The following is a 144,179-nucleotide window of genomic DNA, read 5'->3' as shown; positions in this document are numbered from 1 at the left end:
TATTGAAGGCTTTAGGAGAAATAAATACTTCTTTCACATAGAAAGTGGTGGGAAGTGAAGTGAAAAGACTTTAAATGGCTTAAATTGCTTAAACATGTTTAAAATAATAGAGGGGAAAAAAGAAGGGATTACCCTCTCACCCACCTCCAAAGACTGTTTTTAATGAAGTTGGTGGGAGTTTTGGGAAGGCGTAAAAATAGAGCATTTGAGAAAGCTTTTCGTTAGGTGTTTTTTCTCTCTTTCTTTCTTTCAAATGAAACATTCTGCCAGTGTTTTTAACTTGGCTTAAATTTGCTCCATCCTCTACAGGGGAAAATACTTATTTTAAAGTTTCTTCTAAACTTAAATTGGCTTCCCAGCCAATTTAAAGACATGTCTGTCTATGTAATACCTTCCAACTCCAGGAAAGCTGAAAACTGTAAGGCTTAGTGGAGGAGGAGACCTTGTTGATTGCACACGAGAGCAGCATTTCCAGCAGCAGAAAAATTGCTGTTCTGAAAATGTAGCTTGAATTAATCCCTTCCCCCTTTGTTTCCTTTTGCTGTTGTTAATGATTCCCTTTGCTCAGCTAGTGGTAAGTGCTGTTGTGCCTGCCTTACTCCACTGATTCTTCCTCTGCTCTCTATGACTAAAAATTACAGTATGTATCAATTTAAAGACAGAAGTAGAGCAGTGGCAGATAGAGCTTCTTCACTAAGCTGCAAGTTTGAGAGTTATGATCTTTAACTTTGGCACTTAGTTATTTCTCTCCAGAGTGATCATTGCAGCTCTTAGTGTGGGTTGTCCTACACACTGATGAGCTTGGGTGCCTGGTATCTCACAGGTTGTGTGGCTCAAGTATCTGCCCTATGTTTAGTGTATCAGCCATGTGCACAGCTCCCCAGAGACCACAGCTCCCCAGAGACCACTTACACAAAATCATCGCTATCACTGGAAAGATTCAAGGCTTTGAAAGAAGTTTGCTTAAGCAAAAGTTGCAACAATGAACAAACTTACAAAAAGAAAACAATGTATTTCCTGAGGTAATATGTGTCAGTAAGGATCTGGCTTAGGCTCTATCGTTAGGGTTGCCTGTTAGAGCTACTTGTGTTCTGGATCTTTGCCTTGTTTGTGTGCTGCAGTGAGGCTGTGCTCTCATCTGTAATCAGCATTTAGGTGTTAACTGCTGAAAAGTACCAGTACTGCTTTTTCTTCTCCCACCTTACTCCACAAAACTACTTAGCTGACATATTCCTGTTCAGATCACGCTGTTTGCTTTAGGCTTAAACTACTTTAGTCAGAGTATTCTGTCATTTGTGGTTTGAAGTACATGCTGTGACAAATATTACTTCAAAGGAGTTTGTACAAAACTTGACCCTTGCAAAGCTCAGAGAGTAAAGACTCTCCAGAACTCTGTAAACACCCTGACCGTGGGATTGCACCAAGCCTTTTCTGGATGCTCTCCCTTGTGCCTGTCCTCTTCCTTCCTGTTGTATTGCAGAGTGCCAATAGTTGACAGGCAAAGGATTTGTTTTTCCTGAAATACACTTGTTTGTCTTGTCTCATAATATTTGTTGCATGCCTGACTTGACAACTTGCATGCAAATACCTATTTTTATACTGTTTTTGTGGGTTGGCAACCAAGTAATTGTGGCTTCCTATTGCAAGAAAAAGCCTGGTGTATGGAACAGAGTTGTTTATATGGATTCCTGGTATGGAATGGAAGTTTAATTCTTTTAGCTTGCAATTAAATTGCATTGAATAAAATTAGCTTTGAATTTAAGTGGCACTGAAACCAGCTAAACAATTTTCTAGGGCTTACATTAATAAAAGCAAACTATAGCATAGCTATCTACTGCTAGGGATGCATTTCAGGCTCTTAAAACTTGTGGTTTAAGAGGGGAATGCTCAGCTTATGCTTCTGTAATAAACTTCATATCTGAAATGCACTGTGTGGTGTACCCTGCTGGGATAGTACAGCCACAGATAACTTGAAGGGATTTGTGTAGGCAGGGAGAAGGCAGGTGAAGCATTCCAGGTGAGATATAAATTTCCATGGCCTGTTTGGGAACCTAACCTGCCTTACAGTAAGAGATAGCTCCGAAAAAGAAGTTACCAGTGATTTCGTTTCATCTGACCTACTGTTAGAGGACCTAGTAACCTTTTAAAAGAAATCTTTAAAGCAGTATTTGTTTGAACATGCTTTTTCTAGACTCCCAGGAGGTGCTTGCCAGCAAGGAGCTGCTGACATCAAAAGCAAAACCCCAAAAGGCCCATATATGTGTGTGAAGTAAGGAAGCTGGGAATGAGAGTGGTTTTGTGCTGCACTTCAGCTGAAAGATCTTTCCAAATGCAATGAAGAAAGGGAGCACCTTCATTACTGCCTTCAAAAATTATATCTTGTGAGATTCTTAGAGTAACATACAAATGAAGACAGTGTCCTTCCAATAACACAAATGTTACTTCATTAAATGTTTCTTATGCAAAGACCAATATGAGAACTTAGAATCATGCCAGTCACCTCTGAAACAAAGCAAATAATCTTCGTGTTACAGAGGTTTGTTTCTTAAGGAAGCCCTGAAAATCTTTTTCCATGAGCACGTTGGTATGAATTGGCATTCTTCCTTGCACAGGAAACCACAAATTCCTATTGCGGAAAACTTCTAACTCTTGTAAAACAGTCATTAGTTTTGTGTATTAAATGTGCAGAATGTTCTAGTTTTTTTTTGTGTGGCCTCTGGAGAGCTGCTCTAAGAAATGCTTTTCTTTTGATAAACAGAAGATCACTTGCTCAAATGTTTCCAGTCACTTGTAGTCACTGTGCATGCTGCTGGGGCTTGGATACTTCTCAAATGCCTACAAGCCTGAGACCATCTTTATTGCTCAATTATTTTTACCCCCTCAAGTCTGACAGTTGCAGCAACTGAACATGATCCCTGTGTTAAATACAGCAATGTGTTTGATGAGTTGCTTTGTTAGGGTTTCTGCAACCTTTGGTGCAGAAATTGCCTTTGGTGGTGGGGCAGCTCTGGGAGCAGCGTCACTCAGTGCACACACAAACACACAGACAAACACACAGACATGCTGTGCTTGTGTGTGCTCCTTGGAACACCTGTGTGCAATGTCAGTGTGACCTGTACACCTCTAGCATGTCATGTGTACTACAGGCTGGGAGCTTCAGGTTCAGGTGACTGGAAAAATTGCTTCTATGACTTCACTGAGCATCCCTCCTTTTCTTTATGCTAGTCTTTTTCAGTCTTTACCTTATGATTTGGTCTTATCAACCTCTTTGATCTGGTCTTATCAACCCCTTTTTTGTTTTTCTTTTCTTTTTTTAAATCCCTATTCTGGATTTGATATGGAAGATATGATCAAACTGCACATGAAGTAAAACCCTTTCTTAACTAAGAACTGCATCCTTAGTGTTTGTTCCTTTTAAATACACTATCAAGAGTAGAACTCAAATTACACAGCACATTCTTTTTATTTTATTAATGACAGAAGAAAGGACAATGGGTGGGGATGTAGCAAATCACATAAGCTAGCAGTGATAAAAGTGTTTGTTTTTGTTTTGGGTTTTTTTTTTGCAGTGCAGGCTACTTGTTTGAAACAGATTTGTCATATGTTCATCAATGTTTTATAGTTTCTACTATTTTGGAGTGTTAGCTAGGTTCTCAAGTACTGGAACGTTACTGCTGCTATTTAAGGCAGGACATCTGTCATGGTGTGTCTAGAGTCTGATTTCCCCAAGCCTGAACAATTCTTGCCTTTATGCTCTACCTATGTAGCCATTGCTCTTTCTACAAGCTAAAAATAACAGAGAGGTTAAACAACCTGTTGAAAGTCTGTAATTTCTGAGAGCAGCAACTTGCCAGTAGCTATGTCTTGTGTCATCTGGACAATGCTTTGGCAGAGTTTTAAGAATTTGCTAAACTAGGCCAAATTAACTTTCCTTTCTGGTCAGGCATAACTTTCTGTGCTGGAAGGATGTGCACAAAATAAATGCATGCTTCTCATGAACAGTGTTAACACTGGCTCATGCTGCATACACCAAGGCTTCTGGGACCCAGCCCTAGCAGCATCCTCCTGGTGTCCCACCCTCGACTTCCTCCCTTGCTTCTGGAAGTCATGGTTTGCATATCTGCTTCCTTGGGATTTGGGACTTTTCCCTTGCAGTAGCCTCAGTATTAGCTGCCCTCTCAACTGTGGTTTATGTTCCAACGGCTGTTCAGTTTGCAGACTTTTACTGTAAATACTATTTACAATATTATTACAGTATTATCAAGTATTCCGTGCACAGGATATTGAAGCTGCTCTGTGGAGCCTCAGAACCCTTCTGCAGAAGGGGCAGACTCTTTTAACCTAAAGAAATTATTCCTCTTCTCCCACTGAAACCCTACTCTGAAAACTTTGTTCTAGAGACAGTTTTAATAGGCTTTGAAACCTGTATCACAGTTTGCAGAACAACCCTTAATGTCTGTGGCCTTGCAATAATGCCATTTTTGGGGATGAAATTTTATGACTCTAACAGCTCTTTACTCCTCCCATTTCCCTCTTTCCTTCCTGCTCCCAGCTGTATGCATGTACTGATTATTCTGGGGTGGCTCTAGTCCACTCCTTCAACTTTGTAAGCTGCTTTATCTCAGGTTCTGGTTACTGGGTCAGCACATCAGTGCCTGCTGTTAGTGAACCAAGGAGGGTATCAGACCTCCAATGCATGTGGGAGCTGGCACAGAGGGGACAGTGTCAGACTGGACAAAAAATATGTTCTCTGCACAGTTCACTTTGCCTAAGATGGATCTGTGGATGAACATGAGTTTTCTGATGGCACCTCTCAGTTCTGATTTGACAAATTAAAAGCTTTCAAATGGAACACTGAAATAGTGTTTATTTGAAGCTTAAAATGCTGGAATTGGATTTTTTTTCCTTTGTGTTAATAGCTCATGCCACACTATGGTTTTACATGTTGTTTGTGTAAAGGAAGCTTTAGACTTCCCAGGGAAGGCTGCAGCTGGGAAAGGCCTGAAATGATTGCAGTTGCTTGGCTCTGTTGGATTGTAACTGTGTATGACTCTTACTAATCTAAAATTGCAGATGCTTTACTGTTCATTAGATTGTAAAAATGCTGTGAGACCATCCAGCATCTTTTAAAGATTGCCTGAGTTACAGAATTCTGGGGTTAGAATAGTCATGGTGACAGCATGTCTCTTTGTACTGGTGGAGAAAATTAAAGAGAATTGGGAAGAAATGCTAAGGAGTAAGGAGATTTGAAATAACTATACATGGGTCAATGCAAACAACATAGGAAGTTCTGTGAAGCTTTGTTAAACCTGGGCTGGGTACTTAAAGGTTTACTAGAGAGTAATACATGCTATTGAACTTGATGGCTTTGGCTTGTGATCACCAGTGAAAGCCTGCTTTTTCACCTAGTTTTGCAACTGGGAATTTACTTTGGCACAAGGAAGATAAGTTTCTTATTTGAGTTAGCAGGATACAAGTGTCTGGTTGGAAACATTCCCAGCAATGATCTGATTCCTAGCCTTTTCTGTAACTGCTCAGTAGTGCCACCAGTGCATATTTGGCCACAAAATAGTTATGACAACTTGCATAAACTCCAGGATTTTTTAATGTCTCAAAACCACTTTAATATAGGGTACAAGCTGGTCATTTATAAACACTGGCTTGAAACAAAGTAATTGGATTTAACAGAACAGCTTGGTGGATGGTCAGTTCCAAGTGCCCTGGCTTCCTAGGAAGTGCCAGCTGAATTTGTCAAAACTAATGCTTCTGCCTGCTGACTTTGTGGCATCCCAGGTGCAGCTTGGTAAACTGGCTGCTGGCCACTGGCCCTGCACACCTTCCTCACAGTACAGGAGTCTTGTGTCTGAAGACATCATCTCCCAGACCAAGATCTCGAGATTATTGCTGGGCTTCGTTTAGAAAGGACACCTGAGCTGGCTCCATTGCTTGCTGCAGGTGTTGAATTGCTCCAATGTTTTAGAGGAGGCTGTGCTGTAGTATCAGTATATTCTCCAGGCTAATTCATATATCTCATCCTCTTTTACATCTTAACAAAACTTTTTCTCATTATAAATTATTGAACTATTTGAGTTAAAGAAAAAAAGAAAAACCAAACAACAAACCACCAAAACAAAATTATTTGATTTCTCACTTCATTCTGGCAGTAGATGCACATCCAGTGTGTGAAGGAGAGACTCATGACTGTGTTAAGCTCCAGATGTGAGAGGGTGTGCTGCATTAGAGGTAGATGAAATAAATTTCAGAGCCATCTGGCAATGAGCAGAGTGCAACTGCTTGATTGCCTTGAACTTTACTTGTGTAAATGAACCTCTTCACAGGTTTTGAAGAGGACACTCTTTTGAGGAGTGTCCTTGAAAATATTCTCATTAGATTTTTTTTTTTTTTAACATTATTGTCTGGTGATCTTATTATCCAAAATACTGCATAGTTCAGATCTGAGATTTAGATTCAAAGTTAATATATCTCCATAGCAAAGTCCATGTTGTTCAGAGATTTTGCCATGTTAATTGTTAACAGAGGTGCTCTCACTGCTCAGCTGAGCTGCAGGGTTTGTTAGCTGACCACTGCTTGCAGCATTCTGTTGTTTAAGTGCTATTTTTTATGTCTCACAGCACCGGCATGTTTAACTTAATAGATATGACATGGAGGAGCCTTATCCTGAAATGTGCTTCTGAAACTTAGCTGGGACTGTTCAAATTATGCTCAAAAATATTACTTTGTATTTTCTCCAGGGTTATTTGCACCATCGATTACATTCATTCTATTTAAATTATATACTTTGATCTTTGAGCGCAAGATCTGATTTTATTTGGTTGTTCATGGCAACCTGAGTATTTTGTTTAATATTTGGTTTTTGTTTTGTTTTGGTTTTTTAAATCTTCTTAATAGCTTCTGTATTCAGTGCTGTTGTTTAGAAAAAGGATGTATTTGTGTGTGCACCTGATTCACAAGATTCACTGTTATGTTTCAGAGTGTCTTCAGAGTCTTGCTTCATCTTGTCCACTGCCATTGCTTCATTTCTTTCTTGTGCAGTACTATCCATTTCCAAGACCTTGGAACTACAGCTCTCACTCTCATGTATAGGCAAGTCTTCAGTCTTATTCCATAATTGCTCACTGAAGCAATCTCAGTTGTTATCGAGGAAGCTTGAGATGCTTTGAGGTGTTGCAGATCAGAGGACCATTATAGTTCTGTAAGAGCTCCTCTGTTCTCCAGTGTGGTCACTAACAGAGCACTTTTGAAAATTCACATAGGTGAATGAAGTGCAATGGGCTACATGAATCCAAAATGTCCCTCATTATATTATTTTGCTTGAAAAATATATATTTTTTTACCTTTTGGAATTCTTATATTTATTGAATTTATTTTTAATGAAATTAATTCCATTAATAAGGGGTTGTTTTCACTCATGCTGTCACAAGATGCTGAATTTCAGGAGAGAAATCTAAACATGAGGGATGTCTTGAATCCATTGTAAAGAGATGATCTGAATGGGCCAGGGCATGACCTACTGGTTAAGGATCATGCATCATTAGTCATGTCTTTCTGCCTTGTCTGAGGAAACCAAATGTTTAATGTTACTTCTATTTCTGAATCTGGCCTTTCTAGAGACTGTAGTTAGCAGTGACTGTTGTCTTTGGTAGGAAATTCAACTGTTTCTATTTTGGAATTTATGGTCTTTTTTCTATCATTAGTTGATTCTTGGGTGTTTGGGAAGTTTCTTCGGTGTGTGTTCCTCCTTAATTTGCTCCAAAGACTTCATTGCTAGACACTGGCCACATCCAGTTGATCCAAATAGTCCCAGCAGCTGAGATAACTTGTTTTCTATTGGAGTTGGATGATGTGCTTGTGCATTTTAGGGTGATGCATAATAACCTGACCAGGAGGATGCCTGTGGAAAAAAGATGAGGAAAACCTCTTACTATCTTTAGGGAAAGGGCTGATGGAAAGCAGGTATATTTTAAGGGACTACTTTTTTATTACAAGTCTGCACAGCTTAAATTCTCATTTAGCACTTCAACCTTTGCCTGACCTTCACCAAATCTTCTCCTTTAGCCATATATGCATTATCTGTCTTTTCTGGCCAAAAAAGAGGCATGCATGTTTTAATATGCCATTTTTTGGTTTGTGCAACACTCAATCATTTTGCCAGCGTGGGGAAGTAGTGTGTTTGGAAGGAGAGCATGAGTTATGTGAATGATATTGTCTCAATAGAGAGATTTTGTCTCTGTAGGTAAAGGCCCAATGAGGGTAAAAAAAAAAAAAAACCAACAAAACTCTTGCAGACTAATTTGAAATACTTGATTTTCAAAACTGTACAACTATTACATGTAGAACTGTCTTTTGAAAGATTTTTTTTTTTCCCCTCAATTCTTGAACTGCAGAAATGGACACCTGTCTCTGTTTGGACAAGTGCTGGCAAGTTCAAAACTGTAAGTGGTTTTTGTGATGAACTAGAATTTCAGAGGTGACACTGCTGTCGACTCTGTCTCTGTCCTTGAATGCAGCAAGTCTGTTCCTCCATGGTCCCATAGTAAACAGTTGTGATCCCTCCACTGCCTAGCATGTTAGAAGTTCAGCATCTGTAAAGCAGTGAATACTTTATGCTGCTAATGGCTTGGGAGTAACTTAATTTAAATGGAAACTGAGCAGTTCCTTACTTAAAATGTGTCCCAGATCATGTTTGTAAATGTTCTAGAGATTAATTGATGCATCTGATTTTCAGTATTTCTTGTATATTTAAGGGAGACAGTAAAGTATCAAAATTGATGAAACCAAGTGAAAGCTGATTTGTTTTGGAGAAAGAGAACAGGCTGGCTTGAAGGAATGGCTCTCTAGACCTTAGTGCTTGGTATGAACACTGAAACTTATGTACTGGGAATGCCACAGACTTAAATCACAATACAGAGATAACATGGCAGAAAAGTGAGTCAGAGAAGTGAGGTAATCTAAGAAAATAAAATAAAATTCACCTTGTAATAATGAATTCTTGAATGTATGGAGTTTTTTGAAGAGGTTGTTAAGAACTGTAATCTACATAATTGAATGTGTGTACTAAAGGAAAAAACTGCTATTATGAAGTCAGAACATGCTAATGTCTCTGAGTCTGAAGAAATGTTTCAAAAATTCATTTTGAGAACTTGGAAGACAGTCTAATAAGCCTGTGTGGAAATCTGCTCCATAGTACTGTTAGGTTGGCAGGAGACATGGGTTTACATGCTAATAAAGTATCTCTTTCATGAGTGTTGCTACTCAACAAGACTAAGAACATTATAATTTGGTTTTGCAGCTCTTTCAGAAGGTATCCTACATAATTGATGCCCCTGCTGAAGGAGCTAAGAGAGACATTGTAATGGAACCATCTCTGATGTCACACTTTAGTTGTTAAGGAGCTATTAAATAATGAAACCTTTAAATCTAAGATCATATTTCATTTTGGCTAAAATTGGCATTTAATTAATTACAGTTGTGCTCCATTTCTCCGGGGTTTATGGGAAAATTTTGGAAGTTGTAATTGTTCTTGTTCAGATAAACAGCTTTGTAGGCAATTGACTGCAAGTCTCATTAGACATCAGTATTTGCCTGTGTTAGGGTATGATTTCATGATGGATGACTGTGACTTGAATTAATGGCAGCTGGTTTACAGATATAAAAGGAATCTTCTCTTAGCCAGGTGTATCTCGGTCAACTTTGCTGAAGTTATTTGAATGTACAGTCAAGTGTATACAGGGATCTGGGTAAAACTTGGACTCCCTGTCACTGGGATACCCACACTCATACTGTCTAGAACATGTGGCAATTGCACACTTTTTAAAAATTGGATTTGTGGGATGAACTAGTTCCTGCAGCTAGTGCTTTGCTTTTATTCTGGTTTAGCTAATTGATATGTGGAAGGAATTCAAGCTGCAGGTTAAGGAGTGAGTGCGCCTGTGAGAGCTCAAGCAATGTGATTTGCCCTCTGAACTCATGGCTGAAGCTCTAACTATAGTCTGTGTTTCTGGCCACTGTTTCTGTCCGGGGGCTCTGTCAGAAGAGGTTCCCACTGCAGTTACTTGCACACTGGCCCGTGTCAGAGGTGACTCTCAGCAGGAGTGCACACTGCAAATAGAACAGCCCCAATTTCTAACCAAAGCCTGGCTCAGCAAGTGCAGGTTAGAAGTCACTGAGATAACACAAACCCAGCACACTTGGGTCTGCCAGTTGGCTGATACATGAAGTGGGTGTTTTACAGCACATACTCTCTATACAGAAAGGAAGATACTGAAGACAAGAGTTGATTCCCAGATATGCTGTAAACCCTGAAGTTTTAATCTGTTCGTTTGTATTGTGCTGTGAGCATTGTTTTGGGATTTTTTTTCCTGCTCTTTTTTCACCTGTAAGTAGGGAAATTCATTTGAACTTAGATGAATGTCATCAATGATTCAAATAGTTACTTTTTGCATTAGCACAGCAGCTTACCTGGCTGAGAGGGAATTGCCTTTCTACACTGTGTTTAGCTTTTCATTGTCTTAACACCAGCCTTAAAAAAACACCTCACTCTGTCATTTAAAGTGAAACATGGTTGTGTAAAACTCAATTAAAAAAAAAGAAAACGTACCCATTGTGTATGTTTCAGAGAAAGCACTTGCCAGCTGCTGGCTAACTGGCAAACTGACCATCTGCCCTAGACAGATAGGTTAGGAATTTCCATGGAGCTGGGAAAAAGTGAGAGGACACCCCCTGTGCAGGGCAGGATGTGCTGGTGTCTCTGCTCTGCAGTTTCTCAAGTCTGTGGAGCAGGGAAGGCTGTGCTTGTTGGGATGCCTTCCCAGCTGTGCAGTGGAGGAGAGGAGTGCTGGCTGAGCTTGCCAGCAGTGATAAGGCCTCCAGGTGGGGATCACAGTAAACATGCTGTGAGAATCACAGCCCTGCTTTCCCAGGAGTTACATGAGGCAAAGTTGTTCTTCTGTCACTTGTTTTGCTGGAAGCTTCTTGCTGTTAACAACTAGATGTGCAAAGCAATCAAACTGTGGCTCTTCCAGCCTTCCTGGTGTTCTGACTTACAGTACTTGCTTCTGTTTTCAAAACTGAATTTGTCAGCACAGACAGACTACTTCACTCTGAAAATGTAAAGTCTTACCATAAGTGCTTCTTGTGTTGTAACAAACAGGCATAACTTTCCTTTACAAGATCTGCGTATCATGCTTGCTTTTTCTCCCCACTCTTTATTCACTACCCTGCCTACAGCATAGGTATCTTCTGAATAGGTTGATGCAAAACTGGCAAATTGAATGGTAATGTCATTGCTTCCAGTAAATTCAGACTATTGTATTCTACATACAGTATTCACAGCTGTATTACTGACTAACAAGACTGCTGTTGGCTACAATGAATTCACCACAAAATTGCTCTGATCTAAGGCTTAGGTTATAATTTGAGATGGTTGCCTTAAACCAAAAGAACCTAAGTCCGTAAGTAAACTATTAATCCACGTAAACTTTTTAATGGCAGAGACAGTTAGAAGGAACTATGCAAACCCCACAGCCAAGAGGATCTCTACCACAACTATGTAGTCTACTAAGTGAGTAAAATTCCAGAGCTTTGCTTGTGAATAAGACTGGATTATTTGTGATGTGATTTCATAAAACAAACAAGGAGACTAAGGGCTCCAGCGGCTACCTAAGGTTTTGCAGAGGGGTAAATGTTAATATTTAATTGTTTAAAGTATGTGTGAGGCAATACATGGCAAAGCTGTACAAAGTATGCCTTAAGAAGTAAATTTATTGTTAGATATGTGCTGAATTTCTTTACCAAGATAGCTGTGTTTCCAACAGGTCACTCTAGTAATCTATTCGAAGTAGCCTTTAAATGTTCAGTCAGGTTTTTGCTACTTACTCTGCTAGATAATATATACTGCTAAATACTTTCTCTCTTCTGTATTCTAATTGTGGTAATAAAGAGAGCATTGCTGTGACCTTTTTGGTTCTGCTTTGGTACTATTAACACATCTCTGTTCTGATCCCATATATCCCATCTAATTCTCCTACCTAAGACACCTGTGCCAACAGAAGCACTAGGAAGAATACAACAGTTGCACTAGAAAAAAATGCTCCCCAGAACATGGGTATTGGAGGAAAGAGATGGTGGAGGTGTTCAGCCACAGAGTTGATGGACTTCATCCTAATGGCTTGTCCTGCCTGGTCTTTGAGACAGCCAGTGCCAAACAGCAGTAGAGATACAGCCAGCACTCTGGAGATCATAGGAAGCTGTAGCTTCCTTTTGGGGTGCCTTAAGAATGGACTGTATCTCCTCCATTTTTTGAAAGAGGAGAAACGAGTTTCATCTTTTGGGGACACCTTATCTAGGGAACATGGGAACGTCCTCAAGACTGTCTTGCCTTTTTTTTTTCCTTCTTTTTCTTTTTTTGTGCTAAGAATTTGTCTAATTGCAATAAAGCACTATGCATACTTCTGATACAGGAATTTGTACTTGTCCAGATAAAGCTGTATAATGCTCCATACCCAGATACACAAGGAATCACAGAAAGAAACAGCAGCAAATGGTGATCTTGCATAGGAAGGCCCCTTCTGTGCCTGTTCCCTTTTACCTCCCTTGTACTGGAGCTTCTTGCAAAATAGACCTGTCCTGAAGTCTCTGCATCAGCACAGATCCCTCTGTAAGCTTTATTTTACTTCACTAAGTCTCTGACTCAAAGTCCCTATAGAACTTAGAAATTTGAGTGATGGAAGCCAAAGACAGACCAAAATGGGTGTTTGTAGAAAAAATTCCCTTTCTTAGACAAATAATCTAAAAAATTGCTCTAGTGAGTTAATATGAATCTTAGTGCTTTTTTAACCTTTTATTATTTATGCTCACCAGACTCCTGTGAAATTGAAGAGTTCCTTTTATCTTAAGTGATGGACTGGGAGCTGGGTTATGGGGGCTGGCTACCATGTTCTCACTCACATGTACCAGCATCCCCCTTTGCCCCACTCTGCTCTCCTGACCCCGCACTTAGTCATCTGTGTTTAATATGTTCGAGAGCAATTGAATTTTTTTTTATGGTTGCTAGTCTGAAATGAGTCAGTGCAGGGTCAAAAATGTTGTGGAGCAGGAAAGGGAGATGAGTGGGAATCTGGCAGCCAGCAGCTGGGGGAGATTGCCATGGAGCCACAGACCAACCCTGGTGACTTCACCAAGGTCACACAAGCATCTGTCAGCAAGAAACTGAAACCTCTCTTGTGTTACACAGGGTGCTGACCACAGGTCTGTCAAATGCAGCCCCTGGTAGGAAGTGGCTTTACATTTACTCTACTTGAATTTATTGTTTGTTTGCAAATACTGACATATGAATTAATGGTTGCTTTCTAGTGTGCACTTTCTATTAATAGATGCTTTCTAGTGGGTACCAAAATCCAAACATACTGAACTGGTCATAGCTGTAGATCTTCAGGTGTAAGCTGGGTGCATTCCATGAGGAATTCATAATTAACTTGGGCTAACTTTCCCTTAGAAATGTGATTTTTGTATAGATAGTGATCTGTCAACTACAGCACATTTCTGTTCAAGGACTGCTGCCCTTTAATAAAGATAGCTCAGGAATTAGTGCCTGAAACAAATCATTACATGGTATTATACTGCCAATTCGGTAAAAAAATCACTTGGTCACAATCTGCAGCTGATGCTCCATCAATGGCCTAATACAGAATTTAGAGTGGAGCATTTCACCAGTCCTGGGCACACAAATTGCTGGATGCACACAAATTTCTGGATGCACAGCATTTTGAGCTATGTACATTATGAAAGCAGTGCTGAAAGGAAGGGTATGAGGGCTTATGTCATGTATTCTGGCATCAATTTCTATCCTCTGTTTTTCTGTTTGAATTCATTTGGGAAGAAAGAAACTAGGAAACTTATTTTGAGTGAAGATTTTGGAGCTCTGTGCTGGTTATGAAGCTGTCTTTTAAAAGTTTCTTTAGAAAACTTCTTTTTAAAGTTTCTTTAGAAAAAGCCAAAAAATATTCTGGATGTGATTGTAAGTAATATATGTGCATTTTCTTTAAACAATACCCTTTAGTTAATTCAATTTGAAGGGCTTTCTCCTAGCTCTGACAAGTTTTGTCTTAATTTCTGTGTCTTGTTGGTTTCTTTGGTTGGTTTTTTTACTTTTATTTCTTGAAATCAAAGAAAGATTGTTGCAGGTGGGTTTTTTGGTTTTGGTTTGGTTCTTTTTTTTTTTAAAGAAGGATAGTATTGGATAAACCTGTCTCCAGCAATCTAATATATTGTCTGATGTTCTTCTAGGAACAAATATATCATGTGGATTTTTATGTAGGAGGCTTTTTAGACTTTTAAAGTTTGAGTGTTAGCCACAAGGTTCATGTGACAGGACAAATGTGGAACATCTGTGTACTGGTGCACATCTCTGTTCTCAAAGTCATTCCCCTCGCCACATGCATTTAATTAAATACAAGAATTTAGAGAAAAAATAGTTGGAAGGACGCATTCTGTCAAATACAATGGGAAGGATCTTTTGTGCAAGCTGTTGGAGCTCGCTCACACACTTCTCCAGTCATTTACTCAGAGGTTTGGTGTGCTCTGTGCCTCAACTGTTCCTCCCTTGGAGCTAGGAGAGTGGTATTGTGCTTTCCTAGTTGGTGGCAAACTGTTTTCTGGATAGAAATTAGAGTTTAGCATAAGGGCAAGCTCTGAAGGGATTTCTAATAAACGAAGAGGATTTCTCAGTGTAGTTTCTTGTTTGACTGGTGTTCTGGCTGCATGTGAGGTAAGTAGGTGTCTGAGTTGGCTTCCTTGTATTGGAAACAAAGTGTGGCCAAGTGTCTTAAAGCAGGATTTCTCATATTAAAACATGAATCTTATTCATAACTCTGCCTGAAATGATCTTACTTGGGGACTGATATCCTTGTAAATCCTGAGTGCTACTGTTTGTCTCCATGCTATAGGTGCAGTAAGAGTTCTTGGCTGTAAAATAAGTGTGATAGAGAAAAGGAAACAAATGCAATTCTTATGGGTAAGATTTGACCTGAAGCATTCTGGGCCAGAACCTAGAAGTCCTTGTTCTTCTAGAGTGATTACCAAATTGCATGAAAGGTGCTGTACTTCATTACAACCTGTATTGGTGCTATCACCTTGGTCTGACAGAAAGGCTTCCAGTTTTAGAGTGCAGGCTACAGAATATTCAAAAATCAGAGTCAGGACAAAGGTCACAACTTATGTTGAGGGGGAGCTCAAGTGTTGGTCTGGTAAAAAGCTCACTGCTGTGCAGAAGGCAAGGGGCAGATATTAATAGTTGTCTTCCTAGTGACTTGCATGTATTCAGAAGTGGTCTGAAACTCTGTAGGTTTAAGCACATCATTAAGTAGTGGGTTTTTAAAGTAATTTAAAGCTAGCTTCCACATATTGTCATTACAGATAAGGGTTTATTGAGTTCTGGTACACACAGCTAGAAACCAGTATTAACAATTTGGTCCTCACTTTCTAGTTTGTCTTCAAAGACTCAGATCTGGAACTGCAAATGTAAAGGACCTCCTTTAGGTGGTCTGAACTTAGTTTCCAACATCTACCTCTGAGATGACTTTCGTACACGTCCTTCATACATTATGATGGCTGTTTTCATGGTGTGCTAAACTCTTTTTGAATTTATTATTTCTGAGGCTTTTAAAATCTTCTTCAAAAGGTAGTTTATAAGAGCTCCTACTCTAGAGTGCATGTAAAAGCTCTTGTTCCAACATAACCACATATGGCAGACTCGGGAAAGCTTGCTCACACTGAAAATATCATTTCACTTGGAAACAGCTTCTGAATGATTCCTTGCTTTTAAAGAAGGTGTGAGAAATGGTCTGGTAAAGAGAGCATCTCTGGGGTTTCTTGTCCAGAGGCAGATGCATAAGTGGCATACATGCCTAAATAATTTGGGCATCCATTCTTGTCATAAAATTCTAGTTAGCTCATAACAAAATGCAGATTATTTAATCTTAAAAGTTGTGGGGAAACCATTTTTGTTTGAAACAGTTTTTGAAAGTAACTTAATTTTTTTGTTTGTGTTTTTTTGCGTAGTGTTGGTTGGCTGTGTTTTTACCTTCTTCAAAAGCTGCTGATTCAAACCAATCTCTCACCCCAGTCTGCCTGGACTCAGAGGCCACACCCATGTACCTCTGTGAGCGCTGTATCTTCAGGGAGTGATTTCTATATTGCATTTCCAGCAAACTTCGTGCTTCAGTGCTGGCTACAGGAAGTACATCTGAGTCAGCCGCCCTGTCCACAGGCACTTCGAAAGTCTTATGCAGAATCTGGGGTGATCTAATTGTGATCTGCCTGATACAGGACTTGCCCAAGCTGAGTGTTTCTACTTTAAATGTTTTTTAATTTAGCTTTGTAAAACTGTAGTTAGGAAACAAATCTGTACACTGAGAATGAGTAGGTGTTAAATCCAGCTGGTTTCAAAGAAGTTAAATGCAGCTTTGATGTAAATTACTTTATGTAAACACAGCAGTAACTTCACATCCGTAGAACAATTTAAGTTCTGTAGCTTCCTTAACCCATGCTCCAGTTTTGTTAAACAATTGAGAGTAATCTTAGGAGGCCCTCCTGACTTAGTCTGTTTTATTGCATGAAAACATTCTTCAGAGTTCTGGGGAAAAAAAAGATAACTTTCCTAAGTCTTCGAAGAGACTTCTGATGTTTTGAGTCTTTCTTACACTAGAGGTCAGTGTATGATGGGAACTTCTGTGCTGTGGTATAGAGTTTCTTGCAGAATCCTATTTCATCAACTTTGAAACCAGATTCTAAGAGAAACTGTAGCCTGTTAATATGGAAAAAACTTAACATTAAAGTGTCTTGTAACTTTCTTGGCTAAAGGACTTTTTTGAGCTTCCTACTTTTAATTCTCCTTGCCTAACAAATATTAGACAAGTGTCAGTAGGAGTACTTTGATGTGGTAGGAGTGAATGTGCACAGTCAGTTGCTCCAGCATGCACCTCAAACATTCATCTTTCATTGCAATACCATGACTTTTTGGTTCAGATATATTTCTACATGGCAGTGTATTTACAGGAGTCATTCTTAGCTTGTGCACTGTGCCTATTAAGGGCATGGTGGGAGAATTGCACACACATCTATTATTTTTAGAGTAGGTGTCAGCTTCCTGAGCACTGAGCTGATAACTTCCAGGTGGGCGGCTTCACTTTTGGGTGTTGAGGGAAGCACAGTCAATTATGATTCTGTCATGATACTTGTAGAGACTCTTTCCTCAGTGGGTCTTCTTCAGTTCTCCAGATAAGTCATGTCTTTAAACATCTGGAATGTGCAAAAGCAGTTTTTTTCTGCAGATATCGTTGGGCAGGGGCACTAGAGCAGATGGTCACACTACAGCAGTGTTATGGGAGGTGAATTGGGAGGGAAATGCACTGAAGGAGGGAGAGTCCTGCTGACTGGGGCAGATCACATTGCAAATGACAATTTAAGTAAGATGGTGAAAATATCCCAGTAGGGTGAATCTGAGCTCTTGAATATTTTCTGTGAGAACTGACTGCAAACAAAAGGGCCTGTATCCTGTTACTCAGGATAACACACTTTAACCTGTAGAGTTTTCTGAAATGCCTCAGAAAAATGGAAGAACATGGCATGTTAAGAGTTTACAGGCTTGCACCAATGTAGAGGGTAAGTGCAGGCATAGAGTGGAGTTTTGCTGTTCTTAAGTGACATTCTGAGTGTTCAAGAGACCTGGACTGATGAACATCTTTGTGGCCTTTCTTTTTGGTGAGGTGGAAGTGGGAGGGGACATAGTAAAAGGAAAACCAGCAGTCTGAAAATCTCCCTTGCACTTGGCTGCTGCCCAGTATGTTGTGTAACATGCCTCTGGAGCATTAAGAAGGGTAACACCTCAGCTGAGATAGTGTGAAGGAGCTGCTAGACTCTGGTTTAATTGAACTCTCTGTGAGGATTCCTGGCTTCACAGGAAAGATAATGCACTCTTCTACCTCTTACCCAGGTTCTTCCAGGCTGCATTTTTTTTTTTTTCTGTAAGAAATGAAAATGTACCAAGGCTTTGCAGAATGGGGTTTTATCAAAATATCTCTGTGGTGTTAGGCTTCATTTGGTTGGGCAAGAACCTGAGAAGGTGATGGCTTTGCAAAACTGATGTGATGTAAGTCATTAGGCAACAAATAAATACCCTAAAATTTCTTTTCTTTTCCTGTCCTTTTCTGATTGGAGGGACACAACCTTAAGTTGAAACCTTCAGTTTCAGTGAAACTCTTCAAAATCTGTTCTGTATGTAGGAGATCAGGAACTAGAAGGCTTATCTTGAAGAAAAGAAGGCGGTGTAGGTGTCCTGTAGCCAGCCTAGTGAACAACCTGATGGATCACTGCAGATTCTTGCAGAGCAGAAGTGCACATAGCGACAGTCTTTCTTGGTTCAGCTGTCAAGTGTTAAATCAGCCCAAATGTTGATTTCCCCTGCACCTAGAAGAATATTTGTCTAGAAGAAGTGTAAGTTTGATTATTCTCCTGAATCAAAAATGATGGATCTTTGTGGCTAAACAGAGATGATTACCCACCAGCCCCTCTTTCTAGTTCCATAATACCAAGTATCCAAAGGATATTTTCAGGTCTGTCTTTTCTTCATGATGTACTGACTAATTCAGGAATCTGTCTGTTGTGTAAGAAAACAGAGTCCATCAGAAAGGAAAAAATTAGTATTTGGAGTGTCTTTTCCTGCTTTTGTTCTAAACTCTCAAAATGCAGGGGTTATCAGACATACAGTTCAAGTGGCTTGCCAGGCATTTCTCAGATGAATTGCAGAGAGAGCGCAAAAAGTTGCAACCAAGGTCAGTCTTGAGAAGATTAGTATTCAATTGCCAGCCCTCACATTTTGATTTCAATCTCAAATGTTTCCTGGTAGGTGCTCTGTATTTGTTAGGTCTTATGTTTGTCTTGTCATGTGTTCTTGCCAAAACTTCTCGTAAGACTCCTGACACTATGAAAGATCTGTAGAATATAGTGACACGGGCATATATATATTTATTTATTTATTTGTTTGTTTGTTTATTTATATATTAAAAAAAACCTCCAAACCACTGTCAAGATATTTCAACTCACACCAGTTATTCAAGGTTCCTTTAAAAGGGTAGGCTTGACAGGCTTCAAATCTGCAGGCCTTCAAAACTGCAGCACCCCTCTCTTCCCTCTCTTGTTCCAATATATAAGTGTAGCATTTGCCAAAAACAGGAGGAGCTTACCAAAAAAAGGATGAAGTAAGAAAATGTACTAGTGGGACAGTGGCAGTGTGCACCAGGTTTAATGTGATCTGTGCATTATAAATGTCCCCTCTTCCCACCTCACAGTTGCTTCCAGGAAATCTGTGAAGTAGTTGACCAAAATGATAGCTGGATTTCAAATCCTTTCTTTTCTGTTTTTTTTTTTTTTTTTAAATACTGATACATAAAGAGGAAGAAAGTAGGAACAGCAGAAGTAATCAGGCAGCCCTGCAGTTAAGTAGCAATAAGGAATTTGGAACCAAGAATTATGTCATGGTGGAAAAACTAGTTTATCTTTCTTCCAGCTATCCATTGTTGACCATCATTTTTCTTCACCTTTCCTACCAGACTGAAGTGCCCACTCATTTACCCTTCTAAAGTGCAGGAGTGCTCATTTGAGGGGAATGGAAGTTGGAAATACAAAAACAATAGCACATGATTTACCATATTCTTGGAACTTCAGGCCAGTTTTCTCTCTGAAATACAAAGATAAATGTGGGTAGATGTTAAAAACTGTCTTAGATCCACTGTTGTGAACAGCTACATAACGTTAGGGACAAGACTGATTTGCTGCCTTACCTGTCCCCATGCATTCTAAGGTATTCTGTGTTTGGGGGTCTGCTTGTCTTCTAAAATCAGAATTTTTCCCAACTCAGGCAAAAGTTCTGTCTTATCTGTCTTTTCAATGAATCATTTTTGTTTTGACCTCTTCTCTAGATGCTGTTATTAGAGCCTGACATGTTCAGCAGCTGCAGGAAGCAGAGCAGTGACCTGACTGCTCTTTAAAGTTATTGCTCTAGTCACATTTGATATAATGACTTCATTTTGTACCTCCTAATAGATTAAAAAAAATGAGTTGAATAAAGCAGTTGTGAAAGTGAAAGCAGTATATTTGACACCTAAACATATGCAGGTGAGCTTAGCCTGAGCTGAACAAGAGTGAAAATGTTATTTCACTTGCCAGCTGTAAGAGGAGGGAGACAGTAATCTGTGCAATAGCACAGACTGCTTCAAGTCTGCATTGGAGAACTCTTCCCTGCTCTCTGGAAAGAAACAGCTGCATATGGTACAGAATAGAGTAAGAAGCCCAGAGCACTTCGTTATTTGAAGTTTTTGTGAGTTCAGGGTATTGGCAGCTTTAAGGACAATATGGTGCTGGGATAATTCAGCTAGTTTGAAACAATCTGACTTGGATACTTAATCAACATGAGTTTCCATGAGGGCTGAATCACCCTGCAAATAATGTTACAGGCACAGCCAGAGATGTTTTGTATTTGCCAAAGAAGAAAGTAAAACCAGTTGTGGTTCAAGGTGTGGGGATCAGAAATCAGGCCATGTGACAGTGTTATTTGCAGAACAGCTTGATAGGTCAAGTGCTTTACACTAGGAGAAGTCTTGGGTCTGTCTACTGATTGCTGTGGTTCTAGACAGAGAATTCGGTTTTTTGGTTGTGGTTTAAAATTAAAGATTTTGAGGGTAATAGTATTTTGGTAGATGCTGCTAGTTTTGTTATTATCTCCAGTGCTGCTTGACCTTATTGAAAGACTGAATGTAATGCAGACTTCCTGTGGGATGGCTAGGGGAAAAGCTCAGAGTTTATAGAGAAACTAGTAGCTCAAGAATGTCTACTTTTAAAGGGTCAGACTCTAGTAAGTGTTGAGGGTCAAGTTCCTCAGGATTCCTAGGAAACCTGCAAGACCTCTCTTTCTCTGTGAATGTGCCTGCAGTGCATCCATAGCTGGGCTCTGAAGAGTGCTGTTGCTTGTGGTGATGATCTTGTCTGTATGAATGGGCAAGGAAGCAATGTGCTCCAAGCTGCTTCAGGCCTTGCAGTCAGTCAGTTCATCCTCTTTGTGCATCTGCCTTGCTCACTGTGAAATGGTTGTCGTAGCCTGGGATGCATTGTGGTTCTTACCCATATTTTGTTGTGTCTGTTTCTTCGAGGAGGAGGACTGCCTTTGGATTGTGAGCCACCTGGACAAGGTGATGCAGCTGTACCTAGAGGGTCAGGCCTGGATGACTGGGATTTAAGGTAAGCCTTTGCTGAAAAAATAGATGCAGATCTGAACCGAGAACTACAGGTTGTTGTTTTTCTTCCTTTTTTTTTTTTCTGGAGGTGTTTGTATCAAACACTTAAAAGAGAATATGTGTGTGCCTCCTAGTGCATATTTAATTTAATAAAATGCAGTGATATAATAGTTAAGATTCCAGAGTAGCTGTTAGGACCTTCAGAAAAGCTGTTTGGTATTTAAATAACTAGGAGATGCTAGTGCTGCCTTGGGAAGAAATGTTATTCAATAAGAAATTGACAATAAGAGTTCCTGAAACTTCAACTCAGTATTCACTGAGAGGCAGCAGGCAGCTAACATGGACCTCCTGCTCCAGCCCTTCTATTTTTCCTTATTCCAAATATTGATATAACAGAGTAGCTTCAAGTGTTTTAGACTATGTACTATTCCTTCAAATGTAATATTTTAATTAACTCTAGAGCTGTACTTTCTTTCATGTTGCCTACTCTTCATGTTGCAGACTTTTGATTAACTATTTGCAGTTTAGATTTGATTCAGGGTTTTTCTCAGTTCTCAGCTGTGGAAAAGCATTCCACTATGTGAACACAAACCAATAAGAAAAGGGACCTTTTTGTACATGTAAGTGCATAGCAGGTTCTGTTGGTCCCACAAAGGCAGAGCTTGAAAAATTTCTGTAATGCATGGGATTAATCTTGCTCTTGGGGAATTGCATAACTTTTGTTACTGAAGAGATGTGATTTCTTGGATGTGATCAGAAATGTCTCAGTGGTTTTGAATCAGCAAAATTAGTATATAAAGGATCTATCTTTTAACCTTCCTAAAAGAGAATTGATGTCTAATTCTGGTCATACTGCCAGGCAAGAGCTGTCATCCTATTAGTCCTCTTGCCACATGCCACTCTATTCTCTCAGAGGTATGGAAGGCACCATTTCAGTTGTTGCTCCAGAATTATGTGAGAGCTGTTTTCCTTGCAACTTGTCATAGCTTCTGAAGTCTGGGAGAACATTGTGTAAAGAGTGGAAGTCTGAATGAAATCATCTTCTGCTGGTTTTAACATCTTACTTAAAAAGAAGGAAAGGAAGGACTGGGACCAGTGCTTACTCTTACATGTGCTAAAAAGCTTGAAAAGTTGGAAGGACTTGCAGTAGAAAAGCAAAACCTAACCTTGATTCCTGAAGACTTGAGCTTGGAGCATGATCATGGAAAACATAAACTGAATCCTGACAATTCAGGATTAAAGCACTTGAATAAAGTCTCCTCCAAAAATGTTAGCACAAGCACGTCACATCACAGTTATTAGCTGCATACTTTCTATGCAGTGAATAATTTAATGAAGGTGAGCAGAAGTAGCATGTTCTTGCAAGACTAATGCAAGTACTGAAAATTACGTGAAAAGTCATGGGAATTTAGTTTTTAAGGGTAATGTGGACTTAACTTCTTTCAACAAAGATTCAAGCCTTCAGAGAATTTCTTGCTGAACTTGTTTCTTAGTATATACCATCATAAAATGGTTGTAACCTTCAGAAGATGATACCATTAGACCATGTGAATGAGTATTCTGCTCTATTTAAAAAAAAAAACAAAACAAAAAAACCCCCCAGGTTTATTTTAGTAGAGAATTTACAGAACTAGAGTTTAACAGTATGCAATTTACACACTTGATGTGACATAGCTGGACGTTGTCAGATAAATACACCATGGGTTATTTGGATATAGTCCTCAGATGAAAATGTTCAAGTTTTTCCACAGCATCTTGCAATACTGTGCATTATTTACTGTACCTGTTGCTGCCTTATAATATATATTCATTGAACAATTACATGGATTTCAGATTATCAGACTGAAAAATGATGGGAAAAAATTGAGGATCTCTGGAGGTCATAACCCAGCCTTCTACTTCATTGCTGGAGTTGCATCTGAGTAAGACTGGCCAGTTGACTTTAGAGGCTGGGAAATGTGCACAATCAGATGAGTCATTTATACCCTCTTTTCATATCATTACAATAGAAGCAGTTTATGGACAGGTTTTTTGTTTTTTTAATTTATAGTGTGTTAACTTTGCTAGCAGCATACCATTTATCATGTGCTATCTGTATTGCATAGCTTCCACAAAGTCAACAAAGCCAAGGTTTCATGTCCAAATTCATGTGCTGTCTTGCTGGACACTTTAGCACCCTTGCTTATATGTGAAGAAACATACCGTGTTCCTTCTAATACTGGTGTATTTCTAATTACATAAATTTCAGCCAACTCTTGCTGGCTGATGTAGCTTGAAAAACAGTGAACTCTGTTTGATTTCTGCCACTTAGAATAGAATCGGAACACTGGCGATGCCCAGCTTTTGTAAATCCCATGTCTGTGCAGCAGTCTTCTTCAGGTTAATGCTCTTGATAGCCTAACTGAAAACTTCATCCTCTCCCTTTTGAGGATAAAGGCAAAGAGTTCTATTTCCTGTTTATTTTCTCAGCTATCAGTAAGATTGTTCCTCTCTACTATCGTTTCAGTTCATCTGCTTTTCCAAATACTTCGTAAGCTGAATTATTAATGCTTGCACCATTTGCTGACCAAGCAGTTGGGTTTTTATTTTTTTTGCTGTTTTGAGAAGAGTTTGCTTGAACTTCTGCATTTTACTGTTCCAGGACAGTGGTACTGGACTTCTTGCAAAAGCCAAGCTTACAGGAAATGTCATCGTGTCAAAAGTGGCTTGCTCTTACACAGCATATGATAATGCTTTTCTTAAAATGTGTTTGGCATAGGACCTGTTGTGCCTGGTATTCTCGGGCAGTGCTACCCACACTCAGTTTACCTGAGGATGGGAGTGCTAATGTTGGATTAGCCTGGTGTCTTGTGCAGAGTCAAGGTCTTCAGTTGTACTTAAAGGTCTTCCAGCTCTTGTCCTTCTACCTTGTTGGTAAGGACTAGTGTTACGCTATTTTCTCCATACAGTTCATCCCAGTCTTTGGGAGTGCATTACTTGAAGGCATCCTCAAAACTGATTTTTGTTGTCATGAATTTTATTTAGACCATGGAAATTTTTAATGAAGATGTCAGGTGAAAAAGGGTGGAATAGGAAGAGTGCAAAAGCATCTTCCTTACTGCTGCATTTTTCTTCAGATTAATAATTATTGTTAAGAAAGAAGCTATGCCTGATATCAATCCCAAAAGTTAACATGTATTATCTGCGCATGGCCTGGGCTGTTGCCAAATCTCCTTAGCTATTCATTATGGTCAAAACAGTGTCCTGACTATTTGAGAATTGTAAACTTTGGATGAAGCCAGTAATTCATTCAGTTCTGACACTGTACTTCTTTCTGTAGTATGGCTTTTGAGGAGCAGCCTGTCCACCTGGGTAATTTCTCCCTAATTTCCATGCACTGAAAGATTTCAGTTTTGTTTCTAGGATCTGAATTACTCATGCCTCTTCCCAAAGCTTTCATTGCAGTGCCCTACTGAAAACATCAGAAATTTTCAACCTTAAAAATGTGTTTCCCCCCAAACTGTAGTGACTCAAGTGTGTTGCTGTAAAGCCACACTGCAAAGCAAGAGGGGGTCAAGAAATCTGAGAAGAATGATTCAGTTGCACTGCTTTTGCTAATTTCTTTGAATTGTGGATTCTGACTTCATTAGTGGCTTCTTGGTGTTTGTGACTTGCAAGTGATACCTTTTCTAAAAACAGAAGGAGGGAGGAGAGGGAGTACTCTGTTTATTTCAACAACCACAAGCAACACTTCTAAAATACACTTGTGGTTGTATTGCAGAGTTATGAATCTTAGGTTATCTGGTGGTGAGTAATGTGGTGAGACAGTAGCCTAATATGTCCACGCTTTATTTAGAAAAGGTAGTTCTTATCAGAGGCAAGGAACACCGGTGTTTCACTCTCTGTGCTTGCCGAATCCCTAAGTACACATATCAACTCTGTTGACAGTTCATGGTGTCAAGATACAGCAGCTCCCTTTCGGGGTCTGACTGCAAGTTCTAAAGGATTTTGCAATATAGAAAGAAATAAATTCCTTTCCCCCTCCAGCTGCTCACCCAAATGCACTTTTTAGGTTGTCTGGTTGTTTGATCCAAGTTAACAATGGGCTGTGATATCTCTTGACCAGATCAATTTTTTTTAAATTTTTTTTTAACACTATTATCTCACTGGAGAGGAGGCTCACAAATAGATTGTAACAGCTTTCCAAATTCTTCAGGCAGAGCCTAGACTATACCAATTATTACACCTAGGGAGTCCTGGAGGTTAAGAAAATATTACATATTTTTCCTCGCTGCAGAGTTAAACCTGTAGAATCTGGGTATGTGTCTTCAGTAAGACAATAATCTTTCACTGTTCTGCCTACTTAAAAATAAAATGGAAGATCAAATCCTCCCTGGCAGACCAGAAGATGCTCAGTTTTGGATTATATACAGTTTGCATTGAAGATAAACTGGGTTGGGGGGCATGGCCTTTTACACAAAACATGTGGCTTTATTCCCATGGGCAGACAATGAAGCTGAACTGGGGATTACTGAATACTGTGGGACTGTCCTCCCTGACTTGCCACCTTCTCAAGTCAGAGCGCAGGGAATTGTTCATTCCTGTTGCAATAACTGTAATTTGTGTCTGACAGTGAAAGAAGGAAGAATTTCTTCTCCCAGAAAGTCAGAAAATGTTTGTGTTGGGTTTGGGATTTTTTTTAATGTTCTTTGTGTTTGGGGGGTTTTTTAAGATAAATAAAAAATCCTCTGTGAGTCATTTTAGGCTCTCATAGAAACTTGAATGTGCTAAATGAGTAGGTTCCCCTAGCTGAGCCAATAGGGATGGCCAGACACAGGCAACACTTTTATCCCACAAAAGGGAGGAGGGGTGAATGAGCCAGAAGATATAAGCTGAAACAAAGCCATGCTGTCCTTCTGAGTCATTCGCAATCACTGGATGGGTAAGGCTTCCTGCTTCCTGGGACACAGAAGTGGGGTCATGATTCTAACAATGGATGCTGGTAAGTCATTTTTTATTAAATTTGTCTGGGGTTTTTTTTCTGGGAAGTCTCTCCTTCCCCTCCGCTCCCTAGCTGAAAGGAAGATATCTGTAAACTGGGAAGCTGAATTGTTAAATAAGAGAATGCTTAATCCAGACTGCACACTGTGTGCACTTCACTGTGTGTTACCCTGGTGTTATTTCTTGACTGTTATTCATTGAAGCACATATCCTCTCCTGCAAAGCAAGACCTTGGTATCAAAAGAGTGTCTGTTAATTTGTGCTTCTGTCTTCATTGGAACAGAACCTGTGGCTTGAGAAGTACATGATGTCTCACTCTCTTTGATGATAGAGCTGATAGTGTCTGGAAGATACCTTCTTGATCTTAGGCTTGTTGTAAAGGGATAGTGGTTAACTAATGTGTTGTCTGTGGCTTCCTCTACTCTGTGCTTACAGAAATTTTGTATTGGGGAGGAAGAGGAAGAAAGTGCTGCATTTCTGTGGTATGCAGCTCTGCTTTATGTGCTTATAGTCACAGAACCCTGTGTTTCATGAAAAAGCACATGCAGGATTTTTTTTTTTTTTTTAAATTAGATACAAACATGAAATCTTCAACATTTCAACAGTTTCTCGTGTGATATGGAAAATGAATGTAGAGTGGTTTCTATAAAAGAAACAAGCAATCCCTGTCTTGATTCTAGAGAGGGGGTGTGTTTCCATGTCATAACTTGCATCCTTCAAATTCCACAGTAATAAAAGACCTTGGATTTTAATGGTTATGGATAGGCCATAAAGCACCAGTGGTTGTGCTGTGGCAGAATGCTCTCGGCTGCTCTTTTTGTATACCAGCTGCAAGCATGCCTGCTGCATTTTTAAGAGCTCTGTTGAACTTCTGTCAGCAGTTGGTCCAGCTACTTTTTTTTTACCACAATGCAAAAGCATAATGTGACATGTTCTACAAGCTCTATTCAAAGTGATAAACTTTCTCAGGCAGATCTTGCTGGTCTGTTTTATCTGCTTGTCACATGCTGAGTTTACTCCATGCTAATGAAAAGCTCACTGTCCCCCATGTATCTGAATTGATTCAGTTGGGCATTTGTTAGGTCCTAAAGAGAAAGCTGTCTGTACCTTCTTATAGCTCTTTGAGTTTACTGAGACTTCCAGAAGGTGATCCACCTGGGTTCTTCCTGCACAATTTAGTGGAGATAGCAAACAAGTTCTTTTCACCCACCCACACTAAATTGAGGTTGTTCTGTCTTTGTAGGCAGCTAATGACTTTTTTTGTGTTCAAGGTATGTTACATGCTTTGCAAATCAGTTAAAACCTAGGCTCTTTAACTGAGATGATAAAATTTAACACAAGTGCGAAGATGAGTAAGATGGTGTGTGGCTAACAAAGTAGAAAATGATTATTTTTATATTTTGGCCCTTCCATTAGAGTAGCTTCTAGAGGCCCTTAAAGCAGTTTGCATACCAGGAATTGGCAATCCTCTTCTACCCTTGCTTGAATACGAAGGATTGACGCCTACATGTAGATGTCCTGCCCAGTACTTTAGGAGGATGCCCTGGCAATGTTCAGAATTTACGTGCTTGTAGGGGACAAAGATACAGACTTTGCCCACAAGACATTTCTTCCCCTTTGAAGTACCAGAGTTCATGTGTTGCACTGGAGTAATTGATGTTTTGGGATGTGATGTTTTGGAAGACTGGTGGGATGTTAATAACATATGGTTGAAAAAATACCTTTTATTTGCATATACTTACATACTTGCCTTGTGCACTGTTTCTTTGCACTGTGAGGTGAACCATGAAGACAATGCTACTCACCTATGTTTCATTGGATCCAAACCTGATTTTGGTTTTTTCAGAACAATGTCACTGCACTGGTTTCTCAGTAATTACTATGCTCTTGTAGTCCTAGTGGTAATTTTCAGTTATACCAACTTATATGGTTAGTAAACATGTATTTTGAAAGCTTTTAATTCTGCAAGAATTCTTAAATTATAGTTCTCAACTTCTTTGTGGGAAAATGGTTCTAACTACCTGAAAGGAAACATTGTAATTCAAGGATTTATAACAGGGTATTCTAGTACTTCTCAAGTGTATTTAGGTTACAGAAAAAATATGCAAGCAATTCAGTGCTTTATGCCTTAATCTGGGACATGGATAGTGCTCCATGGAGTTTATCTGCTTTGTTTCACCCACCTTTTAAAGCTGTGCTGGCTGCTCTTGGAACTGTTTGCTTATTTCAAATTATGTGTTTGTATTGTAAGTCATGACTGATAACTTCCTTTTTTATGGGCATCAATTGCTTAAGCTGTTTTTTAAGAGAATAAAACTTGTCTTCCTTAAGGTAATTGTAAGAATACTTGTGCATTTGTTTCAAAATTTATTTAATGGGTTTAATTCTGCTGTGTTTGCCTTAGCAGCTTCTAATTTCTGGCAGGAGGAGGACTAAAAATGTTTTGGATGGGGGGGGAATAAAAGGGAGAGCTGCAAGACAGAGTTGACTGTATAATTGGATTTGAAGCAGCTACAGGCTGGGACTGTTGCAACAGCTGATTTGATCCTTCTGAGTTTCAAGAGCTATTTATGGTAGATTAGCTGTATCAAAGCTCTACTGTTCCAACCATAAAAGGCTGGTCCTATGTGAAGTTGCCACACTGCATTTGGCTTAGTCCTCTGAGGTTGGAGAGCCTATAGCTTTTTATGTGGATAAAACCAGTGATGGATGGAAATACTAAAGGCAGATCAAGGAATAACACTGTTGAGGACTTCAGATGGCAGCGAACTCTTAAAAGGAGATTTTCACTAATAAATTTTTTGCTCTGATGTTTGGAATCAGCACTTGGATATAGCTCCTGCATATTTACTGCATTTGGTGAACGCATGCTTTTAGGAAAGCGCTGTTCTAAATTTATCTGACTTATCTGAATCATCTTGACTGCACATGTACTTGCCAGCCATGCATGTTGATATTTGGTAACTTTTGTGAAGTCACTTTTCTGTTTTCTGAGCGGGTGAGTGTTAGGTCCTTGGGAAAAGAATCTTAGCTGACGCGAGAAACTTCTTTAAAACAAGAATTATGAAGTACTTGGCCAAAGAGAGCTTCAGGCATTATCAGTAACTATTTTGAGAAGACTTTGACCCCTTTTGCTGCATCTGTACCTTCTTTCTGTCCTCTTTGTGTAAAGGCAGACAAGTGGATTTTTTACAGGATTCTGAAGTAAGTAGCACCTCACTCGGGGAGCTTGCACGCAGTTGCTCGAGCCAGTTGTTTGAGAATATTCACAGCATTGTCAGGTTGAAATGCAAGTGGGTTTATTCCAGCCTGTGCATGCCAGTCCTTCAGCCTTCCTTAAGGCATTTTGTGTTTTTATTCTTGTGGTTTTGCTTAGAAGATGAGTTCACTCTGCTATGAATGGAAAGTCCTGTTGCTGGTTGGTTTGTGCGATGTGTTTCTCTTTTCTTTTTCAGTTTTATTATGTTAACCTTAGCCACAGTACTACAAACGGCTATAAGAACATTTCTATAATAACAAAACTTTTCAGTGGTAATTTTCTCTCATGTTTAAAAAGCTCTATAAATACATGTGAGTACCGTGCTCTATTTTGAGACTTGGAGCATTCTGAAGAAAACTTCCTCCAACTTTCCATTCTCTTAGTTTTAAACGCTACCAGGACACTGCAGATAGAAGTTACTGGCACTGTTATACCTTCCTGTCCTGCAGCTCTTTGAACCATTTGAGAAAATTTGCAGCATTGTCAGGTTGAAATGCGAGTGGATTTATTCCAGCCTGTTAAAGGGGGGGTGGAACATAAGGGACCGGGGCATTGGAAGGGGAGTTTCCTTGCTCTGAGGGTATTTCAGGTGCTGTATTTTAATCACCAGAAACACAAGAATAGTGTCCTTGACAAAAAAATTTCTGCTTCTCAATTTCCCTTTCAGGAACCAGCAATTTAAGGCCACCTTCCATTTTATTTGGATTATAAAACTGTATTTCTCTGTCAAATGGATCTAAAATTTTTATTCTGAATTATATAAACCTTTGTTTTAGCCCTGGGAATACCAGAAGACAGAACATGTCTGGAGCGTTACTATTTTAAAACCACTTTATGAGTTTTGGGATAGGAATATTGTATTGGAATAAAATCCCCTATATAGTGAATCTTTCTCACACAGACTTCATTAGATATATATTTAAATAATCACCTCTATCTACATATTTTATAGGAGATTGAATCCTTCTACCTGCAGAAGCAGTGAGGGTTAGGAAGAAACTGCCTGACCAATATACTCCTTCAGACAGCTTCTTAATTTTTGTATTGTTTAAAAGATGTGTGCTTCAGTCTGATACTGACTTCTAAATGTTTTTACATTGCTTACAATAAAATCAGTATTTTTAATAAGTGTCCTTTTTTATATGATCCTATATTTTAAAAACCAAGTTGCTATAAATTGCTCCACCATTTTAACATGCCGGTTGTGTTCCTGTAAAGCTGTTAGAAGGTGTCAATGCCTTAAAGCCTTGAAACAGACCACAGAGACATCAGATATGGAACTCAGAAACCCCAGAGTGTGCAGAAGCTCTTAACTTAAATTTCAGACTCAAGTGCACTAATGGTGCAATGCAGGAAACTTTGATTAATGAAAAGTAACAATATCAGCTCCTCTTTGTGCAGCAGAGGTTTACACTTGTTAGAACAGGTAGATTTTCTCCCCATCTCTATTTAAAAGTTAATTCTGTCTCTCCCATGTTGTTTTGTCTTGATTGTGTTGCTAAATGACAATTTTAGCAAAAATTTCCAGTAGGAAGGAGGATTTCAGATTTCTCTGAGCTTTATTCAGCAGGACTATAGCTTTGCACTTGACACTTCTTTGCTAAACTTTTTGTATTTGCTAGCTTATATGGGATAAAGGTAGTAGGGATATGAAGCAGTTTTAATCTGTCTTTAAACTATGTCATGTTTACTTTTTATACAGAGAAGAAAGATCACACTATAAATGTACACAGAACTCCCCAAAACTATCTAGTACAGGAAAAGTAAAATGGTAGTGCACATTTTTCCTTCACAGTGAGCCCAGGTAGACACGGAGATGGTGGAGTTGAACCATTTGTGACCAAGACATTTAGATAGGTCAGAGGAGTCTTTTACCAGTTTTCTGTTTGGAAAGTATCTGTCTTACACAGCATAACACAGCATGAGCTGAAGTTTCTCTTGTCTCTATGTTGATGAAGCGGTTTGAAAGCTGTATATAGTTTAGTACACTTGTTTATGCAAAAGGTGATTAAGAATGTGTGGAATTTGTGGTTTGTGGTTTGGGGGTTTTTTAAATGTACCATTGTCATTTTACTTTCTTAGAACATGTTCACAAGATCAGCTCTTGTCCAAGAAACCATTAATATAATGAACAGAGGAGAAAATTGCACAGGCTTATTTAGTTTAAATTGCCATTGTCTGAGTTCATGTTTGTTCCCCAATGTGTTGGCTGTTGTGGATGGAAATTCCACTGTAATTTTCAGAAAGCACAAGCTGTGGAATAGTTTGCAGTAACAGGCTGGCTGAGATTATTCACTTTGCAGAGGCCTTGCAGTCTGCAGTGTTTTTCTTGATGAATGCAAAAGCTTCTGTCTTCTGTTTCTCCATGGAGAAGTCTCCATGTGACTCCTGGAGGGGAACAGTGAGCCTGCCAAGGAATTAGCGTGCACAATGGTCTCACCTTATTAATTCCCTGCTTTTTTCTATATTCCCAACTAGACACTTTAGAGTTAATAGACACATTGGAAGGTTGTGATTTTTAATGAGCAAAACATGTCCTACTTGGAGTCTGCCTTAAGCAGATAAGAATGCATTGGGTAACTGGTGATAAAAATGCTTCTGATGTCACTGATTCACATGGTGGTGTGTTGAAGGGAGTCTTTCAGCAGAGAGAGTGCAGCAATTATGCATTAACTCTTTGCTGATTTATTTGGATTTAGTTGATGGAACGGTCTCTCTTTGCTCTAATGATGCCAGTTTTCGGAGTTTAAAAAAAAAAAATCTGTAAAGTCAATTTTCAAAGACCCAGATTAAAATAATTTGGCTTTCCAGGCATGTCTCTCTTCATGTATACAAAGAAAATCATCACAAGGAACCTGGATATCAAGCATCCTGTGTAATAATATTTAAGGCCAGATATATTTCTAAAGCAACTTGAGCCTCCATCAGACTGCTATGAAGGAAGTGTGCAATTTCCTGAAAGAACTGAGCTGTCTGACACCAAAAAATGCCATGCTGTTACCAGTATCTGTTACAAAGGGTCTGCATGGAGGTGTTAGTCCAGAGACTGTGTGCCAAAGTAGTGTGAGAAGTAAATAATGTTTCTGTGGAGTTAATGACTGCCAAATGTGCTCCTTGTGGCTTATACCTGTAAAAGTCTTGGCAGTCAACAAAGATATGCAGGATTTCATTCTTGCTCTGTTATCTCAGCCTTAGATTTAGACAAAATTACTGTCTATTCCCCGAAATATAACAAAGGTAGCACTGTCTCCTATCAGCTCTCTGTGGAAGGAGGAAGGAGTGTGGCTTAATGTTTCAAAACAGTTGCACCGAATGATCTAGAGAATATGCAAGTCATATGTGCTTCACATGTGACTATTTCAATCTTGCCCTTTCTGACAAGAAGCCCAGTTAAGCCTCAGAGACAGCTAGAATAACTCTGTAACTCTTAGAAAATAATTGCCCCAACTGTTTATATTAGAGTGAAAAATGGACAGTATTTCAATGTCATTTTCCATTAAGTGGCAACTGGCCCTGAAAGCAAGGTGAAATCCTACTGAAAGCAGCAGCATTTCAGGCAGCTGTTGGCATTCCAGCAGTGTCTAGGGTTTGGTAAGGCTGCCCCTGTAGCCACAAGTTAGGTCTGGGAGTTGAGACGTGGGTTCACTTGGCTTTGGTGTCAGTCATTGTAACACCTGCCTGTCTTCAGTTCCAATAAAAAAAAATTGCCAGATGCTTTAAGACAGGCAGCTGGAGCTGAGCAACCAACACAGGTGTTGCTCCAGCAGCACTGGATTTCACTTTTTTATCTCATCTTTGTGAACAGAAGTAGCTGGTTTTTGCAGTGAGTAAAGCTAACCTTGAATTATATATTTCTTATTGTAGTCAAACATCCAGAGCATATAATTCATTTGAAAAGCAGACTCAAGGCTTTAGTGTTGGTATTTCTAAGCAACTTGAGGCTGAGGCAAATAAAGCTTACTGCATGCCCTAGAGTTCGTTTTTACTAACCTGTTTCAAACAAAAAACATATGCTAACTCCCTGAGTTGCACTCAGCAAAAGCTGTATGAACTGTACACAGTTGTACACTTTGAAAACACAGCTCAACCTCCATCCTTTCATTCTGACTGGATAGTAAGGGTTGGTTTGGCAAGTAAGGAAACTTTGCATTTATAGATGGAGGTTGAGTTTTAGAATGGGGAACTTCATTTCATACCTCTAAAATAACTCTGGTCTTTAAAGGCTGCATTACAGATTTAAATACCAAATTACCAGGTTGAAGTTTCCCATCTTTTTTTACTTCCATTCTTTAAACTATACTTTTAAAAATAGCACAGAATATGTTTTGGTTATAGAGCTCTGTATATTAAAATACTCTGTTTATCAGTACACAGATATGTAAAGGTATGCTACAAATGTAATTGTGACAGATGCACTTTCAGCATTGTCAAAATGCATTGTCAGTTTATATGTGGAATTATTGGAAACTGTAGCTCTGCAAAAAATCAACATTGCACTTTCAGTCAACCAACTGTACTGAGAATGAACAAAACCATTAGAAGCTTTCTTGTGGTCAATTCTGTTTACATAGCAATCATCTAGAATACTGTGTTTCAACTGACTAGAGTGGTTTTGTACCCAAAACATTAGTCAATCAGAACACTTGTGGAAGAAACATCTGTTTGCAAAAATTGTATTTGATGTGTGGACAACTTTGATTTTTTTTCCCCCTTGTTGACATTTCTACAAAGGATAAGGTTCTTTTGGCTTATTCAGAGCAGTAAGGACTAACTGAACTAACCGTGTGTGCTGACAAAGGTAAATTTTATGAAATACCATGTAAATCTACCCTTGATATCTCCCAGGGATTTTGGAGGAGTGGGGGACCAGGCAGACAGATATGTGTGTGTACACGTGTGTGTAAAGGGCAAACACACTTACACAAACATGTTGCTGCCTTGAGCAGCTGCAAGTCGTGCAGTGAAGGGCCAGGCAGGCTCAGGGCTGGTGCCAGCAGGACTGGGGTGCAGGAATCTGTACCAAGCCTTCATGAGGGCTCCTGATTGCTGTGTGTATCTGAGGAGTGACCTGTCCAGATGGAGATCTTGCAGAGGTAGGAATGGCATGGTTAAGTTGTAGAAAACCTGGATAGGTTAAGTTCTTTGAAAAAGTAGCAAAGAATTGGTTGTCTTGAGCTCATCAGAGCTCAAGAGGACAGATTTCATGATTGATGATTGCATGGTCATTTACAGCATAGTGTGCCAGATAAGAGATAGGTATTCGGATCAGAGGAACTCTGAAAGGAACTGAAAGGGTTGTGAATTTAAAAAAAAGCTCCTTTATATGCAAAAGTTTGGCATTTCTCTTCCTATCAGAGGCTGAAAACCTTTGCTGTTCAGTTATTAGATGAAGTCACAACCCTTTATGTGTAAGAGCTATGTTTAGGTGGGCAAAGAAAAATGATCCATCCTGGCACTTACTCAGAGTGAGTCATAGAGGCTTATATTTTCTGGTGTTAATCATGTTTCTGGCTATCTGGACTGTGTATTTGCTGGCCATAAGAATTTGTAGGGGTTAAGTCAAAGGCAAGAACATTGTATTGACACTTCTGTCCAACATTCTGTTCTCTGAGCAAGTAATGTATTCCAGACATATTAGTTAGGATTTCTAGCAATTATTAATTGCAGAAAAACCCCATAAAATCATTGATGAACCTTTGTGTTCTTCATAGCTGCCCTTCTTTAAACAAGAGAGGCCAAGAGCAGCCTTGTTATTCATTTGCTTGTAGACTGGTGCTTAGGGCTGTCTTGGAGTGGATTCAGGCTTCAGGCGGGTAAGTTTCAAAATAAGATCTCATTTTTTTGTTAATGCATCGAGAACTGGATACTGTCTGGTGAGGCCAGTCCCATCCTTTCTGACTATTGTCAGGAATGATGATTGCTGTCCTCCTATGTTAGACACTCCAACACACCTACTGGATCGTGTTCCTGCAGATGTTTAAGTCCAGGGTTACCAGTCTTGTTCTTCTGACTACTTTAGGCAGCTGATGGTTTGGATTGGCAGATAGGAATAGTGGAAATGGCAGCCTTGCTTGTAAAATACCAGTTTAGGAATCCTTTCCACTTGCCTTTCCATTCCCAGTTTGCTCCAGAACCACTCTCTCCAGTAGTATCAGTTGGCTAAATGGCCACACAGATCAGGGAATTTCTCTGTCAGAAGTTTTTTCCACTTCCTCTCAAGCCCTGTGGGTTGCCCAGACCTGCTCACTATGGCTATGTCAGCATGGGTGCTGAACTGGCAGCAGAGGAACAGTGGAGGTTTGAAAAGAGATGTTCAGTATGGGAGTGAGAGTGTAGGACAAGTGAGTAGGGAACACTGTGTTTGCTCAGGTTAGATGGCTAGAGAAGACACAAAAACTGGCAGGCCTGTGAGCTCTGTGAGGTTCCTCAGTGCTTTTCTTTCACCTCATCAGCTGGGATGTCAACATTTAAATGTTTGTGACTCAAGGTGTACCATACTCATGATAGCCTCAGTTTGCTTGATTTAGAGACTTAAGCAAACGATGGTAAGATAGGTAGGAAAATGTGCTGTGCTAGTGTTGGGCTAATATTCTTATGCAAAAGAGAATTTCTTTTTTTTTTTAAAAGACACTCTATTGATTCTTGGACCACGTCTACTGCTGTGTCTTCTAGTCCAGTGTTAAAACTGCCCATGATCTACTTGCCTCTGTGTCACGGGGTCTCAAGTCTGAACAGTCTTCTTCTTTAAATTAGTTAGTTCTGCACCTTTCTTTTGACATATAAGTAAACTCTTGTCTTGAATGACCAAAGCTCATATACTGCCTGTACTGGGTTGTTTAGACTTGGGTAAAAACAGGTATAAGTGAAATTTGGGTATCATTTTGAAGTGCTATGAAAGAATTATATTTGATATCACAGGAACTTTACAGCTTGAAGCCAGCACAGAAGTAGCACATTTCTAGTGAAATATTAAATGGACTAATATTTCTGATTTAAACCTAGAGGCCAGTAATTGAGTAGAATTTTATAAGTGACTTCCAGTGCCTGTGAGAGACTGAATGCAGACCATGAAATGTCATGACAGCACAACTCCATGGAAGTTAATTGTCAGGGAAAAAGTGACTCCACACATAATCCTCTCAGCAAATGCTTCAGATAAATCAAGAACTTCTAGGCTAGCTTTCTTGTACTTCCTGGTGTCACGAGCAGCCTTCCACAGCAGCCACTTGCTCCTTGTGCAAGACTTTGGAGAGACAGAGAGGAGAGAAGCATGAGTTGAGAGAGATCAAGGATTAGGGACCAGGCTTTGAGATGGAAGGGTAGAGGTATCTTCAAGGGAAGCACTTTAAGAATCATAGAATGAGTTGGAAGGGACCCGCTAGGATCGAAGGGACCCGCTAGGATCATAGAGCCCAACTTCTGGCCCTGCACAGCACCATCCCCAGGAGTCAGAAGAGGAGCTCTCTCATGTTTTTGTTTCTACTGTCTTGATTGGATAAATGAGCTAATTTCAACAGGATCTTCAGACACCTCTGCTAGAGCAGACAGGGTTGATATGCTGGGATAATAGTCTAAGATTTAATCTAAGTATTGCATCATGGGATTACGCCCTAGGAGGAATAAACTACTCATTCTCAACATGACTTCACTTACATGACCTGTACCCTGACAATGCCTCCTGTGCTACCTGGGGGTATTTTACTCCTTATTCATATCTTTGACTCAGTCTGTGAAACAACAACCTGCTGCTCAGCTTCAGAGTCTAATGAACGGTTTGAGTTGAAATGAGCTTCAGGCTGATTAACACTTCTGAATTGCTTCTCTCTTGTGACATGTAACAATTAGTTGAATTACCATGAAGTCTTCAGGTGTCTGTGTTGCTTCCACAAGCACAGATTTTTGTGTTAAGCACTTTCACTGTTAGCAGGGGAGCAAAGCACAAGTGTGGCCCTTGCACATTCCTAAACGGGTGGGCGAAACCTAACCATGAAAGCCGATGGAGCTGAGATGTGCCCTTCTGCCTGCAAAAGGATGCCTTACTGCATCTCCTGCTGGGAAGGTGTGTGGATCTTCCTCCACAGAGGAGTAATTTTGTCAGTTCACTGGAGGTTAAGTGTATTCAGTAGAGTTCAGTAAAAAACAATGTAGTTGGTGGTATTGTTCCCATGGCCATCAAGCTGTACTCCCTGTGGGTGGTCCAGCAAGGCAGACAGGCTCAAAATGTTTGGAAATATTTACATAATTCAGGACCCTGAAGCTGGCCAACATGGCTATATATCCTACAAGAGTATTGGGTGCCAAAAAAAATTGGGCATTCAGCTTTATCCAGCCTATCATGTTTTTCTTTGTAGCTAAGTCTTTCTTAAAACCACCTGCCAAGTGTTGTAGCTGTTTAGCTTTAAGGGTTGACATCTACCCAAACCTGGTTTTGTGGCAGGCTAGAGATTTAACTGGCAAGCCACTAAAAATAAGTAAGTAAAGGGGGTTGATGGTGGTGGTAGAGTTTTGCAGGCCAGACTCAGTTTGAATTTTTTTCACCTACTTTTGGAGCTCTTAGCAAAGCAACAATCAAGCTTTTGGCTCAGAAGTTCTTGAAGTAAATTATTTTAAACTTCTGTAGCTTTCTGAAATAATCATAATAATAATTAAAAAAAAACAAACAAACAAAAAACATTCTGCTTCCAAAGGAGATCCCATACAAGTGAAATGTTCCCCTTCCCCCTCTACCACAAAGGATCTCACCCGGTTAGGGCAAACAGGGAGCTTGTGACTTTGACAATAGGTCTTTGTGCTCTGAAGATACAGCATATATTATTCTCTCCCCAAAGAAGGCTAGGAAGCTAACAAACAAGTCCAAATAAGCTGTTTTCTCTACAGAAGCAAAGCAGAAATAGTGTAATTTAGCCACAGTGATGTGTGTTTGCTGTACCCTGGCCAGTGTCCAGGACTGTCTGTAATGCAGAGCTTTCCCCCAGGCTCTGGTAAGAATTTACAATAGTCTTCCCAAACACCAGTGACTGTGACCTGGGAGCCAGAGGAAGCATCAGGTGAAAAACTGCAAGTGATGATGTTCTATAAAGCCATTTTATTTATGGCACTTCAGACTCTCTGGATTGGCCCATAGGCCATCGTATCAGTCACAGTTTTAGCCTTTCCCTTTTTAAAGTAGGATCATGATTACATCCTTCAGGACTTCTGACCTATTTTCTCCACTGTTTCAGTTGCTGATCTCTAATTTCTCCTCCCTTTCCCTTCAAGGATTATGTCTTTTTTATTACTTGTTATTTTTCATTTACATTTGTCTTCTCTTTTTTCCTGCTGAGTAGTCTACAAGTTCACTATGGAGATGCCTTTAAATATTGCATTTGCCAAATGGTACTGTTGGAAATTACTCTTCCAAATCGAGAGCTTTTCATTGTTCCGTAACTATCTGGAGCAGAAACAGAAACCAGAAGCCTGGAATGCTCATTTATGACCGATCAAACCTCTTACCTTGTTTGTTCTGAAGCAGTGGTGCTGAGGGGAAAATCACATAATTGCATAAATTGTTGTAAGGCTTGACAATAACTCCAGAAAGTCCTAATTAAATTTGTTTTGCCAGGAAGTGACAAAAGTAGTTCTGAGCTTTGCTGAGCTGCCTCTGCTGACAAAGGAGAAACATAGCTAAGGAATACATAGAAGAAATGACACTATTTGGCTTTCTAGTTTTGTTTTACAGTTTGCATGATTATTAGGAGGAAGCTTCTGGCTTAATACACACCTGGTTTAATACATTAAATGTAGCCTTGAACTTCACATTCCTTATACGCTGTGCTCCAAATATTTGTTGCCATAGTCAGATTCGTAAGAGCTTTTGATCTACCTGCATTATGAACTTTTATTGAGCTCTCCTTTTAAAACTGGAGATGCTTCACATCTGGGGATGGTTGGGTCATGTGTCTGTGACATACAGTAATGTCCAAGCCAGTGGCCTAAAACTTCAGCACTGTCACAATTTGGAAAACACAGAAAGTTGTCAAACAAATTATCCATTTGGATACAGGAGAACTGTTTATGCCTCTTGGTAATGGACCGAAGTGTCACAAACTCTCTTTAGCTGTTGCAGTGTACCAGCTCCATCTGACTTGTAGCGCTTGCTGAAACAAGCTGACTGTGGGGAATAATTGCCTGTACACATCTGATAAACTCTGTGGTTTGGGTGACTGTTCTCTTGCATAGGAGCAGCCTTTGAAGGGCTGGTTGTCGTGTGCTTGGCTTGTAATTGCAGTGGCATGTAGGAGGAGAGAAACAGGAGGAGATAAGGGAGAAACAGTTTTTATAGCCTAGAACCAATGAGGCCTGCAGAGAAACACCACGTCCACCGGAGGGATTAATAGGCACCCTTAGCAGCAGCACTCGGTGTCTGCTGTGCCACTTCATCTCTATGAAACGACCCAGATGGCTGGACCAACTGCAGGCTTGGTGCACTTTCTGACTTGTAATAAATATGCTAAGGAAGAAGCAGACATAATAGAACCTCTTTGAGCACTGACATGCCATTGGGTTTTCATAAATCCCTGGAAGTGTAATGCTGGCAAATGAATATTCATAAACCAGGCTATTAAAATTTTAAGAGAACCTTGAAGGGATGATGATGTCAGATTCCAGAGTTAATTATAGAGGTGGTAAAATTCTTGGCTGACTAGGTTGAACATACTCTCACAATAGTTTTAACACAATACAACAATTGGAAGGAGCCACAGTGTAGGATGTAGGTTCTCAATCTCTTAATGTATTCCCAGAACTCAAAGTCTAGCAGTGCAGGGAAGAGGAAGTATTTACATCCAGCTACTGTGGAAATAAATCAGCTTCTAGTAGTTGAGTTGCTGTTCATGTCTTTTGAGCTTATTTTTGTCACTGAATTGATTACAGTTTCTGGCTCAGAAACTTGTTCACTTGTCATAAAGTGGCTGGGCTGCCCTACTGTGGTGGCTCTCTTGAAAATTGCCAATTGTTATATAGAATCTGTATTGTTCACTAGCCTTATTACAGGGAATACTGATGCTTCACTAACTTTACTTACTCAAGGTAGCAATCAGTTGCTATTGCATTTTTTGACAGTATTGATTAAACTTAGGAGAAATGCCAATGCCAATCCCCCATATTTATTAGCTCACTTGGTTAGAGCATGGTGCTAATAACCATGGTTGTGGGTTCATACCCTGTATGGACCATTCACTTTAGAGTTGGACTTAATGGTCCTTGTGGGTCCCTTCCAACTCAGAATATCCTGTGATTCCTCCTATGGCACTGTAGTAGTGCAATGGACAAAACTACTGAACATGATTATAGCTACCCTGGAATCAGGTGGCTAAAGTTCTAAAGTGTAGGGTCTTACTGAAATTAATGTTACTGTTCCACTTCTAATACTATTTCCTTTCTTAAATAGAAAGGGTGAAAAGGAAGAACACATTACTGTGTTTCTCGACTCAAAATTTGTACCACAGGACCCTTTTAGTAGCGCAATCTGTAGAAGGAAGAAAAAGAAAATAATTCCTGGAAAAATTTTTTAGGTGTTGTATAAAATTAAAATCTAAACCAAACTAGTTAATTTGGTTTGGTCAAGAAACAGCTAAAAAACCACTGTAAACATAGATGAAACAGTTCTTAAATCCCAGCAAAAGGCCTGAAAACAACTGTGAATCTCAAAACATGTTAAATAGATTCTTAAGGTTTAGGATGATTTAGAAAATCATTCCAACTTGCTTTGAAATTGAAATATTTCTTCTTAAGAGGAAACTCTTCAGCAGTCAGTAAGTCTAATAGAGATGCTTTGTGACCATGAATATGCAAAAAGTCTTAAATTTTGAAATACACTTTATCAGAAATAATACTTACAAGAGCTCTCATCAGTTCTGAGAGTGCAAAAGGAAATTGGTAATGTTTAGTGAGATGTGATGCAATTTTGAGAGAAGGAAAATCCTTTATTAACCTCAGCTTTCAGCAGCCCTTGTTATAGGGTGACTAAAGAGGCAGCGTCTGCTTTTGGGTGTAAAACACAGGCTGCCTTTTTGACAGAGGCCTTCAGAGCTGTCTGAGAGGAAAGCATATTTATCACTTGCCTAATCCTGCAGTTTGTATGATTAAGTAAGCGTGAGTTCTTCCATATTGCTCAGTCTTGAGCCCTTTTCCTACAAGAGGGACTTGTGCTAAAGAAACTTTCTCCTGCCCACCTTCTTCCTGCTTACTAAAGATGCTTTAACAATGTGGTCTCTATACATGAGATCAGGTGGAAAAATAAAAATATACATCTGCAAGATGTATGTCATGATGGAAAACAAAGTTCAAGACTGTTGTGGACAAGAGGCTTTTGAATGTCACATGCAGGTAGCCAAAGTTGTGCTGATTGCATCCATGCAGGAGACAGCAAAAGTTACTTGCCACAGAGGAAGAACTGAACAGATCCCAAACCTTCATCACAAATCTGTCCATTGGAAAGAGAAACCTTGTTAGTAGGAAATCTAGGCTTTTCCTTAGCAAAATAATATATTAATAAGTATTTCCCCTTCTTTCTCATATCGACTGTCCATCAGAGGATGGATACCAGTGGTTCCTATCATAGAAGCCAGGTGTTTCTATGAACACTGTGGTGTTCTTCCAGTCCTTCTAGAAGGGTTGGAAGTGAGAGATGGGCCAAGTGGTGGTGGTCCACCCAGCACCAGTGCTAGGATCAGCAGTGAAGTGGTTATTTTTTCCTCCGTTCAACAGCACTGAGCCAACACTTCAGGAGTGTAGAGAATACAGCAAGGTAAAGATTGTGCAGAATGTGAACTTTAACTTCTGGAACAAAAAGGTTTTTTTCTGAAGAGGATGAAAGTACCTTTAAATAGATACCTCCTCTTTCTGTTTTGCTTTCATGCCTTTTTCTGTGGTTCCTATATCTGACCTTGGCAATACTAGAGAGGAAGAAGGTAGGGAAGAAAACCTGAATGGAGCTTAATGGAGTCTCTTTCACCAAAAAAAAAAAAAAAGAAAAATTTATGAAGACGTGTCAGCTTTTCTAGCTGAGAGTGTTTCTTGGTGTGAGAGAAGCAGGGTGGAGAAAGAAAATGCAAGCAGATCCTGATCTTTTGCTTGAGGTCAGGTTATTGCTTCAAATTCTTAGGGTCTGCTCTTCTCACTTGGTCTCCTCTGCTGCTAATGTTCCCGAGGCCCCTGGGAGATACGAGTATCAGGAAGATGACTGGCCTCAAGCTTTACTTCCATTTATTTTTGTCAAAGTGGTCAGCGGCTGTGTAAAAATAGTCTCTTCTCCCTGTCTATGGGAAGAAGGGGGATGTGATCTCAAGGAGCCATCTTGCAGGTATTGCCAGGAACAGCTGAGCACAAACGCCAGCATGGGAGCTGCCCCGAATTCCTATGTTTTGGTACATTGTTGGTGTGCCGCTTGAATCTTACATGGAGCCATTTCTCAGCACTTCAGCGAGCTCCTGTCCCCCTCCCATTCATGGCCAGTGCTGGCTGTGCCTTGCACAAGACTCTCCCCTCTGATCTGGAGCTGGTTCTTGTGCTGCAGAGCAGGTACACGGCAGTCCTGAAGACAGCATTGTGCTACAGGCAATATGTGTCCCAAGGAGTGTAGCTGAGTGAGCCTCAAGCTTGGCAGGATTTATATGGAGCTCTGGTCCTCGCCTCTTTCCGTTAATGATTAATAAGCAATTACAGAGGGGGTTTTTGTTTGTTTGCTTTGTCAAACCGTAAACTCCATGCTTGTTTTTTTTTGGTCAAGGAGCATATGGCTGTATTGATTGTGCAGAGCTGCCACTCATTTTGCCAAGTTGTTGTTAGCTTGCATGTGGCCAGGCAGCATCTATGAAAAAGCCCTGGCCTGCCTGCTCTCGCATTGTTTCCAAATAAAGGCATGTCTGAAACGGGAGTTAAGCCTCCAACTGCCGGGCCTTAAAGAAAGGACCTTTTACCCATGGATTGAAATGAGGTGATTTATCTGCAACAAACTGCTCCTTCCCCATCCCCTTCTCTTTCTCAAATTAGGTGAAAAAGTTGCTTTAAAATTTAAATGACACAAACTGCATGTTTTACACTCATGGTCTCTGGCAGGCAGTTTGGGAGCCTAACCATCAGGCCTTGAGTCACCCCAAACTTATTAAAATGTCCAGTCTATATATTTTATTATACATTTAGAGCAGGTTAAACAGAAAATATTCATGTTCCTGGCAACCATTTAAGAGTGAGCCTTTCCTTGCATATAAGCCCTCACCTGTGTGATGAGTGGGGAAGGTGAATTATTACTACCTGTAAGGCAAGGTTGTAGTTTGGGTGACTTTGGTTTTTTATTCTTTCTTAAGCCAGCAGTACTCTTTATCATGGTTTAATACAAGTTTGAAGTGGCATAATAGTGTTTAGCTATGTATGATCTAAGCTAACATGAGGTTGTTAGGAAGAGGTAATTTATTAGACCAGCTGGTATGGGGGGAAAAAATGAGCCAAGCTTGCAGTCACACCAGCACTTCATCAGGTCTGAAATAGAAGCAGCAGATTTCAAGGTTAAACAGAAGTTATGAAAAACTTCTCTGTTTAATCAGACATGCATTGAACTGCCAAAGATGAGCTTGCTGGTATGATATTCCTTGAGTGCAGCAGGGAGAGTGAGAAGATGATTGTTACACTGTAGAAAGAGATAAGGACTTTGCAACCTGTTAAACAGGGGGAGGCTATAAAACCTGTACCTGATGAGCTCATGACCATTCTCAGTGTCTTGGGGATAGGAAATTTTAGTTCTTTGTCCTCTCTTTGTAAGGTTTTGGTTTTGTAGGATATTTGAGAATCATGACTGCCACATCAGTCATTTGTAGACAAATGGTTTTATCTAAAGGAACTTACCAGACAAATTCAGTTTCAGGCATTCTTTGTCAACTGGTTGCCATCCTTAGCCTACACTGCTACCTTAAAAAGTTACTTAACACCCAATTCATATTTGTAAAGATGATGGCAGAAAGAAAAAAACCAAACCACTAAACCTCTATTGTTTATTGGGATTTTTTAAGCACAAAGTATTTACTTCTAAAATCTGATCAAATCTGTTCTAACATGAAGCCCTGAATGCTAGTGGGCTTTTCAAAAATCTATTCTTTTCCTCATGCAGAAGCCAAATTCAGAGTTGAAATGTTTTAAAAAAAAAAAGGTTTCAAGGCTTTGTACAATAACAGATGCTTTACTTGTGCTGCTATCAGAGTTGGCAATGTGCTGTTTCTAAGATTTGAGTTAGGTTGTGTTATCAATGTGGTTTCAGTACAGAACTGATGATGCACTCACTGTCAATATGTATTGGACTGTACACTGTGGAGAGCAGAGGAGAACTATCTGGTAGTCTTTAGAAAAAGCTTTTCGGTGTTTTTCTGTAGTGCTGTATCCTAAATTGGTAAATACTGTAGTTAAATCAATGTCAGATTAAATATGTTAGAGTAGAAATCACAATCTTTTCCCTTGTTCATCTGACTTCTTAGTTATGTTTGATGGGCTCTCTGTACAAATGCCCTCTAAATTAACCTCTGTGTGTATTTTAAAGTTACAGTATCTGCCTTTATCATGCAAGACTGACTTTCAGTATCAGTTATAATGGTTAAAACAATTGATGCTGTTGGAGTGGTGTCAGGAGTCCCAGGAAGCAGCCGGTTCATTTTTCTGAGTCCCACTGCTGTATGTTAGGAGGGCAGAGCTGTTTACTCAGCTGTGTCCTGTTAGTGTGGCAGGGGCTGGATAGGTAACCCTGGAATCTAACCTAAGCCCTGGGTAGGTGGGGGAGGTCAGAAAAACTTCATTTAATTCAGATAAATTACTTGCCAGGAAGGGGTGTAGCTGTGCTAGCATTTGTCTTTCTCTGACAGAAGACAGCTTCCTCCAACCTGCTGAACCAACAATTTGAAAAATGTTGTCAGATATTGGGAGCAGTCATACAGCAAGTGGGATATACTGAGGGAGAGATTGCAGCATCTTCTGTGACCCTTGATGTTGTAGGGTATGGCATAAAGTATGTTAAAATATCCCTTTCATGGGGTGATTGTGTCACATAAGTCTTTGGTCACACGGAACTAAGGTTTTTGTGGTTTGCTCTCAAATTTGTCAAGAATTTACCTGTACTTAGTTGTGAATGCCCTCCACCACTACCACTGTAGCAGTATTACCACTTTAGTAACCTGTCTAATGAGTCTCAGGAAATATCCTGAAAACCTAAGATGGACACCAGATCACCCTAAGACTGGTCTTGAGGGATTGGTGGTATTGAGTATGGCCTCTCTGTAGCAAGTTCACAGGGAAGGTAATATCAGAAGCTAAAACTAATATATTGTTTTAATACTTGACCAAAAAGGAGTAGCAGTATTAGACTGATATGTGGTGTGGAACAAGTTACCCAAAAACTTTAATCTACTGGAGCTTAATGGAGTGTGATGGCTCAGTTGTAACAGATATGGGCTTTGTAGATTGGTTGCACGTTGTGTAAGTAGCTTTTATTTATGGCAGAGGTAGCCAGCATGCTCCATAAAGTTGAAATGAGTATTTCTAGGACTCCATTCTGATTAATTAATAGTACCAGTGCTTGGAAAGAGAGAGAAATAGCTGGCATAACACTTGATGGGATTAAAAATGGGAAGGGGAAAAAGTTAATTGAAGAAATTTCAGTAGATGGAAATGGGTTAACTATATATTCTTCTAATACAATTGGACCCCAAATCTGTTTGAGATCTTCTTTTCCAACCCCTATCTCTTCGTAAGGGTAACTGAAAGGAAACAAAAGGCCTGTTACAGTCTCCAAATTTAAAAACTGAAAAATTCTTTATGAAGCCCACACTTGTTTATTTTTGTCACAATAGAGAATATTAAAGAGGAAAAAAGAGCCAGTGAAGCATTTAAGCCCTGTAGATAAGGAAACAGAAATAAAATGTTAGTTTTGTTTTTGTGCAGTGAGGGATAAATTTGTTACAGTATTTAACAATCTTTGCTATTGGGTGTTCCTGTTAAGGTATTTTCCACAAAGTAGTGATCATGGAACACCCTCAGAGGTTTGCTTCATCCATTTGAAAAAGAAACACAACTAACAGTATGACTTCCACAGAGAAATACTTTTGAAACAAAACAGGAGAGCGGTCCACACTAAATGTAGGTTTCTGGCATTCCTGGAGCTGATTCACCTTGGCATCCCTCAGTTTACTCCTTTTACTCCTCCCTGCCTTTCTGTTTTTGGAAGTAATTTTTCAAGCTTACCAGCTTGCCTGACTTCTGCTTTTCTTTGCATCCTGATTGCAAGACAAAATGTTGGATAGGTGAGTTGTGTGTTTATTCTGACATAAAATTTTCTTATAGTCAATAGATGAAAAAAAATCTAAAAATACCCATCCCAACCAACCAACTTTTTTTTTCCTGTAAAATCCAGTTTCTATGCAGGTGTGTTTTACATGCCCACAGACCCCTGAAATACTAGAAACTGGATGCTCTCACACTGTTCCTCATAATTACTTGCAAGAAATAATGATAATATTTAGCCAAAAAAAGCTCTCAAAAAAGGAAGAATTTACATATGCCAAATTGTTTAATGGGATACTTTCACACATATGGACACATACCCTTGAGGGAAGAAAGTGAGAATTTGACTATAAAAATGAAATTACGCTTTCCAAGTGAAATCCCTATATCATGTCATCACTAGAGCTAGTTTTGTTCAGCCTTCATTAAATAGCATTCTAGTGCTCCAGATCTCCTTGGATAGGATTTTGTTCTTTTCCTGCATACTGTGAACTAATGCAACTCCTGGACTCACTCCAGTCTATGCTGACTTTACATCTAGACTTTGGGTATAAGCTGCTGATTATGGTTTCAAACTTCTCAGGAAAAAAAAAATAAAAGAGCTCAAGAAAATATTGCAGCTTTTCACAGTGATCTCATGCCCGGCCACATGCTGTCAGGAATTTAAAGTTTCTTGTGCTGGGTTTTAATGCAGGCATACTTTCCATGGCAGTCTGAAATACTGCTGCAGTTTGACTTACAGCCACTGGCAAACAGTATATTTACAAGATAGTCTGAATGTCCTAAAATGTAGCCTTCACTGAGCCTTTTTTTGTTGTTGTTTTTTTACTCGACTATTTATGAACTTGATTTTTTTAAGTCAAAGCAATCTATGTGTATGCTCAACTGCAATACAAGCCATTAAATCATTTAGAGAAGCTGCTGGATTATTTAACTCTTCCACTGCTGTATTTTATTCATCTTTTCCATTAGCACTTAAAAATCAGGCCAGGTATAGAAAGCCAGTGAGAAAAACAAGCATCTTGCTTCGATTTCAAAATCCTTTGTGTGGAATGCAGATGTAGAACTTAGTAGTAAATATGCCAGTAGTGCTGGTGGGCTGAAATGGAGTTCCCAAATGGCTCCCAGAGGCTCCCTGCTGGAGGAAGAAGAACTGTCTTCATGCCATAAGAATACCCTTCTGTAGACTCCGTGGGCAGGACCCTGTGCTGACAGTAAACTTGGTGCAAGGATTTCATGTGTCTTCCCAGTACATGCTCTGTCAAGGTGCTGAAGCTCACGAACAGCTGCCTTTCATTGCTTGAATCACAAACTCTGGGTCCAGCCTTTATGGTGCCTGTGAGGATGATGGGGCATTTAACAGTGAAGCTTCTTAGGGTCCCCATACCCCAAAATTCCCCAAAGCTTGCAACATCCCATTTCTCCTGAGAACTGCAAGGTCCTGGGTTTGGAGACAGTGCGGTGTGGGTGGCAGAGAGCAGTCTTACTGCAGAACTTACCCCATTTCCCTGCTGGGTTTTGCAGCCCCTCCTGAGCTCTGTGCTGCTGTGGTCGCTGAACATCAGCTGAGCATCAGGCTGTCTTCACACATGTCAGGGCCCTAGGGACTGATAATTCTGTAGCATCACCTGGCACAGGGCTGTGTCCCACGCTGCTGGGAAGCATTGTACTGTGTGTGTGTCTGTGATTTTGATGATTATTCACTCTTCCTCAGCAGTGGTTTTGCCTCACTTTTAGACAAATACCTTGCAAGGCAAGGTATTTTTTCTTTGCCTTGCAAGAATCTAGTCCAACCCCCTTTCTGTAACTGGCTGCTGGTGTATTACTGTAATAACCAATGGCCATCAAGACTTTGACGGAGTCCATTCTTTCCAGCTCTTAATTTGTTCAAGCTGCCTGTCTTTTCTCTCTTTTAAGGGATGTCTCTTTCCATTACACATGCTTAGTGCCTCTCTTCAAACAGCGCAGCATTCCTTTGATGCTATTCATGGGACAAACAAGTGGACTGGTGACGGAATTTACCTGCAAGAGTATCAGCATGTTTACACTATGACCTTCTGGTTGTTGGCCTGCTCTGTAGTGTGCTGCTGAAGTTAAGCTTTGTGCACTGCAGTTGGTTCAGCTCTCACTAATACACCCCTTTAGTTTCATATGATCTGTCTCTCCTAACAAAGCGCGTTAGGTTGGACGGACCTTTACTGAAATCTCCTGGAGAAGGAAAACAAAACCCTTCTCAAAAAAAGTGGCCAGGTTTATGCAGGGGATGAAATGAAGTGGGTTAAGAGAGCCAGTGAGGAGACTGGGTCTCTAATGGGAGAATCTGCAGTGGGAGCTGGAGAAAAGCCAGGGGAGAAGTGGAAGTACATTTGGAAACACTGAAAAATAGAAATACAGTGGGATTACCCATAGGATGGGGTACAGAAGGAAGGGGGAATCACAGAATCACAGAATAACGAGGTTGGAAGAGACCTCTAAGATCTTCAAGTCTAACCTATGTCCTACACCTCAACCTAGACTATGGCACCAAGTGCCATGTCCAGTCTTTTTTTAAACACATCCAGAGATGGAAGTATGCAAAAAGCAGCAGAAATAAAATCAGAAGTGAGGGATTGGCAAGGATGAGAGCTGGGAGACTAAAAGGAGTCTGGGAACAGTGGTTGTAGTCTTGGGAAGATGAACTTTGGGGCAAATGCAGCTGAACTCCTCCCATGTGTCAGTAAAAGCTGTGGTGTGGCTGAGCCCTTCTTTCCAGCCATCACATGGGCATCAATATTGCACCAGCCTTGGAGGCTGTTCCCTGTATGCTCATGAAATGGCTCTGGGAACCTGGACTATAACAAACCTCTTGGCTCCCCAGGCAACTGCCCCTGTTCTTTCATTTGTAGGCTGTTTTCTGTGCTCACTTCATTTCATTTTGACAAAGTCATGATGTTTTACTTTTGAGCTTGAACTGACCATCTGTATACCGGGGAAGAACACCTCCCTGTTACCTCACTGAAACCCCATCTGTCTTCTCAGTGAATGTGTGCCTGCAGCACATAACTGGTGATTACATGGTGCATGTGTTTCCTCTCGTGTGACCGAGAGCTGGGGTGGCAGCTGATTCTTATAAGGTCACTGGAGGAGGTGGCCTCTTTGGGGGATTGAGTGTGGAAAATATTCTTCAGCCTTGATTTAAGCAGAAGTCTTATGTGAGCCATTATTCTGTTCTTTCAGCATCACCTTTGATATGCATAGATTTTGCTGAGATTGCTTTTCTAGCCTGTTCTTGAAGAATTCAGTGAGAACTTTATAGCTCTGCACCAGTCAGGTTTAACTGAGTACAGTAACTGTTTTGTCCTGAGCAGTGAAAAAGCCAGGCTTCTTCGTGAGGGTGACTTCCCTACCACTTAGGTATCCTTTTGCATTTAAAATATCCAGAATACAGATTTTGAAAAATGTTAATTCTGCTTTCCCTCCCCCCATCTTTAGCACAGGGGAGGAGATAGTGCTGTATTTCCAAATTTCCTTCCTGAAGCCTGTCTTGGAATTTATAATGTCCATGAGCAAAGATGGAACATGGCAGTGTTAAAATGGAGAAAAGTCAGCTGTAACATTATCTCCCATTTAAAATTAAAACTGTGAAAGCAGAAAAGCATTCAAAAGCCTTTGCTCGTGCAGTTACACAAACAGTCCTAAATTAACTGGACAAATAATAACAGGTCAAATAAGCCATAACTTGTGAGGGTGTCAGTGTTCTCTTCTGGATGTGCCTAAGTTTATTGAGATTCTCCTTTTAACCTAGAGGAGAAGTAGTGTTGCCCTGGTGCTTTGGATTTGTCAGTGTGTATTCAGAGAGACTTGAAACAAATGAGTGAACCCACTTGCTTTAGCAAGCAGTGCAAGTCCAATCGCTTTTCTCTCATCCCAGCCTGGAAGTCTATGAAGCCTCTGTGAAATGTGACTGACTTTCATAGTTCAGGGCTATCTTGACTTCTTCCTAAAACTCTTAACAGGTCTAATGCACGCACAGCACTTCTTCTCATTCTTGCATATTGTTTCGTTTCCTCCAGCATTCATTATTGATATTCATAAGAGCATGCTGTGCTGCTGATCTAAGCAAATTGGACACAAAGTGAGCTGGCTTATTTTAGGACTTACCTTTGTGTAATCATGTCTGACTGGCCCTCTTTTGAATGTGTGTGCCCCATTTCTTTGTATAAGTGAAGTGTATTTTGGGTGAGAATAGACTTTGAGCAGAAAGTCAGCAATTCTGAGCCAAGATCTATGTGTGCACCTGGGCACAGCTTCAGCCCAAAATTATAATGGCTAAGCTTACAGACTGTCAGCTGTTTTTCTAAAATGCACTATTTTAAGAGTGAATGGGCTATATATTTTATCTGTTTTAATTATAATAGTGTGAACCTCAGGTTCTTAGCAGGAACAGGACATAACTGTGTAGCTTGGTTACTTCAGTGGGGTGATAATCATAGTTTAGTTTTACTCCATGTGCTCAAGAGAATCATGTGATAAATACATCATTATTTCTGGTAGTATTAGGTAGGTATTCAAACCTTACAAGGTGGTTTTGATGAAGGATGGAAATGCACTGTCTGTACTGACCTGAAGGAAAAAGCCTCTGTGAGTGGCCCCTCGCAGGGGTCTCATGGCAAGTGCTGTGGTAGGAGGTGACCTGTGCTGTTGTCTGCCAGCTGTAACCGCAGAGAGGTCTCGTGGCTTTCCTCACAGACTGTGCTGAGAAAGAGGATAGGACAGTATCCAAATCTAGCATCTTGAAGTTGCTTTAGGAGATGTATAAAGGAGAAAATAGACTGACTCACAAGGGAAGCAGCAGCAGCAGAATTTTTTTATTTGGCCAGATAGCTATTTTTGTGGAGGGTAAGTCATTACTTTTGAAGCCATCTGTCTGAACTGCAGTGAATCTCACCATAACTGATCAAGAGTAATAAATAATTAAATAGTAGTGCTCAAATGAGTATCTCTACCCTGCTTTCATCTAGTTCCCTTGGTTCTGGCGTTTGACAAGTACCTGTCTGCTGCCTTGGAGCTGTGAAGGTGGTTGTTCGTACCTGCGCCGCTGCCCTACTTTCGAGCAATTCATGCAGTGAGAAACCTGATTATTTTTTCATTCTGATGGTCCTGCAATGTGCTGTTGTGGAAACTGTACCTGAACTCCCTGCAGTTTCATGCTGCCTGTGGTGAAACCGAAGCGTGTCCCCCTCAGCTGTGAGCGGTGGCCGGGCTTAGCCTCCCGAGCAGCGCTGATGCGCCGTGGCTCTGCGAGCGCAGGGGCGGCAGAGCGGTGGCCCGGAGCGGAGGAGGGCTGCGGGCTCCAGCTGCCGCCGGCTCGCAAGGTAAACACGGGGTGACCTATAAGCCAGCCAGTCAACTCGCGGGTGGCCTTATTAGGCAAGCTGCGGAGCCGTGTCTGGGGACGGAACATGCTGCATGAGACGCGCAGCCCAGAACGGATCCAGCGCAGACCCCGGGAGATACGACCCAGTCCTGCGGCGCTGACAGCGAGCTGCTGCCGCCCGAGCCCGGCTGTCAGAGACGCTGCACTCTGCCTGGCAAATATCAAGAATTAGGCTGGAGGTGGCTTTAAAAAGTGAAATCCTTTAGTGTAAATGTTAGTAGCTGTGGTTCTCTTCCTGGCGTGTTTTAAATGTGCTCGGTTATAACCTTAGGACTCCAGTTCACGCTGTCAGTCCATGCACTGGAACACTTTGTGGGGGCCTTTGCTGGGAAGTATGTTTGCATTCCTTGCGCTGCTGGCTTTCAGAGGAATACCTGGACTAAGAGGAACTAATTTATTTATTAATTATGACTTTGGAACTTGTTTCTCCTCTCTTATTATGCAGTTTTATGCCCATTATTGGAAAACTGATTTTTACTGGCTGAAGCAATTATCTTGCTCCCAGAAGAAGGGGAATATTGGCATCCACTGTCTGTGTGCAGACCAGGACTAAGCTAGGTTGCTTCATACCCATCTCATTAAAACTGACTTTCGCATAGAAGAAGCCTTAAAAAAAGTACTTATGTTTTCCCTTTAGTATAATCTCCATAGATTTAGACAAACAGATGCTGTGTAAACTTTCCCAGACAGCTCTGGGAAGGCTCTTCAGATCTGATGTGTGATTAACTCCCTGGTACCCCCCTGCTCACCAAGAATGTTGGTGATTTTTGCAGGGGCCTAGGGAGTGAATGAGAGCAATAAGGAGAAAAATGCCATAGCTGCCATGAATTTAAATCCGCTCTCTAGAGAACAGACTCCAGAACTGCAGCTTCACTGGGTTAGATTTTCTTTCCTCGTTAATTTTTGCTTAGCCATGCTGGTCGCAAATTGAGCCTGGTACATGTGCCTTTTTCATAGTGCAGTGACAGTACTTGTAGTCAAGCTGTCCTACCTTGACCGTCAGCTCTTGAATAAAGCATACATTTTTTCTTTATTTCTTTCAATAAATATTTAATTTTCTGAGGAAGCATTGCAACATGCTATAAACAGGATGGGATCTGGGATCGTGGATTTCTTGTCTGCAGTGTTGCTGTCTGCCTGAGGCTTGTAAGTTATTATATTTCAAAAAGTTGTATTTCAAGGTAAGAATGCAGGGATAGGATGTGGCCTGTGAAATATCACATCACATCACAGTGGTAAACAGAATTGCTATTTTCCTTAGATGACTATCACGAAGAGCCAAAGAACTTTGTTATAAATTCTTCCTTGGGGTATGTGTGCCTCTCTCTGCTCCCTTATTGGGCTTTTACACGCATGCAGAGGTAGCAGTGCAGAGGTGGTCAAGAGCAGCCAGGAGAAAACTCCATAGTGTGGCAGGGCTTTTTGTGTCACCTAACTGCATGGGACCACTTGCTGCTCCAGGCAAGAAGATGGCCTTGTGCTGGTTGCAGACAATAGAAGTGTCAGAAGATGGGGAACCCATCCTAGAAACCCTGGCTGCTTGTTTGAAGGACAGGAGTTTTACAGTCTCCCAGCAGCAGTGTAAGCCCATGGTCACCCCAGCAGCAAAGCTCTCATTCACTGCAATAGCAAAGGAGAAGCTGATGCTTCATGACTCCAGTGAAGGATATCCACAGAGCTGTGACTAACCCTGTGCCTTCACAGTCTGAGCTGCAGCTGCTTCACAGAGAGCTGTGGTGTGAAGCACTCTCCAGTGTTGTTTTGCTGGGTAAAACGCCACGTCTCCTCAAAGTCCTTGAGCTGTTTAATGATTTAGATTGTCTGTATTTCTGGGAGGTGAGCTCCCTTCCAGCCATTTGCTCAGTCCAGAAATGGCCGTGTTCACGTCTTCTGTTACTGCTTCAGGCCCAGAGACAAATAGGTGTGACTGAATTCAGATAATGTGCCCCACTGATAGATCTGATTGCCACATGTAGAAAGGGCATGTGGCCTTTGGAATTCCTTGAAGGAGCTCCTCTAGACTGATCCTAAAGAGGAAGACCTTGGACATTTTTAATTATGCTGCAGTCTTGCCATGCAGTTTTGCCAACAGTGATATGAGAGGTAGGGATGTCAGGGGACATTAGATTCATGTTCCTTATTCTGAAAATATGTTGCAAAACTGAAAGGTACCAAAATTTCCTTTTAGGAGTAATAAATCACTGAAATTAATGAGTTGAGTGAAATCTGAAATAGTAATCTGGAGATTTGAAGGGGAATTTTAGTGTGTGTACAAAAATACCTGTTGTTCTCCCTTCTCCCAGAGCACATGACTAAATAGCCAGTACAAAAAGACCATCCATATTCTTTCAACACATTTTGTACTATAAACCTCAGTCCCCTTTATAAATCTTATTAATCAGCTTTTTTCATCTTTTTGCATATGACCTGTTTTAAAGGACACTACACAAGCAACACAGTGCTGAAGTTTAACTGAAGACTTGTCCAAAACACAATCACTGGCCAAACATAAATCTTTTTTCCAGGATGGTTATTTGGAAAGGATTATGTTTGCTTTCTGCTGGAGTGATGACACTATGTCAGGAAACTACCCTATTTTTAAAGTTCATACAAATGGCCTCCATTTAAGAAATGAGAAATTACCACTTGCCCACATACATGGGGTCTGGTTGGAGAAGACAGCCCTGACTGGCATTGCCAACCCAGAATACGTACTGTGATTACAGGCTGGGCTGCTGGGACATGACTCGAGCTGTTAAGTGATTGTACTACTGAAGTAATCTGGGAGATTTTTGACCTGCCCTTCAGCTTGGGGCTGACTTACTTCTTGAACAACTTGGCAGAAATTGCTGGAGAGTGGGAGGAAGGGGAAATTAGAAAAGGGAGTGCCTTGCCAGTTTCCTTTGGAAAGATATGCCTGCATGCCAAAAACTGACTGGGTGGCATGGGATAGGTGAGAAGCCTGCAGCCTGGAAGGGGAGGTCAGATGGACTGATGGAAAAGAGTAGTCTGCTTTAGCCCAGTCCTCTGACCTTCATTCCTGCAATCATCCACAGCATCTCAGATCTTGGCATAGCTCATTTTGACTAGCTATTCCAAGGTGTTCACCTTTCCCAGAAGAGCGGTTGAATAAAATTGGTGAGCTCCTTTAGATCTCTACCCATGAAGAATAGATGAAAATATGATTTCATCATTACATTTATACAGATCATCTCAGTTTTCTGTGCTACTCAGATTCCTGTTTACCTAACTAGCACATTTGCAAAAGTTTCATGCAGTCACTGTGGGATTTCTTTCCTCTGCATCGTTGATTTCTTTAAAATTTTATTTTATTTTTAGGTTTTCTTCAAACAGTTGTCATGGGCTTCTTTGATTTTTGCTTTTATGATAACTGCAAGTCACAACAAAGTATCAACTTCTCTTTATCACTTCTAAACGCTTCTAAATATAAATTCATAAGTGATCAAAATTCAAGAGGAAAAAAAGCCTGATCTTGGTGGGACCTGGTTCATAACTCCTCAGTGCTTTGGGGCTGGCAGCCCTGTAGATTGGGAACCGTCTTGCAAGTCGTTTAAACTCCAGCTTTGATTAGAGCTATTTGCTTTGCCAGACAAAAGGAAGATATTTTCCTTCTCTTCCTGTGGGAAGCTTCAGAACAACATTTAACTGCCAGCTGGTCTTTCATGAGCAGTCTCAGATTTGAAATGTATACATGCTTAACCTCGAGCTCTAAGTGCAGATGACTGCAAACTTAGCTTCCCGCTGGGCTGCCCCCCTTTCTGATGGCTGAACTGTTGTTCTCTCTTTGTTTGCTTATGTTGGAGGCTGCTAATGCTCAAGAATTAATGATGGCAGAGGGGGACAAGAACATTACTACCGATTTGTAACACAGCCTTGATAACGTAGTTTGGCTGAGTGTTCTTGTAGGTCCTGGAGACTGGATCATTTTTGAAGGACAAACTGCTCTTCCTCCTTTCCTTATCAAGTATTTGGAGATTATTTTCTTTTCCTCTGGGAAGGATTTGCTCTTAAACCTGCTGTTTTCAAACAAGCAGCAAAATGCTAAATCCGAGACTTCTTTTCTTTATACCATTGCTTAACTCTGCTGACTTACTGTTTTTGCACCCTTAATTTTTTTCTCCACTTCCAAAGTTGGTTAAGGGCCAGCACAGAGACTTCTCTTGTGACAGGTGATCCGTTTTTGATGAAAAGGAGAGACAGAAGTGGTCAGTTACCAACAGTTAAATATTCCCAACAAGCTGTGTGAAGTGCATAGCATTGCTGTAGCACCCTAAGGCTCCAGCATCTCAGAGCTTGAAGAGTTTTAATATTGGAAGCAGTGTTGGCACATACCCCTTATCTTGAATCAATGCTGAATGTCCTCTGGGGTTTCAGATTCTGCACAGCAGCACAGTTTCAGTATTAACAGCAGTGACATTGATGTTAAATCATAGGTACTGTGCACAGAGCAATGGCTGGTGATCACCTTCCAACCTAACATGAAGAGATCTTTAAGTCAAACTCTAGGTATTTTTGTGAAGAACTTGATAGAGATATTGTTTTTATTGAATATTTTACTTTCCTCTATAATAACTCTCTTTGGTCCCATGAGGTGTAGCCCCTGGATTCTTGACCTGCCAGCTGTATATAGGAGGAAAAGGAGTCCTATTTGCACCAAAGCCTATCACAGATATTTCTTCCCAGGTGGTAGCCAGACCAGTTGGAGAGACTGGCTTCTTATTGTGTACTGTAGGTAGAATCTGAACAGCATAAGCAAAAACCCATTTAAAAATTACACAGTTATGAAAGGCACTCCAGAGTTTTCCTGTCTTTCTGCAGCTCCATGTGCTTTCCTGTCTTTCTGCAGCTCCATGTGCTTTCCCTTCTGCACCTCATTCACCAGGAGGATGCTGAGGACAAAATGTCGGGGATGATGTATTGCAGAGGAGGGGGGGAGCCTGACCCCTCCCTCCACAAATACAAACATACCCCTCCTCTCTGTTGTAGGGGACATCGCCCAACAGAGGGGTGACATTTGAGCTGAGCTCACCTCTTTTGTTAGCCAGAAGGCTTGATCCCTTTCCTGATCATAAGTTCCTGTGCCTTTTTCTTTGTTCTGGTACCTCCTGAAAAGCATACCCAGCAAAAACAAAAGAGAATATTTACTGCCAGTTTAGTCATCAGGCAGGGTCAGTAGGGGAGCAGGACATAGCAGAGGTCCTGCAGCAGAAGGAGCAATGGGTAGGACTGTCTTTCTTGGCAGACTTGAGCTATTGCATCAGCTCAGGTGTCAAGTCTAACTTCTTCAACCTTGCTAAAGATTGCAGACACAAAATGTGTCAAATGAGTGGTGTTTACCTGCTCTTTATGAGAAACTTCCCTTACTGTGTACCAGATGAGTTACAGGTGCTTAAAAACACTACAGGTAATAACACCTCTATTCACAAGATCAGGTAAACAGTCTTCACACAAGCAGGGTTGAGAAAGAAATAGGTTTTTTTCAGAACAGGGTGTCCAGAATTTCCCCATTAGCTGTACTAGCAGCTGCTTTGTTAGTTCTGCCCCATCTCATTTTTGTGTTTTAAGCACACTTGCACTTATGCCTAGGCCATAAAGCCCCAGATTTTCAGGTTAATTGCAGATTTGGACTACTGTCAACAGATTACATTTTTTGTATATATTAAGCTCAAGTAAATGGAGGCCTTCACATCTGGCCAAGAGTGCACAGCAGTGTTGGTTTGTGCTCTCTTGGTAGGGCTGGGAGTGGTTAGAATTAAACATGAGACGTAGCAAGGTTACAGGCAAAGAAAAAAATGTGGTGTGTACCATCAAATATTTCTGAACAGAGAATGTTACTGGATGAGTCAGAGGCTTCAAGGCCATGTTCCCTGTATTGGGTGACTCTTGTTCCAGGGAGCTCTGGACTGTTGAAAGATCAGCTAAGAAAAGGTGCTTTGGTTAGAGTGACTGCAACATTATTCATGTTTTTTAAAATAAATAGATTAAAACAAATAGCAGGTGCATTAGACCAGATGGAATGCATGTTCTTCTATCCATTGCAATAACTTGTTAGTATGAAAAACAGTGTTTTGATGACCTAGATAGGCTAAATACTTCATGATGAGCCAACAGCCATTAATAGCTTGTTGATAGAGTATATTTTTCACTTGTGGTTATGCAGTCTCTTTCACAGCATCATTGCTCATATCTTGCCTGTACATTGAGGTTCCTAGCATAGATCAGGGTTCTGTTGTACCAGGTATCACAAAACCAGGCAAGAATAGTCAAGAACTTCAGTCTTGTGTTTCTAGTCTACTTTTTCATGGTCCTGACAGCCCCAGTCCTGTGGTTAGCTTTCTACTCATAGAATCATAAAATGGTTTGGAATGGAAGGGGCCTTAAGGATCATCTCATTCCACCCCCCCTGCCAGGACACCTTTCACCAGACCAGGTTGCTCAAAGCCCCATACAGCCTGGCCTTCAACACTTCCAGGGATGGGGCATTCACAGCTTCACTGGAGAACGTGTTCCAGGGCCTCGCCACCCTCACAGTAAAGAAATTCTTCCTAATATGTACACCTACCCCTCCTCAGCCTAAAGCCATTACCCCTTGTTCTATCTACAGGTCCTTGTAAAGTGCCTTTCCTGCTCTCTTGTAGCCCCCTTTAGGTACTGGAAAGTGCTCTAAGGTCTTCCTGTAGCCTTCTCTTCTCCAGGCTGAACCACCCCACTCTCTCAGCCTCTAATACTGATAGTAGCTGAAATCTTTTGGAAGGGAAGAAGTCTGTTGGAGGGAGGCTGATAGACTTCCCTATTTGTTTGGATGGGGTTAAGTGCATGGACCTGTTTCAGTCACATATTTAGTGCTTCTTTGTGTCTGTGTTTGACCATCAGGTAGTTCAGTGTGGATGACTGAGCCAGGGTTATTGCACCATTGCAAACAAATATTTCCAGACTTTCAAAATTAACTAAAGGGTTCCAACTCTTCAATCCAAAATCCATAAAATCCGTTTAATGGAAAAAAAAAAAAAAAAAGGTAGCTAGACAGTACTTTCGTGCAATTTTTCACCTTCTGTCTCAAATTAAAATATTTGGAGCTGTGGTGTCTGTTCTTAAATCCCTACCCCCACCAGTAATTTTGCTCATATGTTATCCATAAATCTTGTCTGTTTTAAATGTTCCAACTAATAGTTAGGCAAAACATTTAAGCATAATGCTATGATTATCAGAGTCCATTTTTTGGCAGCCTGGGTGCTGTTTTTCTTAAGTAAGCACTGCAGTTTATCCTGATTAGAGATATGAAGGAATTATTCCTCTTCTCAGCATTTTTTCTTTTTGCTGTTGTTGGGGTATTTTTGTTTGGTTTGTTTCTTAATATGAGGATTTAGGGGTTTTGCATTCATTTTGCAGGAATATAATGTGTGATTTGGCTGGATCTTTGAAGTGGTAATATTATAAATCTCCCAATCACCATTGCCCAATCTGTTTTAGCATTCATGTGCCTAATTTCTGTTTGTAATCTGATTACTGGCTTGAGCTGCTCCGGCTTGCAGCCTATTGCTATGCATTTACTGTACTCCCTGGGACGCGATAGCCTGACAGCTCCAGTCCTGTGCTATGAAAAATCTCTCCACGATATTGCTAAGACAGGCCTAAGGGCTGTGGCTGGTTGAGAATTAGCTGCTATTGTAGTTTCTCTTTGCCGAATCCTTTGTTTGTGCAACCATGTTCAGAAATCCTTGGATCTCCAGCTATTTGGGAAATGTTAAATACTCTGAGGAGCAAGGTAAGAGTTCCAAGTAGATAAAAGAAAATGCAGTTTGTGTGTGTTTAATCTCTCGTATATATGTGTGCATGTGTAAATATTGTTTGACTGGCTCTCCTGCAGCTGCATTAGGTACTTTAGCAATCAGTATGCATTTAGTCACCTAGGCTATTTTGTTATTTCCTAAAGGACACTTTTGAAAGATCCGATTAGATGGATCTTTTAATTAGCTTAGCATGCCACCGACTTAGGGCCTTTAAATACACTAAGTAACACTGGAAGGTTGCATCTACTTTTTCTTTTTAGAGTCTTCATTTTAAATTTCCTATATATTAAATTATGAATAGTGGTTTTATCCAGTAGTTTGCACCTAAGAGGGAAGGGAACTTGACTGAACAAATGGTTAAACTTGTGAACAAGTCTGATTTATACTTCAGTAAATATGCTCTTAATTTTAAATAAAAATACTTAAAACTGCTTTAATGTGATTATGAGAGTGTTTAGAATTCTTCAGTAAAAACCAGAGCAAAATGCTGTTGTAAATATTTTCCTTCTATCTATCAAGTACTGAGAGGGTGGTTTTTTAATCTTTAAATTAACCATTGAATAAGACTCTGCTTAACTGATGTTTCTTCTGTGGGCATGTTTATTGTCTTTTGATGCAGAGTTGTTTTACTTTTCCTCCTGTGTTTGTATTTAAGACTTCCATATTGTGGTAAGTAAGTTTTATTGGACTTTAATCCCCCCACATGGTGTTTAATTTGAACAGGAGGAAATACATAAAATATCAAAACAGTGTAATAGAATTTAATTGTCTGCTAAGTTTTTCTGTGTTTGGGGTGTAGGGGAAGATTGGAACTCACCCCTGTGAAACACAGCAAAGTTTTAAGATGATTTTGAGGCATTATAGATGTGGTATGTATGAATGTTACTGAATGTGTTTCAGGGGTAGCAGGAGCCAAACCGGCTGATGTGCCCCTCTCAGCAGCCCTTCTCCCTCCCTGCTCCCCGGGAAGCATGCAGGCTCCTTTCTTCTGTTCTCATATTCCCTCCCCACTTTTGGCTGGGGTAGACAAAATTTCTCTGTGGTCTGCTTGTGGTTTTCATGGTGGACAGCTGTTCCAGTGCCAAAAATTCTAGGATGGGTTGTATCCTGTTAGAACAGCTATAAATTTAAGATATGCCTGGCTCTGATTAGCTAAGCTGATACTGAGCTGGGCTGTGGAAGTTAGTGCATAGTCCTCTCAAAGTAATGTAAATCTGGCCTTTTTAGAGGATCCGTATGGCTCGGAGTATTCTTTTTAATGTTGCAATGTAAAATATAATGATTTATATACCATTCACACTGTTTTTCTTATAATATTCTGTTTTGGTCTAACAAGATGTTTCTGTGTAATCTGTGTGCTTTATTCTCCCTTTAATGGAAAGAGAAAATTAATGTTAACAAAACCAGGAAAAAGTTGCCTATTAAAGTTGAAGAATGCTATTAGCAAAGCTGCTTGAAATATGCACTGACTTGTAGCAGATGCCTAAAAAATGCCTTTTTGCACATTTTAAGCTTCTTTATCAAGTCATCTTTCTGTTACTTTTTTAAAACCTTTTTTCAATCTTTATACCTGTAGATGTAGCAGAAGGAAATGGAAGAGGATAAAAAGTTTTGAAAGGCATAGACAAAATGTACATTCTCTAATTTAAAACCCATATTGTCACCTATAATAAGCTTCATTAAACCCTTTCTGCAAAAACAAGAGACATTCTACCCAGACTGAAAATTCTGTGCATAAACAACAAAAAAAATTTTTTGCAGTTAGATCTTCTTTGAAATAGTTAAATCTGAGCTCTGAGGTTGAGTAAAAGGAGTGTAGCTGCATTTGAATTATTCTAAAGTCTGTGTCTGTCTTTGAAAAAGAAAATGATTGCTGTATCAGTGGCCAACTGTTTATTAATTTAGGGTCTTGGGTAGCAGATTTAATACAGATGGAGACGGAAGGCAATTTTTCATTGGGAGTAAGTTGTCAGTAGCTCCATGTGTTTTGCACAGCAGTCCCAGACCAGGACCTGCTCCCTGGCTGCTCTAAGGTCTCTTGATTGCATCCTCAGCTAATGGAAGAGGTCACTTGCAGCACTGGTCCCCCTTGCCACTGGTCATCATTTAGACCCTCTGGTGATGCAGTTGATGCAGAAATGAAAAACTTTAATCTGGGAGAGGGTGGGGTTGCTTGTTATGGTTCACACAATTTTGGGGACCTAGAGGCTTTGTAATACATACTTTTTGAGCATAAGGCTGCATCTGACACAATTTTGCTCTCAGTGTAAACATGTGTTCCTCTGTGAAATGCATGTTGTAAGGCAATGCAGAAAAGGGAGCTTCCAAACAGTAGACAATCTTCAGAAATATTTCTGTCATGGATGGTGTAATACTGTTGCAACAGATCCTCAGCTGGACATCTCTTGGCTTCTGCAGTGAATATGCAATTTTCATAGTATTGCCAGACTGCAGCCAAAAGGGCTCTTGCTGTTTGCAACACTTCTCATTTGCAGAGTGCTTCAAAAACATGTCCACTGCCCATTTTATAATCTGGGAAACACTGAGTTTAAATGGTCACCCCAGGCTGCAGTGCTACACCACAAATATTAGGAGTAGAACATGGCAGTTGCATTAAGTGTTAATGCTTTTGATATGCCTGCTGTCTGTACTCATTTTTGCAAGGCTTTGGTTTTATCATCATCTTGGACATGCCAGCTGGTGCTCCTTTGATTAGCGAGAAGGCCTCTGCACAGTCTTTTGCAGGGGAAAAAGGCTATGGTTGGAAACTATAACCTAGTTTACCAAAAGTTCCCCGTTTATTACAGCATCTTCACAATGGTGTGGTTTTTTTTTCCTCTTTCACAGATTTTGCCAAAGGAAACTCCATCAGATTTAAGCCTTCACGACTGCTCCTAAGGAAGAGAACGTTAAGGTAAGGTCCACTTTTTCTTGCCCAGTGAAGATGACTGGTTGCAGTAAGTTTCTGTCATTGCTTGAATCTACAGTTGTTCTTTTGTCAGGAAAAATGATTATTGGCCCTCTCACAGGACCAAGCTTTTGCTTAGAGCAGATGCTCTGAACAAGCATTGAAAACACCAATTGCCTCCTAAATAATGTTAAAATTTATAGCTGACATTGCTAAAGGGAAAGTCCTACTCTGCACTGAGCCTTCTGTCATTGCAATGCCCATTTTTCCTTGCATGGCATGGACAGACTACAGACATGAAGTGTGAACCTGTCTGTAAAAGCAGGTGGCTGAAGTGGGTGAATTAATTATACATCCTTGCATGGAGCAATTGGGGGGAGAGAGAAGAAGGGGGACACTGCAGATGAATGGACAGGTGGTGTTGCATCCACTCAGGGCTGTGCTGCCTCCTTGTCTGCATTCTTAGGGCACAGTTCCACGAGGCTGAGTAAGGGGATACAATTTAACAGTTAAGCAAAATGGCCGGTCACATTCCCTCTCTCTTCCCATCCTTGCTCCAGCTGCTTTGGGTGCCCACGTTTGTGCTTGCTGGACTCATTCACAATGGCACAGAGAGGAGATCAGGAGTTGGGAACCCACTCTTACCCCAGCAAGCAGCTGTTTCATTGGCTCAGCTGCGCAGGAATCCCCCTGCCAGGGGTGCCATAGGGGCACAAGCTCATGTTTGCAAGCTTCTTTTCAGTCAGTGCACACACCTAGAGCACACCTGCTTCCCTGCCATGTTGTTTCTTAGGTCCTGCAGAGAGATGGAGGGATTAGGTGTACAAGACACACTGTGCTGTGAAAGCACGTAGGGGAAAGTAGCAATGGGAGTAGTAGAGAAGGACACAACTGTGGAATGGACCTTTTCCGTAAGAGTCCGAGGAAGGAAGTTCTCCTGGAGGTAGAGAAAGAGAAGAAAAGTGAACACCAAGCACCTAGCTAGCAGGTATACCAGTGGATTTTGTATTTCAATCATAAAATCTCAGTATATGCCATACCTTTAAATGGGATGGCAGGTCAGTATTACCAGTGGCATTTGGATCAAACTTCTGGTTGCTTTTGGGCATGTAACTAGGTTAGTGGGACAGCTATTTAGAAACCATATGCTGCTACTGCAGCAGCAGATGAAGTTTTCAGCCTGGAATCCCTGATGTACAGCATGCAGCTCACACTTTGGAAGTTGCCAGAACCGTACAACTACTGAGACTGTCAAGTAGTCTACTAATGCTACATTATACATTGTTTTTAAACAAAAACTGTTGAGACTGTGTAGTATTGTTGACTGTGTTTTAACAGGAATCATCTGAATTCCTGAACACTGGAGAGGATAATGAGTTTGTTGGGAACCTGAGGCCAAGCTATACACAAACCCAGTGTGAAACAAACTGGTGGAACCTCATGCTGTTGATTGCATTTCATGAACCATGATCACAGGCTATATTTGAGGCAAGGAAAGGACAAGAAGTTGCTCTTTCAGTATCCAGATTTAACAGGGACTTCAAGAAAGAATTTTTGCAAACTTCTAATTTATTTATTTATTAATTTAGAAAAACCCATGTACTCCCTAATTATTTCAATAATAAATGTGCATAGCCTAGCTCTTAAGTGCAGTTAATTCATAGTGCTGCTGCTCAGAATATGCACCTAAATTTATAGCATGACTAGATGTAGTTGTGGGTTCTGGATGAGTTTCTAGAAGAGGGTTTTGGATGAGTGTGTGTTTTGAAGGTGTGTTTTGAAGGTGTGTTTTGAAGGTGTGTTTTGAAGGTGTGATATATTTGGCAATCCAGGTCTGACTATCTGACTCTGCTTAAGCAACTGAACTGATGCTGTGACTGCTCCTCCAGTAGAGAAACTAATAAGGCAGGGAGACATCTGGAAAGATCCCTTTGAGGAAAAAGGGAGGTCTTGTTAACGAATTACATATGAGTTTGTCTTTTAAAACACTTAAAAGTGGTGATGAGTAGCCTTCTGTAAATTTTTTTTCTTTTCTTTCTTTTTTTTTTTTTTTGCTATTTGGAATTGCCTTAACATCCTTCCAACTCAATTTAGATTCCTAATGAGTGTTCTTATTGAACACTGTGACATGTCCTAAATATGCCTACTTTCATTTTTAGAACTAATTTGATTTATGTGTCTATAAATACCCAATTGTTTGGCTTGATTCTGTCATATTCAGAGCAGTGCTGTCACTGAATCCTCTGTGCATGGGGAAGCAATGTAATTATACATTGGATTAAAACTTTTGTTTTTTCTCATGTGAAAATATTTAAAACAAGCAATTCCACCTGCATCTTAGCAAGAAAGAGCAAAAAAAAATGTGTCTGAAGAGATAAAACTCCTAAATTGTGGATAAAATAGTATATGAAAATTGTTAATCTTTAAAAAATAAACAGTAAAGGTAGACAGTCTGTCCAGAGGGAAACTATGAAGGGACTTTCACAAAGCAGATAATCTGTGATGCTGTGTAGTGCAGCGAGGGTTAAGCTTAGGAAGTTTGCGGTTATTTAAGGAATTTTAATGAAATCTGCCAGTGAGCAAAGGTTGCAAGCCACCCTCTGTACAAAGGAGGAGGGAGCTCACATACAGGAAGAACTGGATGACCTTGAGGAGTAATAGAAAAAGGATGTAATGTAATAATATTAAGTGCACAGTTGTGCATTGGGGGCTGATAAATTTTTCTGTCACTTGCAACTGATGAAAGCATAGCCTTTGCATATTAGTTTCTGATGCAGGATTGAGCAGCCAGTATAGTATATATGTAAAAAGGCAAATGTGTTGTAGATCCCAGCTTTCAGACAGCTAGTAATATAATAATGCTTTCTCTATTAAAAAGTCCTATTTTCATAAGATATTGGTAAGATCCGAGTCTTCAATAAAAGACTACCTGATTCTGGTCACTGTATATGAAAAAAGATTACTTAAGACTGGAATAAGTAGAGAATATTTTCAGATAATCACTGAGACTGAGAGCCTGTCTTGAGGAAGCTGAGTACATGTAGATAACCTCTGTTAAGAAAAATAAGTAAAGCAACTGACGACACTGGCAAGAGAACAAATGGATGGAAACCCAGTGACAGACATTTAAACAGGGTTTAAGGGATCTCTGCCTCCAAAGTCCCTAGAACTCCCTTGAGGGAGGAGCAGGAGTGAATGTAACTAGTTTACAAGCAATCCAATAGTATGATTGCTTTCATAATCAGCAAGCTAGTGCCACTCCTGATTCCATTATTTTACCCTTGGAAATTCATATAGGAATTAGGCATAGTGGTGGGTGTTCATGCACAGGTAATTTAAACAAGTATTTTGCTGTTTGAGTGAATGCTTTTCTGTACAAAGTCCCTTGTTTAGGGAAACTTAAGGTGCTGCACTGTCACAGGCACTATGAAACCCAGTGGAGATACTGCTAAATAAAGCCCAGGTATTCAAAAGTCATGAGCTGGATCCTTCAGCTTTTGTCTTAATTAAGTTGATTGGGCAGAATAAATTTGGGATTGGTTTATAGCCTTAGGCCAGTATTACTTGCATTTTTCAAACTCATCCTCATCTAAAAGGAATGGAAGCTGCTTTCAAATGGGAACTGGGTATCTTTCCATCCAGGGTTCTCCAGAAGCTGTGTCTGTAAGAAAATACCATATTGTGAGACTAGTAAGAATTACAAGTGTTGGCAGTGTGGGGTTAGGCACAGAAAAACATCCAGTTAGCTGTCTGAGTCTCTGCCCAGTCTCAGATGGCACATGGATCCATTTGCTTGTAGCTACTGTATGCTATTTTTTCATTGTGTTTTGATTTTTGTATAGTTCAACTACAGTGTGTTTGCCCTGTAAGGATACACAGTTCTCTCTAATGGACAGCTTATTGCCACTCTTCATCTTCTATTTGCTATTTTCTGTGGTGGCTAACACTGCTTTTCTTGGCAGTACCTGGAATGATTTCTCTAAGTGCAGTTGTTGGAAACAATTTGCAGCAGGTGGCATGGTGCCTGGTTGTGACACAGCCCAGTTTCTTCATTGTCATTTCAAGGATTTTATTCTCCCCTCAATATCTTAAAAAGGAATGTTATTCATAAATGATAAACAAGGAAATGCTTAAGAAAAATAATATTAGTTAATATATGTTAAAACTCTTTTCAATGAGAACTGTTTTTTGGAAATAGTGAGTACAGAATTCATACCCTTGGAAAAAAGAAAGCCATTTAAAATCTGTCCTAAGGAAGGATTTTCCAACAGTAAGACTGTGCTGTTTTTTCTTCTCAGAATGACATTAAATCATATAGCACATCACTTCTGTGACAAAATTAAGAACCTGGGCACTGTGAGGATTTGTATCTGTTACACCTGTCTACACAGTTTACTAAAGGTTTTAAGACCATTTAAAGTTTTCCTTTGCCCAGCTGGGATAGTCACAATGGCAGAATACAGTAATTTGTTCTCTCTTTTTAGTGACTGAAGAAAAGAAATCTTGCTTGCAAGGAGGAACACTGCCTCCAAAAAAGTCTCTGTAGACAGTTAGTATCTACTTTAGACCATTATGACACCTACATTTTACAGTTAAAATTTGTATATTTAATGAAGATATTTAAAGAAATATTTTGTTTCATCTAAATGGGCAGTTTTCCTGTTTTGAAAAGACATGGCATAAAATTAAATTATCTGATACTCCTATTAGCATATTATAAACCATGTAAGATCCAGAGAACAGTGCAATAACGACTGGGTAGTCATGCAGAAGGCTTCTAGGTGGAGTGTAGATGCAGTACTGCATTTGATGGCATGTTTTAGTATTTATGAAGAACCATTCAATATAGATTATTTTAAATGTAATTGCTCAGTAGAGCATTTTGAAGGCAGTCTCCAGTCAGTAATTTAATGCAAAAATGTATCAGAGTCAGTTCCAAGCAGGTTTCAAATTATGTTAGGTTTGGATTTCTGACTTTCTTTGGATTATTTCTTAGCTCATTCTTATGGAAAATATTTTCTTTGGTATCTCTGTTAGACTGTCTTGCAGTAAATGGATTATGTCTTGGGTTTATTTGATTTGTAGCAGAGACATCCACAGTTCTGTAAACCAGATGTTGTTTTCAGTTTTCAGAAGGAGTTCTCATTTGAAGATAAAGAAGAACTTGCGAACAGCACAAAGGATATTGATGCTAATCTCTTAGCAGTACTTCCAAAAGGTAGGTAAGGGAGACATATTATAAACACAAGTGGTAATTTAACAGCATGTGAAGTTTAGTCTGTGCAAGTACAAGGCACAGTTAAAATCACTTAGGTGCAGATGTTTTGTAAATGAGTTTTCCCTGTGAAGTATGCATGAAGGATGAAACAGGATGAACCACAATGCTCTTTTACAAGACCTTGCTCCCTCCCTGCTTCATAAAGTTCACCTTTGTTTACCTGGTTTCAGTAGGTTAGTAGTTGAAATTCAAAACTTCAGTTAGATTGTACAGTTAGATTAATCCTGAGTTCAGAAGTATTAACTTGACTTGTTAAGAGTCATAGCTCTTTCCAGGCCCCTTTGGTGGTTGGTAGAGTCACTGTGCTTGCATGACCAACTGACTGCACTTGAATTTTCGTCTTGCATGCTAAAGGGCCTGCAGTACATCTAGAGTTTAGTTTGGGGGGGAGGGTTTAGGTTTTTTTGTTCCAAAATTCTATTTTAGTCTGAATAATTTCTGAAGAAAACAGCAGTTGCATCTTTATTGTTTGACACAGTTGAGGTGGAGGCAAGAATTAATTGGCTTGAATTATTCAGAAAAAAATCACAACATGCTTGACCCATAAAGGGTCATTTGACTGAAAAACTATGTGCAACTGGCACAAAGATGTTCCCTTCATTCAAGGATGTTGTGGACCTGAGAACTTCGATTAAAATTGTGTGTGTTCTGGTGATATTTACTCTTTTCAGACAAGCTACAAGGCTAAATGCACTAATCCCAACATTAAGGAACTGACTTGCTCTTTTAATGTCATTCATTGCAGAGTTCCTTTAGAAAGGATCACTTCTTCCAGCACAATATTTGTGCTGTTTAAGTGACATGCTTGCTTTTAAATGTAATCATTACAGATTACATTAATCATTACAGAAAGAAACATTGTTGGCAATGGTAGACTTTGCTATTGTGTTAATTTTCCTCAAAATGAAAATATATGTACCTGTGTTGCAATGGTTATTTACCTGAGAAAATCTCTGAGAAATTAATCTTCTGGCAGGTAACCTTTTGATCCTGTCTATCCAGGCTTCACAAATGTATGTGCTCCCCCTCTATTATGAACTTCTGGAAGGCTTAAATGAGTTTTTATAGCTTCTGTATTGTAAAAAGAAAACTGCTGTCACATGGCTGCAACTTTTTTCACACATCCCCTCTGCAGCTGTCAAAGAGGGCTTTCAGCATAAACATGCTTATATTCTGTAGCATGTTTCTGAAAGATTTCTATAAATATATATTTCTATAGGAAATCTTCCACCTTAATTTAAGAAGTTTTAAAATATAAGGTGAGCTCCAAATGTACTTTTTGTTTTTCATTCTGGGACAACACAGGGAACAATACTGTTTTTCCCAAATAATGGTATTCTAAAGTAAATTTTGTTTCAAAGGTCTACAGTTATCAAAATTAAGATGCCCCTTGACAATTTTCCTTAGAGGGTATCCTGCCATAGCATCCTGCTCAACATCCTAAAATAAAGCCTCAAGTTCAGAGCTGTTTCTGAACTGTGGCTGTTCTTCCTCTTGCCCTTAACTGACCAATGGTGCTTACAAAGTGTGTTGGCATCAAGTAATCTAGATAAGGAGCTTTTACTGTGAAATTAATTATTTTAAGCTTCTTAGTGTTTTCTTGTGTGCTGAATCAGATTTTTGTGTTACCTTTTAGGTAGAAGTGTTGCTATTCTTTAGCGCTCCCATGGTGTTGTTTGTGATGGTCGTGTGGGAAAACATCCCATGAACTGATGGAAATTGGCACCAATATATTCAAATTGCAAACTAAAAAGGACAAACCTGGTCACCTAAGTTTGCAAGGGCCAACCAGTGTCCTTGGGAGTGAAGTGTTTCCAACTGGCTTTCATGTTATGAAGTAAAATATTTTATTTGTCAAAAAGAAACCACTAGAGTAGAAGATTTTCTGCATTTTATCTTCTTTTGGTTCTGCTTTTTTGTGCTTCTTTTCCCCACCTCATCAAAAGAAGAATATTTCTGGAACTGCTGTCACAAAAAAACTCTGCAGATGTTGGCCAACCTAGCTGAAATTCTGTAATCTCAATCTTGGAAAAAGTGTAAGGCAGCATAGAGTAGTCCCATGCTATTTTTGTCCCTTGTTCTTTGGGAAGGTGTTGGGAGACATTTTTCATGAGACCAGTGCTCTTTTTAGGACTGCAAAGTGGTAGTAGAATCTCTGGAACTTCAGCTAGCATGTAGCAAGAGAGTGTTGAGCTAATGCTTTGGGAGTTCTTTGGATGTTCCACATTTCTGGTATGTGGATAACTTATAGTCAAGTTTCCTTTTCTGGGAGTGGGGGGAAAGAAGACTTTTGCTAATAAATGAAGCTGTAAAAGAGCTGTTCTCTGATGATGGTTTTGGTGACTGCATAAATTGCTGACTAGGGGAAAAAAAGGATCAGGACTTGGATGGAATGTGCTGATGGAACTCTGAGCTCTGGAGGCCTTTGACTTGTCTGAAGACAGACAATTATGGGTTTTGTTTTGACAATGTTATGTATACATAGCCAACAGATAGAACAGAAAAACTATAATGGTTAGTGGAACATAATTAAACAGAAGTAGATTTGGGGAGGTGAGAGCAAAACGTTTCTGAGAAATCATTTCCTTTGGTGTGGATCTGAAGTGTAGTCTGGTTTCAAATGGGTAAGTTCTCTGTTTATTACAGTTCCACGGCTACCACAGCTTGAGTAGACAGGGCAACCGTGGAAACTGCTCATGCATTGAGTGAAAAGTCTGTGAAAACACAACATAAAGGCTCATCTTTGCTTTGGTGTTGGTTCAGGATCAGAATGTGTTCATTCTTGCTGATCCCACACATTTTATCTGTAGTCCTACTTTTAGGCTTTTCAGCATGTAATGTTGATATGACAGTCAATGTCAATAGTATCTATGAGGTATGAGCACTGGTAATGAGTACAGCAAACTTCCTGGATGAGTCAGCTGAGCTGGAACCCTGACCAAGCCATGCATGTTAAGTTCTTCCAGTAGACGGAAGGGAGAAAAGGTGCATCTGACCTTTAAAACGGTGGTGTTTCAATTTTGTTTATCTTCTAAGTATCTAGAGCAATGAAGTCTGGTGGCAAAGTAAAAATGCTGATAGGTTTAGCTCTGCAGTGGAACAGTGTCTGCTAGACACTCCTCAATCATCAGGTGTTTCTGATGGCAATCTCTGGCCAATTTAGCAGGTGTGGACTTTGGCTTGCTTTAACTTTTGGTCCCTGAGTCAACAGGGTTAGAAGCCCAGAGGTGTGTTGGTCAGAATAGGTGCACACAGCTTTCAGCACTACATGATTGCAAAGGCACAGGGGGGTGTGTGGATGTGCATGTCTGTGTGCTAGGCACACCCCCACCCCAGTCTACTGCTTCCCTTGACAGCCTGGATGGTTTCTCCTCATGGTGGTAAGAAGTCACACCGCACTTGTTTGTGTAGCACTCACTGCTCCAGTGTGGTTTGCGCGTGCACATATGTGTGTATATATAGGGATTACTTCATCTATCGTGCCTCCTCCTGGTTCACTACTATTTTGTGGACTGTGGCAGCTGTCTGCTAGCACTTAACACCAGCAAAGAGTTCAGGGGAAGAGAAGGAAAGTATGTCCAATTAAAACTAAAAGGGAAAGTTAGCAAAATAGAAAGTGATTAACCATGCAGGAATATCATGAAGGTGCACAGTAATTTTCACTTCAGCATGAGTTACTGGGATTCTTGGGATTTGATCAATATAAGGGTGTGGAGGAAACGAAGGAATAGGGGTCACTGCTGCTCTTTAAACATAGTCCCTGACCTTTGAGCAGACAGGATAAGCAGAATTTCCCTACTACCTGGTTTTGAAATGGGTTTCTAGAGCATGTAAGCTTGACCTCAGCTAATCAAAATACAACTTGTCCAGTATATACTAGATCTTGAAAACCACTAGGATGGCATAGCAGATTTGGAATTAGCCTGGAAATACATGGAGGGGAGGACTACTTGGTGGTCACACCTATGTGCCTAATGCACTTTTGACAGCCCAACCTTAATAAACTGGTAAAACAGGAGGAAAATTCTCATTTCCTGACAAAAGCTATTTCAAACCTCTGAGCTTTATTTGACTGTTCCTTCTTATTCTAAATCATTTTAGCAAGTTTCTGAAACTTATTATCCTATAAACTACATAATCTTTTTGTTGTCTCAGTTTCAGAATTAAGAAAACTCTTTGAACCAAACAGCCGAGATTTTTTGGAAATGAAAAGGTAAAAGAAAAAAGTCTTTGGCCTGTAAAACAAAACACGCAGCTTGTTTTGTTACCTCCTCTTAGAAACTCTCCCCTCGAATCTTCAAGGTGCCTGTTTTCATATTTTTCACATATTTTTCAGAAAAGAAAGAATAGCTAGGCGCTTAGAGGGAATTGAAAATGATACACAACCTATGCTTCTACAAAACTGCCCAGGATCAGTCACACACCGTTTACTAGAGGAAGATACACCAAGATATATGCGTGCAACTGACCCATACAGCCCCCACTTAGGTAAGTAGCACGTGTCACTCAGTCTTGCACTGCTGAATTACTTCATGTTTGCTTCACTACCAGTTATGCAGCACCTAGAGAAGACTTCTACGGAAGAGCTGTGTCAGGCTGTTTGTTCTTTTTTAATTTGCCTTTTAAGTCTCTAGTTGTCTTATTTGAGAAAGTTGATTATTCTTACTGCTTTAAAATAACCATTTGATTTGAGAAATATTACTTATTAAAGAATTATTACTAATACATTTTTCTTAATTGTTTGTATGTGCTTTTGGAGACCACAATGCAAAAATATAATGTGTCTATGCAGTCACTTTGATTTGTAAGAAAATGGGAAGCTTGTAGTTCACTCAGTTTGAGTGGTGGGTGGGGTACTTGGAGTTTTGGGAAGGACTTGCTCATATATTGTACTTTTGACAGGAAGATCAAATGAAGAGGAGGAAACTTCAGATTCTTCTGTAGAGAAACAACCCAGATCATCCAGATACCGAGCAGAAATCACAGGAGGTAATACAGAGCCCTTGTACAGTACAGCAAACATGGATGTCCAGGAACTAGAATCAAAAGCAGAGAGAATAGCTAGGTACAAGGCAGAGAGGCGGCGCCAGCTGGCAGAAAAGTATGGATTATCTCTTGATTCTGATTTGGATTCTGACTACTCATCCAGATATACACGGGCAAGGAAAGATCCCGACAGCGTGGAAAGAAAGGGAGGGAAAAGTGAAAGGCAAGATGATGAAAACAAGGACTATGGCACTCTCTATTTGTCCAGGACTGAGACAAAGGCATCAAAGAGTGGGATTTCTGATTCCAAAGAGTACTCCAGCCACGAAGATAAAGGTGACCTCTCAAATGAAAAGAGTGGTAGAAAAGCAGATGATGACAGTGCCATTAGACAGGCTTCTGACCCTTCAGCAACCTTGGATAGTTCTGTCTCCCTTTCACTTTCTGGACGAGAATCTTCCTGCTATAACGAAGTGCCAATATCACCAAAGCAAACCCCCCGAGAGTCCCTCCCTTCACCAAAGCGGGCAGCCTCACCGACCCACTTGCAGAATGACCAGCCCTTGCACAGTAACAGCAGACAAAGGTAAGCAAGATTTTTAATTTTTGTTTTGCTGTAGATTCCTTTCTCTTAATCAGCTTCTGCATCAGTGTCTACAGTATTAATGAGAATGTATTTATTACCCTTGAAGAATGTATTTAGTTGCTTTGGATGTCTCAAGCTGGATTAGTTGGGTTTATTGTATCACAGTGTGTTTCTGATAAAGGAAGTGGATATGTATTTCTTTAATTAGCTGTGTCCTTGGTTTCGCTTTGTATTTATAGAATTTTTACTAAAATTAGGCCCTTTGCAGGGAGGACACAAACTAGAAATTGAAGGAGTTATGGTTCTAAATCTCCTTGCGGTTTTTGGTTTTTTAATAACCTGTTAGAGTGAGTCTTTAACCTTTTTTCTTCTATATCTTGTAATTGTTTGCTGGGAGCTTCCAAGTAGAGGCAAGCTGTTTCTCAGTGAAGATTTGAATATCTTTGTGATTGCTTCTGCCAAAATTTAATTTTTCAGGCTTAAAAGCTGAAGAGTGCCTTGGGTCAGTTGAAATAATAGCTGATTTGTTTTCCTGATGCAAAAGTGTAAAAAACACTTTTGAACTGTGCTAGTCAATCTTTCAGATAATGTCAGGCTTATCTGTGCATGAAGAGGCAGAGGAGAGAGTTAAAATTCCATGCTGAATTGTGTCAGATTTGACAAATTTACTCCAGTAATAGGGTAAACAGATTCTTCCAAAAGGAAAAACAATTAGTTTTCACTAATTTTACATTATAATTTCACAGTGTGGTATAGAAACTGTCAAATTCTTATAGTGACTGAAAATAATGCATGACTAAGAATTTTTTAAAAGTATGATTTTCTCTAAGTGTGAGTCTTTAATTTCTTGGTAGGTGGATAGATAGAAAATAATAACTTGTAAAAATGTAAGTTTAAATGTTGCAATTAAAAATTATGTAAATGAGAACTTAATTTTAAACATATCTGTATAATGCTGAGCAGTGTTGACTGTTCTTAAGAAACTGAGGTAACTGGTATAAACTCAACCATTTACTCTTTCAACAGAGCACAAGAGCTCTCAATTCCCAGGTGTAAGAAATCAGGAAAAGCAGGAAAGACGCCAGCATGGATTATTAAAGAAGCAAATGCACAGTCAGTGAGCAGAGACAGTTGTTTTGGGAAGAATATAGGGACACTGCCCAGTTGTGTAGAGATGGGGTTAGGAAGGCCAAGGTGAAGCTGGAGCTGAACTTGGCAATGGATGCAAAGCATAGCAAGGACTTCTGTGGGTATGTTAGCTGGAAATGGAAGGTCAGAGCAAAACTGGTAACAATGGACGAGGAGAAGGCCCAACTTTTTTGCCTCAGTCTTCTGTGGCAACCTCTCTTTCCACACCTCATGAGTGAGTGGGCAGCAGGATTGTGACTGGGGAAGCAAAGTCCCTCCCACTATAAGAAAAGATCATGTTTGTGATTATCTGAGGAAACGGAACAAAATTAAGTCTGTAGGACCCAGTTAGATTTATCCCAGAGTCCCAAGGGAATTGGCTGGTATATCTCCATGATATCTGAGCAGTCAGGTGAAGTCCCAAGTGACTGGAAAAAGGGAAACATTGCACCCATCTTTAAAAAGGGGAGAAAGGAGGGTACTGGAAATTGCTGCCCTGTCAGCCTCACCTCTGTGCCTGGGAAGATCATGGAACAGATCCTCTCAGAAGCTATGCTAAGGTACATGGAGGACAGGGAGGTGATTCGAGACAGCCAGCATGGCTTCACCAAGGCAAGTCCTGCCTGACCAACCTAGTGGCCTTCTGTGGTTGAGTGACTACATCACTGGACAAGGGAAGGGCTATGGGTGTCTCTGTCTGTGCTCCTGCCAGGCCTTCGAGCCAGTCCCCCACAACATCCTTCTCTGTAAATTGAAGAGATATGGACAGACTGTTCGGTAGAGGAGGAATTGGTTGGACAGTTGCATCCAGGGAGCAGTGGTCCACAGCTCAGAGTCCTGATGGACAAGTGGTGTCCCTTAAGGGTCTGTATGGGGACCAGGGTTGTTTAATGTCTTCGTCAATGACACAAGGGGGTTGAGTGCACCCTTAACAACTTTGCAGATGACACCAAGCTGAGTGGTGCAGTAGACACTCCTGAAGGATGGGATATTATCCAGAGGGACGTGGACAAGCTCAAGAAGTGGGCTCATGGGAGTCTCATGAGAGGTTTGGTAAGGCCAAGTGCAAAGTCCTGCACCTGGGCTGGGGCAAGCCCCAGTACCAGTACAGGGTGGGGGTTGAAGGGATTGAGAGCAGCTCTGCCAAGAACTTTGGGGAACTGGTGGATGAGAGGCTGGACATGAGATGGCAGTGTGCATTTGCAGCCCAGAAAGCCAAATGTGTCCTGGGCCACATCAAAAGGACCGTGTCAGCAGGTCAAGAGTGGTGATTCTGCTCTCTCTGCTACTCTGCTCTCATGACATCCCACCTGGAATACTGCATCTGTAGCTCTGTAATCCTCAGCACAGAAAAGATACAGACTGTTGGAGCAAGTCTAGAGGAGAGCCACAAAAATAATCAGAAGCATGGAGCACCTCTCCTGTGAGGAAAGGCTGAGAGAGCTGGGGTTGTTCAGCTTGGAAAAGAGAAGGCTCCAGGGAGACCTGATTTCAGCCTTTCAGTGCTGCAGAAGGTGATTATAAGGCTGGGACAGACTTTTTAATAGGGACATTTCTCCTTTCCAATAGGACAAGGAGGAATGGTTTTAAGCTAAAAGAGGGTAGATTGATACTAGATATAAGGAAGAAATTTTTTACAAGAAGGATGGTAAAGCCCTGGCATAGGCTGTCTAGAGAGGAGGTGCATGCCCCATCCCTGGACGCATTCAGGGTGATGTTGGATGGGACTCTGAGCAACCTGATGTCAGTGAAGATGTCTCTGCTTATTGCAGGGGGATTGGACTAAATGACCTTTAAAGGTCCCATCCAACTCAAACTATTCTGTGATTCTATAAATAAGCAATAATATCATACAAATTGCTAACTGCGTTATCTCTAATTTCATATTCTTTCTGGATGAGGCTTGGGTCAATATTTGCATAAAACAGATTTCCCATAATTGCTGTCTCTCTATCTTTTGAAGGAAACCATCTGTACCCACCAAGATGTGGTGTAGTACTTAAAGCAACTAAGAGCTTAAATTTAGGGTTTGGTCTCTTGTTGGATACACATGTAGGCAGTAGGTGGTACTTTAAAGGCCAAGTTGCCAAGAGTCCATTCTTTAACAGCCCTGACACCTTCAGTGACAGTGTGTGCTCAGTGGTATGATATTCAGAGATGTAAGAATAACCTCTCTGAAACTCTTGTCCTTGATCTTGAGTGGTAAAGAAGTTATTGTGTCCATGCAGTCAGTTTTAAAGTTAGTGTGGTGGTCTTCTGTAAAGCTATTTGCACAAGAGAAATAAAGGCTAACTCCACTTTTTCAGGTGACTGCTGTTCTGAAGTCAGTTCCACATTATATACAGACTACAAAATTGGTTTTGTTAAATTTAAATTTCCTGAGTTTAAATTGGAAAATAAATGCATCTTGCTTTGGAATATATGTGAAAGCTTTTTTGCCTTCAGTACTAAGAAGATTTAATAATTAATCCAGTTACCTATCACTGAGAAGGTATCATTTGACATTGCCTGCATTTGGCTCCTGAAATGGCTGATTAAATTCAAAACGTGGCTTGCATTCTTCTGATTGCACTCTTCAAGGGATGAATGATCAAGTACAAATAATTGCTGCTTGGGCCATGCCCACTATAAAAATGGGCCAAAGTACACATTAAGAGAGAAGGAAGTTCCCATGCTTCAAAGCAATTCCAGCTAGCAGCTTCTAGTCAGCTTCTTTGAAAGGGCTTTACCTCCTATTTGGTCAGTTCCATTAGGGATTCAAAAACGTTTGGAAAAAGAGAAGGCGTTTCAACCGTTGGTGTTGGTCGTTGTTCTAACATAGATGTGGATTCAATGACAATGGTAGGTGAGTTCTCAAATTCAAACTTATTTCTGTCAAATACACTGTTATCTTCAGAACAGTTGATTTTACTGTTCCCAACTATTTTTCTTAAAAGACTAGCTAAGAAAAACTGAAATATATGACCTGGAGCTTAATTGGGGATTTTTATCCCAAATGGCTCTTCGGCAATGGAAAGAGCTCTTTCAGATGTAGCTATAAGTAATGGAAAGCATCCTGGATGCTCGTCACCTCCAGGGAGTGAGTTTGTAAATGTTAATGTGGCAGGACAGCCTGTGCTTACAAGGTTAAAAGTATTTGATGTCTTCTGCCGTTGCTGGGGAATTGTAGGTGAAGGTGAACATTAGGAAAGTATTTGAGAAACTGGATGTAGGAAGTCTGCAAACTCCCTTTCCTGCAGTGCTGCAGGACTTTTAAAAGTTCTTCTTTCTTTTTATGCTTTCAACTCCAAAATGTAAACAGAGTAAAGTCAGGCAAGACTAAATTAGGGGTCACTTTGTTTCTTAAGTTTTTCCTTTGCCAAGTCACCCAGTGACACAGTGTGTTTGACTTGTGCTAACCAGGTGGGCATTGCTGAAGCTTTGCAATAAGGGGTTACAAGAGGAGAGAGGGGTTCTAGATGCTTCTGAGAATTTCTGAGGAAATATGATGTAGCCATGTGAATTTTTCACTTCATTAAATTCCTATTACTGCTTTGTTTTGGTCGCAGCAGTCTTTACCATTTCAAATCACAAATTAAAGGAATGGCTTTAACAACTTTTTCAGATGTCCTTACACAAACTGACATGCAATGGCAAATGCAAAAATAAGGTTGTGTAGTTGCTTTCACTTCTCAACCTTTGTACAATGTGCACTTGGTAAAGTTACCTCTGCAGAATCTTTAACATTTAGAATACTTTGTATATGTTTGTGGGATTATATAATAGTTTCTGTCACAGTTTATCACCTTTACATTCAATTAGTGTGCATTGCTTTTTTTTCTAGAACAGTCCTCTGCAATTGAGTAATCAGAAATAAAAAGCAGTGGGGAGGGGAGATTGGGAGAAATAATGGGAGCATGTGCTGAGATCTCAGAAATTACCTGAAGTTCTGTTTTCTGTAGTAGTGCAGGGAAAGCAAAACCTGAATGGTTTCTTCAGAAAGATTCGGAAGGGGACACACCTTCACTTATCAGCTGGCCCTCCAGGTATCATAAAACATAGCTGTGTGGCTAACAATCAGACTACAAACCTCCCCTTTCTTTCCCTTTACTCTCTTCATTTAACACTTGCCCTTAATTTTCCTTTAACAGCAGCAAGTAAGAAAGTGGGGGGTTTTTTGTGGATAAACAGCTGTTGAAACTTTTCTGAAGCATCTGCTTTTATTCTAACCAACAACCAATTGGTATTTTGATGAAGAAGTACAAAGGCCCCAAGCTTCTTCCACAGCTACTGTCATTCTGGCTTCCACAAGATTTCATAACTTCTTACTTTATCTCATTTTGTACTCTGCAAACCAGCATATTTTTAGGCTGTACACCATTCCATCTTAGCATTCCCTACAATTAACTCCTTGAATTCCAACAGAGATGGTACAAAAGAAGTAAAAAAATAATTACATGGAAAAGTAAACCAAAATCTTGATCAGAGCTACAGGCAGCTGCTTTCTCCTGGTTTGATAACACATACAGTGAGCCCACCATGAAAAGCTTTGCAAGAAGACTTTTTTTCATGTTCCTAATTGAAGTAATTCTTATAACCCAGTACTAACATCAGTGTGGAGAGTGCTTGGTACATGTAGTTCAAATGCTTCTTCAGACTTAACATACTTAATGTGCTTAAGCAACTTTGAGAAGTTTCCCTGATAAGTGCCTAAATCTTCAAGAAGCACTGAAATATTAGAAAGATTGGTGTTTCAAATAACTTCAGATATCCTGAATTTTTCTCTCAGATAATTTGCCCTTTTTTTCCTAAATCTTTGTTTGTTTTTTTTTATTTAATTATGTAAACTCCAAAACATCTGTTGGTAGCAAGCCTGGAATTGCACATACTTTGAGCTGATTGCTTACTTTCAAACAGAGAGCTAGTCTCCTAGCTTGAGTCTCTCTCTTTTCTCAGAATTAAAATAATTTTTTTATACCCATTTGGGAGGAGAGGAAGTACAGGGCTTTCATTTTTAATACTGTGCATTATCTACAGACGCTTGCCCTGTAAGCTGTCTGAGCCTCGGCGAGGCTTTGAAAGTGCTTTACCTGCAGTGACAGCCCCAGAGCAAAGGCTGCCCCTGGCTGCACGTGCTTGTCTCCCACTGTGCTGCCGTGTATTCAGTTTAGAAAGGTTAAATAGGAATGTTTTTTTGCATGGATGTTGCACGTGTCCAGAGGTGTTTCTAGAAAACACACTGAAGTAAGGTAACTTTTGGGAACAGTCCTGCAAGTTTTGCATGTTAGAATGTAACGAAACATTTTAAAACAGAACACCTGTTCTGGTTTTTAAATGCCTTTTTCCCTGCAAGGTCTCTGAGGAGCAACAGCCATGCCAAAGTTTGGCTTTCGGGTTTAGCATTTGCCCTTTCAACATTTTTTCTCACTTACTGAAACAGGTTACACTACATGTGACATTTCAGATGTCTTAAATGATACACAAAAACTCAAGTAAACCAGTCTCTGGCAAAACATCTGACAGGCTAGATGGAGATAACATGTTTTTTCATTCCTTTCTCCAATGCAACAACATCTTGGTATAACGTAAGCTTCCCAGTGTTTAGACATCTTCAAATATCTGACTGCATACACAGCTGCCAGTAGAATTTGCAATTTCAGGCAGAACCCAACACTCTGATAATATAAAAAGCAGTTTTGATCATCTTGTTTGTTTGAGACTATGGGTATGTGCTGTTTGGCAAATGCAATTGCAAGCTCAGGAGAACATGCTGTATGTTCTCAGAGCTTGCACAGTTACCTTCTCAGGAGTCATGCATGTCCAAGGCCTGTGAATCACTTGACTGTTTTTGAGCAGTGTTACTGCTAAGACTCAGGGGGAGGAAGGGGTTGCATCATAAGATTGCTTTCTTTGATGTATTGTTTTTTATTTTACTACCGTGTTGCTTTCTGTACCCACAGTAGGTGTCTGTGTTCCTTTCCAGATTGGGTATTGCTGTTCACAGCTTTAATCCTTTTTCTTTCTTAAAGAGTAAAAGTTAGAGAGAAATTGGTGAAAGAGGAAAGTGCTCGTGGAAGCCCTGAACTTGTCACAGACACAGTATCTCAGAGAAAATCCCATCCAGTGCCAGCCCACTACATACCTCTTCAGACAGAAACGTCTGCCTTTGATAGGGTTATAAATCAGCCTGTCAGTTCCGTCCGCCAACCAATCCATGGCTATATTCAGCCTGCTGGCATTGCTCACACAGCTCAGCTGATGGCAGCAGAAGAACCAGCAAACACCTCTGCTGGCAGCCTCCTCCCACCAGACAGTGTAAGCCTCGTAACAAAATCCTCAGCAGCCACTGCATCAGAGAGTGAAAAGAAAGAAGCACCTGGTTATGGAGCAAAACCTGGTGAAGAAGATTCCTTGGAGGGTGAGCAGGCTTCCAAAGGCAGAAGACCAATTCTTCCATCTGAGATTCGCAAGCAAGGGAAGAACCATGAAGGCTTCTTTGGAGGAGGAGAATTGGAGACCTCTGTGGGGAGTTCCTCCTTTGCAAGCAAGCCAAAAGTTAACTCAGAAGTTCAGAGGGAGCTGGAATGCAATAAGAGGCAGGCCCCTGAGCAGCAGTTTAAGACCCCTGAGAACATAGAAAGGAGTGAAGCTGTTATGTACATACAGAGCGGATCTGTATTGCAGCCTGACAAGGCAAAGGCTCCTGTTTGGAAAGTGTCAACAACAAAGCATAAGGTCCTGACTCGCTCCATGTCTGACTATACTGTGACTTCTAAGCTAGAAGCTTTTAAAAGTAAGGAGAGCATGGAAGCAAATCCACCAAACGGTGAGATTGGCATGGTTGACACAAAAGTCTCTGTTGCCCAGCTCCGTAATGTCTTTCTGGAGACTGCTAATGCCAACAAGAAAACAGAACTGTAGGTGACATTTCACTCGTATTTTCGTGTGAAACTTGCACGTCCTTGGCAAAATTACACCCACTCAACAGCAGTTGTTGTTCGGCACTTAAAGCACACAGCTTAGCTCTCACCAGTGTGTACTGGAGGCTGAGATGGTTTGAATCCCGCTTTTGTGCTTCTGCTTGCTAGTGCAGGTTGTGATGTGGGGTAGCTGGAATGTGTTCGTCTGCGCATGGTGCCGGAGGAGCATGCAGAGTGATCTCTGGGGAGTTGTTGAGATGCTGACATCTATGCTTTACTTCTCTCTCCTATTTTCTTTCCTATGCGCTCTCTATCGTGCGATTTGAAAGTGAATCTCGGTTTGAGATGTCAACAGCAGGTAGTACTGTGTCTGCCAGTGGGGACCGTGAAAGAGGGCCACGAAAGGCGAGGCGCTATTTTACTCCTGGTGAAAATAGAAAGACTTCTGAGAGATTTAAAACTCAACCTATAACATCAGCAGAACGAAAGGAGACAGATAGGTAGGCACGTACGTAGCTCTGTGTAGCATTCTGGTGCAGGTAGATTATTAACAAGCTTGTGAAAAGATTTGTTCATGTATTAGCATAAACATTTTGCAAGGTTATTGTTTCTCTTTAAAAACAATCAAATATTTATTATAGCTTCTTATAAAATGAAACCCAAAACACCCCCCAACAAAACAAATCTGTTGCAAATTCCTCCCATTTGAAATAGTGAACAATGAACCATCCTAAAGTACTGTAGCTGTCTGGTTCCAATGCTAAATGCTTTTGGTTTTATATAAAGGGTTTCCTTTCCATCTAATCTGCTTTATCATTTACTCTCTTTGTAAACCACCAAAGCTACCTATTTTATGTTAAAAGAGCTGGTAGCAAATCTTAAACTTTTATTTTCTGCAAGATGAACTAGAAATAATTTTCCTTTACTGTATTTAAGTTTGGCTGCAATTGCTTGCCTTTATGCTTTATTAAAGGATGTTCCTAAGTGGACACTGCTGAAACCTGAAAAACAGATAAATTCTCCCACTCTTAAGACTTTGAGGTCCTGCTACTTCAGATTGAATTTGAATTTCATTTTTGATGTCTTCTTTCCAGCTAACTTTTTTCTGTTTGATAATTTTTCACTAGGTCAATTTTGTGTGCAGAAATACCAACTGCTGACGGTATGTTACTGTTTTCTAAGGAAGAAATGAGATCTAATATGTTTTATTTTGTTTCAACTGAAAAACTGTTTGGTGATGCAAACAAAATCCACTTGAAAGTATTTTTACCTATGATACAGTTGAAGTACCCCTTTTCCTTGGGCCACATCTACTACAGACTTGATTTCCAACTCATTTAAGTCCAAACGTCTGTCTGTGGATACCAGACTTCAAATGGGAGTCAAGCAGAGAATGGCTTGAAACTTTTCAATATAGTTGGGGTTGGGTTTTTTCCTAATTTAGACAATAAATAATCTAGTTGTTGGGAAAAAAATGCATCATTGATCAGTTTTAATCACTGGTCTAGGACTTAGAATTTTAAAAAAGCCTTTAGTATAATGTGAAACTGATGTTGCTAATTTGTTTTTGGCTATGGAAGTTGCAAAATTCAGGTTATTAAATTACAGGATTCAGTCTGCCATCTTGCTTCTCTTTCCCTCATGTCACCCTTGGCAAGCCTGGCACAAATTAAGTAGGTAATCTCATGAGTAGCTATATTTAGATTTAATGCTTTATGCTATTTGAAAGCTGATATTCCTTGCAGCTCTGAGATGCTGGCTCTTGGATCTGGAGGATGCTGATTTCAGCTCCTGAGGATACCAATTTAACCTCTGAGAAATGGGGACAAAAGGTGGTAATCAGAATGGTCAGCTAGTAGAAAATAGATGTTCAATACTGTTCATTGACCCTTAAGGCAGTCTTTATTTTCTTAGTTCATGTGTTTTCATAGACTGATGCAATAAGTTTGATTATTCATAAAAGGTTGTTTTGATAGCTTGAAAGGACTTGAACTGTCCTGAAGACAAGTCTTTTGTTTGCAAATCATGTCAAGAATTTTCATTTGATGCAATACATGTAAAAACAAGTCAAGTTTACACAACTGGGTTCACAGTAAGTTTTTTGTTAAATGTGAGGAACAGCCAGCTTATTTGCTGATTTGTAATCATTCATTTTAAAGAAAACATTACTCTTAATACGAGCTTGATTCATTATGTTCAGCCTCCTTTTCTTTTCCCCCCTTTGTGTAGATGAAGAAAAATTGGATGATCGAGCCAAACTAAGCGTAGCTGCAAAGAGACTGCTTTTTAGAGTGAGTATTACATTTTCTAAATAGAAAGCTGAATTAAACATTTCATATACAAGATGCTGAAGGAACCCAAATTGCATTAGAATGAACTATAATGCAGTTAACCAAGTCCAAGCTACATAAATTTTGTTTTTTGCTTCATTCCCTACCTACACAGTAGACCTGTTGCTCTAAAGCCTTCTTTAAGAATGTCGTTTAGAGAGAGTGTGTAGTTAGTTTTAACTCTGTGGTGCATACTCTGAAATTGCATCCTACTTCTAATTCAGAGGTGGGCATTTGGGAGCTTCACTGCTCCACATTCAGGAAAGCTAAGAAGAAAGTATTGTTTCAGAACTTTTCTTCCATAGTTTTAATTATGACATATGTCCTCTTAGGAAATGGAAAAATCATTGGAAATGAAGAATATTCCCAAACCACCTACAAGAAGTTCGGCAGTGGAGAGAAGGCTGCGGCGTTTGCAGGACAGATCTCACACACAGCCCATTACCAGTGAGGAGGTGGTCATTGCAGCCACGTAAGTCTTGTGCATATGTTGGCTCCAGCTTCAGCTGCTGCTTTCAAATCTGGGAATAAGCTCCATATCTGTGGTGTTTATAACTTTGTAGCAAGGAAAACATTTATTGCTAAAGGCCTTGAGAGCCACAGGGGAAACTATATTGGAATTAATTTTTAAATGTAGAGGGACTAGTAAAGCCTAACTTGTATGAACTGTCATTTGGCAGGAAGTTTAGGAACCTGTGGATTAGGTAAATGACATTAATCACAGCATTGTTTCATAACTCAAATGAAAAAGATAGTTTGTGCTGAGGGAAATCTGCACGATTTCTTATGGAATGTGTATGTATTGGGGAAAACCTTTTACACTCTGAAATCTCAAAGGTGCTTTTTGGAAATGCTTTTCTTGCACTCTGCTCATATATCATGACATTTTCCTGAAAAAGGGAAAATAATTTTGGGGGGAAATTAAACAAAGGTGAATGAATGTTCACCTAATGGTCACCTGAAAGGTAGCTTACTTTATGGGTTATGAATAACTTCAAGAGACAGCCTGTTTGGTCCTCTAGGATTTTAGTTCTTTCAAAGTATTTGGAATTATTTTGCAAATGTCACAGCAGATAACTCAGTTAATTGAAAATCATTGCTGTTTGGTTTTTTTTTCTGTTTTGGTTTGGTTTGGTCTTTTCTGTAGTTAACACTTAATGTATTGCTTTTCTTAATGCTTTTTTCTTCTCTCTCCCTGTGAATTTTCCCTCCTTGGCAATTCTTTAAAGTGAAACTACCCCTGCTTCACGTTCTGTGAATACCCACACAGTAGTGACAAGAGTACCTAGTCCCACTGTAGTTAAGAGCACTGTACAACCTACCAGGTACTGGGGGGGTAAACATGCATGTTACATGGAGCACAAGATTCCTCAATAGCAGATGCATCTTTAAAGCCTTGAATGCCTTTTCAATGTGTCAAGTCAATACTTGTTTCAAGAGTATTTAAAACATTCGTCAACTTCATTTATGTTTGCATGATAAAGCAATGCAGCTTTTTTTTTTGTCAAGCATCCATTTTCAGGACCCTTCTAACCACACTTACCTATTGTAGAAGCATATTCTTCTTGTGAAAGAAATTAATTTGCATGTGAGCAAACCCAGCAGAACCCTCTTTGCTCTTGTAATTTTTTTTGTATGGTAGTATCATCCTAAGATGAAAATAGCACAGCTGAGTGCTTGATATCACAAGGAGTACATGTCCTTTGTCTGTCTCTACATATATATTTTTTAGCTTGCAAAATTAAAGGAAATATAAGAAATTGCACCACCTATAGGTAAAGTTGCAGAATACTGTTTGCTTGTTCTGAATGAAAGAATTTTAGCAGAGACCATGACAGAAAAAAGAATAATTAGAGAATACTGCTAATTCCGTAAATGTGGAAGAAGTTGAACAATAAAATCTTTTATTGTAAAGGTGAATAAAATACATTATTGTAGAGACAAATGCAGTTACAGCTTTTATGAATTAATATGTCTGCCTTCAGCATTGGTCAAACAATCTTCAAAGTCAATGGACTGTGTTTCAAAACTATTTTTTGTTGTTGATTTATCCCAGATAATTCAAAACAAAAGACAGCCTGAATTCTGTTCCACTTCAGATTATAAGAGGCATTGCAATTTGTTCTAACTTAAAAGCAGCACTAACTTGGAGTTTAAGTCTGTCTTTTAAATGTCTTTATCATATGTGGTCCACAAATTGCTTTCAATAAAATTGAACTTTATATAAATTGTACTGTAGGACCTGTGTATGTTCTACAGCAGGCATCCTAAATGTCTCTCCATAGCTCTGTACTCTGTATAAAGAGATTGTCTGTAAAATCTCTCTTCAATCTTGAATTCCCTTTTAAAAAAACATTGTGTCCTAATCAAATGAATTCGTGAATGAAAATGTAACTTTTTTTTTAAATCTTCAGCTGTCGAATTAGAATTCATCATGCCAATGTTGAACCACTGCATACCCACTCAGGCTGCTATATTACATTGGCTATTGTGCTTCACGTGCAGATCTTCTGCTTCTATCAGGTTGAGATTTTAAAACTGCACAATGGCTTCTTCAAAACTAATTTCCAGTTCTGCTTCTTCAGCTTGCAGGCATCAGCACACCAAAAAATTTTAGCTAAAGAGGAGATAAGAGCAGCCAAAGAGGCGATGGGGCAAGATCAGTCTGAGGAACCAGATTCTTCCACCTTAAGTTTGGCAGAAAAGATGGCTTTGTTTAACAAACTGTCTCAGCCAGTGTCCAGGGCCATCTCCACAAGGAATCGGGGAGATATGAGGCACAGGAGAATGAATGCTCGTTACCAGACCCAGCCAGTCACTCTTGGAGAGGTTGAGCAGGTAAGTGCCATCATAACTGTTCTGCATTTCTTTTTATTGGAGAAAACAGCTTCAGTGTAAGATACCATAAAGGCTGGCCTTTCCTTTGCTCTGAGCTACACACAGAGGAGAAAGTTTGTGAGGAAGCAGCCTTCTGACATTGAGGAACAACATTCCCTAAAGTGTTCAAAATTTTTGGTATGATTTTCTTCTTTTTTTAAGTAATTCAAGAGTGTATCGACTTCCTGCCTGGTGCAAGTTGTACCTTTCACAGTGTGTGTCATTTCCACTAGAGTATTACATGTCTTCTAAAAGTAAATTCCTGATCAAAGAGGTAAAAACCTGACATGCATCATTTTGCTTCAGGTGTATTTTCAGCAAATTTTGAAGCTTTGTCATGTGCAATTTTCAGGCTTTTTCCTGAAAGCACAATATATTTCCATTATTAGTTAGGACATATTCTGTCATTTTCCTCTGGGAGGAGGCATTGATTTTTATCTGTATTTTTTTTCCCTAAAAGCAGAAATACTTTTGAAATTCAGGAAGTCAAAGAGAAATTATTTAATGTGTGCAGTGAAATTTGGCTTCCTGTTCTGGAATACTTCATCTGATTGGAACTGCAAAGGAATGCCTTTTTAGTGAAGCCTGAGCATGAGGTGGCCCCAAAGTGGTCTTTTAGAGCTGTTCACAATAGCAGAAGCAGCAGTCCCTTCGCATTACAGCTTTAAAAGAAATCACTTTAACAGTGAAGCACAACTCCTATGCATGTCATATTTCTAGGGGTTTGGATAAATTTGAGTGTTAGAAAGTCCCTACCCTTTTCTGTCTATGTATTTCTTTCATTATTATACATTTTCCATATTTTACAGTAACAGAATAGTGAGAAAGCAGGGTTTCTCTAAACATATTGGTGCAAAGCTCTACAGATTATAATTGTACTTTATGCCTACTTCACTTACACACGAAGTAATAATAAATGCTTGACAGATTTATTTAAGCAAGATTTCCAGACCTTACATAGTCCTTTTTCCATTCACTTTCCATGTGCCAATCACTGTCACAGCCTGGCCTCTTTAATGATTGTGTCACTAACTTGTTTGGGGGCTGGGAAGGTTATGAACAGAAAAGGGCTGAAGCAGATGGGGAAGAAGTGACAATCGTATTACTTTGTGAGACTTGGAGAGCAAACACGCTTTTCAAGCAAGGAAAATCAGAGGAAGCATGTTGTGTCATCTCTTTCTGAACCTAGCAAATGAAATCAGAGTTGACTCTGAAACAAGCTCAGTGGGAGTGTGTCTTCAAAAAGACTTTCTGTAGTGAACTGTTCATTTGGAGTATTGGGGGCTTTTGAGATGCAGGTATGGTTTTTCTGGGAAGAACCAAAAGAGAGCTATCAAAATAGATAACTAGAGGTTATATTCCCAAAATGCACATTTGAAAATGTAAATATCTTGTAAATAAAACTGAATTCACTTTTCTGATCTCCTCTAAATTTCTAATTCTGATAGATGCAATGGAAAAAAAATAAACTGGTAACTATTTTCTTAATCTTTCTTTGGAATCTTTGGGCTAACATAGTAGTCTTTGCTCTGCTGTCCAGTTTGTTTAATGAATGGCTGCGTTGTCAAAGTTTTATGGAACCTGCATGTGCATTTTAAGTTCTGAGCTGATTTCCTCCTACTGGTGTGATCTTGTCTATTCTTTTGCACACTGTTCACTAGCTCTGCAGTTTAAAAAAACAACAAAAAAACCCCCTCCCCAGATGTGTATGAGGCATGTTTGTCACTCTCTTTGATAGCCTTTGTCTCCTTTGGAGAAGGAAAGCTTTGCATTTCAAAAAAAAAAAAAAAAGCATCTTAACTGTATCTAGGAAAATTTTACAAAATTATTATGTTAGAAGAGTAGAGAAGATAATCGTTCCACCATGGGGACTGGCAAAACAAATTTGGAAGTATTTTTAATATGCTTCTTAGGCTCAAATACTTTGCTCATGACAGGCAATGTTTATATTTGAAAAAGTCCTGCGTGAAGGTGATTTATGTGGCAGGAGCATCAGGAATGTCTGCCCTGGGTTAGGACAGCATGGAACAGTCTCTCCCTGGCACTGAGCGGGCACCAGGGCTGGGAGCTGCAGAGCTGTGCCAAAACTAATGTGTCCTGCTGAGATGCAGAGTTGATGAGCCTGGTGGGCACATTGCATGTCATCCAGCTTCTGGAAGCTGAACTAATGCCTTCCCCCAATGCTGCAGGTCCTGAGCCCTGACACAACGTCATGTTGCATGTTCCCCACACACCCCTTGTTACTAAAGATGTTGCTGTTCACATGCAGTGGTTTTTACCTTTGGTGGAATAACCCATCTGCAGAAAAATTACAGGGGCATTGTTGTTTTCCTTATCTGTTTCTAGTCTATACCGATAGAGTACAATATTTACATGAAAACATACCTTTGAAGGACTGATGGGATTTGACTGGTTTTTGGAATTGGTAATTTCAGAGCTTGTGAGTCCTATTTGGGTTTTCTGGGTTTGTTTTTTCATTTTTTTTCTTCATAGGTACAAAATGAAAGTGGAAAGATCGCTCCGCTGTCTACTGCAGTTGCAACATCGATTTCAGCGATGGCCTCTGCCCTTGCTCCGCTGTACGGGGACCTGCCCGGGAAGCCAGGCACTGATGGAAGTGTGAGTGCTGCCACGAGGTTCCACCCTGCAGCAGAAAACTTGGACTCATCAGGAAAACGCACTCAGAAGTCAGAACAGTGGCAGCCCTCAGTGGAAGGACTAGAAAGCAGAAGAGCATCAAAGAAACATGAAGAAGAAAGAAAGAGGTTTCTAGCACATGAAGCTAATGAAATTAAAAAGTACAGCTCCTTTGAGGAAGAAACCACACATCCTGTTCCTGAAAAAACAGGAGGCCACCATAAAGAGACAGCATACAGCTTCCTGAGGAAGGGCAGCTTGGAGCTGTTTAGTTCACAAGCACTTTTTCAGCCTCTTGAACAGAAGGAAATTGATACTGGCATGCAAGGTAAATGGGAAGTCAAAAAAGGCCAGTCCTTTGAAGAAAAGATGGATTCGAAAAGTGTTATGAAAAGCAAGACTTGGCAAAGAGGTGTGGTAATTACTTGCTGTTGGTGTGGTCTCAGTCAGCAAATGGTGCTTCAAGCTTTATCAAGGATGGTTATGTTTTCTTTTTATAACAGTGCTTAGAAGTAGAGAAATATCTGTGAAGTTTTACAAATATATTGTATTTTTTATTCTTTCAATTTTTCAGTCTTTAAAGATGGCTCAGTTTTATTCAGATTTATTTACTTTGAAAGAAGTGGTATTATATGCTGAAGCTAAGATTTATTCTCTCCTTTTTTTGCCCTTGCCCCTGCCCTCCAAAATTCTAAACAAACTAAACTTGCTGCTCTGGGTCAGTTATCTGACCTTAATTTTTGCCTTGTTGTGCATACATAGTTCTGAATTACCTACGTATGTGCATACATAACTAGTAGTGGATAATTTTCAGATAATTAATTTTTCAAAACTAATATTATTTTCTCCTTAATGTGGTGATGAAATAAAAACCAGTAAATTCTCAGAGCAATTACATTTTTATATGCACAGCATAATTTAAACTTAATAAATAAACTTGCCCATCTTTAAATACTTTGGAAACAAACAGTGAATTTGGTCATTGCAAAAGTCCTTCTATTCTGTTGAATGTAGAAGTCCCCCAAAGACAAATGTTGTATTACTTTTCTGTTTTATTTTGATGGGTAACAGGATCACAGTACCCTGTAGCAACAAAAGCATTTTTGTGTTCATCCTGTGAAGTTAATTTATTTTGAATTAAATGGTCTTCACACAGGCATAGAGAGGAAGGTACAGTTCTGCCTGTATTCCTCTAAAGCAGTATCCATTCTATCTAATTAGCCTTTGATGACTGCAGAGGAGATGGAGACTGGGATCTAATAGGAGCAGTCATGTATCAGAGGGGTGTTGTGTTTATAAAATTTCAAAAATAAAAATGAAGATCGCTTTTATTTCTTTAAGAATATCTGTAATGGTGCATTTATCTTTTATCAAGGCAGTTTTTCCTGTGGTTTAATTGCTGCTTGAAAAAACAAACCCAAAAGCCCCCGACATGCCTCTAGAAAATAATACCTCTATTAAGCTATTAAATGTCTTCCTAGTGTGCTACTCAAGCATTAAACTGCTTTACCAAATAGTAAATTTCTTGTTTAAATTTTGTCTGCTTCTCTTCCCCCGCTCTTTGTTCCCTGTCACTTTCATCTGTTTGTTTTCCTGTTGCTGTGATGATGGGAGCAGCAGTTTGTGCCTCATCCATGTGAAGTTCAGAATTGTGTATTGAACATGATATTCTGTGGCTTCATGTGAACATCAGTCAAATGGCTAGTCCCAGCAGCAAGTAATACTGCACAACTAATCTTTGTACTCTAGCTCAGCCTGAAGTTTTTCCCTGTTAGAATAGTATATGATGTGAATGTTTAAAATACAGATTTGCTTCTTCAGTGTTAGCAATGTAAAGTGTCTTAGAGAATAGAACTAATTCAGCACTTCTCTTTTGAATGGCAGACCATGCTGAGCCTTCTTCTGAACTCACCAGCACATCAGCCATGAGGACAGTTTCACAAACTGCAGCTGCGGCATCCTGTAGACTGCAGGAGCTCTCTGAACAATTGGAAGGCAAATTTTATAAGAATTCCTGTGAGATGTTTTCCATGGGAGAGAGCAAAGCACAAACAGCTGAGGATGTCCTTGATTCCAGCAAAACTATGTCAATTAAGGAAAGGTACTTAAATTTCTCCTTCTTTTTTTTTAGTGATCCCTATAAATACAGTTATTATATTGATGATGGTATAAAAAGAAGCTTTAAAACTGTTTCTGAAAAAGCTAAGTAGTGATTATTAGGCTTTATTGTTACTAACAGCAGAAACATGCAGCTAATCTGCCTGACATGCTTATAAAGCAGATGAATGAGAATTACCATTCAAGAGAACATAATAACCTGATTTTGAAAGAGCCACCTGAATAATCAACGAGTATTTCAGAAAATTAAAGTTGTAAAAAATACATGTTCTAATTACCTTTATACCCATATACTCAATATACTTCTCCAGGTTCTGCTTTCAGTTACAACAGGTATAATGGGATTCTGGTTTATTTTAGTAACCATTTTTTGTTGGTCTACAGGAGTCCCTTAAATAAGCTGAGTAGAGGAAGTCACAAATAGGGACGATCTTGCCCTCTCTACTTCATGGTTGCCACTTCTCAGAACTTACTCTAGGGATTTTAAAAGGATAGTAAGTTGGACGGGTTTATAGGAGTACTAGAAATACTTTTTCCAACCCAAGATCATTCTGATCTGAAACAAAATGTTAAGTCCTGCACTTGTGCAGAGAGTACGAGTTCAGGGTTGAAGTGCCAATAGCTGCTGTAGTACTTGTAAAAGTTTTTCTAATTTAGTTACAACCTTGAGAGTATAAACTCAGTCCCAAACTGGTAGCAGTCCAGTGAGTAGAATTACGATTATTTGGCCTATTTTTACTTCAGTTTTTCTGCAGTGAAAGCAGAACCAATAAATGAAAATAGCTGCCTGATTAAACTTTCACTGTGTAAAAGTATTCCCTCACTTGCTGAGGGGAGTGTGATATTAGGCATTCTGAACCTTTTTTTTTTCTTTTAAACATGATTCCAAAGTTTGATTCTTAAATTCGTGTGTTTCTAGGAGGCATGTGAGTTATTCTTATCAATAGAGCATCCCCACTCCCTGTCATCCCCCTTACACAAGGTGGTGCAGGGGCAGCTACAGTAGCTGTGCAGTCTTAGTGCCCTTCTGAAGGATGTACTTATCTTTTTCAGTTTCCTGTCGTTTTGTTTAAAGCAACTTTCATCCCTTCCCCATCCCCCTCCTGTAAATGTAAATTGTCTTGGCAGATAAGGTTTAAGACCAGTAACTTCTGGTTTATAGGTGATAAATGATCTACCATCCCTGATCCTGATGGGGAGAAAGAGGTAGGAGGGAAGGGAAGATCCAAGTTTTAGCAGCTGTTTCAGCCCTAACTTTAATGCCGCAGCTGAGTTGGTCTCATGAGGAACTGAAGCCTGTCAGTCACACAAATCAGGAATCACTTTTGTTAGGACTCCAAGACTGTCTACTCAGTCCCAGAGCTGACAAAAGAAAATAACTGCTGTCTTGTCAGGAATTTGTATACCCTGATTCCACAAACATCTGTAAATGACTGAGCTGGTATCAAAATGTTTTAGCCTTCCAAAATACTAGAGTAGTCTACTTCTTGTCCCAGAACTAAAAGACTGCAACCAGTAAGTTTCTTTTGCTTGGCTATAGTCAATGCCAAGTATTCATAAACATCAAAGAACATTTCTGCTAAAGATTAACTATTACACTTTGATTTTTTTTTTCCCTTTTACATTCACTAACTTCATCTTCCCATCCAGTGGATTTTTCTGGCTGTGTCAGACATTCTTTCACCTTATGGAAGAACAACTTTTCCACACATGCAATTTGTATTTGGGCAGGATGCATGAATTCTGGTGTGGATGAAAGTGATTTTCCACAAAGACTTGCTTTACTGAACTAATATTATCCTTGTAGAGTGAATGTGTGGCTGGTATTTTCAGAATTACCTATATTATATGGAAGAATGAAAATCATGATTTTTTAAGGAGGAAAGACACCTATACTTTCTTGTCCTCTCTTTGTGCATTTATGGAGACCAAAGGCCATCCTGTCTGCTCTGCTGTAGAAGTCAGGTGCATGCCATGATCATCATTTAAAAAAGCTACAGATGATTAATTTCTGGTGAATGTCTTACCATCATTCTTGCCTTCTCAGGAAAAATCTAGCCTAAACTTAGTTTTCAACCTTTTTTGATGTATGAATTCCTGAGCAATACTTTCTTATCCAGTCTGGTCCCCACTGTATTGAAGCTATGCACTCTTTTAACAGTCAGCTTCCTTTCTGTAGTTCTGTATTTCATATTGCCCTCCAGGATTTGTGATTTATCAAAAACAGAACTGGTCAAGTGCAGCCAGTGGAGTACATGTGAAAACCAAGCCTGTGTCCAGTTTATTCTATCTCAAGGAGAAGACCAGCAGCTAAGATACTAAAATCCTGCCACAGAAGAAAGATGTGCCATTTTGGACATTTTTTGCCAGGATTTTTACCAAGGCCTTTCATGCAACTCTCTTTGTTTAAGCAAAACCATTGTTCAGATCTTGTTTCTGTTCCCCTTTAGTATTCACTACCCAGCATTTAGCCTTCAGCTCTGAAAGCTTTTGCCTTGACGCCACCCTGACACCTCTGGGGTGAGGCTCATTCTATCTTGATGTCACTGATCTCAGTCGAAGGTGAAAGAAGGATGCAGAGCAAGCTGTCAAAGATGGGCAAACATACTAAAAGCTTTTTTCTTTCAAGAAAAGAGTAAAACTTATTTTCTTCAGATTGGAAAAGGAACTTTTAGAGGCAAAAGCAGTATGACTAAACTGTAAAAGTGACTACTGAGTGATTATTCATTATTTATAAAAGCAGAAAACTAGAGGTATGCAATGAAACTAGTAAGCAGCTAACCTTAAACAAATCTAAGCGTTAGACCTAATATTTGCCTTATTTTCTAAGACTTTCCAATGAACCAACTGTTGTCTACTGCTGAGCTGGTGGGCTTGCTTTTAGGAACCAGTTCAGTAGTTCTTGCATCTTTATTCATACAAAAGGGTGTCCTCCATAAAATTGTTGGTGAGTCAGGGCAGTCTGACTTTATTGCCACTTCCATTGTCCAAAAGAAATGTGTGGCTTTAGGTTTTACACAGCAGTGAAGTTTTTATTGGCATAAAGAGCATACATATTTCTTTAAAGTGGTGATTTCATTGCTCAAAACAGACAAATGTGTGTTCTCACTTGTAGGAGTGAGTTGTTCCATTGCACATACCAGTGAAGATTGGAGGGCTGGTATGAATCCATCCTTATGGCAGAGAAGAAAACAAAGTCTCCAAAGACACAGAAGTATTCTCAGAGTTACAGATTTTTCTCTCTGTGATCAAGCAGGCTGTTTGGGTCAAAGGTCTAGGGCAAATACCCTGCAGTAATGTTAGCTTAAAAAAAACCCCAACCAACCAGAAAACCCCCACTTTTTTCCACTGCCTGCTATGCTGAGCAGCTGTAGACAATTTTAAAAACAAACCCAGCTTAGACCAAAGCTGACCAATATGCCTTCCAGCTTCAATTATCACAGATCATTTCTAAGCAAAACTGACTTGAGAGAACATAGCTACTGAAGATAATTCATTGCATGGTGGCAATTCAGTCCCATCTTGGTCTCCTCCACAGTTTCACACATGCATGGATGCACTCCAGAAGATTAGTTCTGGGCAGTGAAATCTTGTGTCCTTTCTGGAAACAATGACCATGACCTCAGCTCCTTATTGTGAGTCCTTCTCACCCCTACTCATCCCGTGCTGTGAGGTATGAAGCAACCAGGCAATGTGAAGCCTGCCAGCACTGCCTGCCTGGGCAGGAAGAGAGGAAATAACTGCTTTCTTGAATACTAACATTCTTACTGCCATTGTATTCTGTAGATTTACTGTTTTCTGCATTCTTAGTTTTTCTCAAATGACTGCCTTAGGCCCAAATTGATCATCCCCAAATAGGTCAGTAGCATGGTTGCACCCCCTGGATTTTTGCAAGAAGCAGCTGCCTGAAACTTGGCTTCTGGCTAGACCTCTTTGGTTCTACCCTTTCCTTCTCCTCATGGTTTTCAGACAAGACTTGCTGTGAGGGTAACAGTAATCACATGTCTGAAAAAGAATTTCCGTATATTGTGGTCAGAGTAGATTTAACTACTGAACCTGTTCAAATATTAATAGGGTTAAGGGTTTTGTATAATTCTTACTGAAATGCTGTAGATTTGAGAAAGGTATGTAGTAAGACTTAATTCAACTAAAATAAAAATTATTTAGTAAATCAATGCAACTGTTTGCACAGGTGCTGCAGATACGCATTTTATGGATTACTAAGAATGATTTTTGAAGGGCAGAAAACTCATACAAATATTCATTTCTGAAGACGGTGAACTGAAGATCATCATGCCTGTATAACCTCCTATTTCTGACTGACTTCCCCTATCCCCAAAACTAGTCACCTCAGGGTTTGTACGGACAATACAATTCTAGCAAAGTGAATCTACATGTTGTCCCCACTGAAGCCAGTCAGTGTCCCTTTGTACTATAGTCAGAATTTTGCTCAAGATTAGGAAAGGGAGCTTTGAAAAGATCCTGCTTACTGAAATGAATGGTAATCCACACTTTACATAAAAAGACCTCCTTTAAACAAGTTGAGTCTTGCTGATAGATTTCACAGCTGTAGGGCAGTTAGCACCAAGTTATTGGCGCTGCTGATTTGTGTCACAGCAATGCCTGGGCTAAGCCAGGAGATACTAAGTGATCCCAGGGACTCTGATAAGTAACCTCAGCCTCTGGAGTTGTAGTGAAAGCAGTAACTGCAGAGTTGTCCTTTGATGTGCCTGATGAGACATAATTGGTGTGTGCCTGCTGAACAGACCTCTTTCTTCTTGGGCTTTAAAGAAAATAATTTTTAAATTATTTTTTAATGAGTACAGTGAAGACCAAAGGTAGGATACATATTCTTAAATTTGGATATCTACAGGATAAGTATCCATAGCCAAGGTAGTCACTTGCTGTGCCTTAGCAACAGAATGGAGGGGAAAAAAGCAGTTACTAATCTAACCTTTTTATACATCTACTTTAGGACAATCTGCATTGTACCTTGGTCTCCCTTGACTGTATTGGCAATTTCCACTGATTATACAAATTAGCTGGAGTGTCTGTTTCAGGTCTAGATGTCTGTGTTTTGACAGATGATTCTCATTCAACATGTACAGTTAAGGCTTGGTGTTTGTTTGTGAGCGTTGTATATGTGTATGAAAAGTAAATAACTGTAGTTAATGCTAGAAAACCTAATTTCAAATTATCTTGAATGCAGCATTAGTGAAACAATACGGTTATCTTTTGAGGATAATGGGAAGTACAGTGTTTAAAGCTACCTAATGGCATGCTTTTCCTTGTAGGTTGGCATTGCTGAAGAAGAGTGGTGAAGAAGATTGGAAGAGCAGGCTCAGCAAAAAGCAGGAGTATGCAAAAGTGCCTGTCGCTGATCGTAGTGCACAGATGCAGGAAGTTGAGCAGCTGTTGAAGAAGGTATCTCTGTCCCTGTTTGGAAAAAACACCTTGCTTGGAATACTTTTGCTTTTTGAAGATGCATCCAACTAGACAGGCATGCCTAATATTAGCTGCTAGCTCTTGCTACTCCTCTTGTTGTCGGGCTTGTTTAAAAAACAATTCTCCCAACGTAAGAGATTATTTAATGAGAATGTCTTCACTGTCTTGGGACGTGTATTACCCATTGCAATGTCTTCACACCAGGAGATCATGAACTAGTAAGTGGGTCTGTAAGGCTTCTGCAGCATTTGCAGGTATTATTTAAGCCCTTTCCCCCGCCCCTCTTCCCTCTCCCCTTTCCATGCCCCCCCACTGAAACTGCCTTAGGACTTAGTCCAGATGTTTTCTTATGTATGGGTGAGTTTGTAAAAATGTCACATTCCTAACACTGTGTTATCTCTGTGCATATATATATATATCTCTGGGTTTTGACCAGTAATTTTGGATCCTAGAGCCACTGAGGTAATGCAGGTACTAGAGCACTCATGAGCCATTTGGCTTTTGGTTGTCTTGCATGATCTTTGCTGTTTGTGAATAGCCAAAACTGTCAGGACCAAGATTTTATCTGTGTTATAACAGATAGGGAATAGAGAGGGAGATGGGTAGAAAGGTGTAGAGGAGAGATCCACATTGTTAGCACACTCTGGTTATGTCTATATATGAGTATGTTATGTTGCCCAGCAGGAGTGGATCTGTAAATCGGAATAATTACTGCTGAGGACCTGCTGTCTGTGCCATACTTGCTTGTTTTGGTTCAGTGAAATTTTGTTTCAGGCTAAATTTGGCTTGGTCCTGTGGCCTGACTGCCTTTAGCAGCAGTGGTGTTGCATGAAAATCTTGGAGTGCACTTCAGGGCTTCAGTTTCATCCAAAAGTCTGTGCATTCTGCCTTGTGAACCAAAGTGCAGAAAGTGAGGATGACTGGGAAATTTGCTTTAAAATGGACTGACTGCTGGCTCAAAGTACAGGACCAATGTAGACTTGTTTCCCTTCTCAGTCAGATAAAATAGGATGTCTCAAAAGCCTTTAATTTCTGAAGGAGTACTTCACAGAGGACAAGTGAAAATGAAATTTGTGTTATAAAATTAATTAGTGGGGAGGGTAATCTTTGGATCCAATTATTTAGTTGTGAAAATGCTGCTTCCATTAAGTAGTATAGGCAAACAGTAACAAAAAGTCTCCTTTTCCATTAGTGTATAACAAGTAAGGACACAGTCTGTCATTATTGAGGATAAATCTGTGCCTGAACATGTGAGTCATCAATTGTCATATTAACTGGACAGAAAAGAATAAAGCTGATTTTTGCAGTTCGGTTTATGGAGTTTGTTTTGGTTTTGCCCTGTGGACTTGTTCAAAAATCCAGCTGCTAGTTTGAAAGATGTCCTAAAGCAAAAATAGTTTCAGGGAGGAAAACAAAAGTGTGGTCACATTTTTAACAGGCTAGTCTCCAAAATGACAACTGTTGAGATCAGATAACAAATGTACTCCAGCTAAAGACAATGGGGTTGAGAAAAAGCTTTAAACAGCTGCCAAGACTTAGGCAGAGACAAACCCTTTGTTCTCTCTTCTCACCCCTCAGCACCCATATCCTCCCTGCTGCATTACCATGTGCAGCAACTTCTCTCAGCATAGCAGAGTCAGGCTTTTGAGGGATACATGCTTTGAAGTGACAGTGCTAGCAGTGGGAGTTTCTGTGGCACTGGGTCACCCACTTTGATAGTTCATATTAGCTCTTGGCTATTTAGAGCCTAAATCAAAGGATTTCTATGTCTGCCCATGGATGAAAACGTGGGTGTGTAAGATACACAATTCCATGATCTATATTGATATTTGGGATGCTGATTTATTATGTGATACATGAGAAATAATGTAAACCTTTACTAAAGTGACCACACTACTTACAAGATGCCATGTCAGCTGCCCTTAAATCTAGAAATTCTGGTTTTGATAATTAATTGGTGTGATGGCTGTTATCCTTTGAGGACCATGAAGCACTGTGCTACTGAAGTCTGTAGAACTTTGAGACGATGGTGTACTTGAGAATCTTAAGTATTTTCTGTTGCTGGATTGCAGTAAAAATGCAGGAATTGTATTGATTACTGAATTTTGAGCTAGTTAGACAATTTTCACACATGGCAGTCATGTATCACCAGCAAGGGTGTGTAAACTACTGTCATGCCCTGCTGGTTCAAAATAATGCCTGATGGTTTTAGTTGCAGTATGGTACTCCAATTAATGTAGTCAGACAACTTTTCAGGGTTTTTTGTGTGTCTGTGTGTCTCTCTCTCTTAAAAGGTTATCTAACTTGTTCTGGAGATTTGATTATTGAAGCATAGTATAAATTAAAAGTTATTGGAGTACATTTAGATTTCATGTAAACAACAAAAGTGGAAAGATTCATAGTCTTAAAAATATTGTTACCTTAAATAGTGCTCTTTGATCACTTCTAGTCAAAATGCTTCTGTGTGGCGTCTGCATGGTGAGATACTTATCCAAATGTGTTACAGTCATTTGTATGTAGACTAAACTGTAGAAAAACACCATAAAATTCATGGAAAAGCTGACAGAGCAATGTCAAATAGGGGGGAAAAGAAAGAGACTAAGGAATTAACTCAAGGAGATACAGATGAGGGGGGAAGTTGAGATTTACTTGGAGGTCCAGCGTCTGTTTTGATGATTGCTGCACAATCATCAAAATTTTTTTGGAAGCTGTGTGAGGAAATTTTTTTGGAAGCTGTGAGACTTCTTGAATTATTTATATATATGGTAAAACATACTTGGACAATTCAAAGAATAGCTCTAACATCAGGGGAACAACTGTACACTGATGAATGTCTTATTGGAAAAAAAAACCCTTTTATTTGGAAAAAATCTTTTGGATTTAGTATCTTTGTTTTCATTGTTTTAGCTGGATGGAACACTTCCAGTTTGTTGGATTTCTTCATGAGTAGAATAATTAATTAACTCAAGATCTTTCCATAATATCAAAATAGGAAGATTTACTGGAATAAAAATTTCTATTTTATAGTGAACCATTTTTAACAGAGTCCCTGATTAATGTGATTACCAGCTGCATTGCAGTTGCGTTAAAGCAGTGACTGACATTTGAAACACTTAATTCTTACATTAAGTTTAAATTGCAGCTCAGCACTGGTGTTAAAGGCTAGGGCTGAACAGTCATTTCAAAATTACTCAGAGATGAAGTGTGTAAAAATCTGAGAGAGGGTAAGTCCTTGTAAAGTGACTTTTTGGCAAAATAATTAGTCTTTTGCTGTGGAAATAGTTTTATCCATTTCATATATGGCATCCACCAAGTGCTTGTATCACATATTCATGAAAGCTGAAACTAATTATTAGGCTTCATTTTGAGCCACTCTAATAAGCTGCATTTATCCATCCTCTGTGCCATGTTCCACACTTGCTTTAACCTACAGAAAGGGAGAAGAATTAAAGATGATAAAGCCATGTCTAATCAGCTTTGGGTAAGCCCAGCTCTGGGGCAGGGTTTATTTGTAGGCTGTGTTTAGAATGGTGAACTCACCTTCACTGAGTACTTTGGGCTTAGCAAATCCCTCCAGATGGCTTTTGAGTCTCCCAGTTTCAGCAAGCATTCTTTCCTTCCATCCAGAAAATAGATGATTTGCTGTTTAGCAAAAATTAAACTTGCAGCAGAATTATTCACATTGTGGTTGACATGGTTCATCAATTTAATGGGGCATGAAAACAGAGACATACAAAAATTATCAGCATATGAAAAGTGTATCTTCCAGCTGTGCTGTTGTGTTCTGTGTTGGGTTGTAGTGATATTGTTACTAACTTGGATAATTCTTGCATGGAATGGCTTTGGTAAACATGCTGCTATATTATGACAATATTTTTGATCTCTGCTTTCCAATAGGGAAAACATTTCTAGAAGATCAAAAGATTTAGTAAGAAATAAGGCAAAGAGAAGTTATTTCTCCCCCATTTCCATTTCTGGTAGTCCAGTTCTTTTCTAATTCTTTTGCTTTGCTTCTGTCCTTGTCATAGGAACCTGTATATGCTTCTACTTACTCTCCTGTTATACCTGCTCTCCATAAATTTCATCCTTTTCTACCTATTAAACAGGTGAGCAAAAGTCTGCCCAATTTAAATGCTCAACAATTTCAAGTAAGCACAATTTAACAGCATTCTTTAATTTAGGAAATTAATAATCCTCTTAACTGATTAACCAGCTTAGTAAATGTAGCTTTGAAGAAACAATGTTATGCCACTATGCTCTGTACTCTTCTTCAATATACATTCTGCTACTGTTTCTCTTATTTTCTAAAAATTCTATATCTATGTTGGAGTGTACAGGTGAGAAAGTAAATGAAGGAAACATTATTGCATTCATTATAATACTGAAAATTCATTAAAATACTGAAAACCTGTAAGTTGCTTAAAGGGTGTATAAAAGGAGTAGTATGTAACTACACAGCATTTATTTTAGAATAAAATGCTGTGTACCCTGACTTCCCTGTAAGTAATGTGCATATACAATGCAAGACATAACATCATCTAATTTATTGACTGTAAAAAACCTGCTTTTGTTCAGAGATGACTTTCCTATAGCACTTTTCCCTAGTCCCTGTGTAAAGGATTTTTGCCTTGGCACATCCTGCTTCTATTCTCTGACTGCCCATCTTCCTGCTTCTCTCTCTTTCTTCCTTTAAGGTCTGTAGTACTAGTTTGAAAGAATCGAGTTCTCTGATTTCTGATGACCGTCATCCTTGGAGATGGAAGGTGAAATGCTGTATAAAACTTCCTATTTAATTTTTGGAGGGAGGAGTGAGACAGAAAATTACACTCAGATCGATGATGCACATTCCCAAAGCAGCTTGTGGCAGTGGAGTTAACTTTGTGTTTGCTTGGGAGTAGAGTTCTGCTGCTGTTCCAGTAAATGTTAGAGAAGCTTCATATGAAGTGTTCCTCAACATCATGTCTGTAGCTCTGCAATTCCATCATAGACAATTTGAAGAACTTACTTATGAAGAATTAACAGATAATGATAAATATAAACTTTCTACAGCCAGAGCAACATAACAAAGTTGTCTTTGAGCAGTAGAATAATAGACCTTGATGTGAGCAAACCATACCTGGTTCACATGGTCAGAGGTAAAAAATGCAAAGGCAGAACTGGGCAAAGAAGCTGCAGAAAACCACGAGGGAACAAGGAGAGCTCAGTGGAAGGCCTCAGTAGATATATGCAAACCTAATTGTACTGTATTACACCTCCTTGTCCTTTGCCTCTGAGCTCACACCTGTGGTTGTAGTGTTACAAGGAATCCATTGGGTTCTTCATTCCCACAGTCTGTGTTGCATGCAGGGAGCTCTCTGACCAGCATGGGTAATGGCAGTGAATTCAAGGAGCAGGTACTCACTGCTGGGTTGAGGATGATGAATATGGAAGAGGCTACTGGATATATTATAAACATTTAGGCAACTGATATTTACCATTTTCATGTTCACTTTCATAGCTGTTTTTGGGGATGATCTTTTACTATGAGTTTTTTTAATTAAACATTAAATGTTGGACTAATAACTGAAATGTGTTAGTGTTACCTCTTCTCTATAACTCTGGATTTAATAAAGCTTATTTACTTCAAATCACCTATTAGTTTTGTTGTGACAGAGTTCACCAGCTTTATGTATCTAGAAGATAAACATATAGTCTATCTTAATAATAACCCTCCAGTAATGACAGGAGGGACAGGAGTAATGACAGCTTTAATGAGCTGTTCATTCCATCTGTCTTAAAAGGAAAACAGAAAACAAAATATTCATCTTTCCATTGACTGTGGTGAGCTACATCCTGCTCTCTTAGCAAGCTGCTTCCTTCTAGCACAGTGTCAAGGTACATGCAGACTTGTTAGGGGTTTTTTTCTGGGACACTTAATCACTTTGTTATTGCACCAAATATGAGTTGAGTGTGTTCTGTTTTGCTCAAACCACTTTTGAACAGAAAGGCATATGTCTGCATTGGAGTTTTCTCTCCACATTCTCTAATAACAAGGCCCATATAAAGTTGCAGAGGAAAACAATGCAGAGACTTTTCACCATACTTGAACAACTGTTGGATTCTCCTTATGCTTTTTTTTTTTTTGTCTTAGGAGCTTAAACTTGAAAAGTTACTTGTATTAAAAAAAACCAAATAGATTCTTTTTGAATCCTTCTTTTATGTCATTTATAGCATTGGTTTTAAATAGAACCCACTTTTGAAAAATAGATAATTTTTTGGTGTTCATTCTTGGTTCGGACTCCCCCAGGTAGGGGCAGTCTTGATCTTCTATATAGAAAACCATGAATTATCTTTTTTCTCGTATTTAAAAAAAATAAAGAAAAAACAACAAAAAAAACCCACCACACAAAAAACAAACAGCACACCAGCATGCTAACAGAGCACTCTTTCTCAGTTCTTGTGACCTAAAGGGGACACTGCTTGGACTGAAAAATTGTAGGGTACAAGATGGAGCATTGCCTATATGTGGCCTCTTCCTTAGCATGAGCAGGGGAGTGCATGGCATAACCTCAAGAAATGTGTTGCAGTGTTAGAAAAGATCAATATCATCATCCAGCCTAGCCAAGCAGTGGGAGGAAAGTAATCCCTGTTTCTGACTGTTCTTGTACTGAGTCTATAAATCCTTCTCAGGCTAAAAACGGCTTCTTTTAGAAAAACACACAGTCTTAATTCTAAACTGTCAGCATACAGAAAACTCTCAGCAACATTAAGTAATTTTGCACTTGTAAATATTCTTGCTGTGTAAAGTGTAACTCTTACCCCTTTCTCCAGTGAAAATACATACTTACCTGATTTAATCTGAGGTAGATTTTTTAAAAAAAAATATTTCAGCCCTTTCCTGAAACCTTTCAAAATTGTCAGCATCCTGGGTAGAAGCATGGAGTCTGGAAACGGACAGGCTATTCCAGTGCAGACTATCTGTTCAGAGCAGCTTTCCATGGCAGTTTTTGTCTCCTTTTTTTGTCTTCCTAATTGGCTGGGGTTTTTTGTTTCCCTTTTCAAATAACATTACTCTTAAAATCCTGGTTTACCAGACTTTTCTGATATCCCTTTTTTCCCCCAACCATCTATGTGATTATCTCTTCTATATCTTCACCATTCTTCTGTATGTTGGTGTCATCGTGAGGGACTTCTCGGGGGATGAGACTACATCCTTTGTTTTCTATGTTAATGAAAACATTTTGATCAAATTTGGGATGGGTCATATCATTCCATGGTTCTTTTCTGTTCAGAAATAATTTTTCAGTCAGTTAACCAGTTTACAGCCTGTAAGCTGGACTGATATTTTTATATTGCTCAAAAAAAACTGCCTCAGAATGTCATCAGTGATTAACTCAAATATATTAAAGAAATCAGAGGTAACTGTGTTAATATATTTAATCATACTTGAGCTCATCAAACTTACCATTTTGATTAAACCTGTTTTCCATAATGCCATGTGGAATGGCATTAATTACGTGCCTGTGATTTGATTCTTCATTGATTGTCTTTGCAGCAGCCTTTCCATGGGTGTCTGGAACAACCCACAGCTTGTGTGACTTGTTCCTACATGCTTTAGCTTTACTTCTAAATATTGTCCACATCTGAGCTTTTATCCTAAACACTTTCCCATTTTCAAAGGCTTTTTTAAAAATTAACGCTTGTGTTTTGGGGCATCTTTTCCAGATATTTTGTCTGAGATATCAATGAACACATCCATGTATTGTCCACAATAAATTAGAATATTTCATTGAAAGTAACCACCTTTTTGATGAAAAAAAAATGCATTGGAACTGTTTCACTCCTAAGTTCTTATGTATTATTTTTATTTATTCTTGATCTACTAATTCTTGGTTTGACTATTTTACAGTTGCAAATTTGAGATTGTTCTTTCATATCATAATTTGGCTTTTTTTAACTTAAAAATAAAATTTGCATTTAGAAGCTTCTTGAGCTTTAACTTTTTTGACATATTTTCTCCCAGCTAGAATGTGCTTTGACCAGTTAATTCCTCCACAAATGCTATATGTGGCAATTCTGAAAGCTTTCTAAACTGTTCCCAACTGGCAGGTGGATTTTTTCTGAAATTTCTTTTGACAGTTGCATTGGCTCATGTTAGGTTTCTAGCTATAGAAAATTACTCTTTAGTTAATCATGGTATATACTTCTGGTTTTCATCAGGACCATTAAGGGAAATGAAATTGATTGGGAATTGCTTGGTGTCTGTTTAGTTTATAATTTTTTAGTTCCTTTGTTCATTAATAGATTAAGGTAGGAGTCTTCATGCATTAGGAAGATATTTACTATGGAATTACTCCAAAGTTACATATGCATCCAGTCTGATTTTTTTTTTTTTTTGGTCAGGCACTCCAAAAATATTTTGCCCAATGGAACAGATTGAAATCTTCCATTCAAAAAACAAAAAAAGTTTCTTTCTCCTGTCAGACAGCTGTTTTCTTTTATCCTTTGGCACAACTCCAGAATTACTGACAGTCTTTTTTGCAATTCATGTGTGTAGTGATTAACACACATACTTTCCACGTCTGTATCTTCAGAATTTTCAGTAGTTCTATAGACCCTGAAGCTTCAGGTATTTGCTGGAGACAAAATCCAAAATTAAGATCCCTGTAAGTTTAAAAACACAAAACCAAATCCATATGATTTTACTTCATTCTGCCTCTCCCTCATTTCCCTCATATTGTAATGGAAGTCAGCATCCTTACTAAGTTAAAAGTACTTGTTTTGTGTATGAAATTTTACTTGTGGCTTCATTAGGTATTTATTAATTTCCTGCCCAGGTCTTCTTTGATATATTGTTGTGATTTTTTCTGCCAACTTTTCATCCCAGTGGTGGCTGTGCTGACACTGGAATGAGTAGAGACTGGAAGAAATGAAAGAGACTTCTTCAGTGTTTCTCTTTAAAGCATTCAGAGGCTTTGACAGATGAGGAAATGATCCTGAATACACTTGCATGTTGTTATTTCTATTGAACATTTTGGAGTTCTAGGGAAAAATCAGAGTTTTAAATCTTGATTATCATGGCTTGCAGTCATATTGTCTGACTGCCCAGCTCTCTTTCCTGATAAATTGAGAGGAAGTGTTACTGTAGAAGGCTGCAGAAATATATGGAACAAGAGGGAAGGAGTGGAGGGCTCTCATAGCCCTAGTCCTTGTACAAACCATTTCTTGGCTTTTCTTCATTCTTCTGGCTGATTTCTACTGATCCTGGTAAATGCTGAAAGCTACAAAGTCTCTGTATTAGTGTGTCCCCTGCAGTCACAGTAGTTTTTATATAAAATGACTTATTTATGTAGTCTGATTGATTTTTAAGAAAACAAAAAATATCTTCCTTGTATCTTGAAAGGAGAAAAATGTTAATGTTCACAAGCTTTTGTATACTTTTGCATTTCTGTCTGGTTTTATGAGCTAGATCTGTATTAGAGCTTGAGATTTTCTTTTTTTTTTCTTTCAGTTCTAGCAGCTAGGTTGTGAAGAAAAATGATGACTAGCATGCAACTTGGAAGTAATTCTATAGTTAACAGTCCCATGCACTAAAAATACTTCTATGTTTTATTTCTATGCAGTATAATCCCTGAAATGTTGATACTTTTCAAAGATAAGTATATTAAAGTAATAGTCCTTTGGCCTGACCTAGCTACAGCAGAGTATGTAAATTCAGTTTCTTTCCTACTTAATGTACCATCATCAATCCTCCTGTGTGAGAAGGGCACTAAGATAGTTCACCTTCTGCTTCTAATCACTCCAGCTGTTGGCCGCCAACCTCTAAAGCAAGAAAGGAAAGCTAAGGGTGACCTAGGGAAAAAAAAAAAAAGAGGGGGTGGTAGAGATGATCACAGTCATTGGAAAAATATTTAGTAGAGCAAGCTGACTTAAGAACTAAAGTGGGCAGCCTCTGGAGAGGCTGCTAATCGTTCCTGGAGAACTGAGTTACTGTAAAAGATTGATTAGGAATCATCCACTGAAGTTACACCACTTCATTGTTATTCCCTGTGCCACCTGCAGATTTGCACACTTAAAAACATCTGCTCATAGTCAGTAGTGATCTCACTTGTGTAGCAAGTCATGCTTCAAAAGAACAAGGTCTGGAAAATGATTTCATACACAGAGTGAATGGTTTGCTTTGCATAGAGGAGTGCCATCTGCCCTGGCTGGTAGTCTCAAGAAAAGGTCAAAGAGCACAGAGCAAGACCTTGCACTCACAGTGTAATGGGGCAGCAAGACAATGAAGCATCTCAGGGTCACTAAGCTGTGTCTGTGACTTCACTTCAGTCACTTGGTCTCCTGCTCCCTTCCCTCTGCATCTGGCAGTTGAAATGTTCAGCCAGTCTTTAGCTATGCCCTTTTTTTAAGCCGTTTTTTTTTTTTAAACAACTCTTTCTTTATTTCCTCCAAAAAGCAAAGAATGGCAGATAACCACGAGAGCCAAATGACCATTGAAGAGAGGAAACACCTGATTACAGCTCGAGAAGAAGCCTGGAAGTCCAAGGGTAAAGGAGCAGCCAATGACTCCACACAGTTCACTGTAGCTGGCCGAATGGTAAAAAAAGGTCAGTGATGAAATTATCCCAATAGAAATAAGACACCTCTTATCTGTCTAGTCAAAATAAAGTCAAACTAAAGCTATGCAGAAACAGCATCCATATTTAGCAAGAGGAGGACTGTTTATCTTCAACGGAATATCACATCATGAGTTGTTCGCTTCAGTTTCTTGTGGGAGTGGCATTGATCCATTTTGTTCTGCACTGTTGCACTGCCATCCACTTATTACTGGGTTCTGTCTGACTGGTGGAAATCTATCACTTGAACATGTGTTTGGGATATATGTTTTGGTTTTCCCTCTAATACAACCCACAGGACATAGTTGGATTATTCTTTCTTATTTATCCTTCCTTTGAAAACCCAGCTGCACTGTCTAGAGAATAGTTGTGAAATCTAGTTGTTTCTGTTGCTGGCATTTCCTCCACTCCTAGGATCACTGGGAATATTTAGCAAACAAGTATTGTTTTTATGGATGCTGTCTTGGACAACAGCTTGAAGTGTTATGTTTGGCTGAAGGTTCCCTGGTTCTGCATAAAACCACAGAGTAGAAATGACGAGGGAGCAATGTTGACTTTTTTGGGATCTCTTGAATTCAGTCACTGTTTCCAGATCTAGTCATTTTTCTAAAGTGGAACAGGAGTCTCTGAAGGCTGTACATGGTAGAAATGCAGCTGTTCACACAGCATGCCTGGGAAGATGATAGCTTTGGGAAGAAGGCGCCTAAGCTGATCTTTTGTGCCTAATGAATACTAGACTTCAGGTTGTTACAAGAACTTGGTTATTAAACACAACAACAATGAATCTTGAGTTAAATGACAACCATTTAAAAAAAATCATTATAGGGAGAGGGCAGTATTGCAACAGGAGTAACTGTTTGCAATCCAAGCCACAATCTGTTGGCAAACAGATGAACGGTATTAGGACATCTATTAGTAACATATTTTTGCTGCTGCTTACATTTTACATTGTTTTGCTGCTAGAAGTGCCAGTGGTCACTATTTAAAGAGTAAACTATTTTGGAGGATAACCAAGAAAAACTGTTTAGTTGTCCACAGACTTGCTTTTTGAGATTGTATTTTTGTTTAGTTTGTTGTTGTTTTTTTTTTTAATAGATTGGTCTTTGAGAAGGAAAGGAAGGTGGTAGCATTTGCTCTTCTTAATTAAAAAAAAATTATATTGAAAGGATCTCTTTAGGTGCTATGATTATGCTTTTGAAGAAGCAAGGTAATGCAATGACAGTGAAATCAATAAAAGTAATCTAAGTGGGATTTTAGTTAGATGTGTACTGGTTTTATATCCTGAAAGAATAAATTATCATTTTGAGTTTTTGATTTAAGAGATTGTGAGAAAGCAATGCAAAATAAAATCTTTGTTATGTGCATGTGCACAGATGCTGTATTTTAATTGCTTGTTATGGCTGAAAATTATTCAGTCCTAGTTGGAAAGTGATCCTTTTCTAAGCAGTTCTCAGTGTGGTCTTGTGGATTATGTCCTGGTAGAGCTGCTTAAGAGCTGTTCTTCTTGAGTATGTCTTGAGGAAGGCTTTACCCATTGGCTTGAAACCTGCTGGAATTTTGAGTCTGTTATCTAAGAGAGGGAAAAAATTGGTTGTGGGAAAGATACGTAGTTATATTGCAAATCTATCTTGGTGTTTGACAATTATGACAATTATGTTGCTAGAACTTACAGTAAAGATAGTGGAAACATGGTTAGTATGTGTTCTCCCAGCACAATATTGCTTTAACCTGATCAAAATAACTAAGGGCTTAAACTTACATGGCTCAGTAATTAGTAAACTGGCTAAGTGAAAATACATAATAGAGAAGAATGTCTGTTTCCCCATTCACTGAAAGTCTAGGCTACAAAAGTTAATGGATGCAATTCTTTGCCTCAGTTTGCCTTTCTCTCTAAAACCCATGACTCCTATGGAGTGCATTTCTCTTATTAGAGGAGTGTAGATTCATATGAAAAGAACGAAACAAAAATCATCTTTATTTTATCCACTGGGTCCAGAATGAATTCCTTTATGATAGTTATTGAAAAAGATGGAGGAGAGTACAACAAAAGGCAGGAGTAGTGCTTGATACGGTGGGGATTCTAACTTCCATTTCTACTTCAATTTCTATGTGTTCTTAAAAACCCAGCAGGGCCCAGTAATTACTGTGAAATCCAGAGACAGCATTCACAAGTCAGATGCATCCTGCTTATGTGTATTAATAGAGATGTGCTTAAATTTTAAAAAGGGAGTAAGAGGTTAGTGGAGGTGAAGGTGCCTATCAAGATCTTGGTGGCTTCCCTGCTAACCCTATCTTTTTGTTCAGAACACTTCCATATTTTTAAAATGTAGCTTGCGGTACAGCTGGAGCCCAAAATGTAGACCAAGTGAACTGCTGCTACCTTGAGAAGGAGCACAAGTACTGTATTGAGCACAAGCCTATATCTTGTGTTAGCTTGCTTAGAGACAATTGGAAATGAAGCTTTGTCTTGTGAATGGGGTGGTTTCTGAGGCTGCTATTGATTAAAGGAACAGGCAGGGCCCTCTGCCATCGCTGCTGCTGGGGAGGCTGGGGAAGTGTGCCGGCCTGTAGGAAGTAGCCAGGCTCATCTGCTTTCCCCAGATAGCTTCCCTGACATCACTGTTGGAAACACAGGCTGACTCTTGGCTGCATTTCCTTTGTTCTGTGTCCCTGTGCAGGCCTGGCTGCTCCAAGTGCACTAACACCAGTAGCATCCCCTTTCCGGCAGAAGTCAACCACTCCAGTTACAAAGCCCTTGGAAGGTAAGGAATAAAAATGGCTGAAATATGTTCAGGCTTATTTAATTCCTGTCAATAAACAGGTTTTACTTTCTGGTTTGCTTAGAAATTGAAGCCAGGCCTGATATGCAGCTGGAATCAGATATGAAGCTTGACAAGTTGGAGTCGTTCTTGGGAAGGCTGAATAACAAAGGTTGGTAGAGTTACCTAGGGTGGCAGCGTATCCACTCTCTGACTTCAGTAAATCGATTAAAGTGCCCCTTAGTTAAAATAACTGGTAGCAGAAACAAATACTTCTTTGCTCAGACTTCACTTACTGATAATTTTATTTTTGTGATTCAGTCTTTGCTAAATTTTAAGAAGAAAAGCCTTTTGCTATTGTATTACAAATTTACAATAGAGTAAATCACAGATGCCAAAATAACTTTATTTCTCTAAAAACAATGTAGACATCATTCTGTAGGACAGAATTTCCTAAAAGCACACAGCCAGTCTGAACCATATTGTCATATACAGTGAAACAGCTTTAAATGTAGTTTAGTCCTTTTAAAATCAAAATAGGATAGTAGGCTGCTCCCAAGCACAATTCATTCACTTTCCTGATTTTTTGAAAACTGACTCTCTGTAGGAGCTCATAAGCTTCCTTGTGCAGTCTGTTAGCTGTTTAGGAAGCTCTGTAGAGTTCTCTGGTGTTTCCATCTAATATGTCTGCCCACCATTTGTAAGACAAAAATCTTTATGTAATTTGTAGTGTAACAGATACCGTAAACCAATGTGTTCACATTTCAGCATAGGAGGCACTAGCATAGGATAATGACTGTGCCACACTCACTAGTCTGAAATAGTGACTTCTCCCCTTGTGATTCTAGATCTTTTCAAAGGAAGGAATTCCATAGGTGGAGGCAAGATGAAATATACAAGACCCTAAAATGCTTACCTCATCATACTAGAGCAACTCATTTATAGTGTCTAAGTTTTCATTTAGCCATATTTCCCTACCATTTTTCCCTACCAACAAAAACCTAAACACCACCACCACCCCCCAAAAAATTACCCAGACAATTACCAAACAAGCCATGTTTACCAAACAAGCCATGTTTACCTTTTCTAAGTTAGAAACTCCAGTATGATTATTTACTGGGAGAGGTGTTCTTTTCCTGCAGTTGCTGGGATGCAAGAGACAGTGCTGACAGTTACAGGAAGATCTGTGAAAGAGGTGATGAAGCTGGATGATGATGAAACATTTTCCAAATTTTATCGCCATGTGGACTTCCCTTCCTCCTCAGTGCCTTTGGATCTTGATGAGGACTTTGATGCCATCTTTGATCCTTATGCACCAAAGTAAGAATTACTTTTTCCCCATTGTTTTGAATGCAGACACAAGGGCAATGTTCAAAATGTTCAGCTCTAAATCATCTCTTAGGTATCTTAGTACCGGGCACATCCATTTCTTCTGAAATCATGCTTCTGCCTGAACTGAGGAACTGATCCTGTTTTCTTGTCTTTAGGTGATTCTGACTAGAAAAATTGCCTGATGATTATAAACACTGCTTGTTTTTCAGGTTGACATCTTCTGTAGCAGAGCACAAACGTGCAGTTAGGCCTACACGCAGAGTCCAGTCCTCAAGAAACCCCTTGAAAATGCTGGCAGCAAGACAAGATATTCTTCATGAATATACTGAACAAAGACTGAATGTTGCCTTCATGGAGTCAAAGCGAATGAAAGTAGAAAAAAGTAAGCTAGCAGGATGATTTGTACAAGACACCATTATGCCTTTTTAATTAAAAACAAAACAAAAAATCCCAATGCAAAAACCGGAACTGAAGGAACCGAACATTTTCTCTGAGTGGCAATAAATTGATTGAGGTATAAGGTGGAATGTAGACTGTCTAGGAGGCCTGGAGAGAAGGGCATGTGTGACTTCCTCAGGGAAAGTACCTATAGCCACCTCCTGTATATAGGTTTAATTATTTATTTTTAGCACAGTCACCTTGTGGAGAGAGAGAGAGAGCCATGATGCCTGCAGGGTGTGCAGGGTGAGGACAGGAGATCAAGGAAAGCAGATCCAACTTTGTCATGCTGGGGTGAGAACTGGCAAGAATAGATGCACTTTTGTTAAGGTACACTGGCCTCAATTTTGGGTCCTAATTTTCTCTCAGAAACTGGGATTAGCCTTCTTGACTCCTAACAATTAATTTCCATAAAGTATCAGTGCTTTGTGGCAGGGCTTATACAAGGTGTTTTACTTGAGAAGTTGCTTTCTCCTGGCAATCAGACAGACAGCAAAGACATCATTGTAAAATTTATTTAAATATTTGTCAAGCTACTCTTACATTTTGGAGTACAAGTTTTCCTTATTACATTTGAGTAAAGAAAGATCATCTTTAACTATTGAATGCATTGATGAAAAACATTAATTATATATGTAATACTTAATTGCCATCTCATGGCATTTCCCTGAGTTACAAATTCATAAAGTGTGTTGTCTTTGGTCGAGCAATTTGTAGCCAAGAATTTGGGCTGTAAGTTTACAATAAAACATGACTAAGACTCTGAAGTGTAAATGGGTGTTGCATCACACTGTCTCAGCCAAATTTTAAGGGAATTACAGTTAATTAACCTTGTCCCTGTGCTGTCTTTTATTATTAATGACTTAAAAGGCAGTGAAGATCTATACAGTACTACACCAAACATTGGGTAGGATGTTTCCTAGCAAAGTTGGTTTTTCTGTCAAATAGCATAATTCTGACACTGACAGTTTACTCTTGGATGGTATCTAGAAATTTAGGTAATCCTAAACCCACAAATCTTTTGGGCTAGTGATTAATTAGTTCAAGCTGGGTTTGCTATTGCTATGGAGAAGAAGAAAAACTGAAAATAACGGGCAGCAATTATTTTCTTAATGCAACAACCAATTTTTAAATATAATTTTGTAATTTTTGTGTCTGTCTGTCTGTCTTTCCTCCAACTTCTTTTTATGTACAAGTGTCTACAAATTCAAATTTCTCAGAAGTAGCGCTTGCTGGCCTGGCAAGCAAAGAGAACTTCAGCAACATTAGCCTGAGGAGTGTTAATCTAACAGAGCAAAACTCTAACAACAGTGCTGTGCCATACAAGAAGCTAATGCTCCTGCAAATTAAAGGTATGCTGGAACTGCTTTTACTTTCCCTAAATAGGCTGAATGTAACATATGGGAGATGCTACCACATTTAGATGCTTAGCTTGTTCTAGATCTTCAGGTCAAGATTTATGTCCAAAACCTGAAAAAATAAGTGATAATTGTGTAACAAGTTAAACCTTACAAGTAGGTTTGCATTGAGGTGCTGGTGTGTGTTTCCCAAGGAGAAAACAGAATATTTCAGAAATTCTGGCTATCTCCTGTGGAAATTTTTTAACTGTCCCGTTCTTCCAGTGCTCAGCATGACTTGGAAGTGATGTGACGGTGTTCTTACTCCACTTCCCCTTACAGTGCATAATAACATATCTGATTCTGCAAATAGCTAGGTTTTGGAAACAAAATTCTTAAAATTCCTGAATTCTTAAAACTTTTTATTGCCTACAGAAATTGTGCCATAACTTCACTTAAGCAAATGTAAAAGGTTCTGGAGTTTTGCTGCTGTCTGCCATTTACTTAATTCGTTTATTTCCAGAAGGACACAGAGTTGTTAAAGCAAGAACAGGAAATAATAGAAATATTAGTTGATAGGAGACAACATTTATTTTGTTTCCTGTGAGTAAATTCTTTTTCCACAGTAGTAGTTTTTAATTATTCTTAAAATATCTGTTTCCACATATTTTGCTAAGTGTGTTGGGATTGTTTGTATTTCATTCAAAACAAATCAAGTGGTGGCATTTGATAGTGATAGTTGAAGGAATACAATTAGCTTTCTTTTCTCTGTAGGAAGAAGACATGTTCAAACAAGATTAGTTGAACCAAGAGCCTCATCACTGAACAGTGGAGACTGTTTCCTGTTGTTAACTCCACATTTATGTTTCTTGTGGGTAGGAGAGTTTGCAAATGTCATAGAAAAAGCGAAGGTCAGTACTATTTTATTATTTATTTTTAGAACCGTTGCAGTATATGTCTCTGATGAAATTGAGCCTTGGTGCCAATTCTCCCAAAAACTGGCATGTAATTTATAGTCCGTGACAGGGAGAGATGCAGGATTCCTGAAAATTGGTTTTAGGTCATGCACTGAATGAAAGCTGACGTAGGAGTGGGTAGTTTGTGAAGCTGCAAGAGAAAAAGGATATCCTCAGGATACAGATTGAACTCAAAAAAAATAGTCTGAATTGCAGGATGTCCTTTTTATTCCCATGTCCACTGAGATCAGTCTTGCTTTAAGGCAAATGAAAGAATGAATGCATTTCTGTAACTTTTTTTCTAGCGTCTGTTTATTTAGTGCAATAAATAATAACCATTTCTTCTGCTATTTGCTGTATTATATCTCATTTGCCTTCTCCCTGAGCAAGAATATTGCACAAGTATTCGAAAGACTTAAGCAATCCTGTTCAGATAACTGTTAATCTCTTAGGCTTCAGAACTTGCAACTTTAATTCAGACAAAGAGGGAACTTGGCTGTAGAGCTTCTTATATACAGACTATAGAAGAAGGAATAAATACCCATACCCACGCAGCCAAAGACTTCTGGAAACTCCTTGGTGGACAGACAAATTACCAGTGTAAGCATTGTTATAGTTACAATATCTGATGCTCTATCACAATAAGATAGTAGAGTCAGTTCTCTTTAGTAAAGATAGTTGGATGTTAATTTCTTTTGGGTTTTTTGACGATCTTTTCCTTAAGCCGCTGGAAGTCCTGAAGAAGATGAAATGTATGAAGCTGCAATAATAGAAACAAATTGCATTTACCGCCTCGTAGAGGATAAACTCATTCCTGAGGATGACTACTGGGGAAAGGTGCCAAAATGTACCCTGCTGCAACCAAAAGAGGTATTGTGCCACTTACTGCTCCTGTGGTAAGTGCAGGAACATGCAACTGATTTTAACTTTCAGTAACTGCAAATGCATGTGGAGAGAATCACTGAAAACTGGGTCCTCTGTGTTTCTGAAAGGCTTCTGAATGCTTTGCTGTCTAGAGTGTGCTGCAGGTCTCAAGAAATTAGTTCACGTTATCTTTAAAGTAAAATACCATTTTAGGAAGTATAAATCTTTGTATCTACAGTGGCTTATTCCAGAATCCTGAAATGCAAAACAAGTAGCCCTTTGGAAAAACAAAACAAAATAAAACCTGCTTTTATTTCTATGCCTAGTAGGTTCTTCCTCTTCAAACAACCATTTCACCCATCTAAGTCAGAATGAGAGCAGGTTTCTAAAATGAAGACACGATGCATTTTCTTGAAAGTATTAAAGTCACTCCCTTTTTGCCTATGTTGTGCGTTCTGTCAGCCTTCCGTGGCTGCAGGACAAGGCATAGGTCTAAATGCCAGAGAAAGCTGCTGAAACTGGACAGCAATCAGTCATGCAACAGAACCAGGTTTTTAGCAGTAAGAGCTCTCTGATCTGCTAGTGACTTTAGCCACCTAAACATACACCTCACAGCATTCCCCTTACTTGCTTCCAGTTGTCCTCAGAAACTGGACATTACAATGCAGACTGCTGCCCTGTCCTTACTTGCATTTAGTGCTACTTGTTAGTGTCACTGAAGAAACTCTCATTTGGAGGAATTTCTGTTCAGCACAAGGAAACTGGAAGATCAGGGTATCACCTAACCTAATGGTAGGTTGATTTTTTTGTTGTTTGATTTTGGTTTTAGGTGCTGGTATTTGATTTTGGCAGTGAAGTATATGTGTGGCATGGAAAGGAAGTTACTTTAGCACAAAGAAAAGTGGCGTTCCAGCTGGCAAAACACTTGTGGAATGGCACCTTTGACTACTCCAATTGTGATATAAATCCTCTGGACCCAGGAGAATGCAATCCCCTCATACCCAGGTATCATAACTCGAATTTAGTCTCATTGCAGATACTTAGTTTTCTTGCCCTCTTTTCACAGTGTTTAATTTGATCTGTATCTTTTGTTCCCTTGCACAGAAAGGGACAAGGACGCCCAGACTGGGCTGTATTTGGCAGACTCACAGAACACAATGAGACAATACTGTTCAAAGAAAAATTTCTTGATTGGACAGAACTGAAGAAACTCAATGAGAAGAATTCTAGTGAATCCCTTCACCAGAAGGTGCATATAATAAGCATGCTAGGTATTTCAAACTAGATGACCTAGTTGGGATTGCAGCCAGGGAAATTTGTGTTCAAGGATCCAGAGCACTTCCTTTATTTTGTGGGCTTTGACCTAGGGGCCAGAACATCACTTCCTACAGCAAACCCACAGAGTTGTTTTATATTATTATTTATATCTTACATTCTAATTATAAATATATTTGTGTGTATGACTTTTATATGTTATATATAAACATATTAATATATTATTATTATTATTATTATTATTATTATTATTATTATTGTTATTATTATTATTTATATATGAGCCAGGCAGCTCAATGAAAGCTGCTGAGGTGGCTTTGGCAAGGCATTGAACGATGACAAGATATTAAAGTACTGAAGTGTGCAGGAGTCAAAATGTTTGACTGGAACTGTGGGGCCAGGAGAAAAAAAAGCTGTGCTCAAAGAAATCTCTTCTCTGTGTTTTCTAACAGGAAGAATCCAGATCTGACTCTAAACCATATGATGTCATGCTAATGGTAGCTATGCCTCAAACAACTGTGGGCACAGTCTTGGATGGAATGAATATTGGCCGGGGCTATGGACTTGTAGAAGGAGAAGATGGGAGGCAGTTTGAAATTATCACTGCCTCTGTGGATGTCTGGCACATCCTGGAATTCGATTATAGTAGACTGCCTAAGCAAAGCATAGGGCAGTTCCATGAGGGAGACACTTATGTGGTGAAGTGGAAGTACATGGTGAGCACTACAGGTTAGTGAACAATTCCATTTCATCTTCCTGAAACATGCAGAAGTGCAGCTAAAACTCCTGCTATTAGTGGTGAGATCCAGACCTATATTTCTATGGATATGAGACAGCTTGAAAGGTTAGGGATGCTAATTTAGCCTCCCTAGGTCATTAAAAAGTAAAGCTTTTTATTTTGTTTGAAAGAAAGCAGTAGAAAATTAAAAAGTTAGTTATTTTTGATACAACGAATGTAATGCTGTCCATCTCTGCTTTTACCCAACTTGGTGGTGTACACGTTCACAGGACAGCTTGTTAAGCCAAATTATGCCCACAGCTTAACACCAAAATAACTAGGCAGCTGGACTAATGGCTGGGGTCTGAATGCCTTGCAAGAGAGGTAGGCTTAGCAACAAGAAAAACCTGGGTAATGGAGATCAGTAACACTGACAGGAAAAGCCCTTGCCAGCTCATTGCCCTTGCTGTCCCTTCTGCTGTTGCTGGAAACTCTTTGATCTGGATTTCAGGCTCAGCAGTGTTCCAACAAAGAGCCTGAGAGCAGCAGGTAAAGGCTGAGAACCAGTCAGCTCTGTAAACCCATTGGAACTCTCCCTTCTGGCACTAAACTAAGAATAGGTGGCTTTTGTGGTAAGTTAAAAACAAATTGTCTAAAACTGATTGTTCCAAATAGCAGTATATTAAAATCAGTTGAAAGCAGTGTAACAGTTATACAGCTTCAGGCTTTTAGCCAAAAAAATGTAGGTAGGTCTTAGTTAGGATCCTTGAGATCAGATACTGGCAAATCCAAGAAAAATATAAAAGCTTGTAGGTCTTGGGAGAAGTGGGTAACACTATTACTGAACTGTAAACAGACTTCTAATCCAAATGGATGAAAACATATTCCATCACTCCAAAAGAGAATAAATTTTTATGTAGGAGGCAGTACTTTTATGGACTAAATGTACAGATTCCCATAAATTTTAGAAGTGGGTAGTGGTCTGATTATTCTCAACTTGAAAAAAACAGGATGCTTTCTCCTAAGTGTTTCAGTTGGATGCTGCTCAGCGCTGCTGGAATCAAGGCAGATGTTTTAATATTTTTTTTAAAAATCTGTTTTCAAACTCTTGGGTTTTTTAAAATCTTTGATTTAATTAAACCTGTTTATTCCCTATTCACTGTAAAGAGTGAAATATTCTGTAAGTGGTTGTGTTGTTGAATTTCACTTGCTGTAAACACTATTTGCTTATCATAACACCTAAATACTGATTGTTAAGGAAAAAAAAAAAAAGCAGCTGCTCTCCTGCTGCCAAAGAACAGTGTGTAATGTGGAAAATGAGCCATAATGCACTCTTCTGGTAACATAACTGGACATGCCATTTCACATGCATATTGGCTCAAGTGCTGTCAATTATTTTTCTCCAGATAGTACCAGGTCTTTCTACATCTCTTTTTCCAGCCAACACAGGCATCTCTGCCTGTGGGCTTACATCCACCTGAGGAGACAATGCCAGCTCTGCACAGGGACATGCTGACTTGGAGACCTAATGTTTCTCCAATTGCACTTTTTTTTCTTTCCTGTTCTGGATGGGATAGTGCTGAGCTGGCAGATGAGATTAAACCATGTGCTGTTTAAACCTATAGCCAGAGTACTTTCTTCAGCATGTGCTCTCTGTTTTGCAGTTGGAAGCAGACAAAAAGGAGAGCAACAAGTACGGGCTGTTGGAAAAGAGAAATGTGTGTATTTCTTTTGGCAAGGAAGACACTCCACAGTGAGTGAGAAAGGAACATCAGCACTCATGACAGTGGAACTTGATGAAGAGAGAGGAGCACAGGTGAGCTTCCTAGGTGGCAGACCCAGTAAGATTTGCCTGTCCGGGTAGCTGCTAACGGTAAACAGGAATGATCTTTTTTGCCTCCTCCCTTTCTGTAAATGTGTTCTTGCCATTACAAATAGTCAGACCTCAGAATTACTTTTGACATTATTCCAACTGCCAGAGATCCTGCTTCTAAGGATATTTCTGGAAAAGGGTGGAGGAGAAGGTGGTCTCTCCCATCCCTGCAGGAATAAGTGAAGAGAGATTCATGCCTTCCTTTCATGTTCAGATAGCAGGACTGTCTTCCTAGCACTGATGAGAAGCACTTTCTGTAGGCCAAGGCAAAAAAATACATTTGAAATTTTCAATTTGCTTACTCTCTGATTACATATTATTGCATTATTTGCAGAGATTCTAGCCAATGCAGATGCAGCTAGTTTGAAGCTGAGGACAGGCTAGTTTGCTTTGTCTTTAGGCATGTTTGGGTTTTGCTGTGGCTTCACTGTTACCAGCATACAAGTTGGGAGGTTTAAAGTTAGTTTCTGTACCTTGATCATGTTTTTAGTTTTTTAACAGCAGCATAGAAATGACAAGAAAGATAGGAGTTCATAGAGGAGAAATAAAAGGGCCCTTGATGAAGAGTGTGAGAGTCTCTGCAACGTAGCTGATTTAGGAATTGGCCATACCAGTTTCATACTCCAAATGCAATGTTTAGTGAGCAGAGAACATGCATGTTATCATAGAAACCAGTTTTACAGCAAATTTTGAACCTACTTCAGTATCCTATGTTATCTCCATATTGGTTTCAGTGAATATAGGTCAAGGTGGACAGGTTCTGTAAAAATTCATAAAATTCAAAAAATGGTTAGTTTAAACCAATTTAAATTAAAGTTCATTTCGTATTCCATTATCCTCTGAAACTCAATTGTTGGATTCGAGCTAGAGGTTTCTTTTAATATCCAGGTCACATATGGAACCCATTGCATGCTGATATATGGTAATTTAAACAATAGTCAGCAGTTGTAAAGTAGAAGGAAAGCCATCTTTGTGGGTGGCCATAACTATATAATTTTTAGTAATCCATAGAGACCAGTTTTCCTGAGTCTGTATACTTGCCTTATTTTTTTTAATGAACAGTGGTGCTTTCCATTTCCAGGTACAAGTGCTTCAAGGGAAAGAACCACCATGCTTCTTGCAGTGTTTCCAAGGAGGGATGATTGTGCATGCTGGAAGAAGGGAAGAGGAAGAAGAAAATGCACAAAGTAAATAATTGTTAGTTAAGAGTTTCTGCCCCAAAATCCTTTTTTAGCTGTTGTGGAGGGCTTTGTATTCAGTCTCAACTACCATAGTCTGTAGAAAGGAAAAATTAATGCCATGAAACTCTTGAGACAGCTTTGCAATGCTTTGTTTCAAGGTAGTCTCTTTCTTCTTTGAGCATAAAATGGATTTGGTCACGCTAGAGCATGCTGACTTGATTGTATTGATGCACACATAAATTGTTTTAGTTTGGTTTTACTTAAGCCAAGTGCTCATTTGCTTTAAAGTATGTTCTTTCCTACACAGTCTGGGGAAGAAAACTGTTTTTATGAGCAGTTCTTCTGCTCCAAAGAAAGTTCTAAGTTTTTATTACCCAATCACTGCTTTTTGTGACATATTCCTTGAATGCGGGAGTTGAGGTAGGAGAATTTCAATGGAAGTGTAGCTTGGAGATGTTCCAGTTTTCACTTGACTGTGACCTTATGTTCCTAAGGTGCAGAGGGGAAGAGGAGTTGAATAGGAGGAATACTGTGTTTGTTTCCCTTCTTCATGATATGAAAGAGCAGAACTTGACTCTTCTGCTGTTAAACTCTTCAGCTCTCAATACTTGTACTCCAGTAGCAAGGTTTCAGAAGGCATCTTTTCTGCACAGGGTTTCTCAAGTAGTGTTAGCCAGACCTGGTGCTTAGCTAGTTTATTCTGTGGCAACGTAGGCATGCAGTAGGTGAAATTCATCCAGTATGAGAACAGCTGTTCCAGAGCAGAGGTTTTGAATTTTCAGTCCTGTGTGATTTTATAATAGTGCTGCACTGTTCCTGTCTGCTCCAGGTGATTGGAGGCTTTATTGCGTGCGAGGAGAAGTTCCCAGTGAAGGAAACTTACTTGAAGTAGCGTGTCACTGCAGCAGCCTGCGTTCCAGGACATCCATGATTGTCCTCAATATCAACAAAGCTCTTATCTACCTGTGGCATGGCTGCAAAGCACAGTCCCACACCAAGGATGTAGGAAGAACAGCAGCCAATAAAATAAAAGAACAGTGAGTGTCTGACCTATATTTTGGACATGTTTATATAGACTACCAATTTACTTAAAATAGTCCGACTCAAAGAAAATTTGAAATAAACAAAGCTGTCCTCTCAGTACAAATGCAACATGTGCATGCTTGCTGAGGAGGAGGAGTGAAGGTTGGTTGGTTTGGGAGAGTAGAGAAAACTCACATTCTGTAATTGCTTTCACTGGAAATCAACTGCATTTATTAATAGACTCACAGAATAATTTGAATTGGAAGGAACCTTAAAGTTCATCTAACTCCAACCCTCCTGCCCTGGGCAGAGATACCTTCCACTAGACCAGGTTGCTCAAAGCCCCATCCAACCTGGCCTTGAACACTTCCAGGGATGGGGCATCCACGTTCTTCCTACAGTACTAATTACAGTTTAAAAAAAAGCGGTTTTCCATTTGGCATGAGATGCTAAACATCTGAATAGCAAATTAAATTGCATTTGATAGGAGGATTAGAATCCAGCCTTGTGAATAAGGAAGAGGAAATTAATTTGGGAAAGCATGCAAGGAGGACAGCAGCAATTACAAAAGCAGGCAGTGAGAATCCCTACTGAGAACTCATGCGAGTATCTTCCTCACTCTGGGAATGGGATCCAAATGCAATGAGAATAGCTGTTGAAATTCCCTGTCTTGTTTTTTGATAATTTTTCAAAGTGCCTGTGTTGACATGAGGTATGCAACAAGCCTGTAGGATACTTTTGGGTTCCACTAATGCAAGGGGCCAGCAGGTTTGTGTTAGCTGTGTTTGGGGCAGGAACGCTGAGTTCACTCTCTCTCTTTGTGTTTTGTAGGTGTCCGCTGGAGGCAGGGCTGCACAGCAGCAGCAAGGTGACAATTCATGAATGTGATGAAGGGTCAGAGCCCTTGGGATTCTGGGACGCATTAGGGAGGAGAGATCGGAAGGCCTATGATTGCATGTTGCAAGGTAGAGCTGCCTTCCCGGATTTGGCACTCACATTTTACTTTCCTGCTCTACGGTGTTGTCAGATTTAATACAAAGTTTTTGAGGAACTTCTCAGTAGTTGAGTTGATCCCTTCAGAGAAATGCTTCCAAAACTCTTACTGAGTTAAGTAATACTTAAGAATAGAAGGAAAGTGCTGGAAAACCAAGTGTTTCATTTTGTTCTCCCCTGCTTCTGCTGCCCCTCTGTATTCAGGCAGCACAGAGCAATAGTTAACACTGTTACCAATATATTTAGATTCTCCTCTGAAGGGATTTAGGAGGCAGTTCTGCACACATTTCTGTCCAGCCTTTGCTTTGAAACTGCCAACAAAGGTAGCAGGGGAATTGATTTACCAAGTGGAAAATCTGTCAGTTAACTCTGAGATGGGCTTGCTTCACTTAATCTGCAAAAGAGCCGGTTATGAAATGGCTGATGGTAACTAACCAGGATAAGATTCAGACTGATGGCAGCCAGCCACTCAGCTCAACTTCTTTACAGCTGTTGCTAGTCCCTCAAGACATCTGGTTGTCTCTCCTGATTTTTCAAAACTCAGAATACTTACAGCTACTTTAAAAGTTTATTTGTTAGTTTTTACAATTAACTCTGACATTTGCTATTGTGACTCTTCTTAATTTTTGTTCCTTAAAGATCCTGGAAAGTTTAATTTCACGCCCCGCCTGTTCAGCCTCAGTAGTTCATCAGGAGAATTCTCAGCCACTGAGTATGTTTACCCTTCAAGAGACCCTGCTGTCATCAATTCCATGCCATTCTTGCAAGAGGATCTTTATACTGCCCCACAGCCAGGTATGTGCTTTAAAATACTTAAGTGACAAGAAAACAGATGACTGTATCCTGCATCAGGCAGTGTTTCAGTAATTGTAAGCACTTTTAACTTGATTTATCACAGGAAAATGTGTGCTTGTGATGCTTATCCAGTATTAAGCAATAACAGTAATTTTTCCATGATAAAGATGCTGAGAAATAATCAAGTATGTATGTATTCCAGAGACTTGCTGTAAAAATACATTGTTTATATCTGAGAATCAAACTCCAGCTGAAGTTTAGCTGGATGATTAACAAAAGGGATTGGTAAACTGTTAAATGATCCTACTGTGATGCTGACAAGCATATAAGAATGGGGTTGTTTAGGGGATTGCAAGAACTAGTAAGTGGCTGATGATGGATTTGTTATTTTCTGACTGTGCAGCACTCTTCCTTGTTGACAATCACCATGAAGTGTACCTGTGGCAAGGCTGGTGGCCTGTGGAAAACAAAATCACTGGATCAGCTCGAATCAGGTGGGCTACAGACAGGAAATGTGCCATGGAGACGGTGCTCCGGTACTGCAAAGGTAACAGCGCTGTGCCTGACTGCTCTGGGTGTGTCATACCTGTCCATGCCTTGCTCTCCTGAGCTGAAAGGTGCTCCCCCAATGTAATCAATAAACATCAGTTTATTTGAAGATACATTCTCCACTCTTTTTTTAGCAAACCATTTATCTAGTAACAGCATTGTTCCCAAATTGCCAAGATACTCTGCTGACTCAACTCTCAGTGGAAAGGCTTTATTTATTGTGTTACACCTCAGAATAACAAGTTAACAATTTAAACATTCTCATTTAAGCCTCCAAGCTGAAGCTTAGTTGATTGCTGGCAGGATACTTCTGCTGAGCCTACCAGAAAGTTTCATTTACCTGAATTTGGCTAATTTCAGACCATCACACTCTGCTTACTCTATTCTAAGTCTGTTTTTGTAAGATAAGAAAGGCATTCGGTTAGAAGTAGCTGTTGGGGATTTTCAGCATATATGTTTTAATCTTTGCAGTCAGATATGGTAAAAGGCAGGTGTAAGAATACTGAAAAACATGTTAAAAGGTCCCATACTAATTAAAAAAAATCCTGGAAAATTTATTCTTTCTGCCTTAAACTGCTTCAGCTTTTCAGGAAAAAATTAAATACTCTTAGGAGGTAGCTTTGGATAGTGGGTGAGATTGCAAAATATTGTACTGTTTATAATTTCTCTCTCTCTTTTTTTTTTTTTGTATTTTGACTGTTTTTAGGAAAAAATGTAAAGAAGCCCCCAAAATCCTATCTAATTCATGCCGGCCTAGAGCCTCTGACATTCACTAATATGTTCCCAAGTTGGGAACACAGGGAAGACATTGCAGAGATCACAGAAATGGTAAATCTTTTCATTGCATAGACTGTCTCCTATTGCTAGTAACTGTGTCTTGTGTTGTCAGTAACACTGGTTATTTGTGCTCTCAGGCCCTAAGATGCAGAGGATAAACTTAGAAACCACAGTTTAGGAGTCTGCACAGGAAAAATAAAACACCACCACAGCTAAATTCTGACTGGGAATGTGTATATCAGAGGCATTCCTGCTCCTTTTTTTCATGTAACTTCTCATAGTTTGTTTTTTCTTGTTAAAAACAGGAGGAGAGTGTTATCTGAATCATCTCTTAGATGTGCTAGAGTTTGAGCTTAACAGAATAGCTGTTTCAGTCATGCAGCAATGTGCAGTTCTGGTCTGGTCTCCAAATTCAAAGTGCAGGGGAGCAAAACACCTCTCAAAGGATCAGCTGGCTCCAGGGGTTTTGTTACTGACTTCCTCAGCTGGGATGCAGAGTCACAGCCAAATTACATGTGGCTGCTTTAAAAGCTTTCAGTCAAGGGGTGTCTCAACACAAATGACATCTCCTGTTTTGTAAGTCCTCTGCAGCCATCCTTAGTAGAAAATGCTGGTTTCATGACTAAACACAGATTTCAGCCTTACTCTGAGATTCTGGGAATACAGGATGTCCTTCTGCTGAGTGCAGACCTGTTTTTAGCTGTGAAATTGTTGTAGGGCAGGGCTGTTGGCCTGTGTGCACACCTGGACGTATAGCTTTGTGCTCAGGCCAGGCAGGTTATCCTGTGCCATCTGCAGATGGCCATGGGCACAGTTGATGGTTTCAGCATTGTGATCCTGTTCCCTGTTTTCCTTTTCTCCTTCCAGGATGCCGAAGTTTCTAATCAGATAATACTTGTAGAGGATGTGCTGGCCAAGCTGTGTAAAACAGTGTATCCATTAGCAGATCTCTTAGCTAGGCCTCTGCCTGAGGGAGTTGATCCACTGAAGCTTGAAATTTACCTTTCAGATCAGGACTTTGAGGTAAGGAGAGAAGAGGTGCACTGTTACTCTGTGCATCTGTGTCTAACCACGGGGGAAAGTCATTTGCTGATCGTGCTACTTAATCAGTTATTTTTGCTAATAGCACATCCTCTCATTTTAAATGCAGGTTGCATTAGAGATGACAAGAGAGGAGTACAATGCACTGCCATCTTGGAAGCAGGTTAACCTGAAGAAGGCAAAAGGACTTTTCTAAGCTGTGTTTATGGGAGTGAGCACTAAAGGGATGTCCACTCTCACTTTCTATGTCCTTTAGAAGAATCGTACCCTACATTTACAGAACAGATAAAAATAATCTGAAGGTATTAGTGACTACCTATCTGGAGGTGTGTAATATTATAAAAGGCCAAGAGAACTCTTTGAAAATGGAATTCAGTTTTGACTCTTAAAGGCAGTGTGTTTAAGCTCCATTCTCCTATGCACTTAAACAGTAGTTTGAGCTACTGCTGCAGGTGTCCTTTGGCTATATACAATACTTGCCATTTTTGTTTTTAAAGAAGTTCTCTTTGTAAAGTGTTATTTTGTTAGTTTGTGGATTACAAAGAATTTATATTTATATAAACACATAGAACAAGTATGTATTTAACAATGCAATATATAGTCACTTTCAAGACTTTCATGTCAAAACTACAGAAAAGTAGCTGGATGGCAGTTGCTTGTACTGAATTAGCTATACCACCAATATGTATCTCCTTCGCATTCTGAAGTTTCTCTTTGCAATAGTTAATGAATTGTTCTCAGTGCTGCTTCAGGTGCTAAACCGAACAAAGCATTTGTATTTATAGCATGGATTTCTTGAGAAACTATGCGAATCAACCTTTATACTTTATTATCCAAAAATGTATAGTGCCTTGTTTTTTGTGTACAGTTTATATACAAAAAAAAAAAAAGATTGGTCTGCATTTTGAAGATGGCTTAGAACGGTCTCCTACATTACTTTTATAATAGTAGAAATAAAAACATCTCAGTTCCTAATACTTGTTGTAAACATTAAACATGTCTTTTGTGATATAAGAACCGAAAGTAAAAGCCTCTGAATAAACTTGTAGCAATGCTCTGACTTGTCATTAATTTGTACTGTAATCTGTACTAGGTCATTGGAACCTTCCATAACATGGTATTTTCTCAAAATATTTTAACCTTAGATATCTGTGGGTATTGTACAGAGTTATAATTTGAGAAGCAGATAATGTAGAAAATAATCAATGTATGAGATAAAATTAAGTTGGGCAACACTTTAATGCTGAATGTTGGAACTGTCACACAACTCCTGTATCCTTTGGGTTTCCCTGTTTTATATATGAAACCAAAATTATTATGCTGGTTTTCAAAATTTGAAAAAGTCTTTTCAACCTTTGTGCAATTGGGAGTAAAATTTGAACTGAAAATAAACATTGTGTCCATTTTTTCAATAAGCACTGAAGTCAAAATTGTTTTTACTCAGTTAATTAGGACATTGAATAGAATCATCAAGTAAGTATTTGCTATTGTTTGAAATGTTTCTCAGGCATTTGGCATTTCTGTAATAAGTTGTATGGTTCTCCTCTGGTAGCCTCGTGGGTTTCACATTTTCATTCCTGGCTGCATAGCTTTCCTTCTGCCCTGCAGCCATTCAGAGCTGCTTCTGGCTTGGGGTGGTGCCTGTCGCTGCTCTTGTCATTCTCCTAGGCCAAGCGACTTGAAGTGGGATTTTTGAATGTGTGAGGTGTGTATTTCTGCAAGATCTGCAGTAAGTATTGCTCCACAGTTAAAGTGAATCTTGTTTTGACAGATGGGTTGGTAAGTTGTAATCAAGCCTTTAAGTAAATGAATTAAAAATGTAGAAATACGCAAGGTGAGTTTTGAGCACAGGAGTATTTCCTTTCATGTACTGGTTACTGTTAAGAACTGAAATGAAAAAACCCAAGAAAATCTTAGGAACACTATTCAGAGCCAGAATGCTTCTTACATAAACTCCAGCAAAAAGCTGTTTAGATGCCAGTTCCTCAGAGGTCCTCAGCTGCATTCTGCATGGGATACATTGTTAGTTTGAAAATGGGGGGCTTTATAGTGACAAGTTTATTCTTCAAGCACTGAGAGGTTTCCAAAGTCACTGCTGTATTCATCTAAGTATTTTTGCACCCATATATTTTCCTCTTTCACCCTCTCTGGTGATAAAATCAAGCAGGAATTAGGTTTTGATTATTCATGTTCAGTCTGTACCATGAGGGTAGCAGGTTCTTCTGTTTTGATTTTTCTCTCAGCAGAGAGCTGATTTGCATTGCATGATTGACCTTGTTTTTCCCTCTGGCAGGGTGGTATCATTTTCTTTTGTTTCTTGAAAACATTGTCAGTCCTTCAAGTGCTGCTGAAGGGCAACATTCACCCACCTCTAAAGCCTTTAGAATCTCAGCTGAAAGACAAGAAGAGCTGGTGAGGGGGCTGCAGCCAGTGAAACAATTTGCTTTTGTCAGATCTCAGAGTTCCTGTAAATTTTACACAATTTCTTATCTAATGGCCCAGTTCCATGAACCAGGACACAGAACCCAATTTTCTACTTGGGTGCTTTGCTCATAACATTGCCTAGGAAAGCTTTAAGGTTTTGCAGAAAATATTTTATTATCCATTATATACTTGTTACTTATCAAAATGCTTTCCTGAAATGTGAAGCTGACAACAGAAAGCAAGTCAGTGTAAGGCCTTAGATAGACCTGTAGATTATGCTTTAATTTTCTGCTACCTTCCCTCTCCACTACAGGGATGCCATTTATGGTTGGAAATCACAAAGGGCCATTAAAATATTCTTGAACTGGTTTTAGAGCCCCACACGGGAAATAGAGCTGAAGCATGTCTTGTCTGGATAGGGGGAGAGGGTTAGTTTGGTTGCTTGCCTGGGTTACCTGTTCTCTGCTTGTTTCAAATAGACACCCAAGAACTCCATGTCTAGGCAAAGTTTCTGGTGTAGGGAGCCTGCACATGAAAAAGGTAGTACCTTGAACACAGCATTCTGTGTTTTCTGTCAGTCCAGTAGCTTTCAGGCATTGAGCCATGTTATCTCCTATGCTTTTAAACTGCCCCATCCTGACTCTTAAAGTTACTGCAGCCACAGTCATAAGGGCAGCCCCATGACACCTCCACATGCAGTCCTGATCCACTGACAGTTGTCCTCTTGGCAACAGAATGCCACTTTTATAAAGCTTTGTAAATCACTCCTACTCAGTGTAGCCTCTTGGACTAGCAGAGAATGGATTTTCACAGCAAGGACCAGACTCTGGGAAAAATTCTTCTGTTGCTAAAATATATGGTATTTATGTAAAAAACCCATTCATTTTCTGCTCTTTCATTACAGTAAGGAACTGGGGTATGTGAAGAAAGGTCTCCTTTATCTATTCAAGCAGAAGATAGTCAGTTGTAGAGATTCATGGCACTGATTGTGCACCTGAGGTCCTTGGCTCTGCTACATGTCTGCATACACACACACACACACAGAGTCCAGGCCCTGTGCTGGCAAACCCTTGCAGCTGTGCATTTCTACACTTCTGGCTCTACCAAGCCAGCTGAGCTGGAAGGGGCCTTGAGGGGCACCACACAGCTGCAAATGTTACCTAAACCACCCCAAACTTCTGCTCTCTCCTCTGCAGGGACCTGCCCGTGGAATTACCAAGTTACTGAACCAGAGAAAAGTCCTAGAGTGCATGCACTGCTGAAAGAGCAAGGGAAGTCAGGCAAAAGCAATCTGTAGTGACCCCATTTGCTATTTTACTAACTGACACCTGTTCAGCTTCAATTTTACACTCCCCTATCTCCCTCTGCAGCCTGTGTGTTCCAGGCTGTGCAAACCAGCACATTCATTTTTCAGTGGCAATTGCTGAGCCACTTGTGCTTGGTAGCAGAACACTGATATTTAATTCCTTTAATTTAGAAATGTACTGTATAAACTGTTAACTGTTTGCACGTGCGACTATTAATTGTCTTTATGCAGCCAGTAAACATATCATAACCTCAATACAATCACTACTCTTGCTTATGGCAAATGCCTGTGAGGAAAGGCACCTGCTTCCTACTCCCAAAATTGGATGCTGTATATAATAATGTTGTTGAAGTGGTAACACTTCATTATTAGTGCCTCTGTTTGCTCACTCTGTATTTTATAAAGTGGTCATGACTTATAGACAGAAAAGTAATTGATTTGGCTTGGTTTATCTACAGGGGCCCAGGCAATATTTTATCGTTTCACTTCTAAAGCTGTTTTTGAACTTAAGTCATTTCCAAGTATAATCTCTGCTAGTTCTAATGCTTTTCTTTTTTCCAACTCTGACTGCTACCCTCATTTCACTGAAGTTTTACAATTTAAATATGTGGGTGTTTTTTTTAAACAATTCTAACTTTTGTATTTGAGGAATATGATTGCTGGTACCTTGCTGCACGGTTGTAGGGGGTGTATTTCCCCCTACATCCCACCCTACCATCACCACCCGAGTTCTTTCCAAGTGGTTTATTAGTAATCTGGGAAATAGGATTCTCTATTTCAGAAATTATTTTCAAAATTTGGCTGCAAACCAGAAGCAGAACCTCACTGCACTGCACCAGTGCAATAAATACTAAGGAAGGTTGAACATTTCACAAAAGGAAAACTACCAGAAATAGTTTGAGGTTTTGACTTTATCTAGAAGCCTCTGGTTTACCTTACTACTAAAATTTCCAGCAAAACAGACTTAATCTTTGCAATGCTTTTGTTTTATATAGAGCCACGCATTCCACCAAAACATGGCTGCTGGATGAGCAAGACAGTCTCTGCAGTAACAGATGCAGGACTGAAGGCTGTTAGTGACATGAAGCATAGAAGGTCCAACTAAAATTACACAGGGCAGCAACAGGATTGAATTTTGAAAATCCTGAGTCTGAGCAACAGAGGGATAAGTTGGAGCCCTTCACAAATGACCTGTGGAGATCCTCTGGAACCACCACTGGTATTGGTACCAATTTGAACAGATGCTGCTGTAGAAGATCTACAGTTTGTCTTTAAAATACAAACAACGACTCCATAAGGTGAGGTTTATGAAGAGCCCAGACTGGTTGGACAAATAAGACACCACCTGCCCCAACACACCTCAGTTGTTGATGTTCATACACCATAAGACCAAGTGCTAAAAGAATATGTGTTTTTGTATTTTGAGGATCTTACCACATCTGCCTCATTTCTGATGACACAGAAGAGGCAGTGGTCTGTGAGAGCCTGGTAGCAGCAGATTTGCTTCTATGTTCTGTCTCTAGAGTGAGATGGTCCTTATCAAACACAACCAAGTGTGGAAGTAGAACTTCTGGAAGCACACGTGCATGCGGCCTCCCCGCTCTGTCATGGGAGGCATCGCTTATGGGTTGGTTCTTTCTGAAGCCCTCCCCGTTTTTAGCCAAACTCTTCCAGAAGAGTTATAAAACTTTTAAAGCAGCATTTTCCAAAGAAGGGACTGAGCCGTGTGTGGGAAAGCAGCCAGAGCCTAGGAAAGGCTGGTAGAGGATGTATGCTAATGAAGAAACTGTTCTGGTAGATGGGATAATGATTGAGCCTTCTTAGGAGGGAAGAGAAATGAGGAAAAACCGTTGGAAAAGTGCCAGAACAGAGGGATTAAAAGTCCTTTCATTTTATATTATGAAGTGGCTGAAGGCTTCCAGCCTTGTTTGAATTTAATGGGAGCGTCTCCTTGTCCCATGTTCATGTTGCATCACATGAGTCACGGCCGTCGGATCTTGCGAGGGCAGATGCCTGGGCAGATGAGCGGCCGCCGCACTCACACAGCGCGCACGCTGTGCCTCCCGTGCCCCGCAGGTAACGCGGGCAGACACGCAGGGCGCTGTGCGGCTGCCCCGTTCCCCCCTGTGCTCGCTCCGGGCTGCCTGGTGCCTGCGTGGCATCATCCTGCCTGGGAGCATCATCCCCCGAGAGGCTCACCCCCTCCTCTGGCCGAACCGGAGCTGGACGCAGGTTGTTTTGCCACGGGACACTTCAGCGGGTGTCCCCCATCTGGCCAGGCGTTTACAAGCGCCGGTGCAGGGCTGGGGCAGGGACATGCAGCCGCCCGCCCCTCGGGCGGACCGAGCGCCTCTCGCCGCAGCGCGGGGGTTCCGTGCTGCAGGGCTGAGCAGCCGCTGGCTCGGGCTGTGCGCTGCTCGCCGCCCTTTCCCCTCATGACTCCCCACGGGCCCTGGAAGCAACTTCTGGGCCAGCGTTAACCCTCGCGGGCCGCCTCAGCCCGGCCCCGGCTCTCTCCTTCTCCCTCTTTTCTCCCTTCCCTCCCGGGCGCCGCCGCCATGTGGCCCCGCGGCCGGCAGGGGGCGCCGCGCCGCCGCCCGCGGGCCTGGGCTGCCCTTGCTGTGCGCGGCGGGGCCCCGGCACAGCGGCCATCGCCACACGGCCCCGGCGAGCTTGGTGCAACCAGCCCGGCACAGCGGCCATCGCCACACGGCCCCGGCGAGCTTGGTGTGACCAGCCCGGCACAGCGGCCATCGCCACACGGCCCCGGCGAGCTTGGTGTGACCAGCCCGGCACACCGGCCATCGCCACACGGCCCCGGCGAGCTTGGTGCGACCAGCCCGGCACAGCGGCCATCGCCACACGGCCCCGGCGAACTTGGTGCGACCAGCCCCGGCACAGCGGCCATCGCCACACGGCCGCGGCGAGCTTGGTGCGACCAGCCCGGCACAGCGGCCATCGCCACACGGCCCCGGCGAGCTTGGTGTGACCAGCCCCGGCACAGCGGCCATCGCCACACGGCCCCGGCGAGCTTGGTGCGACCAGCCCGGCACAGCGGCCATCGCCACACGGCCGCGGCGAGCTTGGTGTGACCAGCCCCGGCACAGCGGCCATCGCCACACGGCCCCGGCGAGCTTGGTGCGACCAGCCCCTGCACAGCGGCCATCGCCACACGGCCCCGGCGAGCTTGGTGCGACCAGCCCCGGCACAGCGGCCATCGCCACACGGCCCCGGCGAGCTTGGTGCGACCAGCCCCTGCACAGCGGCCATCGCCACACGGCCCCGGCGAGCTTGGTGCGACCAGCCCCGGCACAGCGGCCATCGCCACACGGCCCCGGCGAGCTTGGTGCGACCAGCCCCGGCACAGCGGCCATCGCCACACGGCCCACCGGCCATCGCCACACGGCCCCGGCGAGCTTGGTGTGACCAGCCCCACAGCGGCCATCGCCACACGGCCCCGGCACAGCGGCCATCGCCACACGGCCCCGGCGAGCTTGGTGTGACCAGCCCCGGCACAGCGGCCATCGCCACACGGCCCCGGCGAGCTTGGTGCGACCAGCCCCGGCACAGCGGCCATCGCCACACGGCCCTAGCGAGCTTGATGCGACCAGCCCCTGCACAGCGGCCATCGCCACACGGCCCCGGCGAGCTTGGTGTGACCAGCCCCAGTCACGGCTCTGCCCTGCGGCGCAAACAGGGCCTGCCGGCTGCCACTGCCTTCCCAAGGGGGCCTTCTGCCGCACCAGCTCACGGCTGAGTGCACTGCGCTCTGTGCCTGGCTCAGCCCCAGGCCGGCGCGGTGGCAGAGCAGTCCCACAGCCCGACCCCGGCCGCCGTGTGACCCGGGCACTGCACTACCAAAGGGCATTGCCCCGCTGCACGAACTCCTTACCAAATGCTTCTGGCAGCCGCATTTGCCCCCCTGACATCCCACCGGATGTCAGACCTGCCGTGACCCAACCTTCTCCCCAAGCAGGCATATCCCAGCCTGGGGAGGAGAGCTGTGGTTGGCATGAACCGCGTTCCTCCATCCCGAAGCACATGAAAAGGGCAAAAATGTACTTTGGACCTGAGAACTGTAGTGTCCCCTTGGGGACCATGGCACAAGGCACCAAGGAGAAGGAAGAGGACTGAGTCCAGGCTGTCGCCGGCACTTCACCAGGGGCAGTTTTGGGGCTGAGCATTTTCCCTGACAACTGTTTTTCTGGTAGCTGGTCTGCGCAAGCCAGTACTGAGGTCCTGTTTCATGGGGCAGCTCCGGAAATGACTTTTCTGGCACACCCAGGGTTTTGTGGCATTCCTTGCTCTGGAGTAAGTGTGCAGAGCATAGCTACTCTTTCCCTCTCCTTTAGGACCCAGTAGTTTGGACCAACCAGGCTGCAGCTGTGCACAGAGGCACATCCCAAATTCCAGGTGCGAGGGAAGTTGTGATGGCTATGTGTCAGTAAGAAAGATCCACATTGCCCACCTCCAGCTCCACCAACCACAAACCCACACACACTTCTAGTGGTTCTTCCCTACTCCACCAAAATAGTTGGCACATTTACTGGAGGAGCAGCAGCTTGCAGCTGGCACAGATCAGCCATGACTCGCTGGCCTCCGTGGCTTCACTTTGAACTCGCTCACTTGTTGTTGCCTCTTCCTTCCCCCCTTTCCTCACAGAGCCGCACAAAGAGAGCTGGCAGGGCCACCCACCCCCCCAGCGGGCACCGCTCACCTTGCCAAGCAGGGCCCCCTCCGTGCCCCCTTCCTGCTGTCTCCCCCAGCTGCTTCGCCCCCATCACCATTGTATTCACTTGCCTTTAAAATTGGCAGGAGACATCAGCTATGCTCAGATGATGAAAAGAGGGAGAAGCACCTGCTCATGTTTGGGGCTTGGGTTTAGAGCTGTGCTTGTGCTGAATACATACACCCTTATTTGGGTACTCAGATGCAGAAGAGTTGGAGGGGGGCTTTTATTCAGCTGCTGAAATATTCAGTCAGATCACAGTGCAGCAGTTTGCAGAGAAACCACCTCTCTCATCCTCACACCACCACCCCCCCCAAAAAACCCTATTATTTTAAGCACTTTATGTGCTGAATACTCAAGTGTTTTTTTACCTTACAATGGGAACACTGTTAGGATGGGCTGAATGGACTAACCAACAGCAGCCTTCTTGCCTCACTACACAGTGACAGCGAGTGTTAGTTATCTGCATATATCAGGTCTCTTGAAAGCATTTTGGGACCACACTATTTCAACCTGTGAGACACATTTGGCTACCTAGGAGGAGTCAGGCAGTCTCTAATATCAAGCGAGAAGAAAAGGACAGTTTTCCAAAGCATGGGAACTAATAGAGTGAGGGTGATATACTTGTGACAGATGGTTGTCAGCAGTTTCCTTGCTCACTTCCAAAGCATAGATCCGAATGAGTGACCCAAATGAGCTTGGACTTTCTTCCCTCTCACTTCTATGACTTTTTCATGGGGAGGGAGGTGGGTCTAGCACATTTGGCCTGAAACAAGGTAGTGGTTATGAGCCCTGCACACCCCAAGCCAGGCAGCAGCCCAGGGCTGCCCATGCACAGAGAGCTGGTAACAACATGAGGTGCAGCCTGGTGTCACACAAACATAGCAGTGGGTCTGATGGCAGGACTGATGCAGGGCTTGGCATTGCACCTCAGCTAATAAGCTTTGGGTTTGTTAGCTTGGGCACAGCACTGCACTGACATCAGGGGACCTGCACTGGTTCCCAGACCACCAACTGGGATGCCTCTGGGCTATTTTTCCTGATTCTGGTACTGGGTAAGCACAGACAGTTTGAGGGCCAAGAAAGTTACGTCATTCAAAGTCCCCCTTCCTTACTTTGTGTTACACTTACTAAGGCTGAAGCCCCAGTAGTTCCTCAGCTTTGCTCCTGCCTCCATCTCAAGAGGAGATGGCCAGGAATGGGCAAGCTAAGGGAGGGCATGGGAGCAGCTATAAATAGCTTTGTCACTCGGCCCATTGCAGTGCCCTGCTTGCTCACTCTTCCTTTTATCCATTTTCAGCCATCAGACTTGCAGAGCATCTTGAACTTGAACCCACCTCATGGCTCCACACAGCAGCTAAGGGAAGGTTAGGGAAATCAGTCACCTCTGCTCAGATCTGTAGTCAGCAGAACTCTATTGGTTTCAGCTGCTGGATTAAAGGATTGGAGTCACCTCATCCAAAAGGCAGCAGGCATATCGTCAGGTGAATTGGATCCAAAAGGTTTTTGCCTTACACCACTAACTGTAAAGGAGCCCTTGGCTCCACTAGAGAGTGAGAAGAGAGGAATCCCACCACTGGAATCCAGAAGTGTTTAAGTTTTCCCAGTAACCCAGGGCTCTGCATTGGATGTCTGCCCTAAGCCCTTGCCATTGCAGCAGGACTCCTCATATTCCTGTCTAGAGCTGTGCAGGATGTCCTCTTCCCCTCCCTGAGGGACCCCAAGGCACAGGGGTCTCCACTAATGTCCTCTGCACGAGAAACACCAGACCTGGCTGTGATTAGGCTGGTGGAGACAGCACTATCTTTCCTTTGTCCCATAACACCGTTACTGCAGCTAAGGGGTGATGTCTGACCTGAAAGGCTTCAGAGTTGTTACCTTCTAGGTCATCTTCTGACCATCTGATGTCAGTCTGCTGGGGCAGGGGGAGAGTGGAGGGAACCAGGCTCATGAAGGGGAAGTTGAGCAGGTGACTCCTGTGTCACTTACCAGGCTCTTCAGTGCCGGGTATTAAGGGTCTGTATTAAGGGTATTAAGCTGCTCTGTGGAGCTGACTCTGCCTGCCCAGTATCAGGTACTCTGGGTACCTGGAACACTTCATGGATTGAGTCTGACTTGGTATATATTAGTTTGCAGATTCATGTGTGATCTAGTGAAATGTAAGCAGTTTCCTGCTAAAGAGCCCGTTTTTCTAAAAGCTGAGGTGGTGAAGCTAGGAACACTCATTTTGTGTGAGCAGACATGATGTCCCAGTCACTGAGTGGGAAAAAGCCCCAAGGAGTTTGGGCAGTGCAATGATAAAAGGCCATGAACAGCTGCTGAAAGTGTTCATGAACCAGGAGTAATTTTACATAAAGAACTAAAACAGAAATAAAGCCTGGTTTGATTAAATGGTTGGATTCAGGAAAGCAGGTCACCTCCTGGAAAGCAGCTTATGTAGGTGTGAGATGATTCAGGCTGTTTCTGAAGAGGGAAAATATGCAACAGCTTGCTGGCTAAAGCACAGGCCACCTCACTCCCAAGTAAGGCCACAGACTTCCAGTGACCCTTGTCATCGCTCCTTCAGTCCCTGTGCTCTCACGGAATACTAATGTTCCTGGTCTCCGCCTCCAAAACTAAAATACACACACACACACATGCACACACTCATGCAAACAATCCCCAAATTGCTAAGATTCATTCACCTACACAAAAGCAATTTCAAAGGTGAAATTCAAAGGTGGTGATCCTTTCCACTCTTGGTCAGATCATGCCCAAAACTTCATTCCTTAGGTGGCACAGTAGCCAAAATCCCTGACTGAAACTATAAGCACTTGGCTTCTGAAAATCAGGACACGTCCATTTTTGTGTCTAACCTCAAATAATTGCTTGGAAATAATACCTGATGATCTTCCCTGGGGACCTAAGGGCACCTTGCAAGTCACTGTAGGAGATGGAAACCTTCAAGGTCCTGTGACCACATGGGTCAGCTGGCGACCACTGCTGATCCTGCCCGTGTAACCAGGGGGGCTGGGAAAAGCAAAGCTATTTGCTAACTCAGGCTTTGTCACTAAGACTTGTGAGAGGTGGGATCTTGTGGCATGGGTAATTTTTTTGCAAAATAGCTGGCAGAGAGCCTGGATACACATCCTGGCTCATATCTGCTTTTGCTGTAATTTGGCCCAAGCAGTCAAAAGCAAATGAGGGAGGATGTAGCAATAATATGGGGGAAGCTGGAGAGGTTGGAAATATGTGCAGGAAATAATCAAATTAGACTATGCCTGGGAAAACCAAAGTTAATGTACTTGGGGAAATAGTCTGAAACACTACTGCTCAATAAGACATGGAAACCTGGAAAGCAGGAACATTAATTAGCAGCCACTGCTGCACCATGGGCCAGGACAAGCCCACTGAAGTATCTCAGCACAGAGTGGGGTCTGCTGGAGCTGCAGCAAGGCTGCTGCCATCATTACTGTGCATGACAGGCCCGGGGTGATACAGACAGGCTGAAGGCTTTCAGAGAGCACCACATCAGATAAGAGGTGGGAGGGAACAGCTGGATGAGAAAAGCCTGAAAGAATTCGGCATAAACAACTTTTCCAAGCAGTGACTAAAGGAGGAGGATATGATAACCCTCTTCAAGTATTTGAAGGCAATAAACACCAAATGTGGCTCGTGTGGGATAAGATTACATGTAAAGGGATAAATTTATGGACAGGGAAAAATGTGTTTTATGCTAGGACACAGGTACAAAATAATAGAAGGTGGTTTCCCAAAGGAGGGGTGGAAGTCTGATTGGTGTATACAAAACTGCTCCAGGTAGAAAAAGGAAACAAGGCCATGTGCTGTTGGGGCAGTTCAACAAAGGAGAAGTGGATAAGGTAGGTCCTTTACCTTCAGGTCTTTTGCTGTGAGGCTTTTTGTTCTGTAGAAAAGAAAAACTTATATTCATCACCGTGCTTAAAATCCCTACCAGAAGCAAGCTAAGTACAAAAATAGGTAACAAGACTCTTTTTCCACAGTGGTGAGGAACATTGCTCATCATAGTCTGGAACTTTCCTTGCTTGTACAGCAAAGGAGGTGTGACATCCTGCTTTGTGTGGGTTTTGTGGAGGATGGCCCAGAGGACATAAAAAGGGATAGTTAACTGCAGTCAGCTATCACCTGTGTCAGTGGCAGCACACTGGCCGTGGCGAGGTGACTTCATCCCACACTGCATTCTTCCTGGTAGTTAACGTGCAACATATTGGGAGTGTTTGTTGGCCAGGTACCTGGTGACCAAGCTGTAATTAATTCCTGGGATTGCAGTGACAATCAAACCAGGGAAGGTGCAATCCTGTTCTACTGCTAATTTTTCTTCACAGTAGAAGTGAGTAACAATTTTTCACCTCATGTTTATTCAGACCCTTTGGAGCCTCTCTCTTGTACAGGCATTTTAGAGAACAAAAATCAGGACTTGAACACAATCCTATCACCTGCTGATTGCTCTCTCCATTCCAGTGAGTATAAAGCTAGGCAGAAAAGAGCCTTTTTTTCCTACTCGGTCTCTTTCGTCCTCTCCCGTTCCTCTAAATCTGTGTAATCTGTAGTGGCTCGGGTATTCAGTGCTGCTCAGACCCTGTATTTTGGCTCATTGAAATGTCAGACTTGCCACTGCACACCCAGGATGCTCATTCTTATTGACATCAACAGACAATGAAATCAGTGGGAGTTGAGGAAGTAGAAAAAGCCCACAACTTTCTTTATGATGAGATTAGTGATCAAAGTAGCTTTAAATTGTGTTAAACTCCTCTCCTGTCATTAAGCAGAGTTGTCAGGCTGTCCAGTCTAACACAAGCACATGAACATTTCAGTAAGTTTTCTTGTGTGACTTGGGAAGGAAACGTCTGAAACTCACCTGTGTTCTGCTGATGAGCTGTGCCAAGGCTTTTGTGCTGCTGGTGATTGGTAAAACATGAGGAAAATGGATTTTGCTGCTGTGTTTCTAGGTTTTATAATGCATCGCACAAACCATTTAATAAATACACAGTAAAGTGGAAAATAAGTCATCCTGAGAGAAGCCCGAGGTGATCTGAAAGCCAAGCACAACAAAGGTGTCACTCAGCTTCTCTAGGACAAAACCCTTCCTTCAGAATTGAGTAAGCAGCTACTACCAACTCAGGTTTTTTTACCTAGTTGCTTCCAAACCTTATCTAAGATACTTCTTATATCTAAGACTGCTCACAGAAATAATTTACAGCCTGAAAATAAGCTTTCATCAGAGCTAAAATTACAGTTTGGAAAACTGTACTATTGCTGTCTGTCACCTTCCTCACATTTAAAAGGATCTTTGTACTTTCACATTCGGAAAAATACATGCCTAGCCCATAGATGAAACTTTTATACCCCCAAATATGTCTAATAATGTTTCCAGTTTAATTCTGGAATTTATTTTAATGAGGACTGTCTCTCTTCTAATAAACCAATATAATGGAAGCTCATGAAATATAATCAAAAGGTTTCTCATGTCATTATAATATCAAATCATTATAATATTTTATTATGTGTGAAAGAGCTGCTCAGCATTTCTAAGTATCCCATACATGAACTGCTTTTCCAGGATACTACCAAGGAGCTGTGGTTTCCCCAAAGAAAAGAAAAGTATTAATGTTTCTACTTCAGTTCTACTTCAGTTCTCATTTTCTGCTGCATCAGATATATCTTAGGGAAACGGAGGGGACCTGGTGGTGACCATGACTGGGGTTCAGTGCTCATTGTCCTGAGGCTGGGGCCAGTGTGGGCAGCAGTGCTGCCCCAGTGTGGACATGGACACAGGCTCCTTGGAGAGCTCTCAAATAAGTGCTAAATGGGGCAGCACATGTGTGACACAAGGCATTTAATTAGCATGATAAATATTCACATGTACGTTTCAAAGCAGTGCCAGCTGAGCAGGAAAGCAGCCTAACTCACAGTTTGAAGAAAACAATCATATTTGCAAACTTTTTTTTTCCCTCTAAGTTGATTGTTGTTTTTTGGGCAGTAAAGGGAAATCTGGTTTTTGGAAGCAGAACATATATTGAAGTCTTTTATTAAATCAGCTGGCTGAACTGCAACTGCTGAAGGCTATGGTAAGAACTTGCCAGCTTCTTTTGAAAAGCACTGTCGTGTTCTGGACACGGTTTAGGCTATACAAGTTTATTGCAGATGTGAACTCTGCCCCATAGGGTAGGGGCACACACTTCAGCATACATCATTGCAGATTTCTGGGACACTGAAAGGCTGCCAGAACAAGTTATCTTGCTCCACCTGGACCCAAGTGAAAAGGAGATTTCTCTCTTTGATTCGTCAGCATCTCAGCCAGATGAACTTGGAAACTCAACTCGCCAAATTCACACAGTTTGAGAAGGTTCACATTAAATCTATGGGGCCTGACTGTGCTTTCCAGAGCTTCTCCTGGCATTAGTCCTGTAGCAATCCCTTCCAGTTCCATTGGCCCAAAAGCCTGAAAAAATAAATTCTGAGGAAAGTGCCTCCCTAGTTAGAAAAGTTCCAGTCCTTTAGCTGTCACCTGGTGTGAAGCTGGCCCAGCGCACACACACTCATTTCTCCCTTTTGGGCCACCTTCACTTTCAGGCCAAGCAGCAGTGTCCTGTGCAGGCAGCAGAGGGCAAGCAGGTATCTACCTCACCTGATATCGGCTAGACACAGGCATGGTCCCACTGCAGCCTCTGCTGCCCTACAAACATTTGTACCTGGGACACAAAGGACTCACACTTTAAAAAAAACTCACAAGAAAACAAACAAACAAAAAAAATCCAAACAAACCCATCACCCCATCAAGCCTGGTTTTAGAGACACCAGGAGTTCTTTTAAGTGTATTGTAAACAACTTCTCCCCCAGCTCTGCTCCATCAAAGCATCACTGATTGGGGGAGCAGGAGTTCAGCCTCATTGGTAGGTGCTCTGGAGGCCCAGGGGAAGGGAATTAATGCTCCTTTGGACGTTATGTTCTGCCATGCTCACCTTCCCAGTATTGTAAGACACAGCCAGAAGAAAAGCTGCTGCCACTGGAGAAGAGGGACCTGTAGTGACTGGCCAAGGGGCAACAGTTTTGAACAGTAAGAGGGAGGGTTTCGGCTGGACATGAGGATGAAACTTTCTATGATAAGGGTCAACAGGTTGCCCAGAGAAGCTGTAGATGCCCTGTCCCTGGAAGTGTACAAGGTCAGGTTGGATGAGGCTTTGAGCAACCTGATCTAGTGAAAGATGTCCCTGCCCATAGCAGGAGGGTTGGACTGGTTGATCTCCAAAGGTCCTTCCAACCCAGACTGTGCTGTGATTCTTAGAGGCACTGCAGCAGAGTGCCAGTGAGAGGGATCTGAGGGTGTTGGATGCATTGCAGCATTGGGCCAGGCATAGAGACAAGACCTGCAAGGCAGTCTTCATCAGGCATGTTTTGGTCATTGAGTACTGGCCATTTGGATGCAATGCACTCTAAAAACATATTAGATGTCAAGGTCCTGGAGGCTGGAAACTGATGAAAATGAGAAGACACCTGGGGAAATCTGAGAGCAGCAAGAAAACAGGAGGCTGGAGACAAAACTGCAACTTTTAAATGCCTTTCTTCTCTAGAGTTTCACAGTCTGCTGGGTTTGGCCTAAGTTGACATGAAAGATCTGGGGTGTTTCCTGTTACACATGAAAAATTACATACACACCAGTAACATCAATATTATTATATTTTTTTTAATCGGGCTTCACATGTAAGTTTTACTAAAAATATGTATTTTGAGATTTATAGTTCATCTTAGCCTGGTTTTTCTCATTGAGCATGACCAGAGTTTTGGGAAGAGTAATGAGATACTGCGCCTCCAGGCAATGCCCACTGCTGCCCAGAGTTAAGTCAGTAGTGCCAATGGGCCACCTGCATCTTTAATAATGTCAAGCAGCTTCAAAACACTGACATCTGTTTGTGAAGTTTGAAGTTTAAGTGATTTCTCAGATATGCAAGTGAGCACTCTCTACCTGGAACCTTGCTTGGAAAATATTTGACATTTCTATAGCAGGCATTTGCTCACTTAGGAAAAAATTATCCAGAGAAAATAAGGGCTTTGCTGTTCAGACAATTCTTACACACACCACAAGTGAGCTCCCCTATCCTCTCTTTTCTCTACATTGTCATGTTTCTACAAGAGAGAGATACACCACTATCATCAGTCTGCTTGTGGGCTTTTCCCTCCTGCAGGAACTCTGCTCCACTGCTCATACACTGGCATATTTTATTTTTGCTTGACAACTCACTATCAAAACAGTTAAACTTGGGGATTTTTGATTATTTAACTAAGGATACTTTTAATTGCTCACTAATGTAACAAATCTTGTAAAGGGATTTGAATTTTTGCTCAAATACCAAAATCTCTGGCAGAAGTTCAGTATTTCTCACATTTTAAGCAGGCCTTTTTACAGTGTTTTTTACAATATTTTAAAGGGTTTAATCTCTTTTTTTAAATACCTTTGTGAGGATTGGACTGCATAATAACATGAAGACTTGGATAAAATCCAATCCAGATCAGCTGCTATTACAGAAACAAATCAAACAGTGTTGGTTTTTTTTGTTCTCTTTACTCAAAACAAGAAACAGGGCTGGAGCTGCATCAGCTGCATCAGCTGCCAGTGAGTCAGAGGTTAACCCCAACACGTCAAATCTGCAACTGGTTTCATCCTTCCCCACAAGGCCAAGAAAGGCATGCATGATGCAGTCATGTACACACATCCATGCATGGAGAGAGCATGAAGGCTGTGCATGGCTATGTAACAAAACCACCAAGCCTGCCCCATACACCAGAGCAGGGTGTTTGGTGCTGAGCTGGTTATAAAGCCTGGCTGGAGTCAGCACCCTGCTCTCTCAGCAGTTCCAACATTCAGCAACTTGTCAAGTCAGACCCTCATGTTCAACTAAATCACAGCAGCAGCACCAGCATCCCCAGCGCAGGTCTGGGCGGAGCTCCTGTCCCTGATCTCCCCACCATGGCTTTCCCAGCTCCAGCCCCGCTTCAGCCCCCATGCCTCAGCACTGGGGAGCAGAGCCTGATGACACAGCATCGTTCAAACACATATTTCTTCCTTATAAAAATATAGAACAAGATATTTGGCTTCTATTACTAGAAGCTCGGCGTGCAATTAATCCACCCTATCTTGCATTTTTAATTATGTCTGCACTTAAGTATCCAAGTCTTTCACAACCCCAATAGTTTTAAGATGCAGGGAAAATATTACAGCCATTTGCACAGGGAGAGAGGCTGTGGCATAGAGCCTCGGAGTAAGTAGGCCAAACTTCAGAGAAAACCTGGAGCATGACTGAGAACAGAACCCAGATGTACCCAGGCTCATGCTTCATTTTAATACAGCACTAGGATCCCTCTCCCTCATGATGCCAGTATAATGGTATTTCCTCTCCTGGAATGGTGTGTTCAACTTTGGCCAGCACCTCTCTCTCTGAGAAGTCAGATAGAGAGAGGGAGAAAAAGACCAGAGAAGTACAACCAAGACAAGTTGCCTTGTGCAGAGGATCTCCATACAAGGCAAGGAAGAGGCACAGGAGCCTGTATAGGACTGTGAGGTGCTCTGTGCCTGGTGGAGCAGGGGGCAGACCAGCAAGCTGGCGGCATGGGGCTGGGCTTCACCCAGCCACAAGATAGGAGGGCTTGGTGATGGAATTTGGGGTCCGCTTGGGTCTGCTTCTACTTTCTGTTCTGCAGTCAGCCATTTAACACTTACGGGCTTGTCTGCCAGGTGGGGGCGGGGGGGAACTTTGGCAGGGTGTTTAAAGTGCAAGTTTAACATGTGCCAGCTGCCTTGAGCAAACTCCCCAGGTCAGTCCAAGTGCAAGGCAGAGCACTTGGGAGTGGGTGTTCCAAAGGTGCTCTTAGACCACTTGCTTACAGGTAGTTTGTGACAGTATAATGGGTATATAGAATCATAGAATTGTTTGGGTTGG

At 40.5% G+C, this 144,179-nt stretch overlaps 1 protein-coding gene and 1 long non-coding RNA gene across 15 annotated transcripts; one reads left to right on the top strand and one right to left on the bottom strand.

Moving 5' to 3' along the window:
* Positions 1-26,198: 26,198 nt before the first annotated feature.
* On the top strand, positions 26,199-127,182 carry SVIL (supervillin). Of its 14 annotated transcripts, none has more exons than XM_069006541.1 (41): positions 26,199-26,286; positions 62,917-62,983; positions 68,104-68,195; positions 72,411-72,468; positions 72,592-72,743; positions 73,158-73,827; positions 78,900-78,980; positions 80,964-81,851; positions 82,184-82,354; positions 82,982-83,016; positions 84,084-84,145; positions 84,517-84,656; positions 85,414-85,509; positions 86,770-87,022; positions 88,510-88,533; positions 89,555-90,026; positions 91,583-91,799; positions 97,111-97,240; positions 101,290-101,367; positions 101,956-102,024; positions 107,697-107,847; positions 110,535-110,618; positions 110,701-110,787; positions 111,758-111,935; positions 112,157-112,329; positions 113,582-113,737; positions 114,497-114,633; positions 115,131-115,278; positions 115,403-115,548; positions 116,372-116,547; positions 116,647-116,791; positions 117,270-117,546; positions 119,200-119,351; positions 120,490-120,595; positions 121,419-121,626; positions 122,444-122,577; positions 123,245-123,400; positions 123,804-123,947; positions 124,656-124,777; positions 125,594-125,749; positions 125,877-127,182. In XM_069006541.1, the coding sequence occupies exons 1-41, from the start codon at positions 26,223-26,225 to the stop codon at positions 125,961-125,963; spliced, it is 6,942 nt and encodes a 2,313-aa protein (XP_068862642.1). In that variant the 5' UTR covers positions 26,199-26,222; the 3' UTR covers positions 125,964-127,182. The 14 variants fall into 14 exon arrangements, with proteins under 14 accessions (XP_068862642.1, XP_068862641.1, XP_068862640.1 ...); XM_069006540.1 differs by having other exon boundaries at positions 78,897-78,980; XM_069006539.1 differs by having other exon boundaries at positions 78,897-78,980; positions 89,555-90,110.
* LOC138105619 (uncharacterized) lies at positions 47,756-52,102 on the bottom strand. Its single transcript, XR_011148574.1, has 3 exons — positions 52,010-52,102; positions 51,445-51,576; positions 47,756-48,178 (listed from the first exon to the last, which is right to left on the bottom strand). It is a non-coding gene; the product is annotated as an uncharacterized lncRNA (long non-coding RNA).
* Positions 127,183-144,179: the final 16,997 nt, after the last annotated feature.

This window comes from Aphelocoma coerulescens, chromosome 2 (assembly GCF_041296385.1).
Source record: "Aphelocoma coerulescens isolate FSJ_1873_10779 chromosome 2, UR_Acoe_1.0, whole genome shotgun sequence".
NCBI lineage: Eukaryota > Metazoa > Chordata > Aves > Passeriformes > Corvidae > Aphelocoma > Aphelocoma coerulescens.
Note: the sequence above shows the minus strand (reverse complement) of the source record. Positions and strands in the feature narration are given on the sequence as shown.

What these genes read in the sequence shown, in the direction of transcription:
- SVIL (XM_069006539.1), top strand. Translation starts at nt 26,223, where the DNA reads ATGGGTAAGGCTTCCTGCTTCCTGGGACACAGAAGTGGGGTCATGATT. An exon ending in GAACGAAAGGAGACAGATAG is followed by an intron (nt 82,355 to 82,981) that starts GTAGGCACGTAC and finishes ATTTTTCACTAG; the next exon opens with GTCAATTTTGTGTGCAGAAA. An exon ending in GGTGCTCCGGTACTGCAAAG is followed by an intron (nt 123,948 to 124,655) that starts GTAACAGCGCTG and finishes GACTGTTTTTAG; the next exon opens with GAAAAAATGTAAAGAAGCCC.